Source organism: Anthonomus grandis, chromosome 14 (genome assembly GCF_022605725.1).
Source record: "Anthonomus grandis grandis chromosome 14, icAntGran1.3, whole genome shotgun sequence".
NCBI lineage: Eukaryota > Metazoa > Arthropoda > Insecta > Coleoptera > Curculionidae > Anthonomus > Anthonomus grandis.
The window spans coordinates 7,900,210-8,044,388 of NC_065559.1; the positions used below are offsets into that span (position 1 = coordinate 7,900,210).

At 31.5% G+C, this 144,179-nt stretch overlaps 1 protein-coding gene across 1 annotated transcript; it reads left to right on the plus strand.

Moving 5' to 3' along the window:
• The first annotated feature begins 8,979 nt into the window (after nucleotides 1–8,979).
• LOC126744707 (homeobox protein B-H1-like) lies at nucleotides 8,980–92,187 on the plus strand. Its single transcript, XM_050452231.1, has 4 exons — nucleotides 8,980–9,598; nucleotides 14,997–15,211; nucleotides 56,586–56,805; nucleotides 91,128–92,187. Exons 1-4 carry the CDS (start codon nucleotides 9,576–9,578, stop codon nucleotides 91,570–91,572), a joined length of 903 nt encoding a protein of 300 aa, XP_050308188.1. The 5' UTR covers nucleotides 8,980–9,575; the 3' UTR covers nucleotides 91,573–92,187.
• Nucleotides 92,188–144,179: the final 51,992 nt, after the last annotated feature.

Here is a 144,179-nt window from a genome sequence, read left to right on the forward strand (position 1 = left end):
TACCAAACATTCACATTTAAAAATGGTTGACATAATTGATATTTTAAATTATTTAGGATACTTTTTTGATTTAACTTTTTTTAATAGTGGCTTCGCCATAAATTTGTAAACTCTTTAAAGATTACTTCCAGCGTTTTTATACTTCGTTTTAAAATATGCATGTTTAATTTTATTTTTTAGTTTATTTTGGTGGTTTCTATAATTTTTGTAAATCAGATTGTTAGTTTCATTAAAAGTTGTCAAAAGTAGTTTTTTTTATTTTTTTCAATAATATATTAATTATCATAACTTTCAAAATATTCTCCCAAGATAATTCTGTCGCTAAAATTTAACTTGTAACAAGGACGCCTCTAATTCTTTAAAACTCTGTATTTAATGATCATATACCAAAGTGTAAAATATCTAAAAGAATATTAGTAAAACTAATTTAATTGTCTATATTGCATTGTCTATATTTAATTGTCTAACAGTCTATATTGCAACACGTTATCCAGAATTTCCGAGTTTTAAAATAGAACTATTTTTGGGTTTGGTTATCCAAGTAAAATAACCCATAATAATCTATTTTCGTTCGCAGAAGATTTAACGGGTGCTGATAAGATAGACTTTTTAAGTTGTTTGCTTCTTGAACTGTTTTGTAATTAGTTTTGTATTTCACCTTTGGTGAAACTTCACGTATGTAATTTGTATTTTTTTTTTAATTTAGATTTAGCATTGTTGTTGGAGCAAAATTTACTATATGAAATTTTGTTTCATTTAAAAAGAAAAAAGTTTTGCTTGATTAAAAAAATAAGTATTGTTTCAAACTTTCCAACAATTTTAAACACGTTTTTAAAAATTAATTAAAAAAAACTTATATTTTTTAAGTTTATATTGATAATTTTGTTGTTGATTCTATACTTTTTTAAATAAAATATTTGTGTCTTTTTTTAACGTAAGACATTTATTTATATGTTTATTTATACTATAGAGATCTAGATTATATTAAAACTTACGTAAAACAATTAAGGTAAATCTAGTAATTCAAATTTATAGTTTTATTATTTTAATACAGAACTTAAAGTTTAGAGAAGTTGTAAACATGTTTTGATGTGCATTCTGCATTTACATTACTTTAAAAAAAAACAGGTATTTGGCAAGAGATCTAGATTAAGTTCTATATGCATGGGAAATATACAGATTTTTGTGAATGGGGAAAGTATTTTGTATGCCAAAGAAATTAAATATTTGGGAACAACTTTCGATGCCAATCTGAATTTTCATGCTCATGATGCAGATTTTGTAATGAGAAAATTTTCAAAAAAAGTTGGATTTATCACAAGAATTGGAAAAAATTTGTCAATGTACATCAAATTAAAACTTTACAACGCCATTGCTCTTCCTCATTTACAGTTCTGTTCAACATTATTGTTTAACTTGCCACAGTATAGGATTGACCAACTGGAAAGGATTTAAAATAGGGCCATGAGACTGAATCTAAATTGTAATCGTTACACGCCTATTGTCTCTATGTTGGGTGTCCTAAATATGTTGTCTGTACATCAAAGAATTTTATATAACGTCTATTTGTTTATTTATTTAAAACATCAGATGCTCCCCGATTATATTTGTAATAAATCAAGAGTTTTTGGAGATTACATAACTATAATACGAGAAATCGTTTAGACTTCATACTGGTCGACAGATGTAACACAACCCAAATGCATAATTCAGTTCTGTACAAAGGTTTAATTCTATTTAACAACTTGCCCGCTAACATCAAAAATTGTATTACTTTAAATCAAATCAGAGGGCTCTTGAGAAGATTTATCATGAATAAGTAATATTGTGTTTGTTATTTTATTATGCTTATTTTAATCATGTAGTTTATTAAGTTTTAGTATAGTATGCATTGTTTCCGCTCCAATAATCATCTTGATTGTGGGTTTATCTGTTGACTGGGTATTTTTGGGCCAACCGGGATACTGGTTAGAGCTTCTTGGAACTACCGAAGCATTTATAAGTGTTACACGGGGGGACCAATGAGTCTGGTCAGCAAGGTCAACCAAGTTCTAAATGTGTGTCATCGGCTGCTTGCAACTGAACCGACTCGATCAACCTGAGTCGACATTATTTTTATTATTATAAGGCAAACAACAAATTGACTATGCTTATAATAAGTGAAGCAAGGAAATAATGTTTAGGTTAAGCCTAGTTTTAATTTATGGTTTACCTCTGACAGGATATTTTTGGAACCGGGATGCTATTTCTGGATTACCGAGACCATCTATGGACAAACCGGAGAGTGATAGAGTTATGGCCAACTTTTACTTTATTTTTCATTTATGTTTTTATTGAATGTAGCTTTTGCTAAATAACGATATTATTTATTTATTTATTTATTTATTTATTTTTTTTTTACATTTACTTTATATTTAATTTTATATCAAATATTGTTTTTGACAAATTTTTTTATTTTAGATTTTCTTTTTTAATTATTCAAACTATTGACTTGTTTTACTCAATAATCCAGGTGGGTGCTAAGCATGCAAAAAGCATGTTATACGGTCGTCCTTGTAATTTTAGAAACTACAGATTTCCTCACAATTGCATATACCGGTATGGTAACGAAAGTGCAAACCATAGAAAAGTACATTGGATGTTAAAGCATATGCAATACTTGAGTTGGGTTCAATCTAAAAAATATATATATTTATGTGTGTATACAATTATATAAAGTGTTTCCCTTTATATTTTAACTATCAATATATAATAAACAATAAGTAATTTAAAAAAAAAAAAATTGTAAATTTTTTGTAGAGGTCAAATTACGAGACAGTTTTCCACTAACTCTTTATTTTACTGATTAAAACTGAGTAGGTTAAGTAACCTAACTCGAAAAATTCCATTATATATATAATATAATATAATATCCATTATCCCAAAGATACACTTTTATAAAAGGTAAAAAACACGAAATATACAGCATCACAAATACATTTAATAAAATAACGAAGGTTACATATTTCGCTCGACTAGAGCATCATCAGACCTAAACAATAATTAAAATTATGTAACCCGAAAAAAGGAGAATTCAACAAAAACTTACCATAACATACACAAAACACCTGATATATAAGTAAACAAAGATTACAATAAAGTGGCACTATCTATGTACAAAGAACTCAACTAAACAATCAAATCACTTTATACATTTTAGAAATCTAACCATCATTTAAGAGTCTAGAACTACTTGAGGTTATTAAAAACTATGTGGCCATCAAAAATCAAAAATAGGTAACTTAAGTTTTATTCTTTAATTTGAGTGTCACACCAAAGGTTCCAAACATAGGACTATTATTTAGAAGTGTTTAAGAATAGATGAATAGAAGTCCATATTTTGTAGGAGAATGTGTATATAAAGATAACAAATAGGGTCTTTATCTCCAAGAAAAATGCATGTAGGTCACTTAGGTAAATGTATTAAGCATTTCGGCTGTGTAAACTGCCATCATCAGATACTAAAATAAAATACAGGTAATTCAAGACAGACTTAAAAAAGAGTTTAGAGAAAACCAACTCTATATCAAGAAGCTCCAGTAAAGCACTAAATATTGCCAAAAAAAACTGGATACGTCAAGAAATTCGCAACCATTACTCTAATTTAAACTCCATAGGTTTCTGGTCACTTAAGTTTTTATATTCTCTAATTTCTAAGCAGCTACACAACATTGAGTTTGATATTTTGTTAGTTTATATAAAAGAACATGTACGTAGAAAGGGTAAGGAACATTTTATAATTTTGAACAAAAAACTGCATAGTTTAAAACATAAACAAAATAACAACTTGTCGAATTCCTATAAGAACAGTACCGAACCCCATAATTTTCATCCTCGTATTCTTAACTTGTCCAATAGTGCTCTTGCTAACCAAGAAAAACATCTTTTAAATATGGGCCTAAAGTTCAACTTACCCCATTTTGATTCAAATTATGTTTCTGAACAACTTTGTTTATAATAATTGACTTACTTGTCAACAATAAATGAAGCTGAAAGAATTCTAAAAACCAATGAACTTTACAAACCAGAGTGTGTGAGAGGGCAAATATCCTTTAAAATCGACAAATATTTGAAAGGTAACAACATTGATCATCTTTATAATAAGAAAAATAACATAGTTCTAAAACAATCAGAAAATAAGATGGCCAAAGATAGTTTAGTTTTAACAAAAGCCTACAAGGGAAACTGTATTGTTATAATGAACAAACCAGATTATTTATCTAAGGTTACTCAATTTCTAAATTCCAATAATTTTTGCAACCTAACTAACAACCCCGTGAACAAGTTTATAGCCCTATTAAAGTTTACTCTTAAACAAAGACAGTTGACTCTTGATTATTTTTCCATCTCCGAAGAAGAAAAGAAAACTCATTTCCATGAATCCCTCCACTCCTCTCCTTTACTGCCTACCGAAAATACATAAAGCTAACTACCCTGTTCATCCAATAGCTGCCTACATGAATTCGCCTGCTTCCAGACTTTCTTCTTGGTTATCTTCTATTTTACCTTCTACGTTAAACTACGTTAAAATTCTCTTGAATTAACTGAACATTTATTTCCTATCCAGATACCACCTCAATCCTGGCTTATCTCTTTTGATGTTACTAACTTGTTTCCGAGCATACCTCCGAGTGATTGCATTTCAATACTCAGAGAATTACTTTATACTAACACTAATTTACCCAGTCATTTCATTTTGGATTTGTGTTCTCTAGTCAATTGTGTGCTCCTTCAAAACTTTTTTCAATTTAACAATAATTTTTTCGAACAAAAAACTGGATTAGCAATGGGCTCTAATTTGTCACCTTTTTTTAGCCGAACCGTTTATGTATAAACTAGAACAACAAATTTCAGAACACCATTTATTTAAAAACATACAAAAACATGGGTTCGCTACGTAGACGACATTTTCACTATTTTTAATGGAACCAAAGACGACCTAGAAAACTTTGTTGATTTCATTAATTCTGTTCACCCAACATACAGTTTACCTCTGAGTTAGAGAAAGAATCAAGTTTGCCATTTTTAGACCTTTTAATCACTAACCACAATAACCATTTTGAATTTCAAATATATCGTAAACCTATAGCCACAGATACAGTAATACCCTTTACCTCTAATCATCCCTTTAACCAAAAATTTGCCGCTTTTAATTGTTTTTTTTTATAGATTGTTCAATATTCCACTAAACGATATTAATTTCAAAAAAGAATATAATATAATTTTACAAATCGCTCGAAACAATGGATATCCTATAAATTCTATTAAGAAGCTATACAACAAACATTTTTTCAAAAAACTTAATAAACCATTACTCAGTAAACCTAACACCCTCGGATCTTATCGATCTATTACTTACTTTGGTTTTAAGTCCAATGAATTTGTCACTAAACCTAATATTTGTTTTAAAATCAAAAACAATTTGGCAAAACATTTAGTAAACACTAAAGACAAAATACCGATAACACATCGATCTGGAGTTTACAAGTTAACTTGTTCCCACCCATTATGTGATATTTGTTATGTCGGCCAAAGCGGAAGGAAAATTGAAGTCAGAGTCAACGAACATTTAGGACTTATCACGCGAAATAAAAATACTTTCATTAACAATACCAATTCTCCATATGCGAACCACATATTAGAGTCTGGGCATAATTTTGATCCGGGACCTAACACTGAGATTCTGCATGTTTGTGAGAAAGGGTTACAATTGGACTTGTTGAAAGCATTTGAAATAAATAGGGCCATAAACTCCCCAGACTGCACATGCATTAATGAGCAAATTAAGTTTGACAGTTTACGCTTTTTTGATTCAATTAGCCCTAGAAAATAACTTTTACCTTTATTGTTTTTAACTCTTTCATCTTATAACATTTGTATTAGTCAAAATTTAAAATCTTTTCTTTAACGCAATACTAATATACAATAGTTCCTTATAGTACCTTCTTTTAATATGTAGAAATCTGTATCGTCCCAAGTATAAATTTTATATTTTGAATCGAAAATGTCCTTATTGTACTATGTTTTTAATTTTAATTCTTTTATTTATTGTTGTTTTTTTTCCCGATAACGGGTAATTTTTGTTTTATTTGGTGAACGTATATGTTTTTTCTAATGTTCTGGTGAGTTCTAAATCTATATTGTTATAGCGAATAAGCTCTTTTTTAAAACTGTCTTGAATTACCTGTATTTTATTTTAGTACCTGATGATGGCTGTTTACACAGCCGAAATGCATAATACATTTACCTAAAGGACCTACATGGATTTTTCTTGGAGATAAAGACTTCCCCTATTTGTAATCTTTGTTTAAGGAATGATTATGTATTATTTAATACAAATATTTTAATAATTTTGTCAAAAAAAACTAAGTAAGCAAATTAAATTAAAAGAAAACATTCAAAAAAATAAACAATATTTCAAGAAAAAACATATTCTAATAAATTGCATTTTGGAAAATTAAATAAATTTAATGATGCCCTAATAAGTTTCATCATTATTAGGCACATATTATTTATTTTTTTTATTTAAAACTCTTATTTATATACTATAAAAATACTGTTCTGAAGTCTCATCAAAATGTAAATTCTTTTTAACATGATTCAACCATATTATGTATATTCCTGGTGGAATATAGTTAAAAAGTGAAGTGAAGTGAAGGAAATTTATCTAATTTAAGAGTATAATTTAGAAAGGTATTTGTGTTTCCATGTATTTTTTCTAAACAAAAAAAAATGAACCAAAATAAACCCTAATTTCATATTAAAGATTTTTATTTAAAACTCTTATTTATATACTATAACAATACTGTTCTGAAGTCTCATCAAAATGTAAATTCTTTTTAACATGATTCAACCATATTATGTATATTCCTGGTGGAATATAGTTAAAAAGTGAAGTGAAGTGAAGGAAATTTATCTAATTTAAGAGTATAATTTAGAAAGGTATTTGTGTTTCCATGTATTTTTTCTAAACAAAAAAAAAATGAACCAAAATAAACCCTAATTTCATATTAAAGATATATATATATATATATATATGTAATTTTTATGTAATATTTTAAACTACATAATTGATTATCAAAGGTAATCTTAAAATAATATATATCTACTAACAAAGCATTTAAAAAAAATTAAGGTAGTATTTCGATATTAGTTTAAAAACAAACTTAGTTCTACTGCTATGCGTCAAATACTTATTTTACGCACTCTTTAGGTTTATTTTATCATCAAGCGCTTATACATTTTGCTTGGATTTTTTTTAATTTCTATTAAAAAATTAAAGACCATAGTAAACTATTATAATCTCTTTTAGCAGATCACGTTTTCTAAAGTTTCTTTTTCAAAAATAAACATGTTTCATTCTTTTTAATTTTTTCCAAACAATAATTTTTCGTTGTTATTTGACGATCCTATATATGTTTTATTTGAATTTTACTATTTAAATGTCTTCTTTTGCTTTGCCTATGAATTTATGTTTTGTACTTACTCTTTAAGTTCATTTTTATCCTTTTCATAAGTTTATACTTGTTACTGTTTTATTTAATTATTTTTGTATTTTCGTTTTTAAAAACTTCTAATAAAATGTTCAGTATATTTATTTATGTTTTATTTTTGATATTTTATTCTATTCTTTTACGTTTTTTTCGTGCTGCAACTTATTACATTATGGATGCTAAATATCGTTCTATTATTATACTAAGTTTTTATAAGGAATATAAATATATATTTTTTAGTAAAATTTAGTTTCATCGATGTAAAAATATACCCTTTAAAACATATATAAAAAAAACAAAATATATTAGAAGCTTATATTGCAACTAATAATAGATATTTTCAAAGATATATACATATACATCCCATCTCTATGAAAATAATCCAGCAAGGTTTAAAACTTAAAATGTGACTACTAAAAAAATTATCTTTTTAAATCGTCGCGTCGTGTTTTTAAGTTTGTACAATGAATTGCCAAAAATTCGAATTTAACCTTATTGATGGCATCAATTTTCGATTTAAGGTGACAAAAAAATCATTTGCCTCCCAATCGGATGATCTCGTGGGCCAATCGATAGTACTCCTTTTCTTAATTCATCTACGTTTCATTTAGAATTTACCGTACAGATACTTAATGCAGTATGAGGATGCTCCGGAAATTTAAATGAATTTATTTGCCTAGACTCTTTGAAGAATAATGTCAACCCAAGGTTGTTCAAAATTATAGAAGACGAACAAAGTTATCGATGAAAAAATCTGATATCTTAGCAAGACGAAGTTCCTTGCTTTATTGAGGTACGCCTGGTTTAATAGAATCGGAAAAAATCTAATTTCTTCTGATTGCATTTAAGTTAAACTCAATTTTCCGTGTCACTAACAATAGATCATGAACTAGGCAAAATTTGCCTAAACCTTAATGATAAAAGTATATATCTTCAACCGAAACTTAATTTATATATTTTTATCCGTCGACCTTGAAGAGAAGCAGCGAATTCGTAGATTAAATTAGCTGTAAATTTCTTAAAAACTTTAATCAATATATTTAATGGAAATAGCGCACTCTGTTATATAATCTGTGCATAAAGGGAATTTACCCGTAAAATACCCAATCAAAAAGCAATGGATGAGGGAAAAAGTCAAAAGCGAATGAAATCGCTCGAATGACAGGGGCTAAATGGTTTTATTTTAAATACCAAATTAAACAAATACATTAAAATGGCGACACTATCTTATTAACTCAACTACAGCATTCAAAAGCCTTATTATTACAAAAGTTCCTCGAAAGCATCATAACGAACCCAGTTAAGTCAAAGTCATTCCATCAACCACCCTAATTAGCTTTCAAAAAATAAAGAAATAATAAAAAGCTGTAAGCGACACGATTTCATATTCAACAACGGCAACAAAGGAGGCATTATCCCAAGCACAATACAAAACTAATAGAACAGAACTAATATCGCAGCTTATTTCTCCTCCGCCGTACGGGCTTTATTACATAACCAATAGAAGTACTTTAGAGCATAAAACTGTTTTCCTAAATACTCAATCTAATAAAATCTCTTCGCAAGTCCTGCCCATAAAATAAATACAAGAAAGCAGTTCGCGACGCCTCAGCAAGTTCATTGGGCGCCAAATTATAATCGCTGCTCCGCGATTGGTCCCTCGATAAACAGGAGAGGGAAACCGCGTAGTAGGGGTAGACAACATGGCTGATTTACTGGCTGTTTAGTTTCACAGCGAGTGTTGCTCGAAGTTCAGGTTAGTTTGCTAAAACACCTCGTGTTGTGCCGACAATAATTAAAATTGTTGTGTCGGATGTGTGAAGAAACTGAGGGAATTTCTTCGGTCGCGTATGTTGTTTCATTCCGGTTCGAGGGACCAAAATAATTTTTGTGTTGTGCGCTATTTTGTCTTTTTTGGATTATTTTGTCTTTGGTGTTTGTTAGCTACTGGAGAGTACTCGTAATATAATAGGACTATTGAATAAATAAAGGACTACCAAGGTGTTTGGTGTGGGCGAAACGGTGTCGAGTACGGTGACTGGCATGACCGTGCAAGACGAGACCAGGTAAGTTAACTCACATTTAAAATATGATAAAATAGCCGTGATGCTCTAATAAGTTATGCATTGGATAAAATTCTATAAATTAAAGATTGGTTTATCTTAAACTAATTGTTGATAATTACTTTTTGTCTTTACTTCTGATTTTTTGTTTTAATTTGTTGGGCGCCAAAATGTAGTAGTATATATAGAATTGACCTAACAAATCTAATCAAAGAAAATAAACTGCTTTATTATATATTGCTAACAAATCCTCATTTAAATGGAATTTATGAATTTATGTAAATATAAAAATTAAGCAGATAATTTAAACTTTAAATGAGTTCTTTTATCGATATTATGATGCAACTGTATTCTTAAGGGAGATTGTATGTTATTTACAATCAAACGAAAATATTTATAATACACTTTTTTAATATTATGGATAAAATTCGTTACATTTAAAAAAATGCGTTTAGTATTGAAAGTAAAAACTAGTGGTTTTATTATTAACTACAAATATCTCAAAAGTAATTTCTTTTATTTACTTTAATTTTATTATCTGGAAAAAAATACTTATGTTTTTTCCTGCAAAGAGAGCACACATTATATTTCTTAACAATTAAAAAAAAAGCGGTCAGAAAAGAAATTGTTAAGATATGATATGAACAATATTTTGTTAATGTATTTTATTTATTTTCTTGATATAATTTCGTGTAACAAATTCTTGCTTTCTATTTCTAAAATAAAAAAGGTAAAATAATAATTAAATGGTCTTTATTTGAAAATGATAAAATAATACAGAGTTTACGAAGAGATATAAAAAATTAGCGAAATAAGCCATATTTAACCTAATAGTTGCTTGTAATGCCTACACTGCTGAATACGTATATAAAATATTAAAAATTATTAACACTATTGACTTTAAATGCTAATGCCTAAAAATATCTTTGAAACAATATTTTAAATTTTTATTTAAATTTAAATGCATTTTTACTTAAAGAAATCATTAAACAAAATACATTTTTTATTAAAAGTGTGTATAGTTATATAATAAAGCTTGATTTTTTGAATATTTAAAAACTTTAATAATAAAATAATAATAGAATAGTATATAAGTTAAAAATATTAAAGAAGATAATAAAATACTCAACCATAAGTTACATAAACATAATATATATTTTTAAATCTAAAATTTAAATAAGTTGAAAGCATAGAAATGATTTTAAATTATTATTAATGTAAAAATATTTATTTCGCGTTTTATATTAAATTATTTTCTTTTCCTAATATTTAATTTCTTAATATTAATGTATTTGTATTTTAGTAAAATTTTATTGAACTACCGGCTTTTCTAAAATAAATCAAGCTTAAATTAATTGGATCCGATTTATAAAACTTCTAACGCGATCTTTTAGTTGGTCGATAAAATTATAACTAAAATAGAGTATTTATGTATAATTTAAATAAACATAATATATTGTTATAAAAGAACATATTTTTTTAATTCTATTTTCAAACTTTTTTTCAAAAATCACGCATAACTTAAATGGATTTTTTAAATCGGAAAAACTTCTAACCTGGTTTTCTAATTTTTAACCTGGTTTTTTCTAATTTATTGCAATATGGTAAGCAACTAATTTTCCTAATATAATTTTTAGCCTTACAGTAAACATAATGAACGTATTTAAACAATAGTCTTTTTCTTACAAATACAAGACAAAATCTGCCTTTTATTTCGAAACAGAAAAACATAATTTTCCTGTACTTTATAAAAATTATATTATTTTATTCTTTTACGTTTTTCCATAAAACATAAAAAAAATATTATTTGCATTAATGTATTTATTTCATTTTATTTGATTGCTTTTGTTTATACTCAATTTAGATTTAGGTCTCCCCACAAAAAAAAAAGATCCGGAGTCAACTTTTTAAAATTTCTTTATTACCCTGCAAAAGTAAATTGGTTTTACAAATTAAAAACTTATAGGTTGGGTTGGGTTGCAAACTACAAAATATCTTAAATTTAGCTTATAAATTTAGCAAAAAATTTTATAAGTCCTTAAACTTTAAAAGTCTTGAACAATTAGCTTCAGATTTACTTGCATGCTGCCTTACAAAAAAATTAAGTTAATTATAAAAAGTTAGCATCATTAGCAAATAGTACCAGAATTGATGCTCTTAATTGATGGTATGTCATATGCCATATGCCTTGATAATCTGTTTTCAATTTATCACAAGATAACACCTTTACATAAATACGAAAACAATTTTGAAACAATGCGGACTAAATAACCTTAATAAAGCCTTTACAAGACGATCTTCTTACTTTGCTATCCTATCTATTAAATTTTAATGTCTTCTACCTTTTAACAATAAATAAAATCTATGCTATATCAAACAATATTTTTCTCAGAGTTAGTGGTTAGGGGCGGTAACATGTTCAATCAATTATCGACGCCCTCAATTACCCTTAGGTTTGAGGTTTGTCCAAATTACTCCTCTAGCTATGAGAAAACATCTCGCAACGCGATTAGGAAATTCTATTGACATTGACATACCAAAAATGGAAAAGCCTTTCATAAAAGAAGTAGGATATACAGGAAAGGGGACGCTAGAAACTACTTAAACAAAGATCAGACAATAGACTTGAAAATTGTTTGAAATGTTGTTTAAAAACTAAAGAATTCTGAAGTGGTATATCTCAATAAAATCGCTGCGCTGTATATGAAAACATCTTTTTTATTATTAACTTTTGTATGTTAAAATTCCTAGAGTTTTTATCATAAGAGTTACACCTGTATTATTAAAATTAGGTGCGCAAGAAATAAAAACTGTAAGAGTGTTTATAAAAAGTTTTATAATTATTGTAGTTTTGTAGCTTAATATTTCTTTGAAACTAATTATTAAAAAATAGATTAAGGTGAATAGTTAATATCAATCATGATAATATTCAAAGCAATATAGAAAAAATCGACATAGTAACTAAGATAGTGGAATCTGATACATTACAAAATAACATTAAAAAAAGTTACTGCCTATTATGTGTAATTTATGGTATCTTCGTTCAAAGTATAATCACATATGTGCCCATCTACATATATTGTTTTGTTGCCATTAGTATATAGGCAGTCGACAAAAAAGCTTCTTTACAGTAAACAGCCTTTAAAAAGACGTAAATAAACGTCGAAACATCGGCACCTTTTCAAAAAAGAAAATTTTTGATTTCTTGGTCTTACACCTGCGAACTCCATCTACGATAATAATATAAATTTAGAAAATAATATTTTTAACATCTTAACATAAAAAGAGCTAATAAAAATTTCGACAATGTTATTTCTTTATTAGACATTTTTAATTTATAATTTATTAATAATATAGTATTAAGTGAATTTTTTCAATACTTTCATGTACAATTTTGACACGGAGGGTTATGCAACTTTTTACAATAATGCTAACTACAATAAAAATGATGGTATTATTGTTCTTATATAATCAAAATTAGAACCCACGTTAACTAGAATTATGATTTAAAAATTATTATTATAATTTTTACTGCAAGAGAATATTCGAATTAGTTTCTTAGATATCGGACTCTGAATTGAGTGACAACCTAGAAGCTAAAATATGCTTTTAGGCCTGTTAACTCAACATTTTCCAAATTATAGTTAAGTCTAGATTAAGTCTTTAACATCAGCAATAGTCCACATTTTTCTGAATAATATGTTTTATGCTGCAAGACAATATACCAATTAGTTCTTGAGATATTGGATGTTGAACATAAAAATTCTGAAAAATTTTGTTCGACCGGACTATACCGCACAGATCAAAGAAAATAGTACGGTCGATTTAGTATTGAAAAGGTCTGTAAATTATATTTGCTGGAGATGCTAACGTGACCTTATTGGATACATTAGATAGTGATGTTATTAAAATGACGTATTTTATCATGTGTCAAATGAGCTGCTTATCTTATATTATTGCCATTACCCAAAACTCTAATCACATATATTTATAATGTAGGAATAATCCAAATTTAGAACTAAATTTGTAACATAGCTATCCAAAGCTGTGTTACAAATCATTTTCCAGTAATGATAAATGTTGGTATAAAATTCAGCCACATAAATAACGCCTACATAAAACATAAGAGTGAAGAAACAATTCGCAGAACAAAATAAAATAAATTACAATAATTAAAAGTATTAAAGACCCTAAAAAAGCAATGACAACTTTCTCAAAATGTTTCATTACACATATAAACTGCTTAGAAATATTGTGTATAATTAAAAAAAAAACACAAACAAATTTAAAATTGAATAACAAATGTTATTGTCCTTTCAATTAGACATACGCATAAACTTAAAAGAAAACTCATAAATAACTATAATATACAACTTAAAAATGAATTTACAACAAAGGAAAATAAATTAACTGAAATAATAGAAAAACAAAAAAACACCTTTTATAAAGCCGAAATTAACAAAACAAACAATAATATGAAAAAAAAGCATGAAATTATAAAAGGCGCCATTAATAAAAAACGTTTAGATAAAAGTTCCATTAAAGTTAATAAGCAGTTTAATCAAAAATACATGAAAATGGCTTTCAAATAGGGAACTTTTGTAGGCAATACTTTAAAAATGTTGGTATGGAAATAGAAAACAAATGCAAGATTGCAAAAAAGTTATTACCTATTAGTTAAAACTTAATTGTTACATTATTTACAAAAAACCCATGTAGATATACTTGAAGCCCTACTCAAGATAACAAACAAAATTTATGAAACAGGGCAAGTATTATCAAATCAGAATCTAAAAATGTTAATTAGAATTATTTAAAAGTAATTACCGTTCAATTAGCTCAATTGCGTGTTTTGCCAATATTTTTGAGAAAAGCTTAAAAGATCGATTATTAGACTTCCTAATTAGGCGTAATATTATATCAAAATAGTATAATATCAAAGAAGCAATATGGATTTTTAGATTTTTGGAAGTCGTAGTGCTACAGATGCTTTACGCGAACTTACTCCTGACCACACTAGCTGTTTGAGTATTAACAGAAAATGTTTTGATGTTTTTATTGACCTTGTTAAGGCATTCGATACGGTCCTACATGGTCTTTCGAGTTTTAGAGCAGTATGGGATAAGGGAAAATCGCAATGACACTTATGAAATTTTTTTTTTAAATAGACGGCAATTTGTTAAGGTTGATAATATTATAGACAAAAATATAGGTTATTGACTACTAGTTAAATCTCGATTAAATATCAGTTTATATATGAAGTTTTTTAAGTATTTAAGGGCAATATAATAGCATATCGCTTCAAAACCTATTATCTCTTTGTTCTATCGCTTATCGGTTTATTGAATAATCTTATTCTTAAGAATTATTATGTGTTTCATAGTAAATTGTATTTGTTAAGGGCAATGCCGCAGACAGCCGCCACCCGGTCCCGATTCATGATCACCGACATCCTGAACGGACCGGCGGCCGACGGAGCAGCGGCCACGATAATGAGGGGCGGTCGATCTCCAAGTCCCGGACCAAGAGATCTCTCATTACACTCCAACCCCATCATACATGACAGCGATACTGATAGCTCAGGACATCCCGATACTTCTAGTATATGTTCGAACGGTAAGCAACGATTAATTTCGTCTATAAAGTCATGTAACTTGTTTGATTTTTGTCCTGGATTTAAATGGTTTGTGATGGATTTCGTCAGTTGTACGCTGTAACTGATTACTGAGGAAGTCAAATAAATTAAAATTACATATTTAGTCGCCTAGTTATAGTCCTGATGATGGCCTACGGCCGAAGCCGGTTAAGGCCAAGGCGTTAGTCATAAACAAGTATACATTTTAAATTTAATTATTCCTTTTAACCACAATGCAGCAATATTGTATGTACTTAATTTAAATAAATTTTTCTTTAATGCATAACTTAAATGGCTATGATATTAATAAAAATTATAACCTTTATATCTCGAAATATCTATTTATTATTCTCACTTAGACATACAGGGTATTAATAAATTATGTAGACAAACTTTAACCATCGAATCATTGATCAATTTGAAGACGCATTGTTTATATAAAAATGGATCCACAACGGCTTTGTTTTTAAGCTAGACCAGATCAGTATTAAATAAAAGGATGATATTGCCCTAAAGAATTGTAAAAGAATGGAACGTGTTTTATTTTAAATACGTATGCCCTATGATGAATACCCCATGATCTATGTATCAATACTTATCTAGATACTTATGACTTACGTTAAAATAATTAAATTAATTTATTTTCTTAAATAATTAAACAGCTGTCAAATATTTGTATTCTTCTCTGCTCATTCTAAGGCTACAAATATTTCTAAGTTTTGATGATTACCATCCGCACATCTTGTAGGAAGACCAGCAAATATAAAAACAATTCAAAATGAAAAAACTCTGCAATAAGGACACGTTATCAAAATTGCGCATCAACTAAACTTAAATAATATAACGGTATAGCAAATTTTAAAAGATTAGCTCTACTTGTGAACTTAATCCTTATCACCCACAATGTATACAAACGCTTTTGCCTCGAGAGTTCCTTATAAGAGTAATTTTTGCAATTGGTTATGTAAAAAACTAACACTAAATCAAAATTTCTTAAAGTGGCAAAGAGTACCGATAATTTTTGTGATTTGAGCTACCTGGACGTATGATACATGGATGACGGTGCTCCACCGCACTTCAGTGTCATTTTGCGAGAATTCCTTGGTGAGAGTTATAAAAATCGGTGGATTGGAATAGGAGGACCACAGTCATGACCGCCTAAATCGCCCGAAAATAATCCTGTTAATTTCTTTTTATCGAGACATTTAAAATCATTAGTAGTATACAAGACTCCTGTTCAAAGCATGGAGGTCTTAAGAGTCGGAATTGTCGAGTCATGTTTGGTTATACGAAATAAATAGATGTTTATCCTAATATCATATTTATCCCTTTAAACCCCCATGCTGGACCAATGTACTAAATTTAAATAATTTTTTTTTTATAATGCATAACTTAAATGGGTATGATAATAAAAATTATAACCTTTATATCGCGAAATATACATTCATAATGCTCATAGAGACTTAGATATACAGGGTGTTAATGAAGTATGTAGACAAACTTTAGCCATCGAATCATTGGTCAATTTGAAGCTGAAATGTTTATATAAACATAAGTCCACAACGGCTTTGTTTTCAAGCTAGAGCAGATCAGTACTAATAGAAATGATAAATTTGTTCTAAAGAATTGAAAAGAGTCCTACCTATTTTACTTTAAATACGCATGCCCTATGATGAAAACTCCAAGGTTTACAGTTGTTTCTAAACCCTACACGAGCCTAGATATACATAATATTATCCAGCAATCTTTGAGAAAATAGCATGACATCGACTTGTTTTATGACTTACGCTAAAACAATTAATTTAATTTATTTTCTCAATTAATTGTACAGCTGTCAAATATTTGTATTCTTCTCTGCTCACTCTAAGGCTCCAAATATTTCTCAGTTTTGGTGATTACTAATTGTCATAATAGTCCTATTCGGTAAACAAGAAATAACAACGCTCAACGAGCATGACGGTTGGATGCTGATTGATTTCCACAACACCCGCTGCCTAATATACAGACTTCTATCAATATTCACGCTCGACTCTGGATACAGGCAGTTTCAAGAGATCCGAATATGTTGTAGGAAGATCTGCAAATATAAAAACCATCCAAAATGAAGAAGCTGTGCTTGATGCAATCGAAGAGGACTCTACAATAAGTACACAAAAAATTTCGCATCAACTAAACTTAATTAATATACCGGTATGGCAAATTTTGAAAGATTAACTCTACTCGTAAACATCCTTATCACACACAATGTATAAAAGCGCTTTTGCAGAGTTCCCTATAAAAGTAATTGTAGCAACTGATTACGTGAAAAACTAACATAAAATCAAAATTTCTTAAAATCGGCGAAGAGTACCGATGATTTGTGTAATTTGAGCTACCTGGATTAAAGATTGGAAGTCATATCTTAACACTGTAATTTATGTCTATGCATTGTTGTTTTTGTAATATGGTTGCCTTCTTTCTTTTAGATCTGACGATGCCTTAGGGCGAAACACGTGTAATCGTTTTTAAAAATAAACATAATTTGAGACCAGTGACTTTGTGTCCCTCCAATCTCTGAATTTTTAAGATCTAGGGTGTACTTCTTGAATTTTGGTAGCTTCGGCTGTGTATGTTGATCAGTTCAGAAAAAGAATTTGAACTCGAATGAAAAAATAACTTGACGTTTTTAACATGTACAGAAATAGTGTTGATGAAGACATAAAGTCAGCATTTGCAAACCATCTTTAGTAAATTGGTCACAATCTTTCGATGTCAACTAATTTACTAATTTACCTGAGTGTGCGAAAGATAAAGAACTGGATCTTCTAGAAAAGCTAGAGACTCCAAGGGCTAAAACAAGTCGATTCTTAAATTATTGTATCAACGACGCCTTTAATTTTGAACTTTATCTCATATTTAATAACCTTCAATAAATGCCGTGGCATAAGATTCCAGAAAATGAAAATAGATGTGTAACTAAAGAATTATTTTGTCCCCTCTTTCAACCATCACTGGAAGAATATGATGTGAAGAATAATATTTAAAGTAGAGTTAAAAAATGTGGATTATTTCCCCTAAATCCAGATGCTATAGATTATTCCAAATGTATTTAAAATACTTTGGAAAATGTAAATCACAAAGCTAAAAAAAATTTCTTAAATCAGAATTCGATGCAGCTCAGAAATTTTTTAAATAAAATCAAAAATATTCCAAATTTAAGTAGCATCGATTTTGATCTGATTGATATAGAAATAACAAAACTTCAAGAGTGCCAAGAAAAAAAATGAACAACTTTAATAAAGATATTATTTGACTAATACAATACTTTCCATAAATGAATGTAACACTCCAATGTTCTTTACAACCCGGTTTGGTAACAAGGTTTATAGTTTGAATCTGAAGATCCTGGGGTTTGATCATCATTCACTTTAAAAAAAAAAATTTATTTTTTTAATGTATCGGATTTTAGTTACATTTATAATAACAATACACTATGTTGTAAATCATATTTTAATTTTAACTATGTAACCATTAGTGTTTTTTTATGTATATCATTGTACTTAAATAAAGTATATTTTTCCTCTAAATTAGTGTTTAACCACAGCTACCTAGTTTTAATTTAGATTTGATGATGCCGTAAGGACGACATGCGTAACCCAACAAATATACGCTGAATTTATGAGACTTTGATTATCAGTTTACTTCTCATTTTGTTCCCCTTATCAAAAAAAGTGAAAAATTGATTGAAATATATTTACGATAGTTTTGACTTAATTATTATTAATCACTTTTAAGAATAATGCTTACATTTCATACTACCCATAACAATTTTATTTCATTTACATAGTCAATAAAGACCGTACCGTATACTACAAACAAGTAATTTATTAGTCATTAATCCATTCCATAAAACCGCTAAATAAATAAGTAACGTATCTCGAACCGCGCCATGTCGGCAACGTTTCAATGAAGCATTGAATGGCTCGCGTTTAAGGTTAACGAATCGCGTGATATGACATTCTATTATAACAAAATAAAATATTTACGTTACTAATAGTGGTCTTTTGCCCATATGTTGATCTAAATTATTGTGAACAGCCTTAATCGAATCCTGCATAAATGATGAACTTTTGATTTGTGGTCTGTTTACGCTGGCATTTATTGACATGCAACGCCCGGCTCGTTGTCTGCCTGCCAGCCTGGTTTGGATATTCTTCGTCGATTGATTTTGTCAATATTTAATCTGTTGTTAGTAGTTTAACTTAGTTTTTATTTCACTTGGAAAACTTTATGTGGTCTAAAGCACAAACAATTCTATCCATATTTTGTACTGAGTTAATGAAATGTTAATATCAAAATGGCATATCAAAGAGCTATAACACTTAGTTAATTATGTAAAGTAGTGAGAAGTATATTTGCATAAAAAGTATATGAGGTACGGTAAGGCATAGAAGAATAAAATTAGGATAACATTGTATCAATTATCTATTGACGAATGACCGAAATTGCTAAACAGAAGCTTCTAGCTGGGATAGGGACTGCTCAAAAGTGATACTCTACACAACTTTATGAACAAATACCAAGTTTTGCAACCTGTACTTATTCGTAACATTGGTATTAAGTCAATTAAGTTCTTTTTATCTTAAAAAGTATTTTGTCGTACCTTCGAAATCCACGCGTTAATCTACAGCATGATTTTGTATTTATGGTAAGCGACTGGGGTTATTAAAGCTTAAATAAGTGCTATAATATATAAAATTACAATGCGAAAGATGCGACAAAGCTAAAGATTCACAAAGTAATTTTCTTATTTTCAATTTTTTTATTTAAATAGAGCAGTTTTAAATTAGAGCAGTACCTTTTTATAATTTAATTAACTTGTGGTTAGGTTGGGGTGGGTTAGATCCAAGATATTTTGCTTCAGGTTTGATTACAAAATTTTCATTATTAATTAATGATGGTTTAATGTTGTGGTCAAGTTTTTCTATATAAGTTCCAAAGAATATGGTCAAAATTTTCATTTATTTTACAGTTTTTTTTAGTTGTGCAAAAAAAACAAATCATACACTCTATTTCTACATGGCTATAAGTTTTTTTGAACGTTCAGTCAAGTTATATTTAAGAATAAAGCCTTATATCATCAGCGTATGCATGAAAGTCTGTAGAAAATTGTATAATAAGATGTCAATGGTATATATTAAAAAGAATAAATTGAGGCCTAGTACAGAAGCTTGTGGTCGCCAGTAGTAATGAAATAAGAACTTGAACAACACATTCATGATTTTCCACTATTTGGCGGTGTTTTATTAACTGTAATGCACCTCAACTAAACTTATAGAAGTTTAAGTTATCTAAAAGCAACCTATGGCAAATTTTATAAAATGCTTTTAAAAAATATAATAGCATAATATTAATTGTACTGATATTGGTTTTGCTACTTGACCCATGACAAACGACTGCTTGTACTTCTTGCAAAATTTCTGTGTTATGATCTATTTCATTAACTGACAAAAAGTACTGATTTTTATTACATCTATAGTTTTTTAGACTTATGTTTATTTTCGCTAGCGATCTCAGTAATATATAGTATTTTTTAGGCGAATAGCCGTTAGAGTACTCTTGCAAAGACCTTTATACTTAGACCAGCTTTTAAAGCTTTGTATAGAGTGTAAGATCGATTTCTCCTCTTTATCAAAGTTTTAGCTTTTTTCAGTCACTCACGATGATTTATTTTTTGTTATTATTGCAGTACTAATTAAAACATGATAGTCAAAGTATTACAACAGAAAATTTTTAAAAAGGTAAATTTTAATAATAATGTTCTGAGATTGCAAAAATAAACACCAAGAAAACTGCATTAAATCATGCTCAAATAATTGTTGTTTACTATAATTCCTGTAACTAATGAATTTTTTATTATTATATTCATCTCACAAAACACAAGATGGTGATCACTTAGTAAGCTGCAATCAAAAACGCCACTTTTAACAAAAGATAATGGACAAGGTATAGAAATTAGAAGAAGTAATATAGAACTGCGCGAAGTTATCCTAGTGGGTTCATTTAATAACTGCGTAAAGTAATGGCTTTCAGAAATTGGACCCACAGGATTTTCAACGTTTAGCATATCTACATTTACGTCACTATCATGAAGTCTAGATGAACTTAGCCTATTTAAGATATGTTCGATGATTTTAATGCATTTTTGGATATTTTCTTTAGGGGCTCTGTAAAAAACACTCAAGCCAATTATTTTGATTTTTATCTGTACTTTTAGGCATAAAAACGCAAGACCCATGTTTATAATTAAATCCAAATATAATGCTTCAACGTTTCAATTATTTGCAATATCATATCCATTTAAGTTATGCATGATAAAAAAGGTAATTTAAATTGACCACATTGCTATTTGAATCAATAATTATAATTAAAAAATGGTTTCTAACGTTTATATTTTTAATTGGTTAATTTTAGTATTTCAATGCATAGTAAGATTAATAAAGTTAAATGAGTTTCACAAAACATTTGAATTTCTTTTTTTTTAATAAATTGACGGTTCTTCTATCAGGCACTTGGTATCCTGCCAGAGATTTAATCTGGTTTTTCCCTTAAAATACCCTTTAAAGCTCTACTGCTCGATAGTAAGTATAGATATAATGATATAATAATACTAGGCTACTATAATGGCTACTGCATGATATGGAATATCATTTTTAAGTTTTCTACATGATTGTGAGCTATCTTATTGTTAAATATGCGCTAATGTTGATTTTTCTAAGAAACCTATCCTTAAACCAGTCTACGCGTGGTTGCCTTTTATCCTTTTACATCCTTTAGATCCCTTCGTTAGGCTGGCTTCACTGTACAATTAAGAAAGTGACCCTTAAAAGGGTCAAAATTTCAAGGTCATATTTTTTTTTTGTAGAGTAGTTAAAATTTAGGTATTGACGTATAAAGTATCCACAAAAAAAAATTAAAGCGAAAAAATGATTTTTCACCACGCCACATCCCTTAAGTATATAAAAGCAGCTCTTCGCTTGAGAATTTGATGAACCTTTCTAGAAAAGTTTTATTACGGGTGGCTTTATTTGGTAAAGTATACGATATTTCTTCAATTACTCAACCTAGAACTCACCACGAGGAGGTGGCTGCTTAATCGAGTTCCACCCCCATCCCCCTCTCCTCCACACCACCGTGCCCTTTGGTTCTTTAATAATCTAAAAAATATGCAATTTACTTAGTTAATTTTTTTCTTTGATTTGTAATATTTTTCCTTCTTTTCATAAGATGGAAGATCACTTCTACCTTCAACTTTTACTCGAATGTGGCCATCTCTTTTGTCATAGCCACAAACTTTTCCTGATGCTTCAGTGATAATTTTAACACATCTCTCCACAGCTTGAGTGTGACATGGAAATTTATTTAACATAATGACCGATTATTGCTGTATTGCTTCCGTCAAATCCTCATTTGAAATGTCCATTAATAAAGGAGGTTCGGTCACAACGCATCTGTTCCAGTCTATGAGATCGGTGTAGTCTCTGGCATTCCAGTTGAGAGCAGGTATTTTAAAAACTCTTAGATTTTGTTGACCTTTAGTATTTCCTGACTTTAAAATTCGACGAATCCCCAGTTCTCGTATATGACTTCGCGAGTCAGTAATCATTCCTAACAGAATGTTCTCGGGATGGGCAAAGTAAGCGTTAGTGCTTATGACATTATCAATTATTTTCTTTATGTTTTCGGGAAATTCTCGAGACAAAATTATAGATTGCCATAAAATGTTGCGCTCCATACTGGCACAATGGTTTCGTTTTGATATGAAACCACTGGTTCACTGGTTGATATATATAAACGTAATACCCTGTTAGCCATTGTTAACCATCGAGCATGACTTAATTTTCCTGGATTTTTTTTGCTTAGAGTATCCGAACAAGTTCCAGTTTTAATGGCACAACATATCTGATATAAGTACTGCTGATCGTCGGCGTCCTTCACTTAAAACCACAGTCTGATCTTTTCTTCCATCAAAATAAATTCCTTCTATCTTAATTTCGATATCACAATTTGGTTTTTTGGTGGATTTTTTGGTTTTGATATTTTATTGGTGGTATGTACTATTTACAGTTATACCAAATCCAAAATAATTTTTTTTCACTATACCAAATAAAATTTCGAAAAAAAATTTTTTTCAGCCTTTTTTGGCCCGCCCCCTAATGTACATACCACACGGTTTTATCGAACAATTTTGGACCAAAATAATCAATCGTGAAATAGACAGAGTTGCTAATATTATTTGTGGTACTCGTTGAGTTCAAAGGTATGAATCTAAGGTACATAAAAGGGCTGCAAGGTATTTTTGTAACTCTCACCTCATGCTACAGTAAGTACTATTAACAGTAGTAACTCTTGAAAAGACTTAACATCACTCCTCTAATAACATAATGTTGTAAGTTCTCTTGTAATTTCTCGAGTAAGTTTTTAAATTGAATGTGAAATACTGTCTCCAGCTAAAAAAGCAAATTGAATCTTTGACGGAGTATTAAGTATTTAATAGTAGAACCATCAAATTAGCAACATCATGACCAAAAAGCAAAAAGAAAGTGAAGTGTCCGATAGAACCCATTTTACTATGCCTAGAAATATTAAAATTAACCAACAAAAATATGAACGTTTATAACTATCTTTTAATTATATAATAATCGCTTTAAACAATAATGTGGTGCATTTAGTTTTTTTTATAATGCATAACTTAAATGGGTATGATATTCAAAAAAGATTAACTTTGTATAATTATAGTTAATATTTTAATGTGTGTTCTCAAAAAGAGTAGAAAAATTATAGGAAACTATAATTATCTGAAATAATGCTTTAGCATGTTTAATTTCACTAAAATACTCGACTCTTAACAAAAAATATCAACTCTTGAAAACAACAGTTTTCTTTTATAGATTCTATAAAAGAAGTAATAAATTATTTTTTGGAAAATTGACGTTTTCAGAATTGGCATTATTTTTTTAGCTAATTTAAATATATAAATCATATATAAATTTTAACATTTAACTTAATTAAGACATCCAAAAGCACAAAAAAGCATAAAGGAGTTGGTGATACAGAATGTTTCGATAACCATACACCAAGAGCTAAAATTCTCATAACAGCTACAAATTGGGATCATTATGGTTAAAAAATGTATTATTTTTTTACTTAACTGTAATACGGTGTATATAAAACAATTACCTACTGAAGTAGGCAGTACGAGTACATACCACAAGAAATCCTAATTTATTTTAATTAATTTACAGTGAATTCTTCATACAATTATTTGATACCGTTTTAATTTGACAATGCATTGTTTGGGCTTGTTAAGCCACAACCATCCATTTTGTTTTAAATTGTGTACAAAAAAAAACAATCTTTAATTAACTTGTTACACTTAAAAATGCCAACAAAACAATGAAACCAGTTACATATTAAATGGTTCATAATAACAAGGACTTTAATGAGCGTAAAAATTAAATTAATTCGCAAAGGATGCCATTCGTCGACATACTTTATATTTCCTTATGCAGAAACCTTTATGCCCATTTAAATTATTTTTGCATCGCGTATGTAAATTGGCCTTATTAAAATATGAAATGGAAATTGTTTTTATTGCTCATAATATCCGAGCCTGTAATGGTATTTAACTTATTTTAATATTAACAAGAAGTGCTAAATGGATATATTAAAGAGCTCCCACTTAATATCCGTCAGATGTGAAATATTTTAATTGGGGCCTTTTTTGCATGCGGTCTTCGTTGTTGAATTAAGAACCGGTATTTTGTAACAGGGACGGATTTGTTGCCAATAGTTATGTTTTCTATACCGGCAGGCATAAATGAATGAATATGGTTAATATACTCATAAATACCTTGAGTTTACTAAAAGGATTTAGCATGTAATTGGCAAAATCTAGCTTTATTAAAATTTAATCTATAATTACAATGACAAAAGTTATATAGATAGCAATTATGAAAAGAGATGAATGATATGAAAACCGTAAAATAAATTATGTTTATTTTGCATTGGAATACAATTAACGTGAGGAAGTGCGATTTTGATTTTATCGTAAAGCCAGCAACGAACATGCTCAAGTGAATTCGGAAGTTTAGTATACACTGAAACAGCTTTAAAAAGAAAACATCTATGAAATAAGGTTAAACGAAAATGAGGAGTCGTTATGTTGTTTATACACCTTAGACCGACGTCATATATCTTCAAAAACTGAATTTTTCACAAAGATGAGCAAGGCAAACTTAGTTTACCTGCAACTATCCAATAGTACAATCGTTTTCTGAGACTCCGCATCTTCTTAAGTAAAAATAAATCTTTATCAGTAAATTTGAAGCTTCAAACGATACAAATTGATTTTATCTAAACAAGGAACTTAATATTAAAAGAACTTAACTCTAACTAATCCTTAACAAAGTTAAGGAACATTTTAATATCTTAAATATATATTTTTTTAATGCTCTTGCGAGTTCTGATTAATCTCATTTTTTAAATAAAATTATTTACTGCAGACACTAACTTTGTTATAACTCTGATGATATTTTAATAGAGAGAACATCTAAAATTAGTCTCAAAAGGTTTTGATTTAAGAGAACTACAAATAGCATACCGTTGAAAGTCATCCTTTAGCTATGGGTATAATTTAGACTACCCAACCTCGCTGCATCACAGTTTTCTCTTCCTAATTAGAAATTAAAGACTCTCCCTCAAACAAATATTTAATTTCCCTTCCTAACAAAATAAGTGGATAAATTCAAGATAAAAGAGGCGTCAAGCTTCTCCATTGTTTCAAGCGTCGCGATGGTGATGTCGGGACGCTTAAGAAGGGGAAGGACCTCAAACAGGAAGCGGCGCCAATCAGGTTGCAAAAAGTTTTTCACTCTTTACTTTTGAGTTGATGAAGACAAATCAGATATTTAAGAAGAGGGAGACATAAGTTGGAATTTTAAAATATCAAATTTTTCAAACAACTTTTAGCTGCATTTACCAGAACTAAGTTTCTAAATTTATTAAACTTAAGGTACAAAAGAGACTAGAAAAATAATGTAAATTATTACTAGTTTGGCGCCCAACGTGGGTTAAAATTAAAACGAAAAATTATAAAATATGCGTTCTATTATCTCCCGTTTGTTCTGTGGCATCTATACAATTTAATTTTACTGACACGCCCTTTATATAGTTTTAACACAAAAACAAGAAAAAGAGCGTCCGACTACAAAGAGATCTATTAGGGCCATCAGGAGCCTAATTAGAAATACGGCCGGCAAAGAACTTTCCAGAACGTGATTTTATTTTGTAATGGACGAACACTGGCTCCGCTTTTATTGTAGCTTTTAAAGCTTCTATTCTGCCCAATAAAACCTTTTATTTTCGCCAGTTCGGAACTAGCGAAGTTCTTATTAGAGCGTTTATATTCAACATGTATTTAATTTACCGAATTACAAAGAAACTCGAATATCAAGTAAAAGTTATTTTTATTTGATCGAAGGAAAAAGAGCAAATCAGTTCTTTACCCAGTCAACGGAATAGAACGTTTGCATTTATATTGGTTCACAACTTATCTTGAATATAGAATGTATATTATAGAAGATAGTTGAAAGGAGTTTTATTTGAACAGTTTATCGGCAGTTTAGATAGTTTCTAGTACAAATCTTGATTCTGCTAAGGAATTCAAAAAATCTGAAAATAACATAAAAGATAAAATAAAAGACAGATAAAAAAGAGGGAACACGCTACTGTTTTCCAAGTCAAAGTATTCGCTGTATTAAGATACGAACACAAAATTTGAAATGGTTGACTCCGGAATACATTCATCTCAATGCTATAATATCCGAAATTTTAGGCTCAAGCTTCTTGTACTGGCGTATATAAAGGTTCTAAAGGACCTGCTGCAGGGTTTAGCTTATCTGGCGGCTCAGGTAATTATCGTGACAAAGAAATGTACATGAGAATACAAATTATATTTAAAAATCTGCTTGATACTCCAAAGAAAGACGAAAGCATTTGGCATGAGATAGCCTAAGGCGCATGTAGATTCCAAACTTAGTTCTGATGTTTTTGCATTGTAGAATTTGGTATGCTTTCTTTAACAATATCAGTGATTATTAAAATGGAATGGAGAAGATGAAGATTTTAGAATTTTCCAATTGTGTTGCTTATTAATTTTAATAATATTAAGATTAGAGTTTGTTTATCATAAATATTATTAAAGGGTCTTTGAATGCTACGCTTAATTGGTGAGTTTTATTGCTTCTATCAGCATAAAGATGTATCAGAAAATGCTATAAGAGCAGAACTACAGACCATATATAGGATCTAGTGGCATTACAACATTGGAAGTGCAATATCCCAAAATCAGTATATGTTAAAAGAATCTTATAACTTTAGTTAATAGACTTAAGTCGCCACGACCGCATTTCAACGTCATTTGCATAATACAAAATCATATTTACTGAAATCGCATAATAGATTCTTGATGATGTGCTACGTCAGAGATGGCAAGTGCAATAACTTTATGTTAAAGTAGGAAGAAAAATGTGATTACCTGCTATCAAACTAAACCTTTTTGAAAAACTGTGCAAAAATGTTAATATTGATTTATTTGAGAGTCAGACTAATTGATTTATTATGTAACCTTGGTAAGGCTTTTGATAGCAATAACAGATATACTGAATAAGAAATACTCTGCTCATTCCTCTCAAATAGTATTGGAAGCGTTCCAAAATATTAGAATGAATACTTCGTCCAATCTCAATATTAATCTTTATCACTGATCGGCTATATAATTTTGCTAATGCCATGTGGTATTTTTTACTTGACACTTGGATAGAGGCTATAAAGGCGATATGGATAAGAAGCTCTTGTACTAACGAAAGACTAATGAGCCTCATGAATGTCTCAGATTTCTTCAAGTAAGCTTGGATTCTAGGTTGTTTTGGAAATTTCAAATAGGGAAAGCAGATGCAGGACTTTCGTGTTTTGGCTTGTGTTATAAGATTGACAATGGCTTTTTGTATTCCTGCATGACACATTTTTGAAAAATGATATTATACTGAAGGATTATTTAGTATGAGCTATGTAATTAATTAAACGTGTATTACAGTAATCAACAACAGAGTTTATATAGCATTTCACATATTGAAAGATCTTTACAATCTTAGAAATTAAAACGATATCATCCACTTACTTAAAAAGCTTTCCGTGTGAGAGAATCTTATTAAGGTTCGTACTTTTTGCAGACGACACCACTATTGGAATGGAGAGAAAGCTCTCAGAGTGAAAAGTGGTATTGATAAATCAATGGTCTGTCGCTCAATTATAGGTAAATTTAAGTTGGTTTGGTAAGATGCGCAACAGAAGATGTAAAGATGGTACCTGACCAGACGTGTTTTTGCTTTTTGTCTTCTTCAGGGCAGGGTAACGAGAAAAACACAGGAAAGATAGAAGGAAAAAAAACAAAAGGAACTATGAACTTCAGAGATGGTTTTTTAGGCATATGTTTCATTTGGGCTATAGAAAAGATTCCAGAGGTGCATTTCTATATTGGGAGTTAATAATTCTATATATATTCCGGAACATCTTTCAGGAGAAAAATCAGTTAAGTGATGTCGAATTGAAAGCTAGGAAGTTGCTGAGCCTATCCCAGCAGATTTCTCTGCCAAAACTTTTTAATAAAAAAAGTGTTCTAAAGCACTCAGAAGTGTTTTGATAACGGCATTAGATAGAAACAGATACTGCACCTAAAGGAACTCAAAATTTGACTAGTGAAGAATCTTGTCACTTACTATCTCGATACCTTGGGTATTTTGGGCAACGTGGAGTGCCGTTAGTATTTATGAAATAGTTGTCCATATCCTTGGGAAAAGTCTAAACCATATATGCGCTAGGGTTAGGTATATGGACAATACTTACAGTTTTTCCAATCTTTATCAATGACCTGCTACATAATTTTGAGAGTGGCTACCTATACTACTCTTGGATGGAGGCATTTAAGACAATATGGAAAAGAAGCGCTTAGAGCTATAAAAAGCTAATGAGCCTCATAAATGTCTCAGATTTCTTCAAGTGAGTTTGGGCTCAGGGTTGCCTTGGGAATCTCAAGTGGAGAAAGCAGATTCAAGCCTTGAAGTCTTGATTGACAATATCATTCAAACCAAAGAATTTTTGCATTCCCGCATAAAACTATGATGGCAAAGTATAATGTTCTACATGATACTTTGCTATTTACCCTACAACGATCATGATAGTGTACCAATTTAAATGCTATCATTAACCTACTCGAAAGCTTTGAAATGTGTGGACCTCACATCTGCTCTCTAAAGCTTCCGACACAAATACCGATTCATAAGAAATCACTTTGCTCAACAAAAATAATACTGAATTTTATAAAATTGAGGTGCAACGTGGTCTGAAACAATTTTTTTGTGAAATTGCTCTTCTTTATTCTTATTACTCGGTCAGGGAACTGCAAGATAAAGGAGTTTACGTCAGCATAAACCATGCAATATTATTAAATACTGAACTCAAATTTTATAAGCATATTAAGAGAAACCCAATCAGTTTTTACATTTGGCAGACGACAGAACTATTGAAGCAGTAGATTTTGAACGGAAGGTGAAGGGAAAACTATCGGAGACTCGCAAAGCTGTAAAAGAGTGAAAAGTGTTATTGATAAATCAATCGCCTCTTGCTCAATGATGACAGTAAGCCTTATGACTGTAATAAAGTTCTTGAAGTCTTAGACTCAAGGTTGTTTTAGGAATCTTAAGTGTGGATGCCAAAATTAGGTTTGGTAAAGGTATATGTTTATTGGGATACGTCGTAAGACGGAAAACAGAAGAAGTAAAGATGGTTCCTGCACACACGTTTTTCTGCTTTTTGGCTTCTTCAGGGCAGGGAACCAGAAAACCCCAAGAAAGAAAAAAGAAAAGGGATCACAAACAGGAGTACCTCTAGTACCTTCGGTATTGGAAGAAAAATACAAAATAAGATTTCTTTAGGAACCTCTATGCCAGACTGATACCGTTGTCTTGCTTGTGGGCTTTGTTTCGGATGAAAACATGAGAACAAGCATACATTTTAATTAATTCCTCAAATTTTGTCTTGAGTTTTTGCTCTTTAGATAAGGTTTCTGAGGAATGTGTTTTAACTAGGCTATAGGCGACATTCCAGGGCTGCATATTTTCACTAGGTGTTATTGATTCTGCTTATATTCTGGAAGCACTAAGAAATATTCTGATGTCGAATACCATTTTCATGCCTTAAGAACAATGGACATTTTAAAGGGCCGTTGCTATTGAAGAAACAGCTGATTACATCAATTGGAAGTACCCTGATCTCATGTGCGCTGGGATAATATTAGGGGTAATATATACTTAAAAAATCTACTCTTTATAAAAAAATATTTTAAGTGCCTTTAAGTCACTAAGAAGGTTATGTAGAAGGGTGAGTAGAAAAAAAAAATGTTGATACTACAAGTTTCTGCAGTAACTAATTTAAATGAGAAAATTTATACATAGTTTTTTTTTATTATTGATGAAATGAATAACAGTTATATAATTACGTAGCAATTAACCTATGACGTAAGTCGAAATTAAAAGTATTCACTTACTTTTTATAACACATACACATATAATTTCATCTGATTTGAACTACTTTTATAAAATACAGTTTTCTCTGGCTAATTAGGACTGTTACTTATAGCAGTTATATAATGTGCACTTAACGAGAAAACGAGATCACTTCTGATATTGTAAAAATAATTTAAGGAAACGGGGGCATTTAATAACCATCTTTATCTTGTGGCGTGGATGAATATTAACAATAATATTTTAAAATTGTTACTTTATTGCTATGAAAAATATAATAAATATGCTATATCTTAGTCATTATTTAACCGTGTTGCATATGAAGGTTTTTCATTTTTCTTTAAACGAGCATTAAATCAATATAAATTGGCTTAATTGTATGTTAAATTGGCCTATTAGCATTTATCTGCTTTTTCTGATATTGCAATTAGGCGGTTTTACAGATTAACATAAATATATGAATAATTACTATTTAAATTCTAGTCGATTAGAAACTTCTTAATTGCAATTATACATTTCAATATAATAAATAATTTAGTTCGAAAAAAGTCATCTTGGTATTGAAATTCTTTAAATGAATTTAAATATTTATATTGAAGGAGTGCCATAATTTACAATATTTATTTTATTATAAAAATGACAAATATTTTAATGATAAAATTATAACTTATTACTATAATTAAAGATATGATTTTTAGATTATAATAGATTTAAATTTGGGCACTCAGTCATAGTCACAGTTGCTGACGCAGGATTAATCCCAAAGTATTTTCTTGCAATAATTAATCTCCCTGACAATTCTGCTTTGTAAGTTATGGTATCTTATTTAACTACTATAACCTATTTTCTTGTACTATCTGATGAATAACTTTCTAATTTTCTGCCCTTTTCTAACCCTGAGGCCTTAGTTATTTTTTAATTATATGAAAATATTTAGAACAAAATATAAATTATTAAGTTATCCTAATTCGTAGCATATTATTGGAATTTTTCCTATTCCTTGCAGTTAGATCGTGGCATAACTTTTCAAATAACTAACTTGTTCAACATACATTTTTAAAACACATTCTGGTGTCAAAAAGTCAAGCGAGCTATCGATATATACCGATATACCGTGTACTACTATATTTTTCTAAAATATATTAGTCATCTTTACAGCTTTTCCAAGAAGCCCGTACATGTAATTTACTCCAACTTTCGAAAAGCATTTGACCAGATGGGTTATTATATTGTATCTGAAACCTTTTTTTTAAATGTTTTCATTATAATAATATTAAAAGATTGTATGTTAAGAGTAAAATCACTTAACGATAAAGTTACCATATCATTTAAAAAGTTTCCTCTATTCGGATTTTGGAGAGAAACGAAACAAAAGATTTTAGAACCCTATATAAAATCGTCACTACCAAACTAAGGTCAAATGGTTGGCTTATTTTCATATAGTATTTCTTTTTAATAAATCAATGACATTTGTCCGTGACAATGACAGAATTTATAGCGGTTGACATGATCAAATGTGCAAAATAATCTTCAAAATTATCGGCCTTCGTAATATAATCTTTAATTGATTTTCATTCGCTTTCCAATAAACCATCATTTAAAGATCATTTGTCACTCCTGATATGTTTTACTATGCTGCTGTCATTTGTATCAAAAGAAACTTTTCAACCTTTTAGAAAAAGTACTTTTTTCCAAGAAAAATCTAACTTATTTATTATTTTCTACTTATTTTTAATACTGATTTTATTTTTGATATTTTATTCACTGCTAATAATCTTAGGCAATCTTACTGTTTTCATCTCTTCTTTACTACGAAGTCTATAGTATAAGTTCATCGTGTACCTTTAGTACTATATTCTTTGCTTCTAAATAATATTTCTAGTTGTAAATATTTGCACCAATGGTTTATGGCGATCGACTCATACTTGTGCTTCCAAGAATTTGAAAATTTACTATGGTAGCAATCGTATCCATTAAGGTTATGCCTATACGAATTAATTTAATAAAAGAAAATAAAATCAAAAACTATATTGGCTAGAAAAGGTCAGGAAAAGAAAAAATATTTAAACTATTACCAAATAATAAACAGTTGATGTAATCTCAATACAATCTCAGAAACTGTTAGATACAGAAAACAGGTAAATAGTATTTTAGGCCATTGTACTTGTAGATGCTAAACAGAAACAAAAGCGCCTTTAAGATACAAAATAAATAAAGAACTATAAAATAACAAAGAAAAATATAATAGTCAGAAAGGATTCAATAAAATTTATTTAACAATGCAATAGTAAATTTATATTAATTGGAAACTAAATGTAATAAATTTCTTAAAGATGAAAATGTCAGTGAACAGAAAAGTTAACTGCATCCTTAACTAAAACTTGAGTAAACGACTAAAATAAGTCTGCTATAGGCTGAAGTACACTTAAGAGTGGCCAGCCCCAAAGAGGAAAAAATGTACAAATTCGATTATCATATAAAGCTATTAATCACTATTTTTTTTAAACATTTACACATTTTAACGTTTTTTCAGTCTTCAGTTTATCAACATAGTAAGTTTTTAAGAAACCATCGTAATTATTCCTAAATTTAAAAATGTGAAATAACAATTTGATATTGCCATATACAAAATAACTTAAAGTAAAGGATAAAACAAAGCACTTAAAGTAAAATATTTGGATTAATTGCCAATACTAAAAGTAATCACTCATTAAACAAGTATTGTATTTGTGTGCTGGATAAACTAATTCAAAATCAAGCTCTCTTTAAACCAGTCAATAAAAATCTATGCACATTTATATATGTACAAACAACCGGTGATCCATCAGCATCGATTTTCTATTAAGTCAAAATTACCATTGTTATATCGCGATTAACGCGGGGCAAACACGTGAAAATCCCGACTCGATAAACATCTTAATTCAAACAGTTGTTGTATTATTAAATGCGGACTTTTGAAATCCCTGAGATCTTTTCGAGCGAGCTAACAAAACGGTCTTTCTATTTGTTTGATTCGCTTGATATTCAAATGATCGTGACGTGCACGCAAACCCGAACCCGCTAATGATTATAACAGGCAATTGCCGTGGCTCGATTAGGAATTTTTTGCTTTTAAAGTCATTAGGATAAGGGCCTGTTTTTTAGATCGATTAAATCGCAGATTGCAATTAAGTCTTAAAGAACTCGGTAGCCTGCTCTTCTATCACTCTACTTCATGATATTTACATCTTGAGCATAACCTAATTGGATACCAAAGTTTTCTTTGTTTTTAATTAATATCTTTGATTAAATTAAGAAGTTTGTGCCCATTAACTACGTTTTACAAATAAAACTCTCTTAAAGGAAGGCAAATAAAAGCAAAAGGTGTGAGAATGAATGTAAAATTGATTTTGTTTATTTCGTTAATCGGAAATTCGGATTAACGTCAACACGAAGAAAGGGGCTAAGCTTTTGGCTTTTAGTGGATTTTCGTTCAATTAATTCCTTTTATCGAATCGACAGTATGCCCATCAATTTCTACCAAACCTTTTGTCTGGGTAAAAAGTGTGTTTTCTAAAGGCCCGCTTTCGACAATGTGAAACTTCAACTAACGACTTTTATTGTACTATTTAATTTATAGAATTGTGTGTTTGTGTTTCAACGTCCTTCAAAATTTCCATAATTACCCTTTAAGGAATTTAAATAACCAAAATAGTGTCGCGTTTTCTCACACCACTGCATCTACACCGAGCTTAACACAATAGCTGAATGTGGCCCCCATGTAATATACGGCTCCCCATAGTAAGAAAATCTGATAAAAGGGGAAAATTGTAAAAAGCTACGAAATGATAGCAAACACCGACACTTAACGGCACGCGAAACGCTCATAACCTAATTGCCCCCCATTAATGAAGGTAAAGGGGGGTCGGTTTGGGGTTATAGTAACGTTATAGCGTTTATTGCACTGCCGAATTGCTAATCTAGAGCTATTACTTACCCTCTTACGGTGCCGGATAAAAACGCACACGCAACCCTAGTGAGTTACTTTTATTTGGAGAGGTTAACAAATTAGGCTACATCACTTTATTTCTTTGTTGTATTCAAATGAGGTTTTATAAGGACTTACTAGTACCTGCCATCGTATATCTATTATAGTATGTAGACGAAGAGCTAGACGAAAGCAAATGTTTATGCTCTCTCAGCTGCTTTTAATTAACGACACGTTAACCAATTACAAGCGCTTCAGGTTAGCACGCTCGAAGTTTGTGTCAAGCCTCTTTATTGAATGTTTTATTAATTGTTTTATTAATTTCTTTAATCAGTAGGCTAGTGGACAGTCTCCACAAAGCACTACTAAAAATTTATTCAAGTAACATAAAAAAGTAATTTATTTTATAGTCGTCTGAACTCTTTATTATTATATACTGGATTATTAATTTCTTCTCCTCAGATCGTAAAAATCATATGTGATCTTTAATGGATCAGTAGGTATAGCTTGGAAGTTAACCCTAAAGTCAACCAAACGTGGTTTGTGAAGAAGCATTGGTATATTGTTTACTTAAGTCATTAAAGCAAGTTTATTTATTACTCTTTGAAGCGACTAAACGTAAGTTATTTGAAACCGCCAACCATATTTTTTTTACCCTTCAACCATTACTCTTTAAACTTCGTAGGTACTGTGCTGTTGCCATTCATTTATGGCAACCAGTGACCCTATATAAAATCGCCTTACTGATTTCCGCCTTAACCCTAGGCTCATCTAGCCATGGTTTAAAACCACCAAAGCAATGAGCAGTTGAAGCTGTTAAAATTTATTAATTATATAGAATTGGATACAGCACTTGTTGCCAATTCTATATAATTCCAATTCTGATTCTATCTTTCATTTCAATTGTCTCAAGTCTCTACATTTGTATTTGAAAAACAATTATTAATTATGCCTCTAAGTTGGCCAAAGGCTTTTTTCATATTAAAATTTAGTTGGTTCCAATACCGTATCCATTTAAGTTATGCCTATATTAATTGATTTAGTGGAAGCAAATTAACAAAAAAAAAAAAACTTTGACTGGAAAACGGTCAGACCTATTTATGTAGTTTTTTACAAATTGTTGGATTGCCGTTTCAGCTGTCTTTAATTTTGTTGACCAATTACAAGCGCTGCAGATTAACATGCTCGATGTTTATATCTGGCCTTTTCGTTTTCTGCTATTAAAGTTATTGTTTTTATTAATTTTTTTAAGCAGTAGGTCAGTATAATATCATAAAGTACTACGAGACCTATGTTCAACTAACATAAACAAGTTAACATTTTTTGTAGTCTTATGAACCCTTACCTCAACATATATGGGACTATTGAATTATTTTTTTCAAGCGGTCAAAATCAAATGTGATTCTTAGTCGATCAGTAATCCTAAAAAAACCCTATATATATTGTTTACTCGTAAGTAAGTTTGTTTTTCTTGAAATCGACTAAACGTACGTTCTTTGAATCTTCCAACTATTATTTTTCTTACTTTTAGCAAATTTTTCTTGAAATTTGGGAAATAGTGTACTAGTATAATCTGGCCATTAATATATAGCATAATTTAGAATCCCATGTAAAGTCGTCATTACCAAACTAAAGACAAATGTTTAGCTCACTGATCTCCAAGCTGGAGCTGGAGATCAATGAGCCAAACAAAAGCACAAATGGAACGTGTCTCAAGACTACAGATAATCAACACAAATCTTTAAGAATAAATTAATTATGTGTTTAGGTTGTGCAAAAACTTTTTTCACATAAACATTTAGTTTGTTCCAATATACCTTTAAAAAAATATTTCGAGGTAATCGTATACATTTAAGTTATGCCTATATTAGCTATTTATGTATTTTTGTTCCAAATTATTAAGATAATAATTAATGCTGTTTGAACAAATATCTAATGGTGATATGTTTGAATATCGGAAACTTCTAGAAAAAAAAACAGGTAAAAGGGAAGTTGTTCTAGGCCATTATATTTCTAATTAAATACTATTTAGTTTGCAATATTATCTTTTGTAGTCTTTGAAATATAAAAACAAATTTTAAGGCAACTTCTTATATTAAAATTGAGTTTTTGTTCCAATTATATTTACAATTTTGGGTTTTTTGAAACGATCATTAAATCTGTTTTTTTTTTCTTAAAGAGGCACCATATTAAATTATTTTATTAGATTATATTCATAAAAAGCCTATTCCTTGATGTATTATATTTGGTGTAAAAAGATTTAAATTGTGACAAATCTGGCTACATTACATAAAGAGGCGATATTTAATTTAATATTTTAGTTATAAAATAAGTAGAGCCATAATAAGTAAAGTATAAATGAGCCTCGTCACTAAAAATCATTTTATTGCAAAAATTGTAGACCTTTGTTTTCCTATCTAAGATCCAATTACAATAAATACGGCATTGTTCATGATCGGCTTGCTTTAGCTCTTGTGTAAGTTGAATCTTGTAAGAATGTAGACCTAAATCTTTTTTCAGAATTCGCCTTGTTGAAGTTCTATTAAGGCCTAAATTTCGTAAACGCCTTTCAAAAGATATTTGTGTATTTTTAGCCACAATTTCATGAACAGCTTGAATATTCTTTTTTTTTAATATCTTGCATAGATACGATAGTTTCGAATTTATGCATCGAACGTATCGACTATGTTAACGCTCCAATATTAAAATTGTACTGAGATCCCCAATAAAATAAAAACCGAATAAAATAAGAAAAGTTTGATATAAGACTAGTAGCAAATAAAAATATTCAAAACCTCTTATTGGAATACCCTTTAAAAAAAGATGTATTTGAGGAAAAGAAATGTACTAAAAACAGAAGGGTATAAAAATCGACGAATCGTGCCCAAGTCACTTATACTTTGTAAACGATATTGTTCTCATCTCCTAAGATCTAGAGGCGATTATGCAATAATTATAAATAACATTAACAAAAACACGGAATAGTCACTTTAAAAATTAAAAATAACATGAAGAGTGTAACTAAGCTGGGCTACTTTTGGAGATGTAAATTACATAATCAAGTAAGTGCAAAATCCATGCATTTCAATACATTTACTTTTTAATTTAACTGTCAACTAATCATAGTTTTTTTACTCTGTTTTACTTATTACTTTTACTTTTTCGTGTTTTGTAAATGCAAAAAAATAAGTTATTTATGGGTGCAAAAATACAAAATAAAACTTGTTTCAAAATACCGATATCTTGTAAATAAAATTTAAGCACAAAATTTTGTTTTACATAATATAAATAGAAAGAAAAAAAACTTATTAAATAGTCCCCTGCTTATGTTACTAGCTGACAAATATATGTTTGTATGTTGATTTATTTCTTTTACCGATGTTAAATTTATGCATAACTTAATTGGATACCTCATGCTAAATTATTTTTATTTTAACTATTGTCTTTAGTATTAAAATCAAAAGACGCCTAAAAACTTAGTGGGAGACTTAAAAACACGTTTTCTCTTCACCAAATGAATTTATAGTATACTATCTAGGTGAGAGTAACAACCACATATTGTGCAACATATCTTATCATTTCTTCTGACCCATAAGATACCATCACGGTTGTACTTCGGCTGTGATATCTACCTTGATGTTACCATTTTCTCGTTAATAATCTACTTTATCTGACCCTTCAAAATTAAGATAATCCAGTACAAGATTTCTAATTCAGGTTATCTGAGTCCGGCCCGGTGGGTCTCGATTATCCGATACTTCTTCCCACGTGTGTCTGTTTATCTAAAACACCGGGCCGTGTACTCCACTCAAATCGATTTAAAATTAAACTTGTGTCCAAGATAATAACGGAATATACAATGGTGTTTAATTCGCCTATCTTAATGTTCTCTTATCAAAATGTTTATTTCAATTAAGTATTTTGCGATGTACCTACGCCCACCACCTTTCACATTCGAGTTGTCCGTCCCGGGTAAAATAAATGTTATGGCCAATTGGTATTTAAGTTTTTCATTATTACGATAAGGTAGGTATTTTGTTGGGATATTTTAAGGTGTGTGTGGACGATACGGTTGTAGCAGGACCGTTTTGTCATAGTCTACGTTATTTTATTATATTTCGTTACAAATACCCTCTTGCTCTGGATAGATGCAGACTTTTGAGATCAAAGACATTTAAGCAAGGGAAAATGTTATGAGTAGGAAGAAGTTTTTAGTATTAATCTTCTAGTTGCATAAGCCAATATTACTTTTATATTCTAAAAATCGATACTTTAAACGCTCAACATATAAACGCAAAACTTCCCCATTAGTTTGCAATAGTAAAAGTTTTCAAAAAGGAACTGAAAAACTTATAAATTGAGTCGTAAGTACCTAGGAATCGTAACCTAAGCGACGCTGAAAGCTGAAACGATCTCTGCGAAAGGGAATGTTTTATTCTGTGGAAACGTGAATCGCATTGCACCCCCGTAAAGTGGATAAGTTTGTTGGATTTGGAGTCGGCCTTATGGCCCGGGGTCTCGACCTCCTAATTTTTTCTTTTTTCCTCTGGGAGCTTATTGCAATTTACTTTTATACAGTAAGAATTATTTAGATTTAACACATCTCGATAAAATTTTAAATAATGAAGCAATTTCAACTATTGTTTTTTAAATCTGTAAATATTAAAAGGACAATTACTTGACAAGATATATTTTTTATCAAGAATAATCCTACTAGCAGCTCAAAGAGTTTACGATAAAAAGAAAAGAATTTTTTCAGGGTACTTTTTAGAATGTATAAATACAAAAATTATCAGAGTTTTCTGCTTAGATATATTTGCTTTCTAAAAAGAATACAATAACTATTTGCTTTCCAAGTCGAATAAAAAGTCACGCATGCCGTTGCAATATATGAAAAAATTAAGTAGACTTTTTTTTTTATTTAAGTTCGACAATCTACCGAAATTTTTGACCAATTGAAATGGACCAATTTAGTAGCAAAAACATTCAACAATTATTTTATTAGAGTAGATTCAGTAAATAGACCAACGTCGAAATTGGACAATAAGGATAGTATCATTACTGAAAATGAGAAAATAAATAATACCTTATTTTTGGGACCCTATTCACAAATAGACATTGAACATACTTTTGTTAGTCTCATCTAAGCAATTAGCAGGTTTTCTGTAAAGATGATGCTATCTTATAAAACACGCCATATATTATGTTAATAATTCCTTAACCTATCTGGGAGGTATCTTTTCCCTCAACTTTAAAACTAAATATCGTTCAGCCAGTTCCCAAAAACACTGGATAAAAAAGAAGTTTTGTAAACATCGGGGTATTGAACATCTATCGGTTTTCTTAAACATTTTTTAAACTTTTTTAACATGCACCAATTTAGTTTTGGGAAATGGGTATCAACCCAAGACGTAATTGTTGCACTATATAATGAAATAGTAATAAATCTAGATGAAGGTTAACATACTGCTTCTTGGTTAAAAAATAACTTTTAATTAATCAACTTATTTTAAAATTACAATATGGAATACGAGGAAATCCCTTTAAGTAGCTGAGGGATTTTTTAATAACCCCTCAGAGGGAACAGTAGTAAACAAAAGCAGTGTCAGATTTCTTTTAGAATATTTAATAAACGCTATTTTAGAGATGACGTGTTTTGCAACAAAGCTTGTTCCAAAAAACTTTCCACCCCGATAATGTACCATCTCACAAAGCCAGTATTGTAAGCGAGTTATTGATCAAAAACTTAACTAATTTGATTGGATCGATACATCTCTGTGACATTTTTCTATTTACCAAACATAAATTGCTACTTCGTTGGAAAAAAACAATTTGGGGCGATTCGAACCATAAGACCAACTACTTTGCAAGCGATAAAATACTTTTTGTTGAATTATTCACATTTTTTGGTCTATTCACCCTATTCGAAGTCCGAGATTTGACAGAATGTATGTTTGTCAAACGACATGCTAAAGCTTAGAAGTAATTTCTTGGTAGCAAGGATTGGGCAGAAAGACCCTGAAAATTAACATGTGGCGCCCAACGTGTGATTTGATATTACAACGTTGTTGTTTAGACTAAATGATTTTAATATTGTTAGTCTTAGGTAGCTGACCAAAGACCACTTAATTATAAAATAACGATAATAATTCAAAAAAACAGTCCATTTTTCTCAAAGAGTTCGAATAATAAATATTCAGAGATTGCAGGGATACAAAGTTAGATTAATCTGAGACCATTGAATTTGTGTCCTTCCAATCTCCGAATATTTAACGAAAATGATTTTCTACTTTTCCAGTTAGATCAGCTAGAAGGACCTGAATTAGAGTAATCTTAGGCCACCAAAAGGTCTATAGTGAGTTATTCCTCTGATTGAGATTTGAAAATATGAATGGTCTTACCTCATATTTTCTACTCATTATTTCTTTGCCATGTTGCATTAATTCTATATTATGGAAATACTCCTAGTTAGGGCATCATCAGTTGCCTATATAACTAGGTATTAATAGCTGAGAAAAAAAATATTTTTTTTACCTTAGGGTAGCTTACTGGAACCACTCTATACTCATAATTTTTGTAGTTTGGATTTCTTCTATTAGCTCTAAAAACTGTTATCTGTTGCTCTCTGCAGATGACACTTTTGTAGTGTAATCGAAAGTAGACACAGTCGATCTGAGCCAAAATGTATGTTTGGCCTGAGCCAGTTCTTTAATAAAAAACTGAGTTAGTCCTATTTTACTTAAAGGATTTCAATAAGAACATTTTAGTCAGATTTGGTAAAAACTATGACCAAACTTATGGGAATTTTACATGACTCTGAAATTACTTAGTTCTATCAAATAAATTATGTTCTTAAGAGAATCTTCTATCACTTTTTACCATTTTGTATTATAGCAGCTTCAAAGAAGTATTGATATTAATTTTTTACTACTATATTAATGCTCTTACATCCACTCATATCTTGACTACGATATTTTGGCTTGGGATAACTGTGCTAGAGCTAATAAAATTAGATTAAGCCATGTGGCAAATAATCCTCATTGTCCCATTAAACTTTACAATAAAATATCGATAAAAATCAAATAGATTCAAAACTTTAGCAAATTTAAATTGGAGATAAAAAACATGCTTTGGAGTAATACCTTTACTAAATTCGATAATACTAAGGTAGTGTTTAATACAAAATATGACATTGCTTGCAGGGAAGACTATGTGTGTTCGTTCCGTTATATTTACAATTTTGTTCGTTTCTTGTATTTTATTTGTACTGTCTGTAATTTCATGTACTTGAGAACTAATTTAACTGACAACGTATCTCCTACAGTTTCCAAGATTTTAATAATGAAGCCGAATTTGAGCCACCCCGTATCTTATCATGATTTAAAGAAATGGCTTTTTGCTTCAGGGCAATTTTTGGCTGTTTACTTATTTTCTTTTTAAATTTAAGCATAAAATATTTTGACATACTCTTAATTGAATGCAGTACTATTTAAAAAATAGTTTAATATTTGAGTGATATAAACGTAAAATTCCTTAAAAACCTTAGTTTATTCTAATTTTCTGCCATAAAAAAACTTCCATTATTTGAAAATTAAAAAAATATATGTATCTTAAAATTTTTGAATTGAAATTTTTAATGGTAATGGGTGGCAAGGCTCAAAGATATAAAAGTAATTTTTATCTAAATGCTGATAATTTTAAATATTCTGCAACCACCTCTGTATTAAATTATCGATACACTTATACGAAGCCAAGAGTGACTGACTTTAAAGTCACTAATAACTAAATCTGTTAAGCAGATTATAAACCACTTTTCAGATGAACGGGAAAGGTGGTGCTGCTGCCTCTCGATTTAATCCCGTCAAACGGACTGACGTCTAAATGTAAAGCAACCCTTTAAAGAAAGAAGGTTTTGGAGGGATCTTCGTACGCTACTACCGGTTTTTAAAAATAAATTTCTCACTTATTGTGGTGATTCGGTTTCCTCTGTGTGTAAATGTTCCGATTGTCGACGCGTTTGATGGTTTAATGCGATAATCTTAATCTTCTAAATACGTTACATGTGTCAGGACGGCGGGATGTAGGGACAGTTTTAACTGAGATGTTTGTTTAGATTGGCTTTTTTTTAAATTTAATTCGAGTGGTAAGAAAATATTTAACGCTTATTTGCTTGTGAGTAGGTAAATTAATATTATTAAATAGTTTAAAATTGATTTGAGCTCTTTACTGTTTTCATAATATTTCTGCTTTTTAATATTTTCTTATTTAACGTAAAAAATAAGTTGTGCAAAGGTGGCGCAAATAAGCATATAAGGAAGCTTGCATTTCACAAAAATGCCAAAAGTTATTTAAATATGACTACAATTTATGCACAATTGTTAATAATGTATTTTGAGAAACATCACACTTTCCTATTTGTATTTTTAGTATACTTTTTTCACGAGCTTAATTGTAACAGTACAAATTTTTATTTATTAATAAAAAATTAATAAATATCTTTATTTTAAACCTAAAATATGCTTTTCGGTATATTAACTTACAATAATTGTCTATCCTCGATTAATATGCATATTAAGTTTAGTTTTTAATGCATAACCTAAATGGGTATGATCACCAAAGATTATTATTTGTTTTAATATTCATGAAAAAAAAAAATGCTTTCTTGATATATATAGAATATATTAGGAAATTATTATCATTTATATTTTTAATTAAAAATATACAAAACAGAAAATTAAAGTCTAATGTAAGTTAAAAAAAAAGGAATGAAGAAGTTTAATGAGTTAAATTATTAGAAGTTTGATTTTTCAGGCTCTAATGCATAAATTATAAATATACTTAAATACTCGTTATGTTAATAAAATACACCTTAAATTTTAATGCTAAAAATGTTACTGCATGGTATCTTACAAAAAAAAAATTATCTGTATTTTTTAAAAAAATTCGCTCTTTTGCATTTTTTAAATGGATATATTTCATTTATTACATACATATTACTTTTTGTATTTTAGTATATTTCAAAACAATTTTTAAGCATGTCGTAGACCATCAATATTATTTAATATGCGTGAAATAATAATTACTTTTTATGTTAGTTACTATATTGTGTTAAACAAAGTTGTTATATTACATTTCTACACCCTCAATTAACATGCATATTAGGTTCTTAATGCATAACTTAAATGGGTGTGAATTTAATAGAAGAAAAAAGACTTACTAGTTGTTTATCGAATATCCCAGGAAATTATTAATTAAAATAAATTAACAAAAAAATATAACAAATGTGTTTTATTAGACAAAAAAATATTTTGCTCTTGGGTTTTTAAAATTATTTGTCGCCATTTGGCTTTTTTTTGTTATTTATTCCTTCTTAAATATTAATATTTTTTTATATTTTTTATAAAATTATTGCATTGGGTTAAATGACCTTATTATAATAATTTGCTACCTCGTTAGTTAACCTGCTTATTTCGATGAGCTTTTAAATGCATAACATAAATGGGTATGATTCTCAAAGCATGTTTTTCGTTTAACAAGTTATTGTATATTTTAAAATTAACTATATTTAAAGGCAATCTAATAATTTCTGTTGTATATAGGGTGTTCCGGGGCAATTCGATTCAATTCATTAATTGGTACCAACAAGTTGTCTTGAAGAAGCTTGCGTGTTTTAATAATATTAATTTTTTATTTGATTAAAGCCAATAATTTATATGGCTAAAGAAGGCTAAAATGTCAGAAGAAGCAGTTATAACATCTACGGGTACTGAATTCTAAACAACGAAGACTCTATTTGGCAAAAATGTTTGACGTAATTTTGTTTTATTGTTGTTAATTATTTTTTTTAAATGTGACTGCCCAATCTAATATCCCAATTTCTTTTAAACAATCCGCTTACATCACAACTCAAATAATTACAAAAGATTCTAAAATTACAAATAAAATCACCACGACGTTTTCGTTTTTCAAAAGTTAGTAATTTAGCATTTGAAAGTATCTCGCTGTAGAAAGGTATTCTCAAACCATACATTGATAGTGTAACTCATCGATGCAACGAATTATTTAACATAGAATTCGCACATTTTATAATTAATACAATCTGTTATGACCAAAACAGATGCTTAGATACTAGTTTTTGAAGATCACATTAAGATTCGACTTTTTTATGTTCAATGTTATTTACTGGAACTTATTGGTTCAAGGCTAATGCAACTGCGAACTATTTTCTCCTATGTCTAATACTGCACACTTATTCACAATAAGAGGAAGTAACCATTCACTTTCCCACTTCCATATAGTGTTACTTTAACATGTCCAAAAAGATGAGAAGTTAAAGGAACTGCGCATTTTGTGTCTGTAGCTATTGTTTTAGTTCTGGGGGTAAATTACAAGTGTAAGCCAGGAACAAGAGAGAACTGAGAACGAAGCTCTAACGATGTCTACTGAATATTGGCTAGAAATTTGACTTGGTTGGCACCTACTTATGCTACAGTCGTTTTGCAGAAACTCTATCAAATACCTTAGCAACGTTGAGGTCGATGACATCCATTGGTTGCTTTTTATCTAAGGCTGATATCCAGCATTAAAGGAGGTTTGCAATTATAGAACAATCCCTTACAAATTGTATATTGTATTGTATATTAGGTATTCCGTAATTTTCAGTAAAGAATGTCTGCCTTTTATCTCGAACAATGGACTCCATAACAATCGATACTAGGCCTGTGGGCCTACAGTTGTCTGCTAATAGCTTGTTCGGATAATTCCTGGTTTAGTTTTTAAATGCATAAATTAAATGGGTGTGATTCCCAATACTATGACAAATATTGCACATTTTTTATTTAACAAATTTTAAAATTAGTAAGGTACAGAAAAATGATTATATGGCATTTTTAGTACATAAGAGTGTCAAACATGTAAATTATGAAGATATGTCTAATGTAGAGTTACACTTCTTATTGTAGTTATCCTACGCCTGCAACTCTTATTAATAACTAAGAAGGCTTCACTCCACGCAATATTAACCAACATTAACACATTGTATAATTTTTATTACCATGAATTTATGTAACTTCCTGATCAACAGGTATGGACATATCAAACGACACACTGTAATTGCTATAGATATAACTCCTAATTAAATCAGGTCGCACTTGAATATTTAATTAAACGTTTTAATTGAGGAGAAATTTAAACTAAATCCTTCGTTGCTGCTGTAAAACCAAAGCGATCAAATAGCAAATATTTATTCATCTGTGAAACGATTTCAATATTTTCGCCTTAAAGTCGGTAATTGCCACCGATAAAGGCTACAGTGCTAAAAACTAGTTTTTAAATGGCAATTACGACTAAGTTATGTAAAACTAATCATAATATATTAATAATAGTAAGTTTTATTAACGCAAAACTGACAAGAAGTTAGCGTTACATGTTTTATTCACGACCAGATAAATTAGGATTGATTAGTATCGCCGGTGCTCGCTATTTAAATAAGGTAAACTAATTAGGTACATTTTGCAGGATGCAATAATTAAACTGCCGAGGCGTCTATGAGAAAATAAAGTGAAATTTCTTTAAGCTGTTTCGGAATTACTGAAAGCCTAATTTTTCTCAATATCATTTAAATTTAAAATTTTCCCAAATCGATTTTTTTACTGGAAATTAAAACTGCTGTAGCACATCCTCATATCCATTCATTTATTCGTGATGATTACAAAGCATGTAACGCGTCTCATTTCATAGGCACAACATCAAACGTTTATCTTGATGATATATAATTTTGTCGTAACGACTTTGATTTTATTGCATTTTAATTGGTTTTACAACATTCTTGTAGCTTTACTCATGACGCCTCTTATGTAAATCCACATTACCTTCACTATTTAAGTCTGAATTTACTTACTTCATGTTAAAAGTTGATTTATGAACAGCAAATTGCAAGTATACCGGATTTAATTTGCTTTATTATGTTAGATTTAAAGGACATATGAAATTAGTACCAGATTCATGACCTGAATCTATTTGAATGTTAATTAGGATATTGGAACGCACCTGATAGATTGATTTCGATTTTACCTGAAAGAAGAAAATCAATATTATTAGTAATGCAGCGGATATAGCCTGGTTAATTTATTTAGGATACTTAATAGAGTTATACTACTACTAATATTTCAGTGGACCATAAGCTAAAATTACTTGCTTTATCTCGTTGTTCTAGCACGTTAATGAAACTAGTGAATTCCACTATTCTGTAATTCCATTTTTTAAATTATTTTAGTATAGGAACTAGGTACACAACATCATTAATAAATACCTATGCTCCGCATAGTACAAGGATCTGATATATTATTGACAATTTGAAGGCATTTTGTTAGTTACCATCGGTTGTCCAAAGACTGGGACCCGAGCTGAAATGTTATGTCAGTAAAAAAGGCAATGATACTCGACCCACATCTGAAAATTCCTCTTTTTCTTATGCTGGTGTGTTTATTACTTCATTCCTTTCATATCTTCATTCCTTTCATTCCTTTCATATTCCATCTATAGAAATGGGGCACTAAAAAATAACTAAAGAGATAAAATGTTAGATAGCCTAATAACAACGAAAACTCAAATGCTTTCCTCAAAGTTGAAAACTTTAAATTACCCAAATTATTCCATGCTGACTCCTGCTTCAGACTTTCGTAAACCAAGGCCAAAGTAAAACCACCCACAACATTCTTTTCTTAAGTAGAGAGGACTAAGCAGGTTGAGTTCAAGAAATCCGAATTTCCAACTTATAAAACATCCAAGCTTCTCACGTTCTTAACTTGCCTAAAAGCGAGCCATAATCAAATATTTTAAGGAACTACATTTTAAATATTATATTTATTTTCTTCCTGATGATAGGAAAATAAACATCGTAATTCAAGGTTTAGAAAAAACACCCCTTTTGATTAAAAAGAAGCTTTTTAAATTGGGTTCTGGCTTAATTAATGGAAATTAACTGACTTAAAACTGTCAGAGTATATAAATATTAACCAAAAAAATGCATTGATCACTTTTGCGATCTCTTTGTCTTTTCTAACTCATCTTTAAAAAAAAGGATGTCCAAAGTCCAGTAACGAACATGTCAGAATTACGATTCAGGAAGTATCTACCATACTCTGGAAACATGAATAAGGATTTAAAATATGGTTCCTTCGTAAATCCCCAAAAACTATCCAAAGGTCCAAAATCTAAAGGTTATAAGGTGGCCAGTGAATTGTTAAGCCAGAATCTTATTCTGTATTGTATATATTAATCCAATTGTTAAGTTCATTTAATTTTAGAACTCTTAACCTCACCTTGCTATTTATTGCTGTTGGCATCCTATCAGCATGTTAACATATTTAATTAATTTATAAAAATTATCTGTAGATACTTGGAAAATGAGTTTTAAATTTCAGCAGACATTAGGGAATTTTTTTTCCGAATCTATTTGAAATTTATAATAAATGAATCCATCATCTATTTTTATGGAAAATATAGATTACTGCTTTAATTGTCATACGCCATACAGGCCTGAGCGAAATCACCTTTTCACAAACTGGTTTACACAAAAAATATAATGATAATTACGCCAATTAAGCTTTAAAATTACCTGAAATATATTTAACAGTTAATTAATTAACGAATACATTTAGTTTTGCGGTGTTATAAAATCAGGATACTGTGAAAATTCCCCTTACAGTACCACGCAATTATAAGTAATTTTTTTAAATAATGCTGCACAATAAATATTTCACATCCTATTAATCATCTAAATGTTATTATATAAAATAACGGCTTTCATTTTCATTATCTTACATAAATAAATTACGGTTAAAGTGCCGTGATTAAACCCGAACTCTTCCTCCATCATGTTTTTTTTTATTCATTTATGTAATACGATTCGCGTGATGGACAACAATGTAAAGGAAGCGGAGAGTCTGCACTTTTAACATGTAAATTGAAATAAATATTTCATGCTCTTTGATGTCTAATGGAATTTAATTGTAATATTTATTTCGATGGAAATTATTTTAGGATAAAAGCGTCATTTTGGCGTAAACTCGTTCGGCGTAATTATCGATGTTAAACGCGCTCGGACCCATTATCTGATTTTAATCTTTGTCGTTGCGTGTTTCCTGTGCGAAACGTCAAAACGATCGAGCTGCTCTGTCTCTCTCTGTCTGTCTAATCGCTTTTTATGTAATTAAGTTTAATTTGGCATCGTTCATGTTATTAATAAGCCTGTTTTAGTTTTATTGGACTAAATAATTTTGTTATTGAGTCAGCTTCAAGACCGGTACAAATATTTTGGTCCTTTGAGCCAGATCTTACAAAAATTTCTTAAATAATAACAATTTTTTCCGGGTAATCCTGGAATAATTAATTTTATTCCATTTCAGGGAAAAATTCTAATTTGACAAGATTGGGTAAAACTTTGGCGCCCAACATGTGAGTATCTCAAATGGATCATATTTTACAAATATTTCAAACAGTATAAAAACAATATTTAATTATAAGTATTTAAACTATAGGCGATCGACTCTCTCTCCCCGCCTCTATTTAATATCCTTATTTCCTTGACAAGTAATTTTTTTACATAGATAAGCCTATTATAGATTTTAACAAATTTTTAGACCTTTCAAGAAAAATCGGGGAATAATGAATAGGTAACAAGTATATTTCAGAAAAGAGCATCTATTTGCTAAATTCAAAGTTAAAAATTAACTTTAAAAAAAAATTGTATTATAGAGATAATAATTCAAATTTATCATGCAGCAAAATAATTTTAATTATTTGGTTACTATTGATCACCATTTCCGAAAATAATTTTATATTTGCGTATAAAATTAAGTTATACATAAAATTACTTATATTTGGATTTTATTAAAATTTTAATTGTAGTTAAACTGTTTTTTCTAAACGTTAATAATTGTATACAGGATCTTGGTACCTTATTGCAAATTAATTTTTTGTCCTAACATAAAGGTGTCATATTTAATAAAATATTTGTTGTAACTTGATGACTTTTAAATGGTAATGAGATAAAGTCACAGGTCTCAAGTTTATTAAATTAATCAGAGGATTACACGAACTTAAAAGTAACAAAAAAAGAAGCAGAGAAAAACACTACATGATACAAGTCAAGGGTAGAAATTAAGTTAAAATTGGTAAAATCGGACGGAGACTAGTTACTACATATTATATAAATAAAATTGATAACTAATTTTACAGATTTTACCAATTTTACGTTAATTTCTACCCTTGACTTGTATAATGTAGTGTTGTTCTCTGCTTCTTTTTTCGTCCTTTTTATCAGTGAATACACAAGTGGATCTGATGATGCCTAGTATGGGCGAAACACGTGTAATCCTTTGACTAATTTAATAAATTTGAGACCTGTGATTTAGAGTTTATTTCATTGCTATTTAATGTAAGCTGGTCTCTTTAAGAAAATAAATTATTTTATTAATATTTCTTGGAATTTGATGACTTTTTTGCTTTTTCGGAATTTAAAGAAAAAAAAAATCTCTCCTTTAAAAAACTCAAATTATTATCGAACTTTTGACCGTTAGGCTTATAAATTAAATTTTATATTTTTGTTGAAGAATATAAAATGTCAATGAATAAATTTAACTTATGCATTAACTATTGCAAAAGATAACATTTATAAACTGACTTTTTAACAGCTTTCTATAATGGTAAGTAATAATATTGGTAATAATAAGAATAATAATAATAATAATAAGGCAAATAAATACTGACGTATAAAACTTTGTAAATAGAAGTGACAATCTCCTGGACCCCGTCCATATAGTATACTGCGCTGCATCTGCCATTAACTCTTTATTCACCATAAAAATAAAATACATAACATTAAAATAAAAACGTATATTAAAGTAGAATAAGTAAAACAAAAAATCAAAAAATCGTGGCTTTAGGCAGTAGAATGAGTCGACACAGAATACGATCTAAAAAATATTTGCAAAAAGAAACGCCTAAAATGGAAACTACAAATTTTAATACAATTCATATTTTTAAACTCGCCAATACTGTTAAAAACTGGACAGCCCCTAGAGCTTTTAATTTTTGGTGGCAACCATTCTTTGGTATTTATTGGATCTTGACACAGCAATTCTAGATGTACCCTTGTTTCTAATTAAGATACAAAAGCTATGTACAGTATTGTGCAAAAAGGTAGCCACATTGAACTTTCCTGTTATATATCTTTAGTATCTATTTTATAAGTAAGGGTTATATATTATTTACAAGAATAGTTAGAGCCTGTATATATTTTCATATTATCATATTTTTTGTATCATAATAAATAAAACACCAAATTATTTTATGCAAATTTATTATTAAAAAATATAGCAACAAAAAATAATTTTGGTTCTAAAAAAAATATAACCCAATAAATTAAAATCAATTCAATATTTCGTGTAGTACCCCTTTTCCTTTATAACATCTGCGTATCGTCTTGGCATGGACTCAATTAATTTCATAATATAGTCATTGTTCACTTCTTTCCAAGCCTTTTCCACTATTTCAAAGAGAATATTTGAGCATGTTAGGTGCCTGATTTTGGTGTCAATGTAATGCCATAAATTCTCTATAGGGTTTAGGTCTGGCGATTGAGATGGTCAGACCATTACATTTATTTTTTCATCGGATAGCCACCTCTTAACAAATTGAGAAACATGTTTTGGATCGTTGTCATGCTGAAATATGGCTGTTACTAGCATGACTTTATCCATATATGGCACTAAATGTGTTTGCAGAATGTCTTTGTACATGAAACGACGATCCATTTTTCCCACTATTCTTATTATGGGTCCCATGCCACGAGCCGAGAAACATCCCCATACACAAATATTTTCCTCTCCATGTTTAACTGTGGGGCAAATGTACTTTTTGTTTAATTTTTGTTCACTGGGGCGTCTGTCCTACATCACTTCATCAGTCCTGAAAAAATTATATTTAGATTCATCACTAAATACGACTTTCTTCCAATCAGCTACAGACCAGTGGACATGAGATTGGGCAAAGTGAAAACAAGCCTTGACGTTCTTGTTTGAGAGTAACGGTTTTTTGGCGGGGCGACGAGCAGGTAAGTTGGCATCAAGTAATCTTCTCCTTACGGTACTGGAACTGAGATTTACTCCTCCACCTTCTTTTAATTTTGCCAAAATTTGGGAAGAAGACAAAAAAGGATTTTCTTTGGAAATTCGTAGCAGCTGCCTAGTCATCCTCCATAATTTGTTTTTCTGGGTCTACCAGGAATGGGCGCCTGTGCAGCTGTTCCAGTAAGGCGAAATTTTTTGCAAACTCTGGATACGATTGACCTGTGAAGCCGTAAGCTTCTTGCAGTGTCACTCTGCCTAACACCATTTTCGTAATGCTCCACAATAATTTTTATTACATCACCAGAGACGGTTTTTGAGCGACCTATTTTAAGTTAATTCTGAAATTCAAAAATAACAACTTTACAGCAGGTAAATCGATATTTAACTGATAAAATAAATGCGAAACAAGAATGTTGCTATATTTATGCACATTATCTAAATAAACAAACATGAAGTTCCTTACTTTGCATTGGCATTCTTATGATATCTGGATATATTTATAAATAATACAGAGGCGTCTACTTAAAAGTAAAGAAATAATATGGAATAAATAAAGGAGCAAATAATATTTTTGAAAACATCGCTTGTTGCTATATTTATGTACAATACTGTACATTGTACGCTTGGAAATAAACACTTATTGCCAAAAACAAGAAATTTATCAGAAGCCAATAATTATAGGCCCATTACATGCTTGCGTTTAATCTATAAAATTTTTACGTTAATGATATCTTCAAATATTAACAACCACTTAACGACAAACAATATTTAAAAAATGAGAAATGGCTGTATTGCTTCAGGGATAGTACAAAACAATCAAACCAGATATTTTCAAAGTCCATTATACACAGGAGTTCCATACAGTGCAAAAAACATTTTTACCAATAAAAACAACATTTAAGAGCACTTAAGACAAATATTACGCCACTTAATGTAAAAGGACGAACAAAATTTAAAAAAAGGAGAGACGTTAGTACCCTTCCAAATTTTAAACTATTAGCGCTCTGCTAAGTTAATGATAACCATTTTACTCTGGATGTATCTGGTTTAATTATTTCATCGAAACATTTTAGCATGAAAGCAAAATGACTGCAAGCAGTGAGTAAAGGGCTATAAACAACTATTAGCAATTTATTTTATTATATTAAAGCTGCTCAAAATAAGACATCATAAGCTCTTCGTTGCTTGGATTGAATATCGTAAGGGTCAGTGCCGCACTCTTGATTCAAATAGATTTTAAGAATATACAAAATCGATCTACACATCATTCACCTGCTAAAACACATGATGCTTAACTGACGCAAACATTCTCCATTAAAATATAAAAGACATCTTGGCACATTTTGATTCTGTTTGGTATTAAACCTTCTTGATGAATAGCTTAGTCAAAGTGGAAGGAGTTGCTTAATTAGTGGAGATATTTAACTGACGTATCTGTTTTAGATTTACGCCCTGAAATTGGATGCGAGAAATTACTAGCAACTTAGGGTCTATTAGTACTTGTCAAAGCATTCAGCAAGTCAACTAAAATGGACATGGCCAAAATAAATGTGTGGTATTCAGAGTTGAAAAAGGAAAAGTAATGAACACAGAGAATATGTTACTTAAGAACAACATCATCAATATTCCTAAATATACTACTGGAAGCACATTCTCATACAACAAGTAGAATCTATAAAGTATGGGTTATGCAACAAAGAGAAATAATCTATTCAACGCCTATTTTTTGTGTGCACTATGCTTGCATAAGCTTAGTGCATAAAGCACTTCATCAAACATTTGCTCTTTATCCATTCTTGAAAATACCCACACGAAAATTTAATAAATAACCAAAATCATTACAGACTGAACCATGCAGCACAACAGACCTGATATAATAATTATCAATAAAGATTCAAGAACCTGCCATGTCATAGATTTCTCAGTACCTTTGGATGACAACATTAACAGAGCATACATAGAAAAACTCACTAAACATCAGGATGTATTTTACAATATAAAAGATTAGAAAGAACCGTTCAGAATTTCTCCAATTTATTAACTGCAGATCCCATCCATCCCTTTATTGGTTGTTAAAAAAATTAATAATAATAAATTTGATTAAGCTGTGTATATGGACGATTGTGAGAGGCCCAAAAATTTTGTTGATTAAAAGTCAACAGAAATAATGACCTGTCTGTTACAAGACTTGAATCTAGGGCTCTAACTATAGTAGAAAAAGCTGAACAACAACAATTGCTTTTAGAAGAGTATATAAGCAAGCCGGAACGAGGCGGCTTTTACAGGAGTGTAGACACTCTTAACGTTTTACGACAACTCACTTTTGGATTTTTTAAATCTGCTGAGCTTAAGTTTCAGACCAAAGGTTATTTAATAGTATTACAATATTGCGTAATAAATACTATTTTGCCATTTGTTTCAGGTGAAACTGGAGTCGTGGAGGAAAAGGACCTCTAAAGGTCCTTTTATTGGAAATACACTTTTCTTACTTCATACCGTAATCAGGCTAACCAGCTAGACACCATTCTGCTAAGTAAAGGAAGAAACTCTATGTATGTAATAGAATTATCTGCACTAGCGGAAATTCAATGAAGGAATGGGAAAAGCAATTGAATTAGCTAAATCTAATTGATGAATTTCATAGTCTATATGCAGATATACTATGCGATTGATTATCCCAATCGTCGGCGCTTTGGGTGATCTAAAGAATACTCTAAAAGGATAGTGATAAATTAAAAAGGATGCGCAAATATTAGGACTCTAGAAATTGTTATATAGAATATTAATATAGAAATTGTTATCGTTGGGTCTCATCGTCTTTTGAAGCGAATTAATTTAAAAAAGATCAGTAATCAAGGGCACACGAAGAGTGGATTTCCAAATTATTGGCCCTAGGTGGTCGGAGACGTAGGATGCGTCATGTTGGATCTTGCTAAAAGAGTAGTAAGAGTAATTTTTTCACCTAAGTATAGTATATTTTAATTATAAGAATATCTTCAGGCGTCCATATTAGGGAACTTTAGGGTCCTTTAAACTAAAGGAAATCATTATGAATAAAAAATATTTAAGCTAGCAGATGACAAAGCTTTATCCTGATTTCTTTGTCCTCATAATTTACTAATAAAAAATTTAATCAGAACAGACAACATCTATTTACTTTTATTTATTTAGTTAAATGTGGCAAAACTTTGTTAAAGAAAGCAGATGTTTTTTTTTAATTATATTGCTTATTTTATGCTTTGTCTGTTTATGTAACCATTTTTTTTTCTTTCTTTTTAAAGATACTTAAAGGTGTTATTAAGAACAACTTAGATGGTAGATTTATTTGCATCTTTGAGTATTGGTTTTATTATTTTGAGATTTGCAAAATCATTGACCAATTCTAGTAAGAAAAAAATGTCGATATAAGTATAAATTTCCAGTTAAGGTTTTTTCCTAACTAGCTTAAATTCCATAATAAACTCGATAATATTGTTGAGTTTAATAATCCTATAACCGGAAATTTTTTTTTCCTTATTATATTCTAAATAGATGAAAGGCCTTACCTAGCACCTCCGAAATATGTCGAAGCTCTTTATCTAGGCTCGTTTTTTTAATTCCCAGGGTGTGACACTGTCTCATCTGTCAAGTTGTAGCTTTTGGTGTCCCAAGCTCTCACGATCTAGGCATTTTTTTTTCTTCTCCTAACCATACCTTCTTATTTAAATTTATTTAATATTTTTATAGCACCATGTAGGGTATTCCACAATTTGTATTTCCTTGACTTATATTTTTTCAATGACTTACACTTTAATTTTCTAGCATCTTAAGCCCATCTTTTTTAGGAGTCTCTAAAAGAGTCTTTTTACCATAAAAATATCAGTTCATAGACGAAGAACTGAAATATATTTTCCATAATAATAGGAATAAAAGGTATTTGTTGAGAGCTTCATTAAGGAGACTCAATATATATTTGAAATCTTATTGCACAAGTATTGCTTTTTAGCTTGGATTGTCAAATTCGTAAAAGTAAAAGTATAGCTTTTCTTGATTTATTTCGGGCTTTGGAAATCGTAGACCTATTCGGCAAGGATGGAAAATGCGGATTTTCAAAATCAGGAATAAAAATATCCAATATTTATTCTTTTAAAAATGGTGTACTTATTTTTTTGTCAACTAAACAAGATTTACTAATACCAGAAATATTAGGCCTCCTAAAGTAATAAAATCTAGTGCTTGATAATTTTTTTGTAAAGTATGCTTTTTTCATAACTTAGAATAATTTTATTACTTGAGGCAAAAAAGAAACGAAAAGTGACAAGCTCATAGCTTATAATCTGTAGGAGTAAACAGAATTTGCTTTAATAAGTATTCAATTAATTATTTAATTATATTAATTAATTCTTGAACTTGAATATTATTTATGCATTAATATGATTTTTTCTTTAATTTGTTAAATGCTTAATTAGTCGCTTGAAAAATATCATTAAATTGATTTATACATAAAAATGTAACCTTATTTAAAAAGATGTTTACATCCATAATCACTGACATTATTTATACAATTTACCAAGATCTGTGGTACTGTAAGGTGTTCAAATACATTTAATCATAGTTAAGTGAATTATTCAAAAAAAAAAAAACATTTTTGTTTAAGGTCAAAATGGTGATGATTCCCTCAACTCCTCCAAAAGCTCAAGTGGTGCAATGAGTAAAAAACAAAGAAAAGCGAGAACGGCATTTACAGATCTCCAGCTCCAAACGTTAGAAAAGAGCTTCGAAAGGCAAAAATACCTCAGCGTGCAAGACAGGATGGAGTTAGCTGCCAAACTGAACCTCACAGATACACAAGTGAAAACGTGGTACCAAAACAGAAGGTAAATAATGTCTTTTATACACTATCATTTCAATTGTCAATACCTTATACATAATTCACGGGAAGCAATCAAATAACTTACAAATCGAGGTAAACGAGCGGTAATGGCCGATAGAAATCTCCATATTTCGTGATCCATGTAGGCAAAGCAAAGGCATAACAACTGCGTTTCCAACATCACGACTGCGATCGCATAAATCCCGCATAATGCGACCGCGGCTAAGGCTCAAATAAGGAACGTTATATTGCGATAATGCCGCATTTGCAACCATCATGCAAATTAGCCGCAATTAGGGCTAATTTCCACACTGGTACCCCATAAACTGCGCATTTTCCTGTCATGTACACCCGTACAACGTGGATTTTCGATGCCAAAACGAAAAACGTTTTTCCAACACGATATAAAGGCACGGCCGTAAGCGTTTTTGCATGATTTAAGTAATTGAAACTGTAGCCTTGGAAGTTCTATAATTGGTTTCATTTAACTGGGTGTATATTTATGGAGAACAGTATGATTTCTATAACTGATGGTCAATAGGAATTACTAAAAAATGCTCTAATATTTATGTTTTAAACAATACAATATTCAAAAGTCTTTCACGAGTACGATAGAGCATACCTTCATAAAATTTAAACCAAGAATGTCATCATCAATCCTCAATTCTCGCTTCAAAAGAATTCAGGAGTTGTTCAATCTGTAGCATTTTATCCGTTGGTCAGGTGTGAATTAAAACAATCAAAAATAGTCAACTAATTTGTTTACACTGTTCAGTATGAAAACACGATCACTCACGAGTACTTGAAATATTTGCTTTACTGTATTTATTTACAACTATTTAAATCTCGCGCCAATATTCCGAACTGTACTTCACTGAACTGACAACAATCGTCGATGTGGCTCATTATATACTCGGCATAATGCGGTTCCTTCAATACATCGTATGGTGTACATTTTTCATTTCGAAATGATGGAGAATCAGCTGGTTTCTCGGACTTTACAATATTCTTACAATTCAATAAGTCATTAGTTCAATCAGTGCAGAGGCCATGTCTTTACCCTTCCCAATGTACTAAATGTCCTTTCAATCGAACTTGTAATACAACGTAATGCGACGACAATGTCTAGAGCTAACCTCGCAGCTAGAAAAAACACTGTTACTTCTCGGACAATATTTTGCAAAATTGTCTAATATCTAAAGATCTTCAGTTTTCCAATGATATTTTTGTTTTAAATTCCAATGATAATACCACAATTTAGCGCCTCTCCTGTGAAGCTTTCAAGACCGAAGAACTTTTGTTTTGTTTTGGACCTCCATTTTGAGCGTGTTGACTGCATGTAAGACAGTGCAATGAAGGCTGTTTTGGTTACTGCTGAATGCAGCTGGAAGGTAATCAGTCGTTTTTGTTGCACTGCTCTTTTGTGTAGATAGTACTTTCAATCCTCCGATTTGATTTGATCCTGTACTTTGTCTTCCAACCATCTTTTTTCAAATGAAGAAGGAATATTAGTAACATATTTCCCTCTTTTGAAAGAATGTCGATAAACTTTGATGACGTCTTTGAATTTTTGACATTGAACATTAACATCAAAAAATTAAGATCTAATGATACCACATCCTATAAAATACGTGTTTACGTTCTCAGCATAACTTCATCTTCTTATATTTTTTTGTTTTTCTGGCGATTTTTGTCATCAAAATAAGTCTTGTTTTGTGTCCAGCTATTCAGGTTTTAGTGGAGATTGTGTAGCGTGGTCCAATTATGATTGCGTTATCCAGGAACCTAGGAACAGGTGAAAACCCTAAAACCATTATTTAAGAATTAACAACAATAGGATTCCCGTAAGGGGGATCATTCTCTGAATCTAGATTTATTACTCGGTTAAACTTTTTGGTTTTTACGGGGTCATTCTCCCAAAAGTTTACTATACTTTATATTTTTAACATTTGAACATTTACTGACTACATGGTCTTAAGATTGTATGTTAATAATAAATAGTAGACTCTTTATCAAAGTGTTTCCTCACATATGCTCTAAAAACTGTCAACTTACAAAAATCTTACCTATCTATGTAATTATCGGTATATAATATTTGCTAATATAATAGGTATAGTTACCCATGATACTACCAAAAATCTGACCTTAACCGACCAACTCACCGGAATGGCAGGATGCTTTACATGCAATATCACTTAACAGCGCTTGCCTTAAGGGTCTGAAACATATTCCAATACTTTAGTCGAATTATTTGTTTTTTTTTTAATATAATATAAACTTACGAGTTAATAAACTGTTAACTTAGTGTAATGACATATAAAACAAAACAACACAACGCTACCTAGGAGTCTAATTCCACCTGAATCTCAAGACAGCGATTTTATGCCAGAGTTGCTTGAACGTCAAAAAACACATGAACAATGTTATGCTATTTAACATGAAATTATTGCCAAACGAGCCTAAAGCTACTCAAGTATCCAACCTATTAATTGAAGTTACTGGTAAACAGATGCAAGCGACCAAAGTTATCAAGCTGGGTAAACCTTATAGTAATGAGCGTGCATTAAGATAGTGTTATTCAGTCATTTTGAAATTCTAAATATCTTAAGAGATCAGGAGAAATTTAGTTCTACTAGGAGAGTCTACGTGGAAGCCTAACCAAAGGAGTTATCTTTGGAAAGTCAAGGAAGAGGTGGAACAACGGTGATCCAATGACGAAGCCTATTTAATAATTAAGTATGATCCTGGAAGGCCTTTTATTACTAAAAAAAACTAAATAAATCCATCATTTCCTCTTATCTATCGATATCTTATCAGAACGTCTGAGGACTTCCTACATGCACGTTTTTAACATTTGCTACTGCTGCGGTTCTGACATCATCTATTTGACAGAAACATGGGTTCAGTCCGACATTTCAGACTTCCAGACTTCAGGCAGGTTTCGTGATTTGGTCCTTGTAAATATTAATATTGAAGTCGGCAAGAACGAGGTTCCACTACTGAATGAAGACTCGCATCATCCTGCCTTGATGGCCTTTATGCAAAGTCAAAGGAAAAAAAGAAATGAGATGCCTGCAAGATAACTCTTATGAGTGTAAATAAGTATTATTCAAAGATTATTGAGGTTTTGTGCAATCAGGAGGCTAGAAATGACGAAGGGGACGTGATGGAATGTCTGATTTCTTATAAAAATGACCCATTGATTAAAGGAAATCGAGCTTGTAGAGCAAGTATTGAGCATTTGCAGATTATTTCTTTAAATGATTATAAGTAAGTAGTTTGTTTATATGTAACCATATCGTACTACCCTACTATTAACTGAACATAAATCGTATTAATTGGACTGAAATAAAAATTCTTTTAACAGATTTTCATTTAAATTCAATGTGGCATGTACACCATGCAATCTGCTGTATGTAATTTTAGGAAGGCCAACTGTCTACTTATGTATAATCTAATACTGGATGCTGACTGTTCCACGGTTTTATTTTGTAGGAATGTTAATGCATGCTGTACTAATTTTATAAAATCCGTAACAACATCTTTGTTAGATCAACTCCTTTGAAGCATCAGCAATATAGGCGACATCCAGTGTGGTTTTCCAAAAATACACTTAACAATTTTTTTAAAAAGAAAAAGAATTTTGGGATTTTCAATGTTATCGTACTAATAACTATCCGCTTTTAGGTCCTTTATTAGGACATGGAGGTGCCAGTCTTTGATGCCAGGAACAGTTTACGATTCTTTTGAAAGCAGTATTAAGGGTAATACTAATATTGTCTCAGCATTTGCACATTTTTTAAAAGTAAGATCTTCAAAGCAAAAAAAATATATAATTATTTTTATTCCTTAAAACGCTGCTAAAAAGTTTGAAATGGCAACAGCGGAGGTAAAAGTTGATGTCATCTTAACAGAAGGCTTTGTGTTTACATTTGGCATTTGTGAAATTCTGTGTTTTTTCTTTAGTTTTTGGTTAAAAGAGGCAAAAAGGTTAAGCCATTTCAGTGTTTTTGTGAACTGTTACGATACTAAACACTTGTGCCGTTTGTGCTACACCATGAGAAAAAGGCGATTTAAGCCGATATTTTCACAACTAAATACCGATATTTTCATACAATTATATCAAGGAACAACCGTCGTCATTAACGTAGAATAATAAAAATTTATTACGAAATCTATAATAATTATAATATATTTAATTTCCGTACAAATGTATTAATTTAGATAAGTACCTTTACTCTAATGAAGTACGCTAAAAAATGCATAAAGAGTTCACAAACAGTAATATTGTTTATAATTTAAAGCATGATTTATCAATAATAAATATTTATCATGTAAACATTCTTTGATGACGTCACTGGTAAAGATTACTTGTGTCGGTGGAATCAACAATGCGATCGAGCGGCGTTGCGATGTTGTTGCCTTTTTCCCTAATATACGTTCTCTACATTCATTTAACTTTGAATGTTGACTTTTTTATAGTATTTTATCATATTTTACATATTTTATAAAAAAGCAATGCTTCATGTTTTATTAAAGAGTGTTTTTTTGTCATTTCTACATAAGCATTTGGCATCATTGATGTTGTAGGCAAACTGCCCATAGTTCCACGGCAATGCTAATTCAAGCCTTTCAATGTTCTATGTTGACGAGTCTAAGTAAAATTCGCATTTATTGATTACATTGCATTGATTTTTTCTTCGCATTTCTTAATAATCCATATACAAATTATTCTTAGATATACTTGTGAACATCAGATTAATTAGGCGGTAACTATTATACTGTAAGAAATTTGGCTTTCTGGAATCAAACGATAAAACATACGCATATAAAATCTAAATTAAGGGTGTCAAAACACAACTTGCAGTCTATTTATCTGGTGTTAGTTTCAGGCATTATTCCTTTCATAAGTCATTAAGTTAATGAGTGGCGAATGTTGTATTCTGACAAAAAAAGTCCATTCGGTAAATCCGTTAGCATTATTCAAATTTTTTTACAATTAAATATTAAGAAAAATTAAGATCTATTCTGGATACTTTCATATGGATTATCGCCACTGCAAATCCAATAACTTTACTTATTTACATACGCCGACAATGAAATGCTGTCAAAACTCTCTCTAAAAAGATGATTTTCTAAAGAAGAAGAAAAAATATTTGGACAGTTCCTAAGTAAACCACGGTTATGATGGTTAAGTGGCTTTAGTTCTTAACATTTACCAAATAGGCCATTTGTCATTCTTAAGAGGCCAGGTTGCTGAGAACGGCAATACTTTACAACGCTTCTTATGAGGTTGGTCAAGTTCTTGCGAACGACCTATCACGTTTTTCTGTTATACTGCCCTTATAATGTTCACACTTATTGTCATTCTTCAATGTGGTGGTAATAGACCTCGTAATCATTTTCTAATTAGATTTATTTCTAATGTAATATAAATTTCTTAAACTCGATATCTGTCGCTCTGGTAGAGCTAACACCGGATCCAAAGCCACGTATACATAGCGTGCAAAACGGCAGTCTAATCAAGGCTGCTGCTGCAATTGAAAGAGCTGTCGGAAGTGTTTAAGGGCCGCCCTTATCTCGGATTAATAATGTATGTTAAACTACCCTTAAGTGCTGGCAAATTGTTCTTGGAAAGCGTTTTACCATCAGCGACACCGCGGTAGTTAGTTATTCATGCACCGTTTGCACGCGCGTCTCATGTTGCGTTTTACCGGTGCGTGATCTGGCCGCGGGTATGGATATCTCCTTATTTTAACTTCTTTTATCACGCTTTAAAATCTGTTTACGTGTTAGGTTGGGCGTATAGGGAAATTAGTTTGGGGTGTTAGACGTTCTTTTGCTTATATTTCACGTTTGAAGTTGAATAATTTTAACGAACCAGCCGAAAAATGAATAATTTAGCGTGCAGCCCTAAAGCAAGGCAGCCAATAAATTTATCTTGATTGGATTTTTATGAATTTTATTCATTTTCTAAAGCAGAATCAACGACTTACACGCTTAAAAGTAATAAACTTAGTTTAGCTGTTGTTACAGTGAAGGAGCCTACAGGAGTGATAACTCAGATCAAAAAGTGATAACAAATCTTTTTTCTTACTTTATGATAATCTAAATTCTACGGGATATCTACAGGTTTAGGCATATATTTTAAAGAAAAGGGAAGAATGGAAACCGCCACCAGGGAACTTGACCATCTTTAGTTGAGTTTTATTTGTTGCTGACCTAACAATGACTTGGAAGATTCTATAAGAACTGAATAAACTTTGCTTTATTTACGATTAAGTCATTAAATTATATAAAGCCAATAGAATTATCTACATTAGCAGTTGCAGAGAACTTTTGCTTCTGAAAATAAAGTAATGAACTATTAAAAATAATGAAAAATCGATGGGATGAGATAGTAGCTACTCATATATATTTAAAACTTTATACAAGATTGTTATTAATGGTACACTAATCACGTTAGTTTTCCAAGTGACACTTATGCTATTCCTTGGTAATAATATTAATTTGAGATCTGTTACTCTAATAACTGAATTGTAAATCGAATTTTTTCAGATGTACCTGGAAATAGCAATGCAATCATTTTTGTATGCTATAGTAAAAAATATTTGCTCTAGATTAACGGTGTTTCTAGACATTTTCAGATGCCCCAGCAGACTTATATGGTATCACTTAATAATTTCGAGAAATAGATTTTTTTTTTCGGTCAAAAGTCAAAGGGCAGTTTTTCCAAAGTAAGTTAATTACAGAACTAAATAAAAATTATTATATTTTTTTAACAATAAAACCAACAACAAAAAAGAAGATTTCTCTGAAAATGTCAATTTATCAACAAATATTGCCATTTAACTAATATGAATATTTAATATTGCCATCTCCAGTATTAATGCAAGGGTGAATTCGACGAAGTATGCTATTTATCAAGTTCTTAATTATTTCTTAAGTAAAATTGTCTCATTCATCTAAAACTGCCTGTATAACTTATTCTGTGTTACTAGAGTTATTTTAACGAGCTTGAATCTTCCTTTTGATCTTATTGCATAAGTGCTCTATAAAATTAAGATCGGGTGAGCAAGAAGGACGTTTTAAAACTGCAACACATTTACCTTTGAAGAAGCAACTTTTTGGAGGTGCATTAACTTGCATCGGTAAAAAAAATCATGAAACCAGATTTTCAAAGTAAACTAAATCAACGTACCCAACGACCTGTTAGGGATAATCGAATGAAAATTAAAAAAGTTCTTTTACCAATCATAATTCTACCAAAAATATTACAGTTTATATTTCGGGATAGATAGCACAAAGTTTAGCTTGTCTCCATCTACCTCTTGCTATCTATATATCAATTACTTAAAACGGCTAAAGGATATTGGCATGTGGCCTTCAAACACTTTCATCTCCAATTCATGTTTATCATCCTTAAAAACACCAGCAAACGTAATTAATACAACTTCAGGCTTACCCCCTTGTAAGACTTTCGCCCCAGATAGTCATAACCTGTCGCAACGGTCGGATGCAGCAACACCAGACACTCTACCCAGGAAAGTTAAATCTTTGAAGATTGGTTCAGACAAGGAGGCGATAGCTACTTCGAAGTCCCTAGCGACTGAATTGTTGGAGGCTGATTTTATCATTGATAGAGATGGGGAGATGAATAAAACATCAAATATTGACCCGATGACTCCACCATTAGTGAGACTGTCAAGAGACTCGGATGCGGCAGATGGTCATTATTTACTGGCTAGGCTAAGGGATCCCTCAATATTAAAACCCCTCAGGCTATTTTTTTCATATCTGCATGATCAGCCCTCCAGTGTATGTTTCGAAGGACACACCAATACCAGCGTCCGATTGGCACTTGCCTCAGAGGGATATCCTGGTGACGTGGACGCCTTGCGGAAGCTCTACTTTCGATACCATGACGCCTATGGTATTGGTCCAGCTGAAGTAGAAGCAGATCTGCCAGCCTTTAGATCCTTTTACTCATCAGAGAAATTGCTACGCCTCCAAAGGTTTGGAGAAAGCCAGAGCAATTACTATTCTAGTGGGTCTCCCTTAAGAATAAAAATTTTTAGGTAGTTTGATGCAAGAAGAGGATCACCCTCTAAAATACTGGACAATGGCAAGCTTAGTATTTTCTCTCTAAATATTCAGTCTCTAAGACACAAAACTGACGATCTATTTCTTTCGTTAGAAGAGCTTCATTTTCCTGATATGGTTGCCATATCTGAACATTGGTTAAATATCGATGAGCCCGTATTTATTAACAATTACTCTTCAGTGGCCAGATTTAATAGAATAAATGTATCTCATGGAGGTACTTTGATAATGTCTAAAAGCAACGACTTTTCAGTAGTAACCAAGTTCCATAATTTAATAACTGAAAAACTATTTGAATTTTCCATTATCTATAGTAATAAATATGATCTTCATTTAATTTGTATATATAGAACACCTGACGCTGATGTAAATATATTCTTTCAAAAATTACTAAGCTTGCTTGAGTCTCTGCCTTTAAACAGCAAAATCATTTTATGTGGCGACCTAAATATTGATTTTTCCAGTGTGTGTGCGGCTCAGGAATCTCTCCAGTCCATTTTCGATTCTTTTGGCTTATTCATGCACAATAAATCACCAACCAGAATAACTAAAATCCGCTCCAGTACAATAGACTATGTCGTATCTTCCTCAGGCTTTTCAGATCATGAAGCATTGTTAACAAAGTTTTCCATAATATCAAAAACTAAAAATGTTCCCCGCAAATTAGGCCGTATTTTCTCAGATCGAAATTTTCTAAATTTTAAGCACCTGTGTCTAACTACTGACTGGAATGTCCACTCTTCTGATGTTGATTCAGAATTGTCGAGATTTATAAAAACGCTATCTAATCTGTCTCACAAATCCTTTTCTTTATGGCCTCTCAACAGGAGACTCGCAAAGTCTGGTAATGTCGCTAAAGAATCATGGTCGATTGTTAATAATCTGAGAAATAAACCTTCTATTCGTCGTATGTCCAATACTTTCTCTACCTCTCCTGAGAACCTCAACAATTATTTTGTAAATGTAGCCTCCTACCCACGATCCACTTTCTTATCTTTCTAGTGCAGATGAGAATTTACACAGTTTTTTCTTTACGCCAATAGTATTACCTGAGCTTCGCAGTACGATTAGGAAAACCAAAATGGACACGATGGACTCACGTTGAACATGTTTCTAAACCTGCCAGAGTGTACATTAAACCATAAGCTAAATAATTCCTGAGCGCAAAGTCTTCTACTGGTAGTTTCGATATAAACACCAATACCTGTAGCTTGCAAAAGTTGCATTTAAAGCTTTGGTTACGATTTTGTAGGATTTCTTTTTACTATTTAATCTATGAAGCAATTCTGCCCCACGACTTCGGCATTTCTTTCACTTACGGCATTTTTATTTAAATGTGCAAAAATAAAGAATTTTTAACCTTAGAGTGACTTGAAAGCTGAAACTGTAAAGCCAACACTGCTAGTACAAATATCATCGGTTCTCCCACATAAGTTTGGTTGTCTGTATACTGAGCCTCTACTAACCCTAGCATCTTGCTAATATGCAATTTACAATTTAAATAATATACTAGAGACCTCAATTTTTTACCACTAAACTAAAAATTGACAATAAATAAACAAATTCAAAAGTCGATTTTTTTTTAACTTTAAGAACTAACATTGCTGATACTATATTAATTAAAAATAAAAAAATATGTATAAATAATTCGGATATGATATTTAAAAAATCACCTTATAAAAGAGATATATTTATATCACTCAAAACCCTATTTAAACAACGTCTTAAGAGAATAATGCCTTATCCTCTTAGGACGTTGGTGATCACATAAGCCTAACTTTATCAACTGAAACTCGAAATAATTCAATCAAAATCATATTCGTCCATTATTGGAAGCTCTTTAGCTATGAATTCCTTCTTCTGCCTGGTCCCTTGTTTCCGTCTATTTTTTCTTTAATTAATAAGAAAATAAAAACTGTAAAACAGTGCTTAGTTTAAATTTTAGTCTTGTAAAGAAATCCTCTGTACTTATTGAGAAAATATCAAGCTGGGGGTACGTATGTATGAGAAGGAACGATAGCTCTTTCTACGGTTGGATGATGAGCGTAGTGCGATTTTCGAGAACGACAAGGGGTAAAGAAAATATTTTGTGAGAATAGCCACAGCAGCGTAGGTTTATTTAGGAAAGAATTTTGTATCTGTGTCTATACTGTAAAGAACAATTGATCACTTATAGAGCTATATAAATTTGGTTCAGATTTAGATGAATTTGGAAGAATATTAGTAAGGAGTAAACCAACCTTTCATTTTAGAGTACAACTCTACTGCCGTACTCCTGTAAAACAGTACTTCTAAGAAAAAGTAAATTGGTTTCTCAACTTTTGTTATACTGGAATAATTATCTCCTTACCACATTAATTTTTCAAGCATTTTTTAAATCAAAAAGCAACCAGTTAATTATTTATGAGACCGACGATATGAGATATATGGCAGATCTTTTTTACGTTTGGATAATTCGTTATTTCTGCTTCTATCCATTATTTCTCCATAGGGTTTAGGACCTCGATATTGGTAGTATGGCTTGTCCAAGGAATTCACACCATTTCAAAGGCTTTCACTCTACTTTCTGTTAGCGTCCACCTTCCACACCATTAGCCAAAGTGCTAAAAATATAGTATCTCGGAACACGCAGCCTGGTTTTTTGAGGTTGAGCCTGATATTACGCAAATGCATGAAATAAAATATTTCTCTACGCATTGTTTGTTCCTGTGCATTGTGTTCCCGTTTGTGGTTATTTCAGCGTAAGCATTTCGGATTTTACTAATAATCACTGTTTTAGTTAAATTTTTATTAAGTTTCATGCCATATTAGACGTTAAATCTTGAAGACGTTAACTACTCGATTTATAAGCTGCTGCAATCCTTCTTCGCTGTTGCTCATCATCCTCATATCATCTGCATATCGCACATTATTCAGATATTTGCCTTGAGGGACAGGGATACATCATGTACCCCTGTCACTTCTTTTTTAATATTAATGTTGTCAGTTGTATAGTTTTAATTCTTAATCTGAACTATTAATTCCAACATAGTTTTGTGATAATACGAAGATTGGAAGCCTCCACACCACTAGAAGCCAACAGCTCATTGAGTTTGTAAGTGAATGTAAGTGAAATGCTCTGCTAAAGTCTATAAAACATAAGTACATTTATAATAGCATCTCTGTATCTTTCAATAAGTCGTACTTGTACAGCGACCAGGACTTCTGCTGTGTCTAGTTCCTTTTGAAAACCGAATTGAATGTAACCTGTAAGTTGCCTAACATAGTTTTAGAGGGTGATTCGTTATGCTAATAATTCTGTATTCCTTGAGCTTTTTTAGAAAAGGAATAAAAATAGATGTCTACCAGTCCTGTGGTATTACCTGTGTTGTATTTAGCGTTATGTCGTCAAAGCGTTTATTAACCTCAGCTGGTATTTCATTTATCCCGTTTGCTTTCTTGTTCTTTAGCTACTTTGTTGGATGAATAATTTCCTTCTTTATAAATGGTAATCCTTCACTATCTATCTTTCTTTTCGTATTGTCGCCCCATTAGTTCTAATTAAACATTTCTTCCACGTATTCCTTCTATCTTTGAAGTTGAGCTAATATCTGTTAATCGCTTTCCTTTCTTATCTTCTATAATCCTACGATGTTGCTGTTTTCGTATTTCTGCTATCTTTTATCTTTTAAGTTAAATGTGTCATGTTTCCTTTCCAACTGTTCCATTTCATCAAATTACTTGTAAAGCACTGCTTTTTACGTTTTGCTAATTTTCTTTTTAAGCTTCCGGTGAATTTCCTCAGCTTTTTGTATTTCTTTATTGGGATCCATTAATTCAAGAATACCATTCGTCATCCATACCAATTTCTTTCTGTCTTATCTCCCCTGGTATGCAATGGCATTCTTCAGAATTGTTTCAATGTTTCCTCATTTTTCTCCCAATATTGTTGAGTCTCCAATTTTCACGAGAATTCTTTGAATGCTTATTTCTATTATTATACGTGACTTTGTTGGTTCTGCATTTACTGTGTTGAGATATTTCCTAAATTTATTTTTGTTTTTTTTTTCATTTGACTTTTCAGTCTAATTTCTTCTGTTGCCAAAAGAAGATTATGATCAGATGGTATGTCTGCTCATGAATAGGTTTTAGCCGATTGTAAAGAATTTTTAAATATTTTATTAGTTATAATATATTTAATCTGATTTCTCCCTAATTGACCTCTTATTTCATCTGCTGGACCTTTAGACATATATGTTCATCTGAGAGTTAATTTAGAGAAGGTATTCAATATACCTGATAGTATTCTTTTTTTCTAGCATCTTTGTTAAAAACAAAATTAGAGGAACAAAACTTATAAAGCAGTAATGGAAAAAGACGATAGGATTACATCACTGAATTTATACCAAAAATTTCTTATGGAGGCAGACAGTCGAAATCTGAATTATAGCAATGAAGATTTCGAAATTAAGTTGAAGGCTGGGGCTCTATTACCAATGGAAAATTGTTCATCTATTTTATTTCTTTCCTTGATTTCATCATCATTAATTTAAATAGGAAAAAAAACTGATTTAGAAGATGAGATTCTCTTTTTATCCTTGATTAAAACTCTAAATTCAAATATTACCTTAAATAAAAAAAATAAATTCATTCAATTAAATAAATATATTATCATGATTCGCTAGAATACAAAGGTTTCCATCAGGATGCTCGTAAAATCTGACTGAACAATATATCAATTCAAACCAACTGAGGGGTATTTCAAGTGTGCTTCAACATGAATTCATTTATACTAAACGATATTAAATGCCAAAATGCAATTTAAATGCTATAAAAAAATTAATTCAAGTGGCCAAGACACGTTTTTTACCTTTGAGCTCTCTAAGAGAGGAGCACCGCATTCCCATCATAAATCTTCCGTCGGTTGACAAATAACTATTAGGACGACCTGTATAATAGTGGAGCTATTGGACTGTGGTTAATGACTGTCGCAGCCCCTTGTATTACACGAAAATGCTCTTGTGAAAGGGAAGGTTACGTTTAATTTGTCATAGGGTTTTTTTTGATTACCAAAATAAATTATCGGGTGCTAAATGTGAAATTATGAACAATTGGAATTTATTAAAAATATTATCGTTATGACGGTAAAAGAGCATTTAAAAGCAAGAATTATCATAACAAGAATCTTAACCGGATGTGGTGTTTTAGTTTTTAATAAAAATCCGTTAAGGAACTTCCGGTCTGGTAAATTTCTGAACTGCACTTATTAATGTATAAAAAGTTGCTTAATATGAAGAATCAACAGCTCGGAACGTTATGATTCAACTACCATTATACGTTTACCGGCTAAATTTCCAATTACATAAATGTTAAATAATAAAATAGGTGCCTCTATATTATTATTTTAAATGTATGATGTTCCATTATTACTATGTTAGAAGCAATTTACTCAGGCTATTGTATGCTCAATTTCTCTTATTTCAACCAGATCGTGTATTTCGTGTGATCGTATATCTGTGTATTTTTTTTACTTACTCCTCATCAATTTAAATTGTTAAGTAACAAATGCACCAACAATGCGGTTTACCCTTTTTAGTAGCATGCACTCCTATTTTAACAAGGATCGCACGATAGCAATAACTTTCTATGATTTCCTTAAAGTTTTCGACTATGTTAATCATAATATGTTAATTGACAAGTTGCAGCTCTATAGCTTCAGAACACCCTTCAATTGGTTTAAGTCATATTCTAATAACAAAAGTCAGCTTGTAAGACTTAATATGTCGACACCTTTTTCTAAGCTGATAGAATGTGGGATATCTCAAGGTTCTAAGGCCCATTTTATTTCTACTGTTTATAAATGACATCGCTTGTCTGGACATCAGCGATAAAAGCACGAAGCCTTTCACATCACCATATAATAGTTTACTAGGACCTCCTTTATGTAAAGAGACCTTCAAACAATTTATGAGTTTTTTAGAGTTATCAGAAACAAGTATATGAAGTACCTCTATAGGCCAAGCTTTTAATTACTTATAACTACTTATTTCTCATAAACCATTTTTTTTAATATTTAAAGGATCCGAAGGGAATTATTGGAAGAGCCTCCTTGTAATATAATAAAGTATCATTATAAAGGGTCAAAGATGATTCAGACTGTTAACAGTAATTTTTTTAGCTTATTTCTTACCTAATTTGATGATATGTTCTTCGAATCTATTTATCGGTTTCTATCCAACTTAAAAAATGATCCAATATTGTACCTAAATATTCCAATGAGCTGATCCTTTAAATATGTAATGAACACAAGTGATTTGGACGTATATCTTCATATCTATTATGTACTTTGACTAGGATTACTGATAGTTGACCAGTTGATAAGAGAGATAAATTTTGTTCTAATAATATTAAGGCTTAATAAAATTTCGTTTAAATAATTTTGAGTAATACGAAGACCAGTGGCTCCACTATATAAATTTACTCAACTATCTCCCGAAAATACGTTTGTTGCCGATATCGTTATGTAAATCGAGAAAAAGAGCGGGCCTACTATAGTTCGCTGAAGGATATATGTTTCTAAAATTATACTGCAACACTTGTCTTGTTTTAGTACATTGAGTTTAAGATTGAACTGCTTGTTTCAAACGTAGCATCCTTCTCATTTTCCCTTTATTTTTATGTTGTCGAAAACCTAGCAGATACTTATATAGATAAAGAATCTTGTTAGAATCTAGGAAAGACACACGCTTATTTTATAGACAATTCTACTTCTATTTATAGGTTGATCACCTTTTTTGAACACAGGTTTTTTATACGGAATATACAGGCATACACAAGATGTCAAACCCTACGCTCAAAATTTAGGCATATTGAATTATTTTAATTACAAATTAGTTTTATATTTTGAAATTAAATATTTCTTGTAACCAGTCTAAGTAGAGATACCCCAATAATAAATTAATTAACGTGATATTAACATACTGATTTTTGTGGAAGAATTAAAATTTATTTACAATATATGCAAAACAACAGAAAATTTGTAATCAAAATTTTACAAAAAAAATAGAAAAAAAAATTGAATGTGAACTTCTGGTTTATTGATTATGGCTTCACAATATCTTTTCATGGTAAGGATTAAGTTATCCAGATATTCTTGGGGAATTGTTATCTAACGCTGTTGAAGGGCTTGAAACAGCTGATCTCGATTCCGAACCCTAAAGAACTCTTCGCTGAAACATATCCCATGGTCTATGGGATTAAGATCAGGTAATTGAGCTGGCCACTCTAAAATCCGAATCTTCTACTCTTCAATATTTTGAGCGTATGGAACAACAATTGGTTCTAGAATATTTCTAGAACCATGAGCAAAACGGATTTCTAGAACCATGGTTCTAGAACAATGAGCTCAGTTAGACTCCCAAGAGTCGTGGTACTCACTTATAAGTTTGTGATCTATTTGGCTAGGGCTTCGTTTAGTTATACGTGTGGCTTTATTAAAGCACCTAAACATCCCTTCTTTATTCCTTATGTACAAATACTCATTTATATTTAATTCAATTTTTGACAGTAAATTTTATGTATCCATAGTAAGTCAATTAAAAATTACTGCATATTAGTTCATTCGAGACTAATATGCCAACAGTCCAATGTAAATTAGAACAGATTTTTTCAGGTTTAATTTTCAACGATTTAACATTGAATAGTGATTTATGGCATTTAAACTTTAACCTAATGATTCTATTACTAAATTAATATTATTCTTGATAATTAATTATGAATTTATGGATCAGAGAATTGAACTAAGCGACAGTTCCCAATTATGTTTTTTAGGTCATTTATATAAAGTATAGAAAGCATATGTGAATAGATCCCTGGGAGATGTTCCTGCTTATTTAACTCTAGAAGAGCGGTAGCAGTAAAGCCACGGCAAATTGTTTTTTGCAATACATTCAATGATCTGCTTGTATTTATATAAGCTTCTTAAAGATCTTTGAAAACCCAAACAGTAAACTTAGTATATAATAAATTTATTAATATATAAGGTTTATATGATAAAACTAAAATTTTTCTCGTTGCACGCATTGCACCATTTTAATGATCATCCAAAAAGCAGTCCCCCTCCCAAAGTCCCATACCAGAAAATTTATGATCAAGTGACCGGTAATAACGGGAAATTCGCAGATACAAACATTAGCATTCGGTCCGTTAGCGAAACCCCGAAACTGGAATGAATGTATTATTTACGGCGTTAGAGCTTTAAATTATTGTTTGAATTAAAGGTGTTGAATTCGAGTTGGGGCCGCGGCCACTAAATTATTACACCTGTATGCAAATTGGTGTTGCTTGTTGTAATTGGACAAGCCGTCGAGATCGATATCTCTTGTGCAGAGAAGGACGTTCTCGTTTTTAAGGATGAATTAAACTTAATGGACAAATTATAAGTATTTTTATTTATGTAACTTAAATATTAATGAGCATCAGATTTGACAAGTAACTCATGCTTAATCATAACGTTAAAGTTTAAAAGAAACCATTGCTGCAGGCAGTATTTAATCATAAATTAACGTACTACATATATAGTTATATTATTTCTATAGTTTTTCTTTAGCACCTATACAGAGATTAAAAATTCAAGTGGTATTTTTAGTACAGGTCACTCTCATCTTCAATTTACATTAATTTAATTAAATATTACAAAAATCCAATATTTTAAATTGATTTTTTTTAAAATCATTATGCAGTCCTTTTGGTGTGTTAAATCGAAAAATTATTTAAACAAACTTACTTAATACGCGTGAATCGGCTCTCTTTACACGCCGTTTTTGTGTCCCCTTTTTTTTACTTATAAAACGAGCTTCGGAGAAATTTGATTTGTCATTTTGTTTAACTAACTGATGTGTAAAATAAATACCATTTTACACGTCTTAAATTGTGTATCTATTGCTTTTAAAGCTACGGCCGCAGGGCAGTGAATTCATACTATAAATAGAATAACTCTTCTTTTTTATTAAGCTATTCTTGTTTACTTTAAATACATCATAGTAGATACTTAAAAAGGAAAAACAGTGAAAAATGTCTTAATGCAACAAGTTTTTCAGTATCTCGAACCAAAGACCCGAAAAGTTTTATTGCTGTAGGTAAGCTACATTATTAGTACGTGAATGCAAAATTGCAAAATATGCGGCTCTTAACTCAATCTAACTTATTTATTCATCTTATAATACCGGCTTTACAGGAAATATTCAAATATGTAATGAAAAAGCAATTTTAATAAAAGGTTAATATAACAAAAATTAGGAAACCTAACATAGAATTTTTAAAATTTTTAAACAATAAACATTAATAGTTAAAAATAATAATTTAAATGATTAAAAAAATAATAAAAAGCACGAAAAATAAAAACAAAAAGAAATACAGAATAGAGAGAAATACAGCACTTAGAAATAACTGCCCCAAGTGATCAAGAATACGACATATTATGACGGATTTTGTAATATTAAAAATATCAAATTTAAATATTACAGTCATGGAACCACAATTTTTGAATTTTGATAATATCTTCGTGCAATCTATGTCATTGTAAAAACAGTTGATACAAAAGATAACGGCAAAATATTTTGTACAAGTTTGCAGAGAACAAGCTTTAAATTTTCCAAGTAAATCTTTATGTAGAAAGCTCTCAAATGAGTACACTCGATCACACTTATACTATAAGTAGTTAAACATCCCCCATTAAACCATATCTCCTACGAATCCACTTCAAATTACAAAGGTCTAGATTTTACATTATACAGGTACGATTGAAAAAAGAGCAATAGAATTTGAAAGTCCAAAATGATTAGGTTTACTCACAAGTAAACTAAGATTCAACTAATCAAAAGCTTTTGTAAAGTCAAGAACGAAGGGATCAACAGTCATATCTATGGCTTTAACAATTTTCTGACTTATTAGTATAAGATTTATTGTAATGGATTAATGCTTTTAAATAAATTTAGTGACATATGACCGAACATTGATCTATTAACTCCACTGCAAAAATGGACTACTTCTTCAACTTTAATAATAAATCCATAAATGAGTTCTGAACCAGTTGTAAATTTTAATTTCAGTTTATTTGAAATATACTGCTATGAGTATCACACTTTTGCAAAAGTGTAAGACGTGTATATTAGAAGTAAGATTTAAGAATTCATTGCTATGGATATAAAGATTTTATATTAAAAAAGGGCCTTTAAAAGTAGTCAAAAAATAGCAAGAGAATGTAATATTTTAGTAGTATTGGAAATTGGTGTTTCATAGTAAGGCACACTTATAGGAACACTTTAAGATTGTGAATAAATCCTAACAAAATTCCAAAACCTGGTAGGATTATTTGCAGGTATTAGGGTAATTTAGGGTTTATTATCTTCAATTTACACATTTTCAAGAGCAAAAATTGCTGAAACTGCTCGTTAGCCTTCCAGAATATTTTTGGTTATCCTGTATAATATCCCAGACACTTGCAAGATCCATATAAATATGTGTCAAGACTGTATCACCTGTAAAGGGAGTTTATTTATTCGTTGGATATATATCTAGCGGAATATATCCAAACTTTTTGAAGGATCTTCAAGTAAATTTGTCTATATTAAAAATATCCTAAGAGCATTTATTATATTAAATACCAAATCAAGGTCATACAGTAAAATTTCTAAAATCTTTAAGAATCGTGTTGAATTTTCAATCAACTTTGTAGAACTCATTTGTGGAGCGTTTATGGTTTTGAATGTCAGTGTTTTAGAATAGTCCCAAATTATTTGTATTGAATTAAATTGATTTGTGGATCATTGGGTAGCCAAGGAGCCTCTTATGCATATAGTTCCTCTGACGGACCCCTCATGTCCCATCAAACGTCACTAGTTTGCAATAGCCTTGAAAAAACTCATAAGTACTCTAATCTGACAAATTTTATGTCGCTGGACAGACTGTGAGCGTTACCTACATAGTAAAACTTAGCACGTATAAATGTTGGGTGGTGATGACTTGGTCAAATATGCAGAGTGGGTCTAATATGCATATCAGGTCATCACCACCCTCTTCCTACCCTAAAACCTGTAGCATCTAGAGTGTGGTGAAAGCGCAACAATTTTTTAGTGATACAGGCAAAGGGGTTATCTATATGTGGCCTACCCTGTTTTATATGAGGTACTTCCGTCCATCTACGGAGAGTCAAACAGACTCTTATTCAGCCTTCAGAGCCATTATTCAGCCCTTACCAGTATATTTGCAGATCGCAGTCTCGTAAAGGAGTCTGCTTCCTTATTACAAGCATAACCTCATGGTACATCATTTACCACCTTATTACAAGCCAACATAAGTGACCAAACAAGTTAAACGCTGCAGCTTTTATTTACCTCGTTTCACTAGAACCTTTATAGTGTATAAAAGTTGGAACGCACCTTTTAGGTCATAAACGCTTTTGTGGTGGTTCTGCTATCCAATTAAATTAATATTTGGATGTTGCAAAGTTGGTAATTTGAAATTTTTGTTTACATTTTAACAGAGGGTAGACTTGACAGCGTACAAAACAGTATGGAAGCAAAATGGTATATGGGCCCCATCATAGAAGCCTGCACGAGCTCTGATGTTTATTCTATAATCAACTTTATACCAGATACTTTTCTATCAGGCCTATTAGAGTTCTACTTATATGGGTCTAATATGGGTCACGAAACTCTTACAATCTACTATCGCTGTTACCGTACAGTTACTTCCCATCAGAAGTACATCACGTCACTCCGTCTAAGTGGATATTATTGTACGGCTTCTGATCAATGCTCATAGTTATTTATGCTTATAACCTTTCATGTTGTGAATAGTATCACCTAGTATCACCTAAATCCTGTTTCTAAAAAATGAAATATGTTTGCATAATATAAATAAATATAGCTTTCTTTTTCTAATAGTCAGATAGCGATATTAAAAGTGTAAAAATTATAAAAAGTAAAGAATGTTTAACCTTTTCTTGGAAGGAAAAAAAGAGATAGAACCAACGGGTCAGACGGGGACGCGTTCTCTCGTTCTTGGTATTCAGCTTGTGTTCCAACACTTTAAAAAAAAAAACCCTTAATGGAGTAGAGGGAGGTATCCTTTTGAACGGAGTCAAACTAAATAATATTCGATACGCCGATGATACCATGCTGATAGCGTAGAAGCACTCCAGAGGTGAATGGAGCATATCACGCAGTACAGTCACCATTATGACCTTAATATCAATGCCAAAAAAACCAAATAAGTGATCATCAGCAAAAGAGATATAAATGGAGATGTCGACGCAATTCGAATTTAACACAACAATATTCCTATTTTAGAACAATGGGACAGAGTGCCATCTTCAAAAGTCATAGAAGAAGAAGAAGAACCTTTTTTTATTAGTCAGCCCATCATTTAGGTCTAGCAACAAGTCTCTTGCTATTCTAATATACCATACTCACCACCTGTGTAAATCTCTTATTTAGTAACATGACCAATTCGAGTTAGCTGCTCGAATTCGTTATTGACTCAAGACGACACTTTTCTCATTTCTTCATTGAAAACGTTATTTTGTGAAGTCGTTACATGACTGAAGCTTATCAATCGCTTATTAGTAAGATTGTTGTTTTACAAAGTCTTACATGACCTCAAGTTTAGAAAGCTTTTAGAAATTATTTAAGTGTCTCTATTGCTCCTGAAAATATTCCAGTTTGAAGACTTTTTTTTACTTTCTTTATCTACTTTTATTTCAAGATATATTGTATTATACTGCACATAATTTGAGTTTAAAGTTAATTTCTTTTAAACTCATTATTGTTACTTTTAGGTTTAACCTTATGAAGTTCTTTTAATTTACACTTCAGTTATTCGGATGATCAACTGATTCAAATAATTAGCAAATTTTAAGTAGTTAGGTCCCATTTTATTTATATTGATTTGGATATTTTACCTATTTTAATTCTTACATATATCGTTAAATATTAGCTTGATTAATATAGTAAGTCTAATTAAAATTAGAGATTTAATTTTTTTTTCTGTTAATGTGAACCAGTTCTTCTGCTTTCCATCTTAAGTGATCTTTTTGAAACACGATTTGTAAATTTTCTATAAGAATTACTTCTTTACCATCAGTGTTTACATTCATTTCTAATAGGTCAGATGATATTATTACTGTAAGAGTATCATTGGTTAGAAGATTTTCATTTTTCATATTGCTTTGTATTACATTTTGTACATAGAAAAAGTTCAATGTAGTTTTTGTTTTTATCATCTTTATGATTTAAAAATAGAAGATATGTACGATCTTATTATTGAATCTGTTGATCAATTTTCTAAGAACTTTATATTGAAGGAATAATATGCAAATTTAGTACTTCACATTACATGATTTATTGACTTTTTTTGAACTGTTCTAATTTGGCTAGATCACCAATATTTACCTAAATTGTCATTTATTTAAGTGATCTATTTAGGTAAGGCTTGTATAACGTTTAGGCCGATTAATATTCCAACATTCTGTAAGTTGTTACTTCTGACTTTGCTTTAGACTAATTAACACTAATAAAATTAAAAGAGTTATGTCATGAAACTAAAACCACAGCTCACTAACGCTGCATAAATATGATAAAAAATTATTAGGAACAAAACCTTAATAAGGATTTGGATTGGATCAAATGCAGTGACCCTAAGGAGTATCTTTGAACTCAGTACAAGCAAATTCCCAGGTGCTATCAGGATAATGCTAGAAATACACTTAACCTTAATAGTATATAGAATAAATTGAAGTAAAAAGTGGATAGGGAATAAGATTGGGCATATTTAATATCATTTTCCAAGATGGTGACATAATCTACCTCAGAATAAGATTACCAGAAAAAAAAACAAAAATTAATAATATCTTATCGGAAGGATTGGATAAATAACAAAGCTATACCGAGTATGTAACCTGCAGATTTAAACAGAGCGGATACATGACCCATAGCCAAAAGTCTCCTAAGTCTAAAAAAATATTATACGATTATATTCTATTCCTAAGCATTTTGATAAACTCCATCATTAACTGACAAATTTGGATTTTTCTTTAGATGTATACTAACGGCCGTAGCACGGTGACAAAGCATTTTTTTCTTAAACTAAAGTAGTCTTCTCATGGCTGCTTAGAAGCCATTGGTCTTATTATACACGGTGTTTTTATTCTTCACCGAGTAAATAATGTAGCATCGAAGAGGCCTGCCCAAAGAGTCGCGGCTTAAAATTATAATTACATTTCGTGAATAAACTATTATCTCGGGCTGGTTTTTGTGTTCTTTTCATATCGGCGAGTTCTGAGAGATATATTTAGTTCTGCGTATAAAATTGATAATTGGATTTAAATTTCGGTAATATAATTATTTTTTAGGTTTATTTCAAGAATAAAAAACTTGTAAATGATAGAAATATGTGCTACTAACAGGTAACCTGCAATACGAAAACCCACTAACCTTCTTAATATAAACAAGAATTAAACTCAATTTCATACCCAGTAACCAACTAAAGCTTACTTTATTTAATTCTTCATACTCGTGCATAAAATTGCCGCTATTTATATGAAATAATATTAGCTGTTTTTTGAAAAAAATTACAAAGAAGAGCCCGTCAACGCGTAAAATTGCTGTCTTTGTACCCTTTTAAAAATGCAGTTTTACCTGTCGTTTTGCACTTCACTGAACTAATGACGCTTCATTCATAAGAAGCATAATTTCAAAGGATAACGTTATGCTTCAATGTAAAGTTATTTAGTTTCATTAATATATTCATTAGAAGATCTAATAAATAGTACAAGTGAAAGCTTAAGTAGTTGAACCAGTAAGTTCTTCTCTCTTATCAATCTTTATTTGGTCAGTATAGATTACTTATTTAAGAGAAATAGTTGATGATATCAGCCATATTTACAGTAGTACTTCAGTGCAATCTTATAGTCTGAAATCCTCATTAAATCATAAATCTCTTAAAATAGGATGTTAAATCATATAGACCCCTAGTTTTTCTCACTTGTGCCAGCTTTAAATAACGTTTTCGACGTTTAGTTTTTTGATGGTAAGAAATTTTGATTTATTTTTAATTCGACTCTTACTAATTTATTTGTGAGTTTTACCTTAAACTGCGTTTACTATTGATTGAATTGAATTAAAATACGACCTTTAGCTTTTTAGACATATATATGTATGGAATATTTAAACGGGTATAAATCATAAATATGTTGAAAAGGATATGAATTTAAATGAATTACATATAGTTTTATTTTAACAAAAAACTCAATAATTATCACTGAAGTTACCCCATAAACATAGCAACGGTGGTAAATGAGCTATTGGGGTATCAAAGGTATCACCTTTTTATAATTTAAATCAATGATTTACCTTGGACTGTCTTTGGAACGCACTTTGTCCTCTTTGCGGATGACACTACTGTTACAGAAGTAGATGCTGAGTGTTTGGCAGAACGAATTAAAAAAAAATGAATTTTGTGAAACACTGTTTTTTTTCCTCATTAATAATTTCTATTTTGTTTAATTTTTGTTGCACATTTCACTTTTAGCAGTGTTATCTTAATTTTAGGCCATTCTACAGTATATGTTTTATGAGTACGTCTTAAGTAACCTAGTTATTGTTAACATACAAAAAGTATATTTTAAGCTTATTTATAATATTGCGAAAAAATTTTTATTTATTAATGATTTATGTTTCTAAATGTAACAGATACACTGCAAATATAATTTAATAATTTTTCCATTAAATATGTTTGTTTAATTCAATTAAAAAATACAATCATTAAAAGGCTCACGATAAATTGGCGCCCAACGTATACCCAAATTATAAATTGCAATTACTATATTTTTAAAATTATTATTGAAATTAAGCCAGTTTGTCATACGAAATAAAACCGCAAAACCTTAATAAATTACCCAAAATATAATTCTACGCCATTTTTCTACATTAAATGTCCCATATTATTACGCAGAATAAAATAATTCAGTTTTAAATTTATATATGCGTTTTTAGATATTTGCAAATTTATATTTATGTGCCCAAATAGAAAAAAATATTGCGGTGATTTATACGCTTTAAAAAACTATATTGTGTTTTAATATTGTTTTATTTTAGATTTATACGCTTTAAATGCAAAAAGGCTGTTTTTTAAATGGATTTATATTTATTTTAGGGTAAATACAACAAAAGTATTAAATAAATTTATACGTTTATTGTGTAAAAAAGAATTAATTTAATAAAATATTTTAATCTAATAAATACAATTTCATTTTCAAATAATAAAGTTTTAATTATTAAATAAATCGTTTAATTTATAATAAACTTGTATATTTAGTACATTGCCAAAAATTAAATATTTAAAAAAAAAATCAATTTTTTTTTTAAATAATATAGAAGTAGAGGCACCAATCACAGTTTTGGTCAAAAAGTTAATATTTGGAACCACATAGCATCTAAATTATCAACTAAATTATTAAATTTACAAAATTCTGAAGATTAGGAGGTTTATATGATAAAAACAGAACAACAGTTTAATATCGCATTGTCAAATACTTCAAAAAACTCATATTGTTTTATATGATATGACCTGTAGATTAACATTAGACTTTATTGAACAATTTTCTTATTAAATCATAAATCGGTCATTAAAATGTGAACTAAAACTACAAATGTTCAAACAAGAACTTTCTTGTAGTACTGCAACTTTCGAAACTTCAACCAGCAAAACTTCTGCAATAATCTTTTTTCTATAGATAAAAGATTATTGCAAATAGTATCTTATTTCATAGCATTTTTCATACCCGCAACATTAACCATAAACTTGAGGATAAACGCACTTTTAAAAACAGCTCGTATCTTGAGATAAACAATAAATTTCTTGGGCTTACCCAGAAACAAAGCACGTTATAATTACAGTAAAAACTGCAATACTAAAAAAAAGTTATTAAAGATTTTACTAAACTTAAAAAACCAGTTTAAGTATTTTGTTGATAGAAGTATTTGCAGAAGCCCTTATTCAGACACCTTAATTTTTAAAGAAGCATTGAGACATGAAAAAAACAAATATAAAAAAGTTATAATCTCCATATATGCTGAGATTATTTTAAAGGTAGTATTGGATTTCAAATGCTCAAGTACTAGTGTCTCCATAAACTATTAATAATTTTACACTTACAAAACGACTGTATTTGTGTAATCCGTAGTATAAAATGAAAAATATGATAATGGTGCAACTGCAAAGATGAAAAAAATCGAATAGTTTTCCATGAAAGAAAGAAAACTTTTTCGTAGTCTAGTAATATATAATAAAATAATTTATAGTATCGAGGGTATTTGTATTAAAAAAAATTCAAGTATGACTCATATTTTAGATGCACATATTTTAGATTTCAGGCACTTTAGCATAAAACAACAATATATGAAAGATCATTTAATTAACAGGTTTACAGTTAATGGAGTATAATTGTAGATAAATGAAAAAGATTTACAAACTTAAAGTTTAAAAAAGAAATTTCTAAAAGTCTCTCGAAATTCATATAGAGATTATTTAAATTATTTCTAGATACAAAATTTAAGTTCTAGTTATTAAATAAGTTGCCATGTTTAGTTTAGGTTAAGATAGGAAACTAAGCTTTAACTTCTCAAACCATGTAAAATTACGTTCTAAACACAACTTATTCATGGTTAAAAGCACATTATGCATCAAAATTCTGTACAGCAATCCTTCTTGTTTTTAAGATTTTTTAATGTACCAGCTATAAAGCAGTTTTCGTACAATTTCAAAAACAAACCTTTAAATATTGTGATTATCTCTGAGAATCATACCCATTTAAGTTATGCCTTTAAATACTAAACCAAATAAGCTTAAAATGTAAACTAACTTAGCTACTAATCATAGCTTGTTCATTTTACTTAATATATAATTACAAAGAAAAAAACATAAAAATTAATAATAAAGATAATTAAGAATCCAGATGCCAAAAGATTATTTTTATATAATATGAATTTAATCACAAAGTCATATTAAGCTTATAAAGTTCTTAATATTAAAGCTAATAAAATAAATCTGTTTGTTATTTTGTCATAGATCATTTTAAAAAAGAATAAAATAAAACTGTAAAAAGTACAAATATACAAGAATCAAAATATTTACAAAAAGCATATAATATTAAAAACAATACTTTTTTAATTTAAATTTTTATATTACTTTAATATTGCTGTGGTAATGCGATAATTTAATAACTATAATAATCTAATATAAATTCATGAAAATTTAGATCTACAAATGTTCCTCGACAGGAATATTTTACATAAATATATAAATCACAAAACATGTACACATATCACAATGTACTAAGAGTCTCTTGTGAGTAGTCACAGAGTATTCACATCAATCTTTCTTTCTTTCTTTACAATTTCTTCCATAATCATAATTATATATATCTAAATAAACACAATTAATGGTCTGTTGTAAATTGGATATTTTTTAATTAAGTGATGTGGAAGAAATGTGAAGCAGATCTAGAGATACATTAAAAGTAGAATAGCAGAGTAAACTGAAAGAGGAGAAAAGAAAGAAAAGCAAATCACTAATGACTTTTATATCTTATGAATTAAATACATTAGTGTAAGAATAAAGTCAAGAAGAAATACAAAAGGATACACTGTGAAATAAGAACGAATACAAAGAGATTGAATACTATGAGGCTAATCAAGGCTTATTTAATTTGAGAAGACTAAAGTAAGTGATAGGCAATAATTGACTTTATATCTAGAAGACCAAAATTAAAATAAAATAAAAGTCAATAAAATAATGGTGGTTAAAATGATAGCCAACATGTGGGACAACGATTGTTAAGTGGTCCTGGTAGAAGAAGAAATAAACACAGTTTAGGAAATTCGTAATATGTACTAAAAACCACCACAAAAGAATTGTGTTCTTACCATCATTTAAAATGTTTATATTTAAATGGACCGTTTAGTAGTTGTTACTAATATTTACCTAGTAAAGGGCAGAAGAAGTTGATCGAACATTATACCATTTATCAAGCTAATTTCAGAAGTGTCTTAATTATGACCAATTATCATACAAATGAGATTATACTAGTCAATTTTCCTCATAGTTTTATTTCAATATGTAGTTTCTAGATATGTTTAGAATTTGATCTATGCAAAATGTAAAACTAAATAGAACTAAACAGCATAATTGAGCCTCACTGTAGAACTTCAAATCACCACACGATAATGTTTTTAAAACTTATAATACCTTAAAAACTTTACTAAGATCTTATCATTGACCTTTTAGCTACTGGAATTTTATCCATTCATACCGACCCGTCTTTAAAAACTAAAAAAAAACACGTTTGATAATGATACAGGCAGTCGAGTTATAATAACGATGACTTGCACTGAGCTTTTTCAGTTTTTTAATTTTAATTAGCGTCCTCTTTTGGCCGCAACAACTATCATTACCGTCTACCTTTAAGAGCGCTAAAAGCGATTAGTTAATGTCCCTTATTCTTTATCTTAGGGTTTACCGAAGAATCGTTTGTAAAAATCATTTAGTCAGTCACCTAATAACTCCCGATTACGCAGAGAAGTTAAAAGTGCTGACCAATGCCGATGATGGCGCCGAAAAACGATTACAGAGGAGTTACGCCCATGTCTGTCGGGGCTATGGGGTATTTACACTAAAATACCGCTGTGAACCAAACCAAGAAATTTGTTAATAATAATGACATTTTAATAAAATTTAGCATCAAGCAATTATTTAATGTAGTAACAACCCCATACTAGTGTGTTAACAGACATGACTTTTTTTTTAACTTGTATGACCTGCGTTTCCCAATTGTCATGCTTTAATCTGTTTATAATGGTACATAAGGTGAACAAAGCACCTTTTTTATTGGTAGACCATAAAGTCCGCCATATGGTTTCCTTAAAGCGCAATGTGGCTTTATAACCTGCGTGATCGTTAATAAGCCGCCTAACTAGACCAAGACCCACTTCCCTAATTTTGCGGTTTTGATGGTTAATTTTTAAGAGTCAGACTGGTCTATTTATGATACGAAAGATATAATATTGCTACAGTCATTTAGCTGTAAAAAAGTTTAAGTTATGCAAAAATTATAGCATTTTTTAAATTTTGGATATAAGTTAAGGCTCGTATAAAAAACTTAGATTCAGCCTTCATCACTATCGTTTATTGAAAAATTAAAAATATTTTTTTAGAATAGGAATAAAAATGTGCAAAATATCTACAATATATCTTATTAAGCAACCTAGTTTAAAATGCTCCCTTGCTCAAATGCTACGAAAGGAAATACTTGCTTACAAGTAATCGGGGCTGTAAATTGAAATTTATGTCAGTTCTAAATTTAAAAAAATAAAATCAAAAAATGTTTTGAGTTCTCCAATAATTATCAAAGAGGTGGGTGATCGGTGAGGAGCATTATATTAGTTATACGTTAACTATATGTCTCACAAACATCTTATGGGGTAATATTACCAATAGTAATTGATTTCATGTAGAAGAAATAAACATTTTACTTTAAGGCTTTCAAAAAAAATTATTTAATATATATAATAAGAAGCACATTGAGTTATTTTGTATTTGACTTATATTAATAATTTCACCTTAGTCTTTTACGTCGTTTTCCGACAAATAGAACAAACCTAGACTAATACCACCCCCTATACAAAAAACCTACAAAACCCCCGGTAATTAGCAAAAACGTTTCTTTTCGGCACAAGGACCTTAACTACAAAATAATTGGCCGGTTTCTAGACACTTTAGCCACCATGAAATCGCACTTTTGGTCTCTATCCGTCGTCCGCCCAACCTCCTATTGATTTTTGAGTTTATTTAAAAATTAGGGGCATTTATACTGTCCCGAAAAATAATACCCCCGGTGTTATGCTTAGTCATTTATTTGGACTTGGAATTACTTTAGAAAATTAGGCGTTGGCGTCAAAAATAAATAACGTCTGAGGAAATTTCACAGTTTGTGTAACGGTTTGTTAAGTCGAACTAATCGGCGACGAACCTGTGTGATAGACAGAGACGGGTTTTTTGGGTGAAGATTGGTTTACGGATCAGCATATGGGTTTACTTGTATTTTAATATATTGTAAAAGTTAAGGTATTTACATGAATTGGCAGAAGTCTGTCTAATTCTTACCTTTTCTATATTCTTTAATAAAAGTAGTACCATGTCCATTTAAGTTATGCCATTGTGCAGCTTAATTGTAAGCACAGACGATTAGCATAAACTAAATGAAAATGTATGACAATTTTTTGGTAAAGCTTAGTTTAAGCGTTATCGGGAATAATTGTGTTCATTAGCTGGAAATCTATTAACTTTTGTAAACTTTAATTATCCACAAGTTATTTAGGATTTTGCAAAAGTGCTTTATGGCAATAAATACTAAATATATTAAATCATTATAAAAATATATATTTTATATTAATTCAATAATATTTTAACTATATTAATTCATAGGCATACGACACTATACACAATAAAAATAATTAAAACACAACTCCAATATATTTGGTGATAGAAAGGCTATGTGATTTAAAGAGCTAATTCGAATGTTGCTTACTCTTCCGTTTCCACAATAGCTTCCACAGAGCTATGTTCTAGGACCTCTGTCCCTAATCGACCTGATTATTCTATTCAAGCTCTTCTAGAATATCGGTGCTCTTCTCTACCAACCTGGAACTAGTTTTCAGCAATTGGATATTTTTTGTCATAGTTGATAATTATTTCCTATTTAGGGCTCCACTTTATATCGTGCTTCTACCAGATAGGATAAACTTGTGGATTTGCCATTGGTTTACCAGATATCCAGATATCGATGACCTGGTATTTTAGAACATTTTTGCCTACGTGGTATTGCTGCTTCACATTGGCCTCATTAAATATTATTGCTTAGCTGGGATTTAAATCTAAATTGCTTAGAGATAAACGTGACTCTCCTCTCTTCTTCCAGAGCCGATATTTCGAGTACTCGCCATTATTTGAAAACATAGGATGCTAGACCGTTTGAATTGACAGTGAAAGCTATGAGAACCTCAGTAGGATATTCAATACTTCAAGTCTACGATTATTGCCTAAGCTGCTATTACTATGCAGACCATTTTTAGTCATTCTTCCTCTACTTCGCTTATCCGTATTTAGTCTCCACTCCGCATCCGTGCAATGTGGTCAGCATAGTTCCATATAAGCTTTGCAGTAACTCCAACGACATTAATGACACTGATTCTTCTGCTCAAATTCTCGTTTCTTATGTAATCCTTCAAGGTCACACCAAACATGGATCTTTCTATCTTCCTCTGTGTCGCTTCAAGTTGACGTAGCTGTTCCTGTTATTAGTGTTGGGGTTTTTGAGTCATATGTCATTACTAGTAGCAAGCACTGATCGAAAACTCTTCTTTTTAGATTAACAAAAATGTCAATTTTAAAAACGTCTTTAAGTATTGCGTCCATGAGATGGTGAATCTTCTCATTAGTAATTGTGTGTCCGATAATAGCACTATATCATCTGCAAAACATAAGTTTCTTAGATTTTTGCCATCTATGTTTATACCTTTCTGACTCCAGTCCTTGTGATGGAAAGTCCTTGTTTAAATGCACTTTCCATCACAATAATAAAGAATTTTGGTAACATCGTCTTACCTTGTCGAATAAGTTTAATAATTATGAAGTTGGTATTTTCATCTAATGTTTTATTTTTGTAGATATTGTAGATGAGTTTGATCTATGGGTAGTCGACTCTACACTGTTAAAGTCCGTTTCATAATGCATTTAGCTTTATTGTATCGTAGGCTCCTTTATATTTGATTGCCTTTGTTATAAGTATTGGAGGTGATCATTCGTTCCAAATCCACGACGAAAGCCTGCCTGTTAAACAGCTGGGTTAAGTAGTTAACTGCTAGGAGTGAGAAGGGATCTGGGAACAAGTTCTGGAAGAAATTAAAGGACGATAACTGACCGGGTGAAAGATGACGCGGAAGTCCATCTTTGAGTGTTACTTGATAATTTAGTCAAAGTCAATGACAAAAATTGTTTCCCTATCATAAACAGAAATTGACAAAGTGGCAATGAAAAAAGATAAACTTAATAATAATATATAAAATATTAAATCACAGATTTACTTATTAACTTATTGTTGAGAACCTTATCAAAGGCGTTTTGAAAATTAAGGAAAATATCATCATTTTAGTAGTTTTTCTTGTGTGACTTGTAGTTGAAGTATTTTAAGACTTAAACTATTAATGAGCGCAGATCAATTAGAAAATGTAAGAGATGTTGTTTGTTCATTCGTATTGTCGCAAATGGTCAGGTTTTAATAAGAATCACTACTCACATTCATTAGTTTTTAAGGTCGGTTAAAGACCAAAAGATCACTGAATTGTATTATGTGTCATTGTTATGTTAGCAAATGAGAATGTTCTTATTTAAATAAAAAACAAATATTTTCTCCACGATAAGGCACAAGGGTATACATGTGCATTTTCGAGAAATTGAAATCGATAGATCATCAACCGTATTCACCAGATCTGACCACAAGCAACGTACACTAAATATTAAAACATGGCTTAACGGACGGAAATGGTTGGAGGACTAGTGAGGAAGTTATCGCTAATACAGATGCCTATTTTATTGAACTCTAACGGTAAAAGTTGGAGAAACTATAAAACTTGATTAAGCTCAAAAAGTTTTAATTGAGCTAGCTGTAATTGTAGCTAGCCACATATATCATTGAATCATTATCTAACTAGAACCATATCCAATCAAGCACAGGTACTCAATATGACAAAAGTGCAAATACTCTCAAATATTTCAGAGGTTCATTGCTTATACGTTTTCCACCTTTTAGCCACTATAAGTCATACTAGATCTAGCATAGGATTTTTAGTTCCGAAAACTATTCTTCGGAGAAGTTTCATATATATTTGGTATGCTAAGTAGTAAGAATTTATCATTGTCACATTGCTTAAGATGGTAAAATCATTAGACTTTGCATTGTCTAAGTTATGAAAAATATAAGGGCAATTTAAATTTTATTAATTAAAAAATTTTCTGCATGTATCATTAATACTAAGCTGAACTTTTAATTTGAATAAATAAGTGCTTTTTCACCAAGGCAATGATTTATATAAAATCGATGAAAACGATGGCCAAATTGATAAAGTTACACATCTAATTATTATGGTATTACCACCCAGCGTATTCTCTTGATCTATTTCCCAGTGACTACTCGCTATTTATAAACTTCGAAAGAATGCTTTAAGAAAATAGACTTCCACCAATGAAGAAGTAATTACCTAGTTTAATGTTTATTTTAAAAGCAAAAGCAAATCCTTGAGGTGCTGAAAAGCTTGAAGGCAAGATGCGCCTAACATCCATTTAAGTTATGCATCTTTACCAAAATAATATTATGTAATAAAGTTATTAATGCTGATATTCTAATTGTTTAACTCACATAAATAAACAGAAATTCCCAAACGAAAAAAAAACACTACTTAATACCCTAGCATTTTGTACAACACGTTCGGGCAGTTTACACGAGATTTCCATGTGGAAAAGCTTTTACACACTAATAACTTTGGATATTATGCAAATTAATTACGGGTGTTTAATTTAGGTAATGTTAAGCCGCATGCTACCTACATACGCGAAGGCTAATCTACAAGTGTCGTGCGATATTTATGGCCTTTGCTGCGGAAAACGTTACAATATGGTTCTGCCCGATGACGTGAGAACTAATGGCTTACGAAATGTGATATGAACTTAACTATTAGTGTAATAAAGCTTTTAGTGTATTGTGGACTTTTTTTCAACTATTTAATCCTCTCAAAGACAAGACAAAGGCATCTATAATCACAAATACCTTTCGCCTAGCATTTAATAGTATAAGGTTAGAAACTGCCAGTATGACGGATACATTTTCAGATTTGTCACACCGAATTCTATCATAAAATGCTTGAGTAGCTTTTATTACTTTGCGGCTTTTTCAGAAAGACTTATTTTACACGCTACATGGTTGATATACAATGTTTGCTTACGAGAAACGTTTTGTGTGTTTTAACACTTAGATTTAAATTACGATGTTTATGCCATGACCAATCGCGCTTTATCGATCCTCAGGTAGTCTAGAAACCCCAACTTTTTTTCCTCTGATCAATTTAAACTAACAGTAACCGGAATCCCTAACCGCAAACACACACACACACAATAAAATAATAAATGAGAACGAGATGCTTCTAGATTTACATATTATCGAATAATACACGGGCAATAAAATCATTAGTGTTTTGATTTATTACATGGAGGAACGGATTTGAAGAAGAGGGTAATATATCTATCCAGGGGTGGGGCTACAGACCGAAAGGGTAGCGTCATAAAAGGATGATGTTAATGTATTCGTGCCCTCTGTAATAACTTTTAAATGCTAATAAATACGGCTGGTTGTAAAAACTGCGGAGAGTTTTATTGCTATTGGGAGGGGTTTAGATTTTCATGTTTTTGAAGTGTAGTTTAAATTATCCACGGATGAGTTTTAGTGGTTTTGAATGCGTTATTTAAAAGTCTAGGAAATTAAAAAAAACGACAAATAAATAAGAATAAAAAAAATAGAAATAATTAAATGCGCTTTATTAAGTATACTCTTGTACTATAGTACCCCATTATGGTTATAATTGCTGGGTATCTATATTGCTATTGAAGTTAAAACTTTATACTTCATAAAGTTGTGCCACTTTTCTATTAAACCAATTAATTAATTAAAAGATTCAGAGTGAAGGCCCTTTATGTTAAATTACTTTAATGTAATTATATATTTTTAAGTAGAGTTGTTCTTTTAAGTCACAAAAAAAACTAGATTTATTTAATATTATATTTATTTGGTTTGGTTTTCTTTAATTAAAAGTATCATTGATGACCATGAAAATAACAAATATATTTAAAAATTTACTATTAAGAACCAAAATTACAGGGCGTTCCATTTGAAATTACCAAGTTAAGGCCATTTCTCCTGGAAAATAACCTTATTTTTTAGACTACACCCTTAGCTGTAACGTAAAAAAACATGACCTAAAATATATATACATTAAGCTCTCAAAAAAATTGTCTTCATTTAAGACTCTTGATTATATCCTAAAACAAAACGTGCCTAACCGATTATCTCTCTTGTTTCAGAACAAAATGGAAACGTCAAACAGCGGTAGGTCTTGAACTCCTTGCCGAAGCTGGAAACTATGCTGCCTTCCAAAGACTCTACGGTGGTCCTCCTTACGGTTGTTGGTATCCCCCTCAAAATACCGGACCTCAAACAGCTCCCACACCTGCAGACATCTACTATAGACAAGCAGCAGCTGCCGCAGCTGCCACTCTACAAAAACCGTTACCTTATAGGCTATATCCACCTGGAATGGGTATCGGAATACCCGGACCAAGCGCACATTTAGGAACGTTAGCAGCCAGTAGTTCTTTAAGCAACTTATCGAGTTATTATTCGAGTCATACCTCGGAGGGACCGTCTCCTAGGTCACCCAGTCCGGATACCCCCTTAGATCCTGGCTCACCTGGATCCGCGGGAGGTAGGAGATCACCTTCTGATGACGAAGATACCATACACGTGTAAAATAAACCTAATGGTGTTTGTGAAATGTGATATAAATCTGTATAATTAAACCATATTAATTTATTTTGTTGCTTTTAAATGTCGTACGGACTGGCGCCACAGTGGACGATTTTTTTTGTACACTTTATGAACATTGAAAAGAAAGAACGTCAGAATTACCATTTATTAATTTTAAGTATTTACCTCTGTAGCAAAATATTAGTAAATTTTGCCATGTTCTTTTTTTTTTCTAATAATTGTTTATATAAAAATCCTCCATCATGCTGGCGTATAAAAAGCTTTGTATATATTGTACCTTTCGAGACATTCCAGTGTAACTTTAGATGAAATGGAACTGGGTGCTTTGTAAAAATGTATCGTGCACCCCAGATCCTGGTTCTTAAAACTTAAATGCAAGATATTGCAGTTTTAAAACTCAATTTTAGTTTTAAGATCCGGTGTCGCGTTTTGTTTGTAATTATGTGTATGAAACAATGGTTGTATATTTACGTTGAAATATGTAAGATTGCACTCAAAAGTGATGTAATCAATTAATATTTTGATTTTGGCTCAAAACTATGTATATTAATGTTAAATTAGAAAATATTAGTAATAAAAAATTAAGTTTTTATTATAGCTGAGTTTTTCTTTGTCTTGTTCCTTACGGCTTTCAGGTTGCAGTTAAAATGACTATTAAGGTGCAATTTTTATTATTGTTCGGCTATATATTCACTCATTTACTGAAATTAAAAAAAAATTGCAGTGCAGTGCAGAGCCTTTTAAACCTATTTCAAAATATATAGGTACAGGATTTTCTCGAAACATAGTAAAATAATAAAATAATAGTACAAGAGAAGTCCGTACTACTTCTCAATTGTATTTTAGTGGATCATATGCAATAAAATTATGCCTTCAGGTAGCAATTTTATCTTATATATTATAAGATATAACTCGATTTGATAGAACTTTAAAGAATTCGGACAAACCTGTGAAAATAAAACATTAGAAATGATGTCGAGTCACATGGTTTCAAGACATAACTTTGTATTCGAGGTTGCGAAGTTCGTTATCCCAAAAGAGAAAAATAGAATGACTGCCATCTTAGAAATTTGATTTGGTACACAGTCGAGCTAAAATCTTTGGAGAAAAACTAAGACGAAAAATATTCCATCTTTTAAAGAATCTTGCATCAGTCTTCCAGATACATTGAAATAAGTCTTTGCAATATTTGAATGTGCGAGGGAAAATTATCGTAGAGATACACAAAATTCTTACAATTAGTAAGCCCTAATATTATCTGACAGCTAAGCCATACTGAAAGCACTTGCTAATCCAAGGGTTACATCGAAGCTGCTATGGAGTTGAAACTGCCTGAAAGTACTGGGCAGAGATATTTTTTTTAAACAAACAAAGCGTTAGAGACCTTCGAAGGTTCAGAAAAGACGTTCGAACTTGGAATAACTTAAAGGATTCGAACACAACAGAACACAATTAAGGGCACCTTAATGAAATTGGTATGTACAACGGAAACCTGACCTGTCGATGATTAGAATAAGCCTTTAACAGGCTAAGGTGGTGTATTTGAGAGTGACAGCATGACGAACCTCAGGAAAGGAAAAAGTTGCAGAATTATTTTTACCTTAAAGAAGTGACCATTAAAATATTGACACAAGAAGGAACCATTGGCAGAACTACGAATATTTTTTTATTTTATGAGAGCCATGAAACACTTGCGCAGTATGAAAATATGCATACAAGAGAAGCTAGACTACTTTTTATATATATAATAGTGGATCATATGCAGCAAAGTTATGCCTCAAGATGAAGTTTTATCTCATATATTATGAAGTATAACCCGATTTGACAGACTTTTAAAAAATTCGGACAACGAATGGAGTAGAACGACAGTAATCGTAAGGTTCGTGGGAAACTGATTAGGTACCAAGGCTGATTAAAGACTAGTAAAGGCAGGGAAGTTACAATTTTTGGACAACAATAAAGATGAGAGATATTCTATCCATTAAAGAATTTTGCATTAGTCTTCCAGATAGAACGCTTTACAATATTCAGGCAGCCCTAAAAGAACTTGTTCATCCTAGGGTTATATTAGGGCTGGTATGGAATTTACATACAGGGTGTTCATTTGAAAACTTCCCACCACGGATTTATGGAAAACCACTGCTTAAAAAAACGCCGAAATACGTCAAAAGGTTTGTCAAGGGGGACAACTTTCTGACCTAAAATTACTTCACCCCTTTCACCCTCTGCCCCCCAGGGTCATCCCCTTAAAAATTTTAAATGGCAAGGGGTATCGAGTAATAGCTTGTTTCAAAGGTCTTTTGAAGTATTTTATTTTGACGTTTGATTTTTTTAAATCAGTTGATTCGTTTTCGAGAAAATTAGAAAAATCTTTGTTTATCTTAATTTGTTCAGATAGAAAATAAAAACATGAAAATATCAGTTTTTATTTTAATAAGCGTTTAAAATGTTGCCCGTTTTTGGCCAAACAATGATATAGGCAATGTTCAAATTCCTGACGGACATTTTCAAAAACATGTTGTGGGATATCATGGCAGCTGTCGATGATGCGTTGACGAAGTTCATCCAAACTTTCAGGTTGGGGAGTAAACACAATAGATTTCAAATGACCCCATAGAAAAAAGTCTAACGGCATTATATCAGGAGATCTAGCAGGCCCCTTCGCCCTATCCATTTATCTGGAAACTCGTCGTCTAGGCATTGCCAAAAGGGAAGAACATAGTGAGCAGGAGCGCCGTCTTGCTGGAAATATATTCTATATTACCAAATTTAATGGACAGAAATTTTTCTAAAAACATTCAGAAGGGACGAACTAAGAACAATTTTATACAGCTTTGAATAGGACAGATGGTATTAAAGGACACCTTAATGAACTTGGCATGTACAACGGAGACCTGGAGACCTGACCTATCCTCTTGCAAAAAGAACCAAAAGCTCAGAAGTTTTGATATACATAATATGCGCCTATGAGAAAAAAATAGCAAAATTATTTACACCTAGAAGAAGTGGTTGATAATATTAAGATAAAAAATACCAAAAGGGATACTATTAATAGAACTACGGAAAAAATGCTTATAGTACGAGAGCGATAAAACAGTTGTACAGAATGACAATGTCCATTAAAGAAGCATTTTTTTTTCCAACAGGGCAGAGTCTATCAACAGGAGAATCAAAATAGCAATGGCATAATGTAACACAAACCAAACTATAGACTAAATTATTCAATAAAGCCAAAGTTGAAATTAAATTATAAAAGTAATAAAAAGTAAAATAAAATTCTGAATATTATCTTAAAAAAAGCTAGATACGAAACACAAAGAGAAAAAGTCAACCTATTTTTTAGCGACTGCCTGAAACTAGGTGCCTTGACAGCGTTGAAAGATATCACAAGTGAAAGCAAAATTATTGAAAATTTTGCACATGATAAAAAAAGGATGATAATTATTGTTAGTTCTGGCACGATGACGAGCAAAAGTAACGTTTGTTCCAGAAGAAGGGCGCAAAACCTGCAAGGTGCCATAGAGTGAGTCTCTCTCCTTAAAAAAAGAGCTTCCAAGTTGAACAGGGAAAACAGAGACCCATATTCGAGCTTGGATTGAACCAAAGAGAACTGCTGAAACTGAACTGCTAAAAAGCCTGCAGTTCTGAATAATAAACGCCAATAGTCTTGAGGAAGCAGCTACTATATAATCAATATGAGAGACGATTGTAAGCCTATTATCCAAAATAATTCCTAGATCCTTAAACAATTTCGTTTTACATAAAATAAAATTGGTGTAATGAATAGTAAAATATTATTGGGATTTTAATTCTATAATAAAACATAACACAACATTTAGAAACCTTAGCTTAGATCTTGCTTTGCAGCAATACGCAATACATCTCGTCCGTGACATGCCAGAACCTTTTCAGATCCTCAGCATAGGCTAGTTTGCAGCAAGATACTTGTTTTGTTAAGTCAAGAAAATATATATAAGCATGGTAGCTGATGTAGCGCCGTCCTTTTACCTGTCTTAGAATGAATATCGATCTGTTCTTTCGTAAGTCTTGTTGTTCAGTTTTGTTTTCAATGGAGTGTCCTGTTTTGCACTACTGTAAAACTGCTCCGAACATTGCCAAAGTTAAAATTTAAATATAGCTTAAATTGCTAAATTGCTATCTCCAATTTCTGAAATTCATATTTACTGATCTCCAACTCAATTAGTTAATTTAGTAGCATATCAAAAGAATTTCGCAGCAGCAGTTCGAAGAAAGTAAAGCTCTTCAGCCCAATTAGCCTGCCTTATTTTTGTTGAAGAGATTTTTAATGCACATCTAGATTGGAAGAATTTGCTTAGCAAGCAACCTTTGTATATTAATCAATTATAAAGGGTGTTTCGGGAGGAATAGGAGAAATTTTAGGAACATATTCAGAAGGTCAAAATATTAACCGTTTCTGAAGTCGGCTCTAAAGTGTTTTTTGTAATTTTTTGGAATAATTACGTTCTCTGTATTTCACGTTGCAGGTATTTCATCATTGTTAGTTAATACCTATTTTAATTGACTGGTAGTTTTGACAAGCATGGTTGACAGTTTGATTGATTCTGAGCGTTTCAATTTGAAAAGAGCAAAGTTTCCATTACGCAATGCCTCACACATTCATCCAGAGGGAGTATGCTGACATGATATTCGTGAATGGTTTCTGTAATGGTAGCGCATTACGTGCTGTTGATGAATACCCACGTCGTTTTCCGAATCGAAAAATTCTAATCGATAAGTTTTTTAGACAGTTCTTGCGAAAGTTCAGGAAACAGGAATGTTTCCAAGCGTAAGAATTAACTCTGAACGAGAGGCGGGACTAAATATGAAAAATGAAGAAAATATTCTGAATATGGCTAAAGAGAACCCGGGTGTTAGTATAAAGCGGATTACAAAAGAACTTTGATTAGCATCACATGCGGACGTTTGCAAGACACTGAGGCAAAATGGTTTAAACCCTTTCCATATTCAACCGGGTCAACATCTTCAAGAGGATGATTATGGCTTAAAGGTTCATTTTTGCGAATGGATCCAACAAAATCGAGGCCCACATAAATACATTTTATTTAGCGATGAAGCTCATTTTACCCGCAATAGAATTAATAACCGACACAATGAACATGAGTGGTCAGATGAAAATCTTAATGCCACGTTTGAACGAAACTTTCAATATCGATTCAGTGTTAACGTGTGGTGTGAAATTCTGAACGATCAGTTGTTTGGTCCTTTCATATTAGATGAGCGTCTTACTGGAGAAGGATATTTACGCTTTTTGGAAGACCATTTTATACACATGTTGGATGATGTTCCGCTAATTGTTTGACAGCGAATGTATTTTCAACACGCAGGAGCTCACGATTTTCAACACGATATAAAAGAAGCAATTAAGTAGACCTCCTAGGCAAACAAGCAAGAAAGATTATCTCATCTCTGCACGTATCAGTACAAATCTAGAATGCAGAAATCTTTCACAGGAATTTAAGGAACCTTCCACAGAGAACAAGTTTCTAATAAAATACTTCTAGAATTTCCAGTTTCAGACTCGCTCAAAAGGATCCGACAGGCTGAGAAATAAAATGTACGCAACTGTGAGTACGAGGAGCAATCAAACATAGAATGAATGCAGAAGTATTTTATTAAAGGCTTGTTTAATTTTACACCAGCAGGTAATATAGAAGTGCTGCTTGAATAAACCTCTGGACCGCTATATATACCGGGTCTGGCTGCAAGTATTAAATACAAATAGTAACAACATATTTTAAATAGGATTTTGGTTGCTAAACTGATTTTAGGATGGAGCTAAAAGAGCTATTAAATGACTGACTCTGCAACAACGATACTCTGAAAATGCCTTCTCTTGAGACTCTATAAAATACAAATATACGGAAAATTCAATTACTTTATTTATTTTTAGGAAAGTATTACCAATTATAGTTAGTTATCTCACAACCTGAGAAAGAAAATATAGATTTTAGGTGAAAATACACGTCAATAAAATTTGAGGTTGATGTCGAGGTTATAATGACTTAATTATCTTTATTACGAGAGATAATAAAGCGACAGACTGAAGCAATAGCAACGTCGTTGGCTTAGAATAACATCATAGATCTAGAGACAAATTTAGGCATTGCCTGTAAGAGGGCAGACCTTATAATTTTTAAATGCTATTCATAATTTCTCTAAAAAAAGTAGAAACTATTATTAGAGGACTATATAGCAAACGATCCTTATGAACGGAGTTTAAAAAATTCTAGACTATAGAGCTTTAAATGCATAAAATTGGTCTGGCACAAAATAACAAGCAAATACCAAGCAGATTATATTTTTTTTGCAGATTGGATAACAATACTTTTTTGTTGCCAAATGAGATATTTTATCTGTTTTATACTAGTATCAGACCTGATTACTTTGAAGCAAATTGAAAAAATAATTGGATTAGACATAGTAAAGTTTAACTTATGGTAATTTGTGACTCAAATGATAAATTTCTTAAAATATGGCAATTTTGAAAAATTATACTAAGCTCTCAGATCATATGTTTCATTTAAATCAAATTTGCTAAAACAAATTTTAAATGAAAATCTTAAACTTCTTATCAAACGGCAAAGATATATGATAGATATTGCAATGTAAAATAATAAAGAGGAAAAAGTAATGTGTGTATGTATTACTAAAGATAATATCAAGTTTTTATTAGGTAAGTACTCATATAAGGTCTAATCTTAATATCTATCTTATAAAATTTTCTATATAAAAATCATTGTTACAGTAAATCTTATAAACAATATAATAACCTTAAAGAATAGCCGGAAATTTTGAACCTGCTTGCTTACAACCATTTAATTATCCAATCGTTTTTTCTTTATGCAAATTACAATAGCAGTGAGCGATAGTTGGATGCATGGGAACTAACCAATTATAATTAAGTGCTGGAATTAAGATTTACATTTTGATTGTTACAATCTTAATACAATTTAAAATGGACTTTATTTGTTGGTGGTATTTTAATCGCACTTTCATATTTTATTGTCTATAAAATATATGAATATTTTTTTTGGTCATATTTGGTCAACAGTCTCGAACTTATATTAGGATTAAGAATAGGTTACACATGTTTCGCCCCACAAGTCATCATCAGACCAGATCAACAGCTTCTAACATTTACTTTCTTAAAAAAACAGCAACTTTAAGACGTGCATACTGCAGAGAGATTTCGGATAAAAAATAATAAATAAAATTTGTTGCTACAATTGAGGAGGATTAGAATAAAGCATTTAAACAAAATTTATTTTGTATATAAATAAATTTTCTTAAATTAATTAATCCCAATTAATAACCTAAGTAAAATTAAAAATTAAAAGAAAATTTATCAATCCGCAAAGCTCTTGAATAAAAAAACTTATCATATAAAGCAAAATATATAAAAAATTGAATATTTTATTATTTTTTAGATTGTACCACTATTAAGCTGACATTTTTATTGTTGAGTTTATGGATTTTATTAAGCATTGAAAATTCATTCAATTTTCAAAATTTGCAGATTACATGAAATTTTTTAAATCTATTACTTCTATTGATAATAGAGTAGAGAGATTCCCAAGGTTCTCGGCTTTAAAGGATTCCATTAAAGCCGTAACTCAGTAGGGCACCTTAGAAAAAGAATGGTAAATTTGAGTAGAATCAGCACATTGTTGTATTGAACAAATGCTTCTAAAAGAATGAAAATCAAAGGTATACATTAGGGTGGAGTGAAAATGCAATAAATATATTTTTTTTTAATAATAGTTGTGCCTATGTGTGGAATTGTTGCATACTATAGATACGAATTAGGCGGTAATTTTTTTTTTATCTGACACTTCATCTTTGGCTGCCCATTCGACATTAAATTAAAAAAAAAAACGATTTAAAACACATTTTTGCAGCTCTTTGCTTATTTCCATAAAAAGCTCAAGAATAAGCTCTTGATGGAAATAACCCAGAACTCACCACGAGGAGTTGTTCCCACATTTTCTATTATTTGCCCTCCTGTTTATTCATTTTTCTTTAAGAGCTTAGCGATACTCATTTTTTGTCTCAAACTTTGGTAATCACTCCCTGGAAGCGATCCGTGACCTTATGAAGCTATCTCTTGCCTCGTAGCCACATACTGCTGATGATGCTTCTGTAACCAACTTTACGCAGCGTTCCACGGCCTGAGAATAACATGGACATTTTAAAATATCAATTTCCGCGGGCACTTCGGAAATCATCTCTTGTAGTTCACCATCAGAAATATCTATCGTCAAAGGTGACTCTGTAGCATTGCCAATAATAAGTTTTCTGGGTGACCAAAGAATCCATTTTTCTGCAGCACTGGATCTACTACTTTCCTTAGATTTTCGGGCAAAAATCTACTCTTTTGTATTATGCCGAAAAAATTAATACTACCGTATCGACATGACAGGCGGATTTGAATTTCAAACCAAGTTGGAGCATAAACTTTTATGATATATTCTGCTAGAATATTTAGATTATATGATGGATCTTTTGTTGAAACATATAACCTTAAAATTCTATTGGCAGTTGTTAGCAATCTTACATGAGACATTTTTCCAGGTTCTCGTTGAGCCAATTTGGGCAAAATTGTCCCTCCCTTGTAGATATCGAAAAGATACTGTTAATCTGTACTTAGGTTAAATGTATTAGAATCCACTTCAGAAAAACTAAACTCTATCTCTTTAAGGTTGACAATCGCTCATTTTTCGCAATTTTCCAGATTTTTTCCAATTTCTCCACAATACCCCTTTGGTCTAGTAGTTTTTCCGTCTAGGTGCTGCAGAAGATGCCTTTGGTATGCAATAAGCAAATAAACCATTGCAGAGGACGCGCCAAAGCAAGTTCCAATTGTCGGATAATCCCATTTTTGTAACCAGTATTTACAACTGTTCCATCGCTCCCAATTACTTGAATATTAGAAGTATCAGTATTTTTATCCAAAAATTCTAACAAAGCGCTTTTTACATTGTTAGCGTGTCCTGAAGACGGAGTTATATGGCCAACATAGATGGAGCCTGGTTCGGAAACTATTACTTTGTGCTCTTCAGTAATTTTTTTTCTTGAAAGGATATCGTGTTGCCTTACTTGAACTAAAGTTTTATCTTTTCTCCCGTCAAAATATGTTCCATAGGTGCAGCTATTTTCCGATTCTTGTTTTTCCTGTAAAGTTTTGCGGGCTCTGACTCTTTCTCTTCTAATTTTGCATCGGTCAATTATTTTGGACGAATCTTCCATTGTTATTATTTCCATATCATTTAATGCGGCATTAACAATAATTGCAGCAGATCTGTCTGAAATTCCCCTTCTGTCACAAGCCTGTGCTAAAGAAGGAAGTTTTGTTCTCATCTGAGAAGTGCAAGGGTGATTTAAAGTATCATCATCATCATTTTTAGAAACTTCCATTTCGGTGCTCCCACTAGAACAATCAGTAACACTTTTTGAAATATTTTTTAAGGAAAACTCCCTGAATATTGTTTGAGGAGTAACTCGCTTTTTTTGGAGACTTTTTTCTGATTTATGTTTACGTTCCAAGCTTTTTTAAAGTATTTTAGTTGCCATTGCATCAACTTTTCCAATTACCATTTTTCTTGACGTTCTTTGGTCTGTTAAAAAACTTCTTTCGCCTAAGGGTACCTTAATTTTGCAATGGCACTTGCTAAAATCTTTACATTTACACAATGATATATGAAATAGATCTTTTTCGGCAAGTTCTCTAAATTGAACAATTTTTTTGCTCATATTTAACTTTCCGTCCTTTTTTATTGGTTTTTTAATGTTGCGGTATTTTTTATGGTACTCCTTAACTTTATGTAAAATCTGTTCATCAGATACAGTGGCAATTGAACTTATTTCCCATAAAGCTTTTAACTGCTTTATCAACGGCACACACACTTCACTTAAACTTGGCTCTTGTTTATTTGAACTTAAAAACTGTTTTCGGATAAATAAATATTGTCGGATAATATCTGCAAAAGTTGGAAGAATATTGTCTTTAAAACTTTTTGGATCACCAAATACTGGACAAAAAGATTCCAAACGCGTTCGAGGCATTTTACCAATAACCGTCACAAAACGAAAATATCACAAATGAAACAAACGTATTGCAACACAGTTATAAGTAAGCTGAAGCGAGCACCACAGAGCCAATATCACAGATGTAAATAGCTCTGCGGAGCTATTTACATCTGTGCCAATATTCATCGCCGCACGCAATTTTTTGGCTTCAGCGAGTTTAGCCGAGTGTGTCCGAATGATTTGTTTCGACAGTTTATTATAGTGCGGGGTCAAAAGAAAAAATGTAATTTTTTGTCAAAATTTGTTCCAAAATTAAAAATGCAAGGTCGTTTGGGCAGCGAAAGGGCAACTACGATTTCAATAAAATTTTGCACAAATAATACATTTGACCTAATGCAGCTATTCCATATATAGGCTACGTGAATTAAAAAAAAAAGTTTTTTCACTCCACCCTAGTATACATAGAGAAGAGTGGAAGGCCTAAGACACTACCTTGTGGAACATCATCTTTAATCGTAATGTAATTTGATATATAACTTAAAAGAAGCATCACTTAAACCAGTAAGTTTTAATTTTTGAATATATCATACTGAAGTGTGTCAAAAGCTTTCCTAAAATCAAGTAACATTAGACATGTATTTAACTCTTTATTCCTCGTATTAAATTCGTAATCTTAGTAAGTGCTAGAGTCCGATTTAATACTGAGAAAAAAAGTCAAAACATGAGCAGAAGTAACTTCTGGAAAGTTAGTTATATATACTAACCTAAAGTTAATTAGCATACATAGTATCTATAAAATTATTTAATGGGTCTTGGTTCATGCTAAATTAGGTAATTACTATATTCTTCAAAACTTTTAGAAGAAATATACTTGAACGGCTTAAGAGCTGAATAAATATTTAAATAATGTTTTCCAAAAATTTTTTTGGATTGGTTTAAATTAATAGTTAACATTTGACGGTAACATATTTTTATATCTAATCTAGCTTAAGTCTAAATTGCTCGATCTGTACCTGAATGGAGTCTTATCTCTAAAGTTGTTTCAAATCACAAATCAACCACGGCGCTTAAGACTTTGTTTGGGAGTCAGTATAAGAATGTGTCAGTATAAGTGTGTGCATGAACATTGCAAACTATGGTGCATACTTTTTCCTAAAGATCCATTGAAATCACATTACGCATACACCAGAGAAGCATTCGAGATAACTGTGATATCCAATAGGATGTATGAGGTATTTATTACCTACTTTCGTAAAAGAATTAACAATTTGTATTTGAAAAAAAATTATTAAAAAGGTTGACAACTATTTATATTTACTTAAAACTCTACATTTTATTCACCTCCAAATACTACAGCATCCTATTTAGAAAAAGGGACATATACAAAGGGACATATACAAGATTATAAAATATCAGTTTCTAGAGGTATAATAGAATTTGGAGGCCTATAAGAGATAAGCATAAAGTTTTAATAGTTAATTATCCTTAATTATAAGCTAAGAATCATTGTAAACCTAAAACGTTTAATTGAAACAGATTCGTTGATTTCCAGCATGGTAACTTTAATTATTTCAACAATAATTATTTGCATAATATAACTTTCCATTACTATAACAAGTAACCAATTTAAAAAAACGCGTAATAATGATTAAACCCACGTAAAGCCTAATTGGCATATAACTAGTTCTTCTCCAGTCACACCTGTCATACCAAGTATGCAATGAACAAATGAGCAACCATTTAATGCGACCTACTTCCTCGGACTTACTTATACGTCAGTTTTGCATCGAAAACATATAAATTTGCTCTTTTGTAATATTCAACAAAAAGAAGATTACACCTGGTTTAAATAATTTTCCACGCCACGGCATTTTTATAAGTGTATGCAAATAAACCTTTTGTTAGGCCCATTAACTACCTTTTAGGTGAGGTGCTTCTCTTCAATGTAATACTTTTTTTTCTTTAATAAAGATAAGGCATCAAGGAAGTGCCTAATTACAAGTGATTAAGTTTTAAGGGTAACCTTTTATACTTCGATGAGTAGTGCAAGATAAAAATTAATTTTATTTTTAGGCTAATTTTTTTTGGAAGAATATGCTTTAAAATATATTAAAAACCAGGTATTTAAAATATACTGTGTAAGCTTGTGCATAAATATATAATCAAAGAAAAATAATAGAAGTTTTTTATACTTGGATTTAGTTAATTGATTCCTATATTCTTGCTAAATACGCATTGAGCATTGATAAATATTTTGTAGTAAACTAGGGATCGCGTTTTCAGAGTTAATCATAGGAATCTTGGACAAGACATGATGAATATAAAGGTGTTATGAATTTATAGGGTTCTTAAAAAGTAGTCTGCTTATCTCTCTAATGCATTACGGATCAGACTCACAGCAACACAACACAGCAAGCCACCATATTTCTATAAGCTTCCTAAAATACACAAAGAATGGATGGCTTTGCGACCTAGAATCAGCTTTAGGGATTCGTCAACATAAAAACTTATTAAATTTATGTTAAGCATTATTAAGCCACTACAAGGAACACTAACTCCTTTTTATAAAACTCTGCTTATTTCGTCGAACCTCTTTATGCCACTTACGTTAGACCCAGCGATAAGCTAGTGAGTTTTGATGTTGAGAGTTTTCATTTAATTGTACCCATTGGGAAATACCTTCATCAGGGAAAGACTAGGATAAGACACAACACTATGATGGATCTTTTGGAAGTTTGTCTTTGTAACTCCTACTTTTAATTCAAAAAAAAGTTGCCAATATAATACATGGAGTGGTTTGAGAAGCACACTATAAGAACAACTCGATCCAAAAGCAAGATGTGGCTTCACTATGTCATTTATTTATTATCTGAAAATAAAGCAATACAGACCTAGCAAACTTTCTGGAGCACATCTATAACACTAGGGCAAACATTAAGATCACGATGGAGTTGGAAACTGAAATCACTAGTTCATTGCCAACCAACACGGCATTACCTACACTACAACTCCAATGATCATGGTTCAATAAAAGTGAGAGTCATTAAAACCCTATAGAAAAGGGCAGCTATAATATGCAACAACAATGTTAACCTATACAGGGAAAAAGACATCACCAAAAACTTACAGCACAACATGGGTATCCAATCAAACTAATAAAGACAATTATTAGGATAAAATCAATAGAGCCACAGTAATTGAAGGATCCTACAGAATTTGTAGCCAATCCGTACATTAATAGAACTTATAAGAAAATCAGAAAAAGTGCCACAAAACGTAACATTAAGACTGCCATCACTTCGAAGGTAACTTACTTACTGGCTTACTGGACACCAAGAATTGCATATATATCTCTGTAAATAAGAAGCGTCATACATAGGCCAGAAAAGCGACCACTAGAAATCCGAATAAAAAAAAACTAGAAAATGGAGCTGAATAGGAGAGATTTCCAGATCGCGAAAAGTCTAACACGTTTGGTCCAATGACCACAATATACATTTGAGAAAATCAGAGATATTGTGCAAGGATTAAGATTAAAAGAAAACTGGTATGCAAGAAAGATTCCTGGATGCAACCTACATCACGCAACACCAAGGAATTCTTAGCCAGACCAGTGTTGACATTCCCAACATCTAAAGGCTTCTACTGTCACGACTGTCCATGATCTAATGTGCTTCACACATGACCAGACGCATGTTAGACATGTCTTATCTCTAGTATATAAGCCCGTAAATTAATTATTATTTCTAGCTTGTACTTATATAATGATAATGGTTGAAAATGTTTCCTAACTGAAAGGTCGTGCTAAATTCAAAATAAAGACAATAGAAATTCGAAAACTAGACTTTTGATTAAAATTTGACGTTTCATGTTTGAACTCGATTTACGAAATATATTAAACAAATTAATTGAAACGTCGATTTTATTTCTCCTAAGAAAAATTAAAGCTTTTGATTGCGATTGCAATTTCCATAATTTTTTTATCGATTTTAACTTATAGACAAAGTTAACAAAAGATATTTCCTTTTTATTATGTTTAGTATTTAGATGTACTAAATTAAACAATTTCCCCTGAATATCTAACCACTTTTTTTTGATTGAGATAGGGTTGGGTTTATTTTGTATAATAATTTTATAAAGTTGTATCTTATACAAAATAACAAAATTTGAAATATTAAAAGAAACAATAATACCTTAATAAAGTTTGATAAATCTAATGGTAAGTAATGTGAACCATTATAAATTTATAAAACATAATACAAAATAAAGTAGTAATTATCTCAATGCTTCACTTTCAGTCACCTGCCTAAGATCGTCCACCTTCTTCTTTGGCATCTTTGTTCTACAATATTTTAAAGTGAAGATTCCCAGTATCATTTTAGGGATTTTATTGTTATAATTTTATGTATTAAATATAATGAATATGCTACATAACTCAAACAGTTACGCTAAACCGTTTCGAGTTTCAATGTTATAAAATTAATGATCCTTAAGACATAATTAACTAACTCTATTTTTGACCAAGAAAATTTGTATGTTCATTCACCTTTTCCAGATTGTTTTGCAAAAACATTCAGACCTAAAAACTTTTTAAGCATATGCCATTATTTTTAAAACTATTTATCAACACTCATGTGTATATCATATAATAAAAATATAAATAAATGATGCAAGATGGCTTCCATGGGGAGCATCACTTGAGCAATTTAAATATTTGAGTTAAACTAATCAAATTCTATAGATTTAGGACTATCTAACTAACTAATAATTACTGTAGATAACATCTAGGTGATATTAGCAATTTATAGCCACATATACGCTAAGGACAAATAATGTAAAATTGAACAATATGGATAGGTTTCAAATATATTTTTATTTTTTACTTCAATAAATGTAATAAATCAGTATATTGATAACAAATAGAAAATATTACGGAATTATCAACACCAATACAATTTTTGTAGCTTCGAAAATGCTATCTCAAACCCTTAATTTTTAAAAAGCAAATAATAGACTTATTCACGTATTTAGAAGAAATATGAAACTAAATCTTTAACGATACCTTTCGTTATATTTAATTTAATTTAACTATCTTAAATACAATAATTTACTTGGGGTATACTAGATTTTTTTTAATATATTCTAAACCTGTGGTTTTAACTATCGACTTTTAAGCTTGTTTCTTCTTTTCAATATCCTACCTAACTTATTTTTTCTTTTATTGAAATTGAAAAGAACAAAAAACCTATTTATTAAATAAAAATACCTAATTTGAACTAAAGTTTTTTTTACATCTCAATAATTGAGCGTATGAGATAATAATTTCTAAATTGATATTTACTGTAATAGTGACGTAATGCCCAAAAAAAAATTAGTAACTCATTATGAAATTGTCACAACAATATAGATATTACGTAAACAATAATCACAGAAATTGCAACTTATTATTTTTATATTTTTATTTTTTTTATTTTTTTTTATTTAAAGCAGTACAGCCCAACAGTATATCCATTTAATGGGCAATATAAATTACATACCTATATATATGTAAATAGCTTATAAGTACCTAAAAAAATCATTCCAAGAGAAAAAAAGAAAAAAAAAAGAAAACAAGAATTTTAGAGAGAGAGGAAAGAGAAAAAAAACAAAAATATCATTTCAACCCGAAATATAAATCAGCTAAGCATACTAAATAGAGTACCATAACAAATGCGATACGTAAACTTTAGAATACCAAGTCGCGAATATAAGTTCATTAAGAAGTAGTAAACAACTCTGTAAAAACTTTAATTAAATTATTACGTGAGCAGACAAATAGATCACAGAATGGCGTTATTTTGTTTGAATTGTCTGACATAACGTATAAGCATGAACTTAACATTACATTTGTCCTGGCCCCTGGGCAATAAAATAAGTTTGTGTTTCTTGAGTTGAGATGCGGCACAGAAAAATTTAGATTCTCTAGTAGCTCAGGACAATCAACTTTCCCATGTAATATCTTATGCACCAACAAGACCGACGATCTATTTCTTCTAATTTCAAGAGGTTCCACGGAAAAGCGAGTTAGGAGAGTTTCGTAAGAGACTCCCTGAGAAGGATAAAATCCGTCAGCCTTAAAGGAAAGATACTTTAAAAATTTTCTCTGTATTTTTTCGATAGAATATTTATGAACCTGGTAGTAAGGGTTCCACACTATAGAAGCATATTCCAATTTAGAACGTAAAAGAGCAAAATATAAGTTTTTTAAGGCTTCTATGTTACTGAAACCCCGACAGTTTCGCACAATAAATCCAAAGACTCTACTAGCACTGTTTGATATATTATCTATCTGGTTCACAAAGGTAAGCTTATTATCAAACACCACACCCAAATCACTGATTGATGAACATCGAGTAAGTTTTGTGGAAAGGGTGTAATCGAATTCGATTATATTTTTCCTTCTAGAAAAGGACACCACCTTACACTTGGACACATTTAGATTTAACCTGTTTTCATCACACCACAGACTTACACACCTCAAATCGTTCTGCAAAGACATGCAATCAGTAGTATTGGTTACAGAAGAATAGATTTTTAGATCATTGGCAAATAAGAGCTTTTGTTGATCTAGTTTATCACTTAAGTCATTGATAAATAAGAGAAAAAATAATGGACCTAAATTAGACCCTTTGGGAACCCCCGATGATGCAGTATATTTATAGGAACAGAAACCCCGTATATTATATGATATTTATTACGAAAGATAACTTTGCTGCAAATAAATAATTATTATTTCGTATCTTGATTCGTAGGTATAAGTCACTTAGAGACTGATTTAGTATATATCGAATGTTTAATGTCACTCTTCGGGATGTGTGTCAGTCAAGTATCAAAGCCGCTTAATAAATCCTTAGGAAAAGTCAAAATGATAGTATGTTTTCTTACATTAGGTTATGTAAGGATTTTTCTTTTTAAATTTTGTTGGATGTTTTCCTTCGATTTCCTTGCTCAACCGATGCATTAACGATGCATAACCCGTAATACATTAACGACGCCCATGTTTCCTTTTACCAGTGGAGTGTAGAAGTTTATTCCAGATTTATGTAACTCTAAAGAAACTCTGCAGGACTGATATGGTGGAACGTAAGTAAGAAATTAAGACTCAGAGTAAAGCACATGATTGCGTTTATTTTCCTCTGCCAACAAACGCGGCACTAATCATGTTAATTTTTTGTTCACAAACGATTTTTCTTGTCAAAATTGAAGGCCTCTACTATTTCGCATACTTTAATTTATGGCGATCACTTAGAACAATATCCCAATTTTCCAATATATATACAATAAATCCATATAATATAGAATATAAAATACATCCAAATAATTGTCCTGCAACAGGATCTTTACGCGTAAGTGAATGAGTTCCTATAATCCTATTCGATCAGTGGTACTGCAGCAATTCAGACAACCTGGGTATCCTTTTGAATAACAGGTTGACCTTCGTTGACCAAATGAATTCCATATCTACAAGAGGCTCAAAGATGCTTGGTTTTATTCTAAGAAATTGCCAGTATTTTTCAGTGAGGGCTACCAGATTGGTCTACTGTGCATTAGTAAGGCCTGTCTTGGAATACTCAGTTGTGTGGTCACCAGCAGTCAGTTTCTTGAGTATATGTATCGTATCAATGGTAAGACACCAGCCAATATTCTATCTTTCCTTTCATAAAACCTTGTATGGTATAAATGATCCTATTGATAGGAATTTGACCCTGATAAATACTCTTGATATTGATATATTTATTTTATGTTTTAAATAGGTAATAGGGCAATTTAGTGTAAACTGCATCCAACTCAGCTTTAATTTCTTTCAGTGTACAGCCTTTGGTATAAAAATGTTTAATCACCACTCAAAACTCACTTTTTTCCGTCACTATAGGCAAACAAAAGTTGTTAACTGTAAATAGCAATAGAAATGGCAATACTCAGCCGATGAAGCTGAAATTTTAACAGCTTTTTAGTTAACAGTACTGTTAACTGATTTATTTATTATTTATTATAATATATTATATTAGTTTTTTTTCTTGAGTTGTTATAAAATATTCTTTGATATAATTTTTTTATATATTTTTGAAAACGAAATTACACATTATTTTAGAAATATAATACTTACGCTATTACTTGCTAATAGTTTTTGTACTATTTTTTATTTTTAGCACGAGTCGGACCTACAGAAAAGCGTTACACCAATAAAATGAAAAGGCCGAATAAAAAAAAATTATCTACTTTTATAGAAGACTATTTATAGTAACAATTTCTGAACTACCTCAATAGAAAGTTAGTCAAAATTCTTTATTTCACCCCTTTCACTAAGTCTCTAGATTATGTGCAGTCATACTTAAGTAAAATATAGCGTAAGTGCAATAAATGCAAAAATTATTTAGGTCGTTTAAAAATAGATAATAGGTTTTTATTCTACTAGTCACCTAAGTTGCATGTATATACCATTTTCAATGCAATGGCCTAATATTTTATGGTCTGCTTCTGGTACTGAAATAACTGAATATATCTTAAGTGGTGCAATTATAAAAAAAAGAATTATTTAAATATCAAATATGTTGTTTAGTTTCTTGCATCAATAAATAAAATTTGGTAGTATCTTCTCTCTATCTGATTATCTTCACCCAAACACTCATTTTCAACGTTCAAACGTACTTTTTTAGTTTATTCACTATCAGAAATTGTTTCGTATTGTACTCTTTTCAACGAAATATCATGGTTCACAGTATCGAAAGCTTTCGAGAGATCAACAAAAATGCACAGTGATTTTTATTTTCCCACCCATTTATCTAAAAGCCAAACTGTTTTCCTGAAAGGACAGGACATTAATCAACTCTTTAAAAATTTGTCGTATATTTTCTAAGGTTATTATACATCTTGTTTCAAGCCATTTTCATGCAAATGGCTTGGACACAACTATTCCTGAACATTCACAAAAAAACCTGATTTAAAATCTTTTTTTTTTCATTCCTATTTTCTTTATCTTTATTTTTGACTTTATCTTCGTCTTCCATCTATAGCTGGCAACTTTCCTTTTCCTAGACATGAAATGAAATATTTTAATGAACAAACTTTACAAGACAAAAATGAATAGACAGAGTAAAGATATTTAAAGGGTTCTTAAAGAAATTACCAAATGCATGATTTTTATGCATTATCACAACTCATCAGATCTAGGGATTCCAAAGCCGTGTCTTTCTTTTTGTGTAGGTTCTCAAAATTTTAAAGCTCTCTAGGCTAAGTCCATATATAAAGTCTAATAGAAGCTCCTACTGCTTTATGAGAATTATTAGTCCATTATCGATTTAGTTCTCTTTCTGCATCTATGTATTTTTATTTTCGTCTTTATATTTCCTTTCCCTTAATAATATGACACTCTACCCTGAAGAATACCTCAACTCTATCTATCAGTAGGGCATTAGAAAGCTGTTTGGGAACTATAACTTGACCTATGAGGTAAAGGAATTGGAGTATAACTATTAATGAAATGTCTAATTTGCTAATCAATGACTCTATCTAGATTTTAGGATGTTGTTCCAACTTAAAATTTTGATCGTTACTTGTACAGTGTGGCCTACAAGTTTGCCTCCAGATTTTAATATGAAACTACTCTAGCAATCGTTAGTCATACGGTTTAAAAAATTGAAGTGCTTTAATCAAAATTTTTAATAAAATATAACAATTAGTTTATTAATATATTAAAAAAATGAAAGCTTAAAAAATGATTATATTTAAACCTTCTAAAAAGTCGTTAATATTCGTATAGGGAAAAATTTAGTTGGCGTGACCAATAATGCGAAACCAAACACCAAATCGACACTTGATAGGACATCGTGCATATTTATGCCGTTCAGGCGATGATCGGGGTTTCGAATATCGACATTTGATTGAGCAAGCAAATGATATGATATGGGAATTTACTACAAATTACGTCCCATAACAGGAATGGCTTCGCTTAATTAGAACGCTTGATGCGTCCAATATAAATGTAGATATGTAAGTCGATCTAATTCGTCATTCAAATGATTTTGGGGGAGTATTATAGAATTGTAATTAGACTATAATATAGTTTGCATTTGAAATTAAAGTTGAGAATTCACTAAATTTTGGTTTTCAAAAACAACAAGTATTAGGAATAATTAAAATAGTTACAGGTTTGGTTTAATTAAAGGCTTTATGAGACCTTTAGACTTATAACATACGTGTAACTCTATAACTAAATATAGAAATTTATATTAATATAGAGAACGTCAAATATATTATTGACATTTAATTATAGTTTTAATAAATGTGAGTGAATCAGGTCCATTTTGATTATGCATAAGGAAATCCAATGTTAATTTTAAATAATGCAATATTCTTTAAATTAAAGCAATTTTTATTTGTGTAAATTACTATTAGTAATATTCTTATTTTTTTAATATATTGGTACTATATTATTTTAAGAAATGATGCCGAATAGTATATTGGAGTAATATTTAAAGTGGGTAAGAAAAATAAAAGTTTAGGAAGAAGTCTTCACATATGTTTCACATTTGATAACATCATTGGTGGTAATTTCGTAAAATATAGATAAAGACGTAAAGTAGACGATAAAGTAGATTAAAGTAATCTATTTAGGTAACAAGTAATAAGCTGTGTAATTTTTTTTAGTTTTATCATTGATTAAGTTATTTTCGAAGAAATCTGGTTGACTGAGACTAAGACAAGCCTTAAGACCTATAATGGAGGTAAAACCTTATCTTAGAAGTCAGCGCCATTATGTGTTTTAACCCGTTGTAATTAGGCAGCTAGGTTTAGCTGTATTGTCTTTTTCTGTTGTATAAATTAATTGTATATCAATAGCGTACTCTTTGAACTTCATGGTAGTTGTAGTAATAAGATTTGGTGACAAGGCTCAAAAAGTAGACTTAAAAACCCTTATGCGCCAACACCGATCCCCCAACCTGCAGGTCATTACTTTGCTTAGTCTTGGGATCCTAAAATAGATGTGTAGACCTAATTCTAGTCTATAATTTTAAGATCTAGTCTTTAAATATTTTTTGCTTTTGGAATTTTGCATCTCTTGCAAATTCCTATTGTTCAAGTATCTATTAAAATTCTAATCAATAACTTTACTAAAATTAACATTTTCTTTGAATTTGATCTATTTTTTCCCAAACCTTACAAATTTTGTATAAAAAAAGATTCTTGTTTTATCCCAAAATATAGTACTGCTCCAATATATTACAAACATGATACTACAGGAAAATAAGAATTAGATCCTACTAACCTGCTCATTATCCTTGAAGGTACTTCAGACTCAGGAAGTTGTCAATTTTCGAAAAACAGCTCCTGAACCAATGTTAAGCAACAGGTTTTTGGACTCTCATTAATGAGATTTTGTTATCAGAGGAGTTACTGTTTTCTACTTATTTCCTGTTTGCTATTTCCAATATTGACAAAGCTTTTGCTTAGCAAAATAAATACCACCAGCAATAAAAACCACTTTTCTGTAATTTATCTGTGTTTGCCAATTTAAACTAGTATTTTTTTTAATTTTAATACTTGTTACAATATCCGTGGACACGAGGAGCAACATGTATCGATGAAATATGTAATATAATATATTTAGAGCAATAACAGTGAAAGCTCGCCACTAAATATTTATTTTTTATTCTCGTCAATGACTTTTCTTTTTAATAAATTTTAGTTACTTGTTAACGCAAATAATAATTTTGCAATAAGCATCGCAACTAACTCTAAATATCGTTTGGTATTGATAAGAAGTGGGATGGAAGTGGCTTGGCCTTTTCTTTGACTTATTCAGGGATTTTGATAATCTATACTAGATAATTAATTGATATCTTGTCAAAGGCTTTTTTGAGATTAAGTTAGATTACAATATCAATTGGCTTGCTTTTATTCATTTGTCGAGGATTAATTTCCTTCTTTAAGAATGCTGTTTTTGCTCGATTGTTCTTTACATTTTCTGATCCTGACCATAAATATCTTTGTGGCTTAGTGACATTTCAATTAGTCATTCCTATCTGTAATTAGTTCTACTTCGTCTACAAAGATACTCAAGAAGTATGCTAAAACCAGAACCTTATCAATTTTTCTCTTAATCTGTCAATCAATTTAGATTCCAGGCAACCTGGACGGCAAGGAAACTAATGATGAAAACATTCAGTTCTTGTATAGTATGTCTGTTGCTTTGGAAGCTAAGGAGGTTACAGCAACAGTGTTCTGTGATCTGTTCAAGGCTTTTGATTGTGAAGAAGAAATATCAGTCTTATTTGACCATACTCATTCAATGTATATTTCTTACAAAAATGACATACTTGGTTTGCCACATAGTGTAATAAAACTGCTTCATTCATTGGCTATAGATCGAAAATAATACATTTAAATCAATGGTTTTAGGTCAATTATGTGTACTTTTAAAAATGGTCTATCCTTTGGCCTAGTCTCTTAAACTTATTTATAAATAATCTTGTGTATATATATAAGTCCACTGAGATTTGAAAATATTTCTAAGTACAATACAAAGAGGATTGCTCTTTTTTGTAATAAAAACACATCTTGGTAAGTGACTATATAGTATATGATAAACTGTTAGGTCATGTCTAGGTGCTGTATCATCGCATATTACAGAAACAAGAACCCTAACATGTTTGACTACCAAGTTAATAATGTATTGCTAATTAACTAGTCAGGAATTTTAGATCTTGGAATATTAGATATTGAGTTGGAAACCCTGTGATTAAAGTTTGGTTTTATAGCTTTTGTAAATCAAAAATATAGTCCAGGATCTCATTACTTGTGCCATATGAATTCTTTAGAAGTCTACTATCCATTAATATACAGTATTATCGAGTCCCTTTTTAATAATAAAAAGCCATTTTAAAGTAACAAAACAAGCATAATTTAAATGAATATGAATAGCTTTTTAATATATTTATTTTTTTAGGAATTAATTTAATTTTCCATGTTTTCCAGGAAGAAAGTTGAAATAAGAAACATAATTTCCAGTATCATCCAAGCATCTGAATTTTGAGAAATTAGTGTACTAAGATCAATTTGATTCATTAATTAAATTTAGTTTAAGGCTTTTAATTCAATTTTCCATGTCTTTCAGGCATTTGAACTCAATTTAAATATATTCTTGATACGATGCTTTAGATGCCACGGAAACTGCAGAAACAAACCTACCCTTAGTAAAAACTTGGGTAGTTGGTTTCATCAAATATCTTTGACCATAAATTTAAACAAGATCAAATGTTGGAATAGATTAGCTAACGTGTCAATATCGAACAACTTGCTTACAAGCGAGGTATAGAAATATAAACCGATTTATGTTGTTGTAGTCTGTTGCAACCCAATTTCATCAAGCATTTATGAATAAACAATAATTAAAACAGTTAACATTTATAGAATCAGTACTGCAGTGTGCTAACTCGTATCACGTTCATTTTTGTCCAGCTAATATTTAATATCTACCGATGAAATGTGGTTAATAGGTTAAATCTATCCGTTGCAGAACCAAATCATGTTGATTCAGTAGCCTGAAGATATTTATCTACAAAACGTGTGAAACTCAATCCGGTATACTATATTCTTATAACGTATATTATCGCCATTTACCATGCGAACTGTAACGTGTTAAATTCGATTAAAAACACATATTAGATTTCTGACAAGCGGGACCTCCAAGGTAGATATTAAGCTTTTCGTTCGTTACAACAATTTTATATTCTTCAACCATATGGCCGAAATCAACTGAGACTTGATTGGGTTTTGATCGTTAATGGATTCGGATCATTATAAAGTGATCCTGTGATCCGGTTGATCTTTTGTTTTTCATTTAAGTGACTCATGATCGGGGATTGAAATTAATGAGTTTTAAATAATAAAGAAAATTATTTAAAAATCACTTTTAAATCAATAAATTCTTTGTTATACCAAAAGTATTTGGTTTCTAGTCTAGACAGACCCGTTGTAATGTCGTGGTTAAGCTTACTGTCAAACGAGATTTTCCGCTCTGCTGCCTAAACCTCCGCATTAAATCCTTATAAAATTCATTTAAATATAAACGTTCCTTTCGTTTGTAACTTAATAAGATGTTTATTCTTTAATTAGCGTTTGGTTGGCGTGATGGAGGAAACTGAATCTTACGTTACCTGCAGAGTAAAGACGGACGCGGGAAACCACAAATTGGAAGGAAAAACCATTATGTTGTTGTTATTCGACAGGATGCGTTAAATAACAAATGATTTGGTTGAGCTACTAAGTTAAAAAGACGTGTCTAATCCGGTTTATTAATTAATGGGTGAATATATTATACCTTAGAACTATACAAGCTTCTGTTAGATTTTTTTCGCACTTTTAACGAATATTATACCTCTTGGACCGAGATGTTGGATGTTGGTAACAAAATGAAACATAACCCTTGCCTCCTGCCCTTGTATAACATTTTAAGGTATGTGAAAAAATTTTAATATAAATAACGAAAATAATTTTCCGCCTAATTCTTATTTTCAGCTTATGATAATAAGGTCGAAAATAGTATTTAACATATACCATACCAGTATCAATTGTCTCTTGGAGAGGAGCATTTTTTCACCACTGGTTAAATGAATTAATCAGGTTTCACAAAGATTGAACTAATTTCAAACCCAAGTCAACATCAAACTGTTGCCTTTAATAGAGCGACTGAAGAGCAGATCAACATAATTAAGCAGAAAATCATTTGTTCTGTAAAAGATATAGAGAAGGAACGTACTGAAATAAATGTAAGAGTAACAGAATTAGAAAGACATTTTGTTTGCTTGGAATATAGAAGAAATAACAATATTATCATATTTCACGAAGTAGACACAACAATTTGGTTCAGAGTAGGCTAGATATTCTAAATGATACACTAGGCGTTCGTATCACGGTCGTAAAAGAGAAAAATCTGCAGTGTCTACGTAGAAAACTCCCGAATCTTTCTCTTCTGGAAGGGAATCACGCTAAGAACAGTGTGATCCTACGGATCCCAGACATTAGGCATTAAACCAACCATACATCCTGAGGCTTCTGAAACTCCAAAATCCTGGCTTCTCATGCTCCCAATGGGAGCGCAACGAAGAGGCTAAGAAACTCAGGTTGGTGCTGAGGATCGACGACCTCTATTTCTTTTATTGAAAATAGGAAACTGAATAAGGACAACAAGCTGGTGACATCTACAGTTATCTCCGAGTCCTCAACTGCCGACACAACTGAAGCTACCGCGGTCAAAAAAACCACCGTAGATTTCGAGGAGCCAGGGCAATCAACTGTACATGTACCCTTTGAAAGTCTTCGTGCCTATATACTAACTAGGAAGGTGCGGTGTTTTTTCCTCAGAGGTGTACAAGGGACCTAGTAGCTGTCAAACTGTTAATAGGTTTCGGAATGGGCATGGTAGTCTGCTTTGCCCAATTTTCCATCAAAATTGATTCACCGCTTTCTCTATCCCCTGGACGTTGCTGAAGTCGTCAAATATTACGAATACTTTAATCTCCCGGCTTCTCATGCAGGCTGTAAATCTAATTTGCATTACATGAGAACCGCTTTCTGATTAAATTCTAATGAATGAATTCAAATGGCCTAGAACTACTCGACCGGGGCGTTGTCCCTACTTTCTACAGCAATAGGAGACAGTCATCGATCTTACGATCTCACTGTAAACCTTTTTGGCTCATGGAGGGTGTTCCTTGAAATCACAATGTCGGATCACAGGTGCATCCTATTTAAGTTAGAGGAACATGTTGGGCGTAATACGCCAGCCTACAGAAATGCGAGAAACATTAATTGGAACCATTTTTTGAGAGGAACGAGCTGGTGGTTTTATGGATATGCCGGCATGGTACACCCTTCTGGTGGACACTAAAATCGAGACTGTCAACTTGACTCGTGTCCTAGCTGCGACATTCAAGGACGGCTCTCTCTCTTTCGAGTACTATTCGGTGATTCCAGAAAACCGTCTAATATGTACCCTGTTCCCCAAATGGGTTAATTATTAAATAAATAAGATTAGCCCCAACGGCAGGGTGTCTAGGAAAGGGATGCGAGGAATCGGAAAGGACAAAGAACTACAACGTGTTGACTGCGTGAAGAGTGAAGGATGCACAGAAGTCTTGAAGGAAGCAGTCCACTCAGGCGGAGACCCGCAAATGCTAAAGGCGCGTACAGACATAGAACAATACATCGTCGCGCAACAATTTTTAGTTACACAGCGAAGTTCGATGTTCCGATAAATTATCGTGTAACAATTTATTGTCGCATAACCTATGGCAGAACATTCTGCCAGACTATATTTTTCCATTAACATTTTAATTTATTTAAAGTAGTTGAGAAGTATCTGAGCAACAATAATGAAAATTGCTGCAGCAGCATATTTATATTTATAACAAAAAAAGTAGACAAAAAAAAAGAAGAAAAATAAAAAGACGATGGTGACAAACGCAGTTATACTCTAGTAAAAATGTATACAGTGTTTATTGTCGGATATTTATAATCAGATTATTTTTGTCCCAGTAGAATTTTAAGGGCAAACGAGTTACTTTCATAAAAACTACTGTTTCTAAAAACCATTTATTGTCCTAGTGCAACAAAATGAAAAAAAGTGAATCTTCTACTAATTAAAATTATTTTATTTCCACTAACTAATACCCCTACCTCGTCTCTTCTTAATTTTAGCTTTTTCTTGCCTGAGTACCGTTAAGAGCGAATTTATTTTCTTTTTGTTCTCAACTACAGAAATTTCAAACAATTCTCACAGCGTGTGCTAAGTAACCTTTTTTAATTTTAATATAATATCTGGAACTTCTTGTGTCCTATCTTTCTATCTTTTTCTGTCACTCCATATTAAATATTATTTAATATTTTCAAACTAGGTAAATTATAAAAATAAATGCACTGGCGCGCTTTTGTTACGCATTCCCGTCCAAACTTGCAAACGAACGACGCAACATCAGCCTGTACGGTATCTTTGAAGTGACGCTAAAAAAACCGACAACTGGTGGGATGTTTCGATGTTACGGAGTTACGCTGTTACGATGTACCGTCCACACATGTTACGCGAACATGGTACGATCGTGTTATGATGCAATGTTTTGTTTTATGTATGTATGCGGCTTTAGAATGCCTGGTAGAACAATAGCATAATAAAACAATAGCAAATTCACGCCGGCTTCTTCGCAGGGCAGAGCGCCTCAAGTTTGCCACTGACCCGGATGCGTTCCAAGCAACTCAAAGACAGTACAAAGACACACGTAGAGACTATAAATACCGTGCTGGAGGTGGTTCTACAAGGATGTTGAAAATACATTTCACGGCACCACACAACTCCGCGACACACCTGTGCAAGATACTGTGCAAGGACCTTGGTACTAAAAGGGGCTTCCTGTCACTTCCAGATAACGGCTATCCAACTAATGAAAGAGAGACCTTAAGAATCATGCTACGCACTCACTTTCCAGGCTCCAGTCTAACGATCCCCCTTGCAGTTCTCGACCTCCGATTTTCTATCGAATATGAAACTGCTAAAAGGATAATTACAAAGATAATTAGAGGGTGAATTGGGTACTAAATTTATTCCCCCGCTACAAATCTCCGAGCATAGATGGGTTATATTCATGCTTTTTACAACATAGGTTTAATGTACTAACTTTATATATCGTCAGAACTATTTAGGACTTTCTTTGCTCAAAGCTACGTCTCAAAGTAATAGCGTGAGGTGAAAGTTGTTTTTATACCAAAACTATGAAAATGCCACTACATAGATCCTAAATCTAACTGGGCAATCAGGCTTACCAGTTTTATACTGATAATGAAGAGGCTAGTTAACGGATATATTAAAGGTGCCAAGCATTCGAGTGTCATGGCTCAAAACCTTGATAGGTGAGTTGGATAGAGGCCATGTTCTCGCAGCAATATGTATCTACCCAGTTCTACAGCGAGGTTGTCAAAACGTTGGCGGCTAGGAGCTTGATCGAATATTTAAACAAGGCTGGCCTATTAACACGTGGTAATCCTGTGCTCGAGGAAGGACGTCGCTACAATACAGGACCCGATGATGAGGGATCTGCGTATAGTAGACAAATGTTGCCTCTCAGATCAATGACCTCAGGATCAACTCCAAAATAGGAGAGATCCTACTTTTTACAAAATGACGTGGACTTTCGCACGCGGGTCTCTGGGTAGAGTACAGTTGCAATACAGGACAGTTCGATTTCTGGGAATCACATAAGATTCTAAACTCTCCTGATAGGACCATGCAGACACCAGAATTAAAAAGGCCACCTGCGCGCTATGGGCCTACATAAGCGCTTTTCGCAACACCTTAGGGAAAGCAAAAATCCGGGCTTAACTGGATAGTCTAGCGCCTTGCATGACTCAGCAGTACGAGTTCCATCCGAATGGCGTCAACTAGAGCGCTAAAAAATCTGTTGAGTCTTCCGCCATTGGATCTGGTGATGCAATTCAAAGCAATGCATACTGCGCCTAGACTACATGTCCTTGGTCAACTATAGTTCGAACTACGGTTGGTAAGACTAGTAAACGCAAAAATCTGGTTTCAGGCTATAGTGTGCGCCATAAAGTGCTCTCTCCTTCGGATGGGCAAAGACTGTAGATTTCAAGGATGTTGTGACCCACATCCTACGCAGTGAGAAGTACAAGATTCCCATAGGCCTGCACTGCTAAATAATAGTATACAGTTGGCTCCAGAATGAACAATAGAGATGGAGTACGGCTCTGTGGTAAGGTCACAGATACCAGCAGGGCATAGTCGCTGGGCCAGCATGCTACTGTCTTTTAGGCTGAAGTTTTTCTTGTGTTGAAATTTGAACAGGAAATCCTAAATTGCTGATACCTCAACACATCTGCGTAATACAGTTTGCACAACGGTGGTGTCAGTACGACATTTTTATGAATGACTTTTGTAGTTCATCTATTTTAATCCTTCTGGTTACACGGTAGTTTGAATACCAACTAATCAAGGAAACCTTTGGTTCTTTTTTTGGATTAAAAATTATGTCTATGAATTAGACTTCCACATACATTACAGCAAATAAAATATTTTATAAATTAAAATTATTAATATCCAATACATGAGTACAATACGATAAAAGGCAAATTTTAGCATGTAGTCGTGTGCCGTCGACGCCGGGTGGCAATTGTACATAAAATAATAATTAAGGGCGTCGTGTCGAGTGCGGAGTCGTTAAGGGCGGCAGGTGCGCCGGTTTCACGATTCGATTGGCACGTTGTTACAATTGCATTTAATACTTCGGCTGCGCACTTATTACTTCTATTATGCGTTTCAACCAGTTTCGATTCCACGGCCTAATTCCACCCCGGTTAAAGTTAACGTCGAGTACATTTCGCCGAAGGGCTCAAATATGTCACTCAACGGATAATGGCCCTTCCCGATGCATATTAAAAAAGTCAAAATGCCCGTTGAGCACTTGGCGTGGGGTCGGTATTGGTTTTTTAGTATCGTATTGTGTCACTAATGAGTGCAAGTTGGTCATAAATTACGATAATGCTATTATATTAATCAGTTAAGAATTTGTTTTTAAATACTAAAATCATAAAGGAAGTATTCTCTGGGTGCATTAACTAGTTTCAAGTGTACCAGAAATGTAAAAATCCCGAACAAAGAGATATAAAAACGAGAGTGTCCGAGTTGTTTTAAATGAGATCAAAAATACTGTGGTAACAAATGCTATCTGGCGCGAGACATTGAACTATCGACAGGCGTATGAATTAGTTCTCTTCTTTTAGTTACTCTGCATGCTTTTTATAACCTATTATACTTTTAAGGTTACATTTTTTTAGTCGGACGTTGACTTTTGCGGAATAACGATTAACATGTTTAGTTTCATAGTTATTTTTTAATTTAATGAAGAATGTAAAACGTACCTTTGGTGTTTTGAATTATTCATGGAAAAGAAGAATAAATTCTTAAACCTACCTCGCTCTCTGAGGGATCGGAGCACATCCTTAACGAGAAGTAGCAAGGAGGGCTCTAAACATAAGATCAAGTCATACTTCGAAATCATGCGACAAGCTAAGAGAAAAAAAGTTTCTCAACTAAGTTGCAGCCCTCACTAACCAGGTGAAAGGGTAGAATCAGATTATTAGAAACCTCTATGAATCTGTTAATAGCATGGAGGAAAAACTAAATAAATTAACGCGGCCTACATCTGCCTTATCATCTTCACTCAGAAATAAAGCCAGATATGACACCATTACAGCCCACCTCAAGAGCACCAAAATTTTTCTATAGACAGTTAGTAAATACAACACATAAGATACCCAAAATGGAGGAACTTGAAAACCAAGGCCACCTCTCAATGGTACACAGGTGGTTCAGCAAAGGCAGACGCCCGCTGCCGTTGGTTCTTGTCCCATTGCCACAAAACGAGGAAAACATATTTGAATTTACAAATCCAGCCAACGTCAGAGTTGAGGAATCATCGAGGTCCAGAAGGCCCAATGCACAATGTCATCAGTGCCAAGGCCATGGACATACCCAATCCAACTGCTATGTCGTTCCAAGGTACGAAAAGTATGGGTCAAAGCATCCCACTGGGAGATGCGAGAAGCCTCCAACCACCCCAGCAATATGTAAAAAGTGCGACATGAACCATCCTGCATCCTTACAAGACTACCCACGTAACCCAAAACAGTTAACCGCACTCAGACGTCTGGCACAAAATTTCAGTGAGGAAAGCAAGACAACCAAAAATTGTCAGCCTCCGTCGACCAACCTACAGCTGCTCAGTCACTTATCACGTCTGTTCCTAAGTCAACAGCAGACACTTACCGCATTTATAGCTCAAATGCAGCAATAAATTCCAACACTAATCTAATCATTTTCCTCAAATTGACTAACAACCTCATCAAACCATTCCTTCTGAAACAAATCTCATGGTGTCGACGTTACTCTCCTGCAAGAAAGCTTACTGAAGCCACAAGACCGCTTTACACTGAATCTTCAGAAATGATAAACTCAATGAACATGGTGGAGGCACACTGATAGTGGTAAAAGAAACTATTCTACATTTCTACATTCCCAACCCTGATACAAACCTAGAAACACTTTTGTCACCATCCTTATGAACTCTTACCCTATTAACATTGGCTCCTTTCATTCTAAATCATTAACTGTTTCTTAATTTAGATGTACCTGTCGTCATAGGCGATGACCTTAATGGAAAGAATACACTCGGGGGTGCCAAGCGTCCAACCCTAGGGGACTACTGTTACAAGAGCTATCTAAGAAGGTGCCATTTACACATGGTCGCCTAATGAACCTACGCACTTGAAATTAATTGGCAGAAATTATATCATGGAACTGTTTCTGTTAAAAGATCTTCAATCCTTCTCGCACGTGCAAGTAGTTTACGACCTAATATCATCGGACCATCTACCTATCGTCATGGAAATGGACCGCAATCCTGAACTTGTACAGCCAGGGCCAAGATCGTTCATACACTGGCCATCCTATAAGCAATTTCTAGGTCTCGCTTCACCGATAGGCCCAATAACCTTAATTCAAGAACTGGACGATGCAGTAGAGGGTATCACTGATAAAATCCGCATGGCCAAAGTACATCTGTCCCGATAGATCAAGAAACCCGAACTGCCCCCAGAACTACGCTGGGAGATCCGACAAATAAACCAACTGAGCAGGCGCGCAATCTACACGGACGATTCCTGCAAACAGGAAAGTCCGGTCACTACTGAACTAGAGGACAAAAATTCGACAGAGCTGTTCCAGCTGGCTAGAATACTAACCAGAGGCGCTCGCAAGTTGTTTTCATTTTTAGCCATAGGGATAATTGTGGAACGGATACTACTCAGGCAACTACAGCGGGTGGACGAAGAGAGATATATAATCCCAGACGCGCAGTGCGGTTTTCGCCAGGGTCACTCTACCACCCACCAAATAACAAGGCTTGTTGACATCATCAATTTCAGATGCAACAGAGGTTTACACGCTGGAGACATAAAAAAGGCCTTCGACTGTCTATGGCACGAGAGGCTTATCTACAAACTCATCACTATCCGCTCTTTCCCAACCAACCGGTGAAACTGGAGCATAGTTTTTTTTTTCTGTGCGTTCCTTCAAGATCACCGCTGATAGGCACCAGCCCACTATTTGTCCCATGAGATCCGATATTCCCCAAGTATCATTTACATGAGCGACTTTCCAATATTGGCTCGAATAATCAGCTTTAAGTATGCAGCTGACCTCTGCAGCCACAGACCACAAGAGGAACGTTCGCCTTCAAGCACATCTAACTGGTGTTATAGGTGGAAACTGGTCGTGAACCGGTAAAAACACAAGTATTATTCTTCTGCAAAAATGAAAAAATACTCAGGGAAAAACTGAAATGGAAGAAGACAGCACTACAATGAAAGACACAGCTCAAGTATCTGGGGGTAATATTTGACCCTTAGCTCAATTGGAGAACACCGGCCATTCTCAATGCCAACAAAGCCAGAGACCAAAGTCATCCAAAACCTCACTTTTCAGCTAATAACAGGATCGCCTTGGTACGTACGAAATATCGCAACCTTAAAGGATCTTCAGACTACCAGACTGGAAGATCACTTGTGGAAGCTTAGAGATAAATACTTCGCCGCAGTCTTGAACCATCCCAGCCCACTGATAGAGGAAGGCCATACCAACAGAGTAGCTCTAGATGCCGCAGTCCCTCTTTTGGGAGGCATCCTAGAAAATGGCTAAGCAGCGCTCATTACAGTGACAGGTTACCGATTGCTCTCATCTTACCACTACAAAAGAATTCAGAAAATCCTATGTTATATAGATATAATTTTTTACTTTGTAATTAAAAATTAATCTATCTGTAATAAATATGACAGTTTTGAGAGACTAAAGACCCTGATAACAGAGACTCTTCCGAGACTGTTTGATTAATCTTGTAATTGAATTCTGTACAAAATCTAGTGCAGAAAAAGCTCATAGTTTTGCATTTAGAGGGATTCAGTGACATACCATTTCTCAAAAACCAGTCAGATAGCTTATCTAGATTATATTGTAATTTTGCACAGTCCTGGAATGATTTGACAACAGAACTTAGTTTTAGATCATCTGCAAAAGCACGTAATTGCCGCAAGTAAAACAGTCAGTAATATCATTTATAGACATTAAAAGGCAGTGGCCTAAGGTGCAAGTCTTGAGGAATACCAAATGGGATCCGAATTACCATAAACAAAGAACTGCCAGTTCAAACAATGACCTTCTATTGGATAAGTAGCAGCTGAACCAGAATATTCTACTATAAACTCCCAAGTTCCATCAATCTTAAACAGCTCAAGGTAATGAAGTAATATATTGTAAGGAACTCTATTAAATACCTTGAAGAAAGAATATTGCATCCATTTAAAAACTCTTTTTAAGGGATTCAATGTGAATAAAGGGGTTAAGCTCTATAGATCTACAAGGCGTAAATCCAAGTTCTTCCTTCAATAATAATAATGATTTAAAAATTGCTTAAATTGCCTCCAAAAGACGACTTACTATTTAAGCTATCTCTGCTTGCTTATAATTTGCATCTAGTTAAATTTTTAATTGTATTAAAATTCAAAACTAAACCATATATCACAGCTAAAACACATCATAGAATCAAAACGGAGAAAATTAATTGGCTACGCGTAACTATAACAATAAAGCGATGCCAGGGACAATTTAAAAAACTATGTCCATCGGAAACAACAAACAAAAGCGAGCATTTCGCGTGAATAATGAGGGTTTTTGAAAATGTAACCGTTACAGTTAGTTCCTTTTTTATCACGAAATCACCCATATTAAGGCTCACTAATTGGAATTTCCGGTAGAAGGAATTATATTATGCTGACACCTTTAACCGAACGTGAATCCAAAATTACACTGTATTTACTCGGACGCGATGCGATGAATGATGCGGTGGCCATGATGAGTTTTTAATGTAATTCGTTTGGGCCCGCAAGGTGTTCTATTTGTTGTCGACATCATTTGTTTCCTTAACGATATTCGTTTGATTATAATAAAAAAACTTTTATAGTTGTATCTATTATCCTAATTATACAACTTGTTATAACAATAATAATTAGAAATTCACATATTGCTAGTATGTATGTGGTTTTCATGTTTTTTTCTTCAAAGCCTTCGTCAGCTGACTGTCATTTATATTCTTTCTGCAGAAAATCGAGAAAACTAACTTTTTAGACAGGCATAGGGGATAGCCACTGACGAGGATTTATTATGGTTACAAGATGAGTATCCTAGCACAGATCTCTTCCTAGCAAAGTCTTCTAAAAATACATGAGAAGCCAGTTAATATTTGTAAAATTCAAGACTTCAGTCTTTTATTGATGTCCCTTTTTTAATGCTTTCTGGTAAATGATTACAAACTTTAATTCAATTTATTTTTCAGATGCGTTATTTATCTTTGAGTTAGAGTGACAAACATAGAACGATTCGTAAAAAATTTCCTGGATGTGCAGGGAAAAGATACTATGTATGCCTAAATAAACAAATAATGGACGATAGGAATCCTTTGGTTTAGTTGTACAGATATAAAGTACAAGCAACATAATTATGTACATTCAAGGTCTATAGCCACATTACCCTAAAAGTAAATGGCATGACAATTGGAAATTAGTGAAAGCAACCATTGAATGTGATTTGGAAGGGGTAGTAGATTTTTTAAAAAAGCATAGCTTAAAGATAAATCCCAATAAGACAGTGGTACTTTACTTTGGCAAAAACAAGTCTGACCTAAACAAGAAAATGAAATTAACAATTCAGGTAAATCTACTGCCAACATCAACCTGTGCAAAGAATCTGGGTCTTATGGTCGACACAGATTTAACGTTTAAGGACAACGTAAATTTTTCCATTAAAATGGCATCATTAAATATTCTTTACCCACATCGATATATTTTAACAATTAAATAAAGAATTGACCTTACAGAGACTTTATGATCCATGTGTAACCCAATACGATAAAATAGAATTCAAAAAGTACAAAAAGTGTCTTAGATTTATCTTTGAGATAAGAAAATATCAAAATGTTTCATTTAAGTTATCAGATGCAGGATGACTAAACATGAAAAAGCCCAGAGAGTTACACTTTTAAATATTTCTCATGGGGTATTAAAAACTTAAACTCCACCGTACCTGTACAATAAAATTAGATATTACGCAACCTAAACCTCGGATATGGAGGACTAGTAATTCCACCTCGTCATAACACCTCAATGTTTGAAAGAAGCTTCTTATAATATTTACTGAATGTACAATGATGTTTCCAAATCCTTAAAACATTTACCAATAATAGTGAAGAAATAGTCCATACTTGCAGTGGAGTCGTAGGTTAAGGTAAAGTGAAAATCCTTTAAAATTGAAAAAATAAAGATAAGAAATTGAAAATTTTTTATTTTTATTTGTTTTAACAACAGAATATAAACAAATCAAAATAAAAATTAAAATTAAAAACAATAATAATAAATAGAGAGTTTTTGATATGTAATCAAACCCTGGGGCGTGTGCCTGTTACAATTTTAAACCTTTTACCCCCTGATGATGGACACCACTGAATCCGAAACATGTAGGGAATTTTAAGTTATTAACTAAATGTTTAATAAATAAGAAGGGAGACTGAAGGATTTTCATTTTACCATTTACCACTAAATAGCTTAAAATCCAAAATGAAATAGTATCTTTTAAATCAAACTACTTAATATAACTTATTATATTGTACGATATAATTTTGTTAGTAAGGCTTAATTTCATTTGTGGTGTATTTGTGACTAGAACAATCAAAATAATTAAAGTCGTTGCTTGGTATTTGGTTTTTTTACTGGGTTTTCTTTATTTTTTCTTTTCTTTCTAATTGTCTTATGTATAAAAATTATTTTAAAAAAATATGATAAAATTATTTGAATACTACAAAAAATGTTTATTTTGCGTACCATCAAAAACCTCTAAGGAATTAATCAATATTTTTTATAGCTGTAAAACATTAATAGTTTGGACAAGACTAAGGATTTGGATATCTGAAGTATTTAAATATTAATAAAATTTTGTAACTGAATTTGATGCTGTAAAATTTAAAGTGACAATCAATACTATAGGCATTAGGCTAATTGTGCATTTTATATTCTTTGTGTTGTAGTATATTATAACTATGTATAGGTGTGAGTGTACTGTTGGGGGCTGGACTTGAAACAATTTTGAAATTACTTTCCAATTTCTTTTTGTATAAGGACTGTATTCTGTATTATAATTTTGAATCACTAAATTTATGTATTAAATATTTAGGCATACTAATAAAAGTAACCATTATTATTATTGTCTCTGAGGGAAACTCAATCAGCGAAGACTAAGCTGATCTTTCAAATCCCTTACCAAGCTCCTGAACAGCCATTTTGAGAGCATTAAAATCTATAGACATCCTTGTGCAAAGGCATATTTTTCCTCATATTGTAGGTCTTGGCACTTTCTTCCAACGTAGTTCTCTTGAGATGTTAAAGTCCATAAATCTAAGCATCTCTCTTGAATTTTTCCTAGCAGCCTTTGTTCAAGTTCTTCCATTTCTAGCAATTTTTGCCAGTCATACTTCTGTCATTTTGTCTACGTGACTCTTTCAGCCTTTTTTACGTTTGCATCCATATCTGATGTTTTCTTTCACTTTTACTTTCATCGGGATGTCTGTGTTTCTTTTTCTGTTTCTCAGTGTGCACCTTAAGATGTTCGTTGTAAATATTTTTATTTTTGTTGTTCGTTCGGATCGTTCGTTTTATGTTCTTCTGTTGTCAGCTTTTATTTTTATAGCGTACGGTCTAACAAAGGTTTTGTAAATTTTAGTCTTTTACTTTCTGCTCATATTTACACTGATATATAATGTACCGAAGTGTATTCGAATGATACCAGTTATTATTCTGTTTTATTTTCGAAGACAAGTCTACATCTCATTGGTTTTTTGGAGATAACAAGTGCTATGGTTTTTCTGGTTAATATCTGCATATTGAAAGATGTTGCTTTTACATAAAATGAGTATAGGAGCCATTGTAAGTCGTCTTCCTTCTCCGGTATATTTGAGGCATCATCGGCATAACATACGATCTTGAATTGACTTGTTGTCAGTGTATATCATTCCTCTGTGCTTTTAATCTGGTTTATTATTTTATCCATTATTAGATTGAAAAGTTGTAGGCCTAAGGAGTCTCCTTATCGGATTTCCGTTGCTGCTTTTATTTCCTCTGTCATCTTTTGGTTAATACAACATCTATTAGGGTTTTTGGCACTTTTTTCCATAAGAATATTTGTTACGTCTATCAATCTCACCTATGTCAAATACTTTGGTGAGCCCTATAAAGCATAAATAAAGCTGCTTAATTATTAGATTAAAGAAATTCATAATCGTATACAGAAATAAAGCATCGTCATCTTTATTTTGGAGATTTAAGAGATTTATCGTCTCTTATATAAGACCTACAACGACTTGAATCCTCTCTTACATTTGTCAATTGGTTGGAAATTCTAAACTTTTATAATAGAAATCCAAACCCATGGAAGTTTTCTTAGCCAAATTTCCGACTTAGTAAACATAATCATGCCGACACAAAAAATTATTACTTCAAGAACAACATGGTATTTCCAACGGAATTGGTACCATCTGGAAATCCATTACTGGTAACCTAGATGCTTCTGATGGTAAATACTTTACTAGTTGTATCAAAATTGCGCATGGCAAAATGCAAATTGAATTCCTGACGAAAAATCAAATATCGGTAACTACTTCTGTAATTAAAAACTGGAATTCAACTATGTAAAAGTTGTAAGTCGACGAAAAAAAGTATAACAAAAATGCTAAAACAATCAAAGATGTCATTTGGATTAAATCTTATTTGTCTAATAGTATCCAAGCTGTCAAGTTTATGCCTAGTATTATTAGTTAGAATCTTTGATGTACCACAGGAAATATTTTTTAAATTTTAGTATTTTTATCTACTTGCTGATAACCATGTCATTTCAAACAGATTATAACAAATAGAATAGTACAGAGACCAGGAAGCAAAACACAAAGTATCAGAAATATATACAATATTATATCAATTTTTATTCGATTTAGTAAAATGTGATATCCTGTATATTGTGATGAACTATTTTGGTAATTTATTATAGAGTTTGTAAAAAATTAAATTAAGTATCGAAAAGAAAACATAAAATACTAGAAAAAAGCTGAAATTTCTCACCCTCTATAATGAAAACGACATGTTTTAACCAATAGTAAACACTTTAGATATTCAAAAAATTACGTTAAATTTCTTTATTTTTCTATGAACTCGACTCTCTAAATGATATTCTAAATACCGTCACCTTTGCACAACTTAAAATTCTGCATAGTTTCATTATCACATCAACTGATCAGTTCTCAAACCTCTCAATCAATAAATAAAAATAATCTACTCTTACCAGTCTATTCATCGAATATTACTTAAAATCTAAACATAATTGAACTAGAATCATATTAATCGGACTTAAAAACAGTTTTCATGCTTAAAATTCCTCTTGTAGAACCAGAAACTTATACCTAATATCATGTTTATCCTATTAGATAGTGAAGTCAGATTTTCCCACATCATTTAAACAACACAAAAATATAAGGCGCGAGATAATGATTCGATGCTTTGCAAAATTTGGGACATTGTAAAAGTTTAGGACAAACCCAAAAATTTGCCTGGACACACGACCTCATGCCATCGATAGAGATGCAATTTATGAAGCGCAACTCTTGAAGCAGAACACCTAGCTTCTGATTAACATTTTATTTTCTGTAGGACAAAAATTAAACTTGTTCATTTAATGCACATGTGTAGGTATTGATTTAATTATAAGCTTTATTAAATGAACATTTAAATACTTCTATTTTAACTTAAGCATGCCAGTTTGAAACCTCGCCAGTTTCTCGAAGCACCTTGAATTTTGAAGAACCGGTGAAATAATGTTATTTAATAGAATACAAAATTTGTAGGGTCTTTACATGTTCCTATGTCTATAACGCCCTAATTCCCTTTATATTTCTCCTATACTGAGTAATAAAAAAAGCTTTCCTTTGAATATTTCAAAAACTTACTTCAGTAATTAAATGTATGTATAACTCAAATAGATACGAAGAACAATTTTTCTACCTTTAAAAGGACTAACACGAAATATTTATTTGCTTAAAAAATGCACTTACATTACCCTGATTATTTATTATCTTTTTACATTATTCTAAAATTACTAATTAAAATTTACAAATTTTACTGCATATAGCTTAGAATTTAAAATAAAATTTTAAGGTATTTTACGGTTACAGCTTAAAAATTAATTAAAGCTATGCATAACTTAAATGGACACTAGGCACTTTTTGGGTTTAAAAGGATCTGCAGATCAAAATATTTGCTGCTGCCAATTTAATGTTTTCCTAGCCAGAGTTTACAGCGTCTAAAAAATATACCAAAACTTATGGTTGATTTCACTATCTAACCAACTACCCATCACTACAAAATGTATAGGAAGAAAGCCCTCCTTTAGTATCGCCAATATAAATAGTAGCCTGCAACTACAACCCTCTTGTACAGCCTTCACTAGTAGCATCAAACTGATTAAAATATCTGCTACAAAAATCAGCCTGTACTCATTCCCTATAAATGATGCGAGCACCTACCAACTAAAGACTATATCGCGGATCTTCAATCCTTAAAATTAATCGAAAGAAGTCGTCCAAATGCTCAGAGAGACCTCGATATAACTATATCAAAAGAGAAAAACACAAAGTCACGATCTTAAAAATGTTTATTAATGAATAATACTTAAAGTGGTGAGACGTGTTTCGCTCGCAATAGCATGATTAGATCTAAAAAATAATGCAAACAAATTACAATAAAGACATTAAAGTTAAACGAATAAGTATACCTTAACTATTTTCAATTGGAAAATGCCAGTCAGGCCAAATTCGTCCAGATGTACAGATCACACTTGATTGCAAGGAAAAACCTCTGCATGAAAATATGCCAAAAACAAACACTTATATTCGTTAAAATCAAGTGCACGACACAAACAGCAGCATCCGAAAAAGTTCTGAAGTAAGCAAAAATGACGTGGATCAAGAAAGAAATTAAACAACATTATAGGTCACTTAATGTAGTTAACTTCAAACAGAAATTTGACTCTCAGGTTATCTTTAATAGAATTTTTCTTTTGATTACCAGAGTGTAGAGATGACATAAAAATATTTGGGAAAAAACACTTACAGTAGACTAAGTAAGAAACCGAAAATGTCGGTAACATCAAATAGTTTTAAAACGACGCTAAATTTGGAGGAACAGGAGGGGCTAGGTAAGGACTGCTTTTCTTTTCATAAATGATTTCTTAACCTTACTAATGTAAAACCATATACGTGCGTGGTTTGTATCAAACCAGGGTCAGCTACCCATAGATCAATCCATGGATGACCGATTTTTCCTGAGCCCTTGTTATTCTTCCAATATTTTTTCCATGTTCGCTAATTAATGTTTCAATAATTTTCCTTAACATTTTTATGACTGAGCATAGTAAGGTTATGCCTCTATGGTATTCTAGAGATTGTTTTTCCCCTTTTTTAAATATGGGAATACATATGTCTTTTTTTCATTCATTTGGAACTTTCCTAGTTGGTAATAATCTGTTAAATAACTTTGTAAGTTCTGTCATTAGCTGGTGTTTTCTTTATTTCAATAACTCATTTGGTATCTCATCTAATCCCAATGCTTTCCTGTTTTTAATCTTCTTTATATGTTCCATCGCCATTCTTTCGATTCTTTAGCTTCCTCGCCTTCTTTTTCAAGGTTTAGTAATAGCAGTTAACTTAAATCAAAGACTTACTGACTGGAGATTAGCTGCTTTTGTTGCTCATATTAAGGCTATGCTAAAAGAAGTATAGTGTCATCTGCAAATAAAGTAAAGTTTCCTTAACATTAAGATTAGTAAGTTAATTTATAAATGAAATCCCAAAGACCTAGGTGGCACCTAGTATTTTCAGATCCTAAAGACATTCGCTACTGTCGATCTTGTAGATATGACCTAAACCAGAAAGATGTAACTCCCTGAAAGCCACGTTGATAAAGCTTCCGCAGCAGCATTTACGGGAAGACGCTGTCAAATGGTTTTCACAAGTCACAAGAAATTGCGGCTTGTGGCTTGTCAAAAGAAGGTTTACTACCATTTATCTAAAAATATAGCTTATGTATGAGATTAGACACATCTAGCCCAAGATGAATTCAGAAGTGTTTTTATCAACATTTTGGGTCAGGTTAAGAAAGATTTTTTGGAAACGCATTCTATTGCAATCCATAGGCAAGAAGCAACTACTGCAATGTATTTTGCCATGAAATCCGGTATACGAAGAAGCCAGCACATCCATTTAAATTACAAAAATCAGCAATCTGGTCATAGAGTCAACCTGGCATCGAAAAAGGTTTATAATTTTAAACCACTCATGCAGTCGTTGTTTTTTGTTAATCGTTAGTGGTCTATAAGGAAAGATTTTTTATGAAAATAGTATTTCATTTTCTAAAAAGAAAGCAGTTTTTATAGTTAAGATAAATATCCTGATTCCAAAATCCCACAAGAAATTTATTAATGCATACTCAACCGTTTTAAAATCACTAAGATGTCTAAGTAAGATCAGTCAAAAAGCACATTGAATTCTTAATTTTAACCAACAACATTACTTCTTTAAAAACAAAGATAACAGGCCCTTATTCACTCAAATGACCGTGCTCTCAATCAAGATAGTGACTATTTCAATGAACATGCTACTGCTGCATTCAACATAAAATCTATTCTCTTTACATCAGAGCTCATAATAGATCAATAAATTTCCATTTATAAAATATATCGTTACTGAGATACATAATTGATTTTCTACATCAGCTAACATGCTTATATCAGAAGACTAACCAGTTCGGGTATTTTAGCGACATGCATGCAAATCGACAGACAAGTGGTTATGAGACACCCGAGACGCGATTTTCACAAGTTGGCTCGACTTGGGGGTCCTGTCGCTCATTTTTAACGCTCGCGAATTACTTTCTGGGATATTTCAACTGAAGACCTATCGGTTGCGTATTTTATTTTATGATCGTATAACCTTCTCAGGTTAAGAAATACCTAGTATCAATTTAATATAAAATATAAAATTCTATGATTACCATGTCATCATTCTTTGGTTTAAGTGGATGAAGAATTCTACTGACCTAAAACTCTAACTTCACAGATTCTTGAAGCTAAAATACAGTCCCTTAACTAACTACTCGCCTTAGGTTGTTAGCTAATATTCAAGAAGTGAAGGAAAATCAAAGGGTGGTTGGGTTGGGTTGGGTTGGGTTGGGTTGGGCAGTAAAAGAAATAATAATGATGAAAAATATTGAATGGGCAATTAAATCTTTTTATCGAGTTTTTTGTTAAATCAAGACTCTTTGAGGGATGATCCGAGTGTGATTTATTACCTGCAAGGAGTTTCTTTGGACTTCTCGACTTGCAGCTGTTAAACTCGCTTAAGAACTTTGTATTTAAGGATGAATTGAGGCTATTTACAATTATCCTTGAGTTGGAATACTGATGTACAAAATGTACACCAGATGGTGAGACTCGAAGTGTACTTAGAGTCGAAGCTTATAAGAGCATAAAGGATGTTTCACACCAAGGCGACACTCACGCTCCACTCATACGGTGCTCCAGGTACGCTCAAAATTATTGATATAATGAAATCAAATAGGCATGTTCACATTTCCACTGACACCAAGCTCACGCGCATTCATTAGAGCGTCGCGATTTTTTGCCGAGGATATTTTGAGCGTTGGATTTTATCGTGTCAAGACTTGAGCGCTAGTGTTTTTACCAAAAATGGACAACGTGGACGAGAAATTGTCATGTCAAACAAAGATTGACTAAGACAATGAAAGGTTTTAAAAGCGCAAAAAAATTTAATGTTAATGGAAATTTGAAGACATTATGTCATTTTTGAAGCCCTACAAGGACAAAGAGCGATTGCCATCAGTAAATTTGGAGAAACAAGAGAAAAACGTTGAAGAAAATGAAGAAGAGACAGACAGTACTCAAAAGGGAGAACTGGAAAAACAATCAGCTCAAAGTATGAAATCTCAACCAATACCTGGATCTTCCAAGCGATCGCTGGACCACAGACAATCTAAACCAAGATTTATTAGATCTAAGAACCCACAAGAGACAGCTTCCTCAACCGTAATGAAATATTTAATTGAAAAAAAAGAAAGTGCGAACAAAACGTCACAAAAGGATTCCTTGGATCTCTTTCTTGAATCATTGTTGAAAACTGTGAAAACCTTCTCTCCTGTAGATCACCATCAAATAAGAGGCCAAATATTAAATGCAGTATCGCAGATGGAGGTCAAATTTTTGATGCCAATGCCACAATCTCGGCACTCTTTACCTCAGCTCCCATGGCTCTCATAGTATTCATGTACAAAACACAATAACTGGAACAGACTTGGGGTAGTTGGAAAATACAAGCAAGCTTTATGTCTCAACCCGAATCACTTCACCATACCCTGGTTCATCAAATTCTGGTTGCTCCACAGTTTTCTCCTGAACAGTATTAACTTTTTCTTATATATTTCATTATAATATAAAACTTTTGTTAAAATATTAAAAATAACGGACATTTTCAACTGAAAATACGGTCATGCCTATTTTTTATTTAAATGATGGAAGGTTTAAATTGAAAATGGCCAAGTATTAAATTTACAAAATGTTTCTGCTTTAAATATTAAAACCTATTTTTTTTTATTAAAAAAATTAAAAAATATATCTACTTACCTTAAACAAACTGCTAGTTTCTCTCTTGGTAAGATTGCCGCCCGAAATTTAGTATCCTGTTTCTTGAGGTTACCACCAATTATTGAAAGCAACATTTCGAATCGCTCTTTTGACATCCTAAAATACTGGAAGAACTTAGTTTCTTCATCAACTAATTGCGGATATAGTGAGTGTATGAAATTCCCCTTGCGTGGATCTGTACTGCAAGGAGGGATGTACCCATTTTCTTTTTCTTTTGGGTTTTGGCTCATCTTCATCTAACAGCAAGGCGATCAACAACAACTCTTCATCGGAAAAATTCATTTTATCGCATAAAGTTTACTTGCATGCACCTTCGTTAGGAAAAATCAGTGATCATAGTGTGAACACGCACGAATCTTGAGCGTACCTTGAGCATCGTATGAGTGGAGCGTGAGCGTCATCTTGGTGTGAAACAGCCTTAAGTCTATATATCCGAACACAGTCTTAAGTAATATGGCTTTAACCTATCATATGATGTTTTTTGCAATTTCTATTTAAAGGCAACCAATTGATATGAGTCTACGATTCGCGAAGACTCATTTCAATTCGTAAGTTAGAGTGACAAAACTTGCAAGCTGTAAGAATGATTGTAGGTATTCTAAAAATCCTTATGCAAATTCTTAAGACCATTCTTAACATCTTTGTAAAAGAATAAGTTAGAAAGTATCTTGCAGTTCGTGTGGACAGTGGATGATGCCAGCCTAATAAATGCTCAAGAAATGAGAATTGACACTTGAAAAAATAGTCTAACTTGATTGAGAAATATAATATCAATACTTGTATGTATCAATAATGTTATTGTACCTCTTAAAAAATAATCAATATAATAGGCATAGAAGACCTAATTTTAGACATAACAGAGGGTTTTAAGCATAGAAGATCAATAGTTCTTGCAATTGAAGAACTGGGTTTTATTTGTGGAAGCTTTGAGACTGGCCTGAATACCTTTGCTTCATGTCTTATTGAAAACTTGATTTATTCACTTTGGAGAAGGATCTAAGACGCATGATGTACGGAATTCCTTAGGCAGCAGTATTAGGACAATTCTGTTCTTCATATGCATAAATGACGTTGTTTAAAATGAATTAAATAGTGCATGTTTTACCGTGAAACCTTATCAAAAAAAAATTAAATATAGACGGTATTAATAAAATCACCATGTGAAACTCATAAGAAGATTGTAGATAGAGAATACTCAAAGATCAGAAGAAATACTGACATTGATGAACACTAGTTAATAGAGTAAGAATAGAAAAGATGTATTGTCCCGTTTCTGATTTGTGACTGGTATTTGTTATTGCAAGTTAATAAAATGGTTTCCACATCCAAGATTTAGTTTGGCCAGGCTTGTATTTGTGAAATATCTATGGAAAACATATGAGAAGAATGATTTGAAAACATATATTTACTAACACGACCAATAACTATAAGAAATATAGAAAGAAACTCATGGCAACATAACAAAAGTGATAATTTCTTCTCAGAATTTGGTCTTAAAAAAACCATGTGCTTACCACACTTAACCTATCCTGGACTATTCTGAACTCATTAACTTTTGCGTTTCACGATGTAAGGCCTTTGAGTATAAGAATCATTCGATAAATTCAAATCAGTCTTTGCACTTTATTTCTTAGAAACTTGGCTTTAATCTTATTTACATTATATGAAACATTTTGCAATTTCTGTCTAAAGGCAATCAATAGGTTATTAAAATAAATATACGATTGGCAAAGTTAGACTGTCAGAACGCATAGCCTGTAAAAATTATTATAGGCATTCTTAAAACCTTCATGGAAATTTTTAATACGTTTCTCTTGGAACAGTGGCTAATGCCTCGTATATAATCTCGAAAATGCTCAAAAATGCTCAATAAATTTTTGTGGAGATTTTGAGGCTAACCTGAATAATTTTGCATCATAACCGGATCTTATGAAGGCCTTCGACTATGTGTCCCTAATATTCTCTGCAGTAAGTTGGTCGCCTATGGACTTGATCCTTACAGTATGAACCTGGTTAAGTCCTATTTAACTGAGAAGACTTAATTCATGTTTTGGTTTGGTAATTCCTTGGAGATGCAGCTGCTGATATATGTAGTTCTTCGGTGCTCAATATTAAGATTAATGCTGTTTTTTATATGCATAAAAGGCATTGTTTAACATAAACTAAATTATGGATGTTGCTCTGGTAAACTTAATAAAAAAAATGATATAGTTCTTTTTGAAGATGACAGAGTTTTTGGACAAGTTATCATCCCTCTAATATGGCAGTATGTAGTAATCAGTCATCTTTTGATTTTTGTCTTAGATTGTCATTAAACTTTTCTAAATCACAAACTTTAATTTTACCTTAAGAAGAAATTGACCATTTTATGGCGGAATCCATTAATGAGTTTACATTTCTGGAAATCTATTTGGATGCAGGATTTCCAATGAATCAGCAACTTTCGTGTAGTGTGTCTATCTAATCCCAAATTTTCGACACTCGACGTATGAGCAGAAGATCTTTTGATGGATTGCAGAGACATTGCATTAAGGTTTTTACTAGATTAGGTACAGACCTAACAATAAATGATACATAGATTCATTCCTAAAATGAGTTCTTAGTTATTTTTTAGGACATCAAAAAATCTTTTTAGATTTTTAATTTTTATTAATTTAGAAAATATAACTAAATAATATGGCAAATTGACAGAATCAGAATTCTACTAGATGGGTCAGTAGTAAAGGTTTAATATTTACAGAAAACTACAATCTTCAGTCACCAAATTATAAGGATTATTATCGCAGGGATTAATAAACTGAAAATTAATAATAAACTTAGGTAGCAGAAATATTCAAAAGTTTTTTTTTTTAAATTTAAAAGATTTTTTAAATATATCATTAGTAAAACTAGGGATTGATTATTAAGTAAAATAGAATCAAAGAATCAACTTCTTTTTTTATGCTGTGTTTCCACCCAATCGAGCACAATAACCACCCATAGCCTCCAATTTCGTTTAAATTTCCTATAATTTTTGGAAACTGCCTTATTGATTGATGGTGATGTAATTCACACGCACCACTTCATCAGTTATTGTTATGTGAATGGGCCGGCCAGCTGTTCATTAAGTAGGATCCTGATGACGAATTGCAAGTAGGCATTGTATTATGGTTGGCTAATTCATTCATTATCCGTCCATCCACTTCGCGCGTTTTATTGTATTTAGTTTAAATTGGGTTTAATTTTGACGACCATTACCAACTGTTTCTTGGGTAATAACGATGTCCGATCCTTTGTAATTTATTAAATTAGACACGTTCTTATTATCCGAGTGAAACAGAATGGGCGACTCTGTATCGTCGTGAAATCGGAATTATGGTGAAGAATGGAAGCCCGCTTTTTTATTATTAATTGACTGCGTTTTAATGATTTTTGGTTGATGGGGCGTTTGGTTATAATTAGATTTAAAAAACGGGAACAAAAAAAATTTTTTTTTAAGAAAGTGTACCTTCTTCTTTTTTTCTGGTTATCATTATCGTTCAGTGATCATTGGCCCCTCAAGTTGAGAATCATTTTAACAACTATTGTTTTATTACCAGATACTCGGAAAAGTTGGGCTGTAAAATTTTCATACCATTGCCTCAAGTTAACCACGGCGTTCTCCTTGCGCTATGCTTGACTAGGATTTTGCCCTCTATAAAAAGATATTTCTACGAGTCTTATATGTTATAACTAAACCCAACTGACTTTTAGTAATCGCCGGTACAGCCACATCTCCATTTTGAGCATTATATCGGTGAGTGTCCATGCTTCCAAGCCGTTTAAAAAAACTGGAAGACTTCATTTGCAATTTCAGCGCCAAGTTGTTACTGATTAATACTCTTTTCATCTCCACAAACGCTGCTCGAACTGCTTCTATTCTCCTTTTGATCTCCACGGTTGGATCCCACTGATAATTGAGGTTCTACTGAGATACACCAAATTATGAAATCTCTCCAGTTTTATGCAATTAACTGTGACACTATCATTTCCAATATTATGTTCTTTGCTAATAATTACATTTTTTGTGTTGCTGATATTGGATATTAAGCCAAACTATGTACAAGTGTCATTATGTTTTCTAGATCTTTTTCGTCATCAGTGACAGTAAGTGTATCATCGGTGTATCTGATAACATTTACGTTGACACCGTTAGGATGAATTCCTTTAGTGGTATCAGTAAGTAATTTTCGAAATCAATTGAACAAGGGAACACACTATATACATCACTCGATCTCATCTTTCGATCATCATACAGGGCCTTTCTATTACAAACTTATTAGATATCATGCTGACACTTTAAGCTGAAAAGATCCTTTCTTTCTAGGGAGGTATATTCTGGAAACTACCGAGCGTAGATGAATGCTGCAGCTGGGATACATCATCTTTCGTATGTTCACATCGAGCTCACGCAACTCGTCCCGCGTCCACTTCAGCGCTCCAAAGGAATAGAAAAGTGCAAGCACATTTGTAGCAGCGACTTTGTTTATACCTGCAAGCTCTAGTTCTATATATTTGTATAATAATAATGATTGACAAAAAAAGTTAGTTTTATATTACCCTTATATTTTCTTTTAGAATTTATGCCCGTAATAAATAACGTATATGATGATTGCCTTTAACTGCAATATCAAATTAAAAAGCTTGTAAATAAACGTTTAACTACGTGTTAACCGATATCCAAAGTGAAAACCCACGCGAACGTAAACGCATATTAAAAACCCCCATCATGCATATTATGCAAATCAGTTTATAGATATTTTTCTTAAATAACGAATGCTGCAGTTATCTGGTCGAGAAATTAGATAAGACTCCAGTTGAAATCTTAAAAGTCGCCCGTACCACGAGAGAGAAACTGGTTTAGTTGCGCTTTAAGCAAACGTAATCGCGTCTAAGTGTTCGTTATTAGTCTTAATTATTTTTAATAGGGCGTTTTTCGCTAATTAGAGAGATAAATGCTCAGATAACCGGAATCGTCTATATCGATTTAAAATCGACCGGCTATCGGTGCGACTTATAAATTCCCTTAAAAGGGTTTCACGGCCTATTTAAGATTTGTTTGAGACATCAATAATTTTTAATTGGTTTACACATTAAAAGGCCTTTAACAAATTACTGCAATATTTAACTCAAATACCTTCGAAATTAGATCGAGATATTTAAAACCAGATATACATCCAAAAATAAAATATAATACAGGGAAGTGCTTGTTGCAGTTGACAAAAGTATAAAGAGTCTACATCTAAACTCAGATCTTCATGCGTAACAAGTTTTTATGTTAGTCAAGTCTGCGGCTTCACAGCATTTAGTTTTGCACATTATATATTCCATCTCTTAAGAATGTGTGCAACGTTTACGAATAATTTGATAAATTCTATGAAAAACTACTCTACGCAGAATTCTGCATTTTAAACAGCCGAATTTCTATAGGAATTCAGTGATTCAGAAGATTTTAGGTATGTAGGATCCATCCTAAATTTATTTATTTTATTACTTATTTAGAAATATTATAGCACCATAACCAAGAAACAGTTTTAACCGTTCGAATTCATCTCAAGTAAAGCCAACGTAAATCAATTGGGTTTGCAACCTTATTAAATACTTAGCAGACTCCATATTATACTGGTGATTCTTGAATCAAGTTAGTAGAGGCTTGTGGTAGATAGAAAAAATTGCTCGGTCTAGCAGAAATTCTTGGGACATTAAAATTAATTCTGCTTAACAAATAGGGACATACAGTGACACCATCTATCAACAAAAGTCTGTGCTTGGGTAGATTTTTGAAGTAAAATCTTTGTAGTACTTATTTACTTCCTGGCTCTCTTGGGGGATAAACTAGGTCACCTTTGATTACCAGGTACTTCAAAGATTTTGTCTGCACATTTTCCAGGTGACTTAGATATTTCTGATATATAGGTGACCAAATAACAAGGTAAAACCGTGTTAAACTCTAGTCTACTCCTGTCAATGCATAAATAGAAAATTGAAGAAGAAAAATTAACATTATTAAATTTAAAAATATTAATGTTGCTAATGTGAACAATATTAATATTATCAACTTCAATTAAATCGTAATAACTATTCAGGTTTTGGAAGAGGATATACCTTTATTATTGGTCTGCGAAAAACGCTATCAGCGGTTCTTACAGCAGCCACCCGAATTTGCCCGTCGTCTCCAGGAAACACTTGAATAACTCGGCCCAGTGGCCATTGCAATGGTGAAATATTATCCTTCCTAATTAATACAAGATCATTTATTTGAACCTTGTCATTTAAATTAGTCCATTTATGGTGCTGATGTAAAGTATTAATATACTCTAAAACGTATCGTTTCCAAAAATCTCGCTGCATTTTTTGTATTAATTGCCATCTAGAAAGTTTTAGAAGTTTTTCGTTTGAAAAGTCAAGATCGGGAATTATAGAATTTAAAGGCTCAAGAGTCAAAAAATGGCAAACTTTGCGCACATAACGGTGTAGAATTTAGTATAGCCTTAATTTGACACAGTAAGGTAGTAAATTCTTCATAGGACATACGCTGTTCGCCATTAACTCGAACAACATGAGACTTCACCATTTTCACTCCTGCTTCAGCCAGTCCATTAAAATGAGCACCTGTAGGAGAGCTAAAATGCCAGTGAAATGTCAAAGTCTCAGAAGTTAGTTTTGCTAACTCCAGAAATTTATTTTGTGCGCCCACAAAATTGCGTTCGTTATCTGAATAACATGCCAATAAATTTCCCCTGCGTGCTATAAACCTACGAAAAGCTGCAATGAAGCTATCCGATGAAAGTTCCTGTGTTAACTCCAAGTGGATCGCTTTTGTAGCGGTGTAAACAAAAACACAAATATAAGATTTAAACACCTTTGCTCCTCTCATCCGGAAAATAACTACTGGAAAAGGATCACAGAAATCGACAGCAACATGTGAAAATAGTTTAACCCTTGATATTCTATAACTCGGTAAATCAGCCATTAGAGGGGGTGAATAGGGTTTAGGTTTAACCCTGAAACAACTTAAAGAACTAGAAAGAACCTTTGTAATGACCCTTCTGGCTGACAGCATGCAGTATTTTTGTAACAGTAAGTAATGTAAACATTTTTGCCCAGGATGTAAGTACTGCCTATGAGCAGACTCAATAATTAGTGTAGTTAAACGGTGTGAACTAGGCAGTAGTAATGGATGTTTGGCGGAAAAAGATAAATACTCTGCTTTTCGCAAACGACCACCTACCCTAACTAGACCTTGCGAGTCCAGAAAAACAGAAAGTTTTCGAAAAGTCTTGGGTAGCAATTTATTTTTATTGAGTTTTAAAATAAGATCGGAATATGTGGATTGTTGTGTGTGTTTTAATAAACACAGCAAGCTTTTTATCTATCTCCTTTAAGGTAATCGGGTTTTTTAACTTATTCTGAGGTGTTTTCAGTGAATTTATGAACCTAAAACAAAAACATAAAATTCGTTGAATTTTTATGATTGATAAAAACTTTTGTAAAAGAAGATCCAAAAAATTAATTATGATATTAGTTTGTAAAACTAACCCTTTTTTCCATAGAAACAATCTCAGAAACATGCTCGTCGTTAGTATCAGTAAATTTTGGCCATTCCTTTTTAGGTAAGGAAAGAAATTCTGACCCATGCCACCACATACTATGTGAAAGTAATTGAGAGGGTGTTAATCCTCTAGAAGCACAATCTGCAGCATTTAGAGAGGAAGAAATATACCTCCATATATCCGGAGGAGTAATTTCTTGTATATGACTTACACGATTCCCTACGAAGGTCTTCCAACGGCTTGGAGAATCTTTTAGCCAAGCAAGTACAGCTTGCGAATCGGTCCAACAAGTTATTTGGTCAAAAAGGTATCTACTAGAATACGTCTCCTTTATAAAGAAAATTAAATCCGCTAAAAGTTTAGCTGCAGGTTAGCTTCGGAAGCGTAAGAGATTTTAAAAGTGCTACTTTTCCCTTTGCGTAAATTAGAAAAACTTTAATAGAATAAGCCATTTCAACTCTAAAATATACAACAGCTGCATAGCCAATTGTGGATGCGTCACAAAAGCCTTGGATTTCACATCTTTTGAAACTATCGACCCAAACTCGCTGTGGAAGAGTAAACTCAGAATGATTTGTGAGCTCAGATTTTAATTGTTGCCATGAAACAATAATTTTTTCCGGAAGAGGTTCATCCCAATCCTTTTTGGATACCCAAATGCCTTGCATTATATATTTTGCCCGTAACAAAATAGGACATAGAAATCCCAAAGGGACAAAAATGCGCCCTATATCAGACAAAATTCCCCTTTTAGTTAAGGCACTGTTAGTAATTTCACAGTTATACGAAAAAACATCCTACTGTGGATACCATACAAGTCCTAAGACTTTAAGAAATTGTGGTTCTTCCTTATCGAAGGAAAGAGGGATTTGACAATCAGATTTAGGAATATTTGAAAGTATTTCTGGCTTATTACTAGTCCATTTCCGTAATTGAAACCCTCCTCGATTTAATAATTCAATAAGGTCCTTTTGCAGTGAAAGAGC

Bases quoted from the DNA above. Each gene is read 5' to 3' on its own strand.
- LOC126744707 (XM_050452231.1), top strand. From the start codon at position 9,576: ATGACCGTGCAAGACGAGACCAG. The intron at 9,599-14,996 runs GTAAGTTAACTC...GTATTTGTTAAG, and splicing joins ACCGTGCAAGACGAGACCAG to GGCAATGCCGCAGACAGCCG. The intron at 56,806-91,127 runs GTAAATAATGTC...CTCTTGTTTCAG, and splicing joins ACGTGGTACCAAAACAGAAG to AACAAAATGGAAACGTCAAA.